Source organism: Vigna umbellata, chromosome 11, assembly GCF_029865625.1.
Source record: "Vigna umbellata cultivar VRB3 chromosome 11, Vumbellata_1.0, whole genome shotgun sequence".
NCBI classification, from domain to species: domain Eukaryota; kingdom Viridiplantae; phylum Streptophyta; class Magnoliopsida; order Fabales; family Fabaceae; genus Vigna; species Vigna umbellata.
The window spans coordinates 18,296,868-18,441,046 of NC_142175.1; the positions used below are offsets into that span (position 1 = coordinate 18,296,868).

A 144,179-nucleotide genomic window follows, 5' to 3' on the forward strand; every position below is an offset into this window, starting at 1 on the left:
CAGCTTTAAAACAAGATTTTCAAAAATCTGCAGAGTTGCCGCTGAGGGGTAATCTGCCGCTGAGCGGCACTCTGCCAGATTTGGTTTTTCTGAATTTTTGCGTGTTGGAATGTGGCACTGGTGGCGCTGAGGGGAAATTCTGGCCCTCAGCGGTGGTTTAGCTTCCAAAGGAGTTGTGTCTGTGTTTTACTAATGACTAACATCATGTTCTGTGGTTTTGTATTTGTGTTTGAATGTAGGAATGGCATCCTCTTCAGGAAAAAGATTGAAAACCATGGCAACCAAGAGCAAGGAAAAGGAACCAGAGCAACCCCACTGTAGCAGGGTCCTCTCTAGGAAACATGAGAAGCACTTTAGGGTGGTTCAGGACAGGAGACTTTTGATGGAGAGAAAGGTTGGAATGATACCTAACTTTGCTCCTCAATTTGGAGAGCAAGTGTTAGGGAATGATTGGGGAAAGCTAGCCACTTATCCTGCACCTGCCAACATAGTTGTGGTAAAGGAATTTTACACCAATGCAAAGAAGATTGGTGATTATCCAGCTGAGAATTATTTGGGCTATGTTAGAGGCCATGCTATCAGGTATGATCCTGATTCTATTAATAACTTCCTGGACACTGTATGGGCTGGTGAGCAGTGTCAGTTTGCTCTTTGCATGGAGGAAGGTGCTGATTATGAGGATGTGGAGAGAGTATTGTGTATACCTGGAGGACACTTCCAAAGGAATAGATCTGGCTCAGTGGTTAACATTAGGAGGATGGATTTGACTCCTCTTGCAAAGTATTGGATGGCGTTTTCTCATGCCAACATTCAGCCATGTTCACATGTGTCAGATATTACTCTCAGCAGGGCATTCTTCATCTACTGTGCTATCAGAAACTTGAATGTTAATATTGGGCAGGTGATAGCTGATGAGATTAGTGTGTGTGCCAATACCTCAAACACCAAAGCACCACTAGGACATCCCTCTTTTATCACGCACCTTTGCAAGATAGCTGGGGTGGACACTTCTGCTCCACCATTTGAGAGGCCAAGTGTAACATCCCAATAAATAGTAATTACCATTAATCAGAACTAATCACATTTACAGAAATTACAGTGCAGTCTTAATATTTACAACAGCTGCTCAAAATTTAAAACTGAACGTACTACAATTACAGCGTTCAGAATCTATCAAAATACAAAATCAAATCTGGATGAAACAGTTCTGCAAAACTATATACAGAACTTCCAAAATTCAGTACAGGAAATCTAACAGCCACTACGGAACGAGCCCCTACTGCTCAGATTTAACTTCAACCTCTACCAAGTTGGCATCCTCCAAATTTTCTTCTTCCAGCATTGCTTCCAGGGGTGCCTCACCATCTGCTCACATCCACAACGGATGATCATTGCGTTGACAAGACGGACATACAGAAACAGTAGACAACACAAGGAAATTTGCAAGGGTAAGCTTAGGTAATTTAATTTATACAATCAACATATTTTAACATAGTAAATCAATCATACATTTCATACAACATTAGATATATTTTCTCGCATACAGTAGCTTATCCAAATTCTCATAATTAAAGACTGTCCGGACTGTATGAAGCCATGTATCTACAGGCGTTCTTGCACCCGGGTGGTGTGGTAACTGGGATACACTCAACAGCTGCCACCCGAGGTTAACCCTATCAGTCCAAAGTACTCAGAAGGACTAGGGCCTCCTGCCATTCCCACGCATGACCTACTCCCCTCTACATGAGGATGAGCACTCACGGAATATCAGGATAAACAGCCATCAGCAGCTTTACCATGGTCATACTACACTACTTCTCATATTCACATCATGGAGACGTTCCTCCTTGGAACGCTCATTCACAATCCAATCCCATAAAATTCATTCAAATACCATTCGCACATATTAACCAGTTCTCTTATTCACATTTTCATTCTATGTTCCACTCTCTTAATTTAAACAAAGTTTATCATTTACTAGATTCAGATGATTGTATTACAGTACACTGCTATCACGTTTCTGAACAAAAGAAACGCACCATTATTCATTCATAGACGTTGAGACAATTGACTAATTTAATTGAAATTGAGTCTAAAAGATCCAAATAATACTTAGGAAAATTCTAAGTATAAAGACTTGAGGTTAAATGAAAAGGACCATCACAGTTTAAATGATTTCAAATAAATAATCAGAGCATTAGTAAATTCGGAAACGAACACTGCCAGTCAAAGACCGAACGTTAATTAATAAATTGAACGAACGCTGTGAAGTTCGCTCACGAGCAATGATAAGGACGAGCGTTCAGTAGAAGCTGAACCCTCCTTAGGACGAACGCTAGGTCAATGACCGAGCACCAAATAGAACGAACGCTCATCTGAACGGACTTTCGGTATCAGACCGAACGCTAACTAGGACGAACGCTCAATCTAAGACCGAGAGTTCCTTTGGACGAACGCTCAGTCTAATACTAAGCGCTGCTTATGACGAACGCTGGTAAACAAAACCGAACGTCCTAACTATACTTCAATTTATTTTCAATCGTGGTACAAGCTAAGCCAAGCCGAACGCTCACACTTAACTCTTGACACCAATAACGCTCGTTCTTAATCAGAGTCCTTTCCAAATGAAAGAACCCTTATTCTAAGTGATTTTCCAGGGAAACCGAACGGTATAAGACCGTTCGACAACGAGCGTACATGATCAATCAGAGAAGATAAAATTTCCAGATTTTTCAAACACGATAATTTCACAGATTTCATATGATTTGAACTTTAAAAATTTCATCTTCACCATAAATCTCATACATTACAGAATTCATATTACAATCTTATCAATACAGAATTTTTCCAGTTCAAACATATCATCATCAACATACATTTCAAATCATTTTCATTCCAAACCATACAGAAAATCAATCACATTACAACTCATACATCTCATTCTCTGCATACTGTTCCAACGATATTTATAATATACATCCAGTGCAACCATACTCATTCATGCACACTTAAACAGAAATTGTTTCATGCAGTTCAGACATTCCAGTATATTTCATTGCATTCATACAATCAAACCAGTATTAAATTAAATTACTAAAGCTTCCCTTACCTGGTCTAGCAGTGAACTCCCAAATGCTTATGGTTTCTCTAGTGCTCTCACGGCTTTCTACCCAACGAGTCACTCCAAGATTCTCACTAAATCTAATAAACCAAAATGACATAAGGTTCAGACCTATAACTCATGCATGCAACCAGAAATTGGTTCGCATGAACTAAATAGATGAAGGTGCAGAGACGAGAACTTACCAGTTCAGTTCTCAGTTCTGTTCGGTTCAGAAGAATGCTCACGGTGCAGAGAGGTTTCCTACGGTGTCTGAAATGAGATTGGAGGAGATGAAGGTGAGTTATCTTAGAGAGAATATGAAAGAGTTCAGGGAGAATACAGAGAAGATGGAAAGCCAGAATTTCTTGAGGAAGAAGAAGATTGCATGGAAGGAAGAGAAGTGTTTTCAGAGAAATTGTTTTTCTCTTCCTCGTCAAACAATGGTGCACTCACATACTGCCACCTGATTTCCACTACAGCTTTTGGAAGCTTCCAACGTGACAGATGGCATTAGTGCATGCAGAGAGGAAAAGAGTGGAATTTGACGTGGCACAGTGCATTTAAAAGTGTGATCAGAGAATGGATTTGTATATATTAATTTATCAGGGTTTCACACCAAGAAAAGCTATTGATGAGGCTTATTACAGGCAGTACTGTGGAGGTGAGGAAGCAGCTCAGCCAGTTCCACCACGCCGTGCTCGTAGAGAGAGAAGGCCAGCACAGAGCCAGACATCTGCTGAGACACATGAAGCAGAACCATTCCAGATGAGGGACATGTATATGTCTCTTATAGGTGCTCAGTTGCAGTCCATTCACAGAGGGCAGGTGGCTACTGCTGAGATGATTGTGGGGATGTATGATACACCTCCATCCCACAGGTGGACTATGGATGAATTCCATAATGTGGTAGCTTGGCCAGAGGAACCAGTGCATGGAGGAGGAGCTGGAGCAGCTGAAGCTTCAGCTAGAGAGATGGAAGAAGATGAAGCTGATGATGATGATGCATTTGAAGATGATGAAGATGAGGAAGAAGAAGAAGATACAGAGGACAGCTTAGACTGATGAGGAGCTGAGATAGCATTTACTGATAAATGCTATCATATGATTATGCTTTTGCGGTTTAAGTTTTCTGAACTTATTTGTTTTTGTTTTTAGATTAGGGTTTGATGTACTCTATTGAACACCTGGTTTGTTATGATGGTTTGCTATTAACTGTGGTTGTGTGATAAGTAATGCTGAATTATGCTTATGATTAATTGATGTTGAGATGATGTGCACATTAAAATGCTTATACTGGTGATTCACAAGCTTTGTGAACAAATGCAGGATATCATGATTGTGATTGTGAAATTAAGCAGGATGTGTATGTCAAATGTGAATGAGCTTATATGTGAGGTTTTGAGCTCCAGAGTTGTTATTGTTGAATGCTATTACTTTGAAAGCATGAATGATTTTGCCCAGGTTTTCTATGATTGAATCAATTGCTTGTTTTGCATCATATGATCAAGGCCGTTTGATTGGAAACCTTTTTATTGGCCAAATTCGTAAAATTAGCCCACTAAAAGAGAACACTTTGTGTTCTATCCTTTTGAACCCTTAGCCTTGAACATACACTGAAACCCTTGATTGAAAATCTTTACCTTGAGTTAAGTAGAAGATCTTGTGTGATATTGTTAAATGTTCAAGTTTGGGGTTGTTGGGAAAACATGAAAAAGGAAAAGCATTGAGCTAAGAGCTAAAAAGTAAGAATATGCAAAGAAAAAGAAAAGAAAAGAAAAAGAAGCAAAGCTCAATGCAAAGGCAAAAGAAAGTTGGGAATGAATAAGATGATTGTGTTGTTATGATTGTCTTAACTCAAGGATTTTGTGATCCAGAAAAACCAATTTTCTTGTTAGCCCAGCCACATTATAAGCCATTGAAAAGTCCTTGTGATGATGCATGCTTGTGAATGTTTTTGATTGTGGTAAAATGAAAGGCAAAGTTGATTCAGGTGACATTGTGATAGTAGAGTGAATGAGTGATTACCTTTTATACACTTGTGTGTTGAGTGAAATACTTTACCTAGTGAGGAAATATTCCATTAGCACATGAACATCCATGCTTAATTGATTGGTCATTCATGAAAAGGAGCATTTGTTGGGTATTAACTGATTTTGTGAAACACTAAAGCATGTGCACATCCTGATTGAAATCTTGATCATAAGTTTGATTGATGTTTTTACTTATCTTGAAAAGAAGATTTTTGAATGAAGTGAACCATCATATGAATTGCTTGGAGATTGAGTTACATCTTGTTTGCTTGAGGACAAGCAAAGTTCTAAGTTTGGGGTTGTGATAACAGTTGAAAAACTGTTATTTTCATGATTAAAATTGACACTAAAAGCAACCTTTACACTTAGAAACTAGCTTGAAATCATGCTTTTCTTCATATTTTTAGAAATAAGAGAGCTGGACAGGTTTATGCTTGATTTCAGTGTTTTTGTGCAGGTTTTAAGGTGAATTTGGTGAAAGAAGTGAAGAAGGAGAGAGATGGAATCAGAAAAAACATCAAAAAGTGCAAAAGGAGAAGCCGAAGTCACCGCTCAGCGGCAGTTTACCGCTGAGTGCCACTCAGGAGCTCACGGGAGGACCGCTGAGGGGCAAAATGGCCGCTGAGGGGAAGAAACGTGACACGCACTTACCGCTGAGCGGCACTTTAATGGGCTTGGACCTAATTTTCTATAATTTACGAATAATATATAAGCTTTAGGGTTTCCTAGGGTTTGTATCTTTGGCTGGAACGAAGAAAACACTCTCTCTTTGGATGCTGAGGCTTCCTCTTCACCTTTTTAGGGTTTTATCTTTCATTCTTTCATTGTTATTCATCTAGGTTCACCATGAATATGGTGAACTAAACTTTGTATGTTTGTTGGGGAATCAATGTAATCTTTTGAAGCTCTCATATATGGAATCTGTTTTTTACATCTTTTAATTAAGACTTATGCTTTCTTTCATCATTAGTTAGGGTTTTTCCTCTTTGCGTAATGCTTGCATTGTTTAACTCATTCGATGCATGATTATTGGTTTTGTCGATACGGGCGCGTACGGGGAAGTCTAGATCCGGGGAATTTCTCCCAATATCATATTGGTTGTCGTTAAGCTCCTACACTTATGAACTGATCATTAGGAATGCTAGGAATTGTATGAACTCGTGATTAGGGAGAAGCCTTCTTGAAAGGTACTTTAGAGAGTGGCATTAACATTAATGATTTGAATGTTGAATTCCTAAAATATATGAGAGTGGATAAGATGAAATTGAACCCCAACAACATATTCATACATATATTTCATTGAAAGTGTTTATCTTTTGCTTTTTGCTATTGATCAAAACTTCATGCATACATATTTAATTTTTGTCATTTGCATATAAAAATCCAAATATTTTTTCTTTAAGTCTTAGCTAATCAATAAACCACACAACTAAACTAGGCCATGAGTCCTTTGGGAAGAACGATACTTGGTCTTACCAAGTTTATTACTTGAACGATTCGGTCATACTTGCCGATTGGAAAACAAGTTTGTGACATCATTTTTGGTGTTCATAAATTTGTCCATCAATAGCTAACTAGGCCGTGAGTCCTTTGGGAAAACGATACTTGGTCTTACCTAGTTTTATTACTTGATACGATTCGGTCACACTTGACGATTGTTAAACAAGTTTGTGGCGCCGTTTTTTCGGTGTTCATAAATTTGTCATCATGAGCCAATTTATACATGATCTTCTTCCCTTTCTCAATGCAATGGGTAAGTCCTCAGTAATACTTACCTCCTCCTCATTGATATATTTAGGGATCCTCACCTCCAGATTAGACAATTTTTCTTGCTCGAGAGTCGAAGTGGGTTGTTCTCTTCTTCCATATTTTTTGCCAAAAAATTTGTCTTCCTCTTCTTCCTTACTGTGAACTATGGTAGCTTCATTGCTCAGGTCTTCGGCATCCTGCAAAGACAAACATGGTAATGAAAAGAAGCAGAGTTCATCTACTTCAAGTGCTTTCTCCCCCTGAAGTGGTGGACTGACATAAAAAGATTTTGTTTCATGAAAGGTGACATCTATAGTGATAAAGATGCGACGACTCTAAGGATGATAACATTTGTACCCTTTTTTATTAGAAGGATACCCAATAAAGACACGTTTAAGAGCTTTGGAATCTAATTTACCACGGTTAGGATGATTAGAGTGAACGAAAACAACACATCCAAAGACTCGACTAGGTAGACTTGTTATTAGGGAAGAAGAATGAACAAAAGACAATAGAGATTGTATAGGACTAATGTCATTTAAGATACAAGTGGGTAACCTGTTGATGAGATATGTGGAAGTTAACACAGCTTCTCCCTAGTAATTTTTGGGAACATACATTTGAAAAAGAAGAGCTCTAGTTACTTCAAGAAGGCAACAATCCTTTTTTTCAGCAACCTCATTTTGTTGAGGGGTATTAACACAGGTTAGTTCATGAACAATACCATTATGAGACAAAAATTGAGAAATTCATGATTCACATATTCAATACCCTCTAATTCTTTTGATATTTTTTCCAAATTGAGTTTGGACAAAACGGAAAAAATTAACAAAAATTTGAAAAACTTCGGATTTATTTGTCATAAGGTATGTCCATGTGACACGAGTACAATCGTCAATAAAGGTAACAAACCATTTGGCTCCGGAAATAGAATCTATGACATGACCCCAAACATCAGACTGAATTAAATCAAATGGAGAAATACTCTTTTTATTACTAATAGGATAAGATGCACGATAGTGTTTTGACAATTGACAGATATCACAATTAAAAGACTCAACAGACTCCTTGGTAAACAAATAGGGAAACAAGGACTTGATAAGACTAAATGAAGGATGCCCAAGCCTTTGATGATGTAACCATATTTGAGATTTTGTCCGCGTTCTCAGATGTAGCTTGTTGACTCATGATTTTTGTGTTGCTTTGGTCATCAAACTCTAAAGAATACAACCCACTTTGCTCCTTAGCAGTTAAAATCGTCTTCCCTGTGGCAAGGTCTTGAAAAACACAATAAGTTAGAAAAAATATTACTGAACAATTTAAATCCTTTGTGAGTTTTTGCACAGAGATAAGACTATTAGCTAATTGAGAAACATGTAAAACATCCTTCAATATAATAGATGAGTCCAAAAATATATTCCCAGAGCCGCATACAGGTATACCCTGACCATTTGCAACTTAATAAGTTGTTCTTTATTGTTTTTTCCATGAGTTGAAATACCCACTAAAAGGTGTCATATGATCAGTTACACCTGAATCAAGGATCCAAATACCTTGAGACACATGACCAATAGTATTGAGACAAATCTTACCTTTTATGGACAGAGTGCATGATCCAGAGGGCTTATTCATTGATTCAACTATTGCTTCGAAGCGCTCGATTTTCTCCTTATAAACTTTCATATCAAGATCTGGTGGTGGTGGTGGGTTAGACTAGGAAGGACTAGATTGATTGGTTGCTTCCCGTTCTAAGGAAGTATGATTTACACATCTTTTAGTAGGCCCTTTGTTGTTTCCCATGCGCTCGTGAACATTTTTTCTTCCATGGAGTTTGAAGCATGTTTCCTTGGTATGTCCAGATCTTTTACAGTATGAACAATAATCCCCTTGAGTACCTCTTTCAAACATCTTTCCCCCAGCATTTGTTCCCTTGTGGACTCCCTTTCCAATTGTCATTGCAGAGCCTGTGTTGGAGATCCCTCCATGCAGCATGACAGTTCTTCGAGTTTCTTCTCCTCTTACCATAAAAAAAACTTATGACAAGGGTGGTAATTTTTCTCTTCCAAAAATTTGAACCCAGATTGGGTCGTACTCATGATTCAGGCCTTGGAGAAATTTAAAGATTTTTTCCCCCTCAATAATTCAGCCAAGAGCGATAGCATCTCTTTTACACATCTTTATTGTTTGGATCTGATCGAGTTCCATCCAAAGAACATTCAAGATTTCGTGATATTCTAATACGAAAAGGGAGCCCTGTTTTGTATTAAATATCCTATTCTTGATGTCATAGTAAGCAGCAAGATCATTTTTAAAAGAAAAAGTACTTTGTAAATCATCCCATATTTCTTTTGCAGAAGAATGAAACATATAATTTGTCCTTATCTCAAGAATCATGGATTGCCACATCCAAGTCATAATTAATGAATCTTCCTTGTCCCAAATTGAAAAATGAGGATCGTCTGTTCCTGGTCCTCCTCCATCTATGTGATCAAGTTTTGAACGACCCTTGAGAATCCTTAGAATAAATTGGCTCCATTGTAAGTAATTCTAACCATCCAACCAAGAGATACTTCCTATATTTGGTAGGTCATTAGGTATCCCCAAAGGAATACTTTTTTCTTCAGACATCCCGTACCCAAGAAAAAAGAGCAAAAACTTCAAACTCATATCTACTCAAATAAAGGCCAAATGAGTCGTCACCAACCCTAAAAATAGACTCAGGAGGCTCCAGCGACTCTTCTGTGTTGGTAACGACGAGTGGGTCACACCGAGAAAAAAGGAGCAAAACTTAAAACTCATATATACTCAAATACAGCCAAAATGAGTCGTCACCGACCCTAGGAATAGACTTAGGGGGCTCCGGCGACCCTGTATATGGCGGCGGCAGTGAGTGGGTCTCGCCGGAGGTGGACGCGTGGGCTACACACGCCGGCGACGGTGGCGGCGTGTGGCGGCTCTTCTCACGGGCGACTTTCGACGTTGTGATCGCCGATGTTGGGCGCACCTTTCTGTCCTATGAACGACCCTAACCGGCGACGACGGCAACAGTGACGGTGTGACTTGTTGCACCGGAATCGAGCTCCAAGATCAGGAGCTCTGACACTAAGTTGAAAATAAGACTTATTTTATTATTCTCAATCATAAAACATACATTCTCATACCCTCTATTTGTAATAATCTAGTTCTCCTTAAAACGAAAATAGGGAAACTAGGAAAAATAAAATAAAATAAAAGATTATGTATCTATTTCCTCTAATAAGGAAGATTCTAAAGATATTATCTTAAATTACAGCACCTTATTTTGTCCTTTAATCCATTTAGAAAAATGTCAGTCAAATAATCCTGCCTTATACCTCTCCAGAACCCTGCATATTGCTCAAATTGTTCAATATACTCTCCCACCTTCCCAATTTGTCTAAGCCCAATCAAGACTTCAAAAGGATTTTGAAGCATTGTTGGTTGGAACCGTTGAACAACCTCTTCTTTGAAAGCCTCCCATGTGGAATTCGGATAGCAAGTCTCCCACCACTAAAACCAATTCAGGGCTTTTCCCTCCAAAGCCACCATAACAGCCCTCATCTTCTCCTCTTCATTGACTTCTTTCAACAGGAAATATCTCTCCAACCGGTTAGTCCAGCCATAAGCATCTTCTCCTATAAAAACAGGAATATCTAGCTTCCTCCATTTTTCCTCAGTCAGTCCTGAACGTCCACTTTCAGTCCCTCCATTATTCTTGAGACTACCTGCACTGCCTTCCTTGGCAATAGAAGCACTATCCGCTGTTTGTTTATTAGAGGATGTGAAACATTCCACCAACCCTGTCAACCCTGTAAGCATTTCCTCCAACCTTTGGAACCATCTCTGATTTTTATGTTCCTATTCTTGCACTATGTGCTCCAATTCATCCAATCTTGCCTCCATTCTCGTATTGACCATGCCACACAGCCACCACAGCACCAGGAAAGTGGCTTTGATACCAATGATAGGCACCCAGATTTATTTAAAACTGTAAAGATTTCCAAGACAGGTTCTTGGATGTTCACCCAGAAAAACTAGACAACTTTATTAACAATGAAATATGCACAATAATCTAAATTGTTACACTAACCCTGGTCTTTCAAGAGGACTAGACTCTCCCTAGCCTTTCCTTTATAAAACTTCCTAAAAAACTGTTAAAAACAACTGCTACACAGATATTATAAAAGTTTGAGACAACAAAACTACCCTTAGATAGTTATAATTGTATGTCCCTTTAATTTCTCCTAATATAAACATTTCCCTTGAACTTATCATAATATCAGTTTCCAAATCCCCACCTACCCCAACCATTGATTGCAAATTTGAAGTACCCAGAAAAAAATAATATTTTGGGGCAAAGATATAGTAGTATATGTGGTGTCTGGGTTCTTGAGTAATGTTAGTCCACCTGAGTCTAGGTTCTAGAATCAGCTTATACGTTAAGCCTTAATGCCATCACTACAAGTATTTTCTTGCCTTTTTTGAGTGACAAAGTCTCAGTTGTGGTGTTTGCTGACATATCACGATCTAGAACAATCCTATATATATCAAATTTATTGCACTCAATTTGAAAATTAATTCTAAGGAGCTAATTGTAATTGTTAGCTCCAAACATCTAATTCCTTTTACTATGCCTTAATGTCATCACTACAAGTATTTTCTTGCCTTTTTTTAGTGACAAAGTCTCGGTTGTGGTGTTTACTGACATATCACGATCTAGAACAATCCTATATATATCAAATTTATTGCACTCAATTTGAAAATTAATTCTAAGGAGTTAATTGTAATTGTTAGCTCCAAACATCTAATTCCTTTTACTATGTTGCCCCCTGTGGCCTTGTTTGTAGGACCAAGTTAAAGATTGGTAATAACAAATATCTTTTTATTGTCTTTCAGCATAATTGTAGAATAGGTTAACTCTTATCTTTTGCTATTTTTACATTGCAGGAAGTATTGTTTTATGTTTTGTTACAATGTCGTAAGACTTTGCCATTTCTTTTTCTCTCCTGTTTTCAAACCGAAAAGAATTGAAGCGTTATCTGAGTTATTGTTACTTCTCAGCTCTCACCCCTCTTATATATTGTATGTAAGCTGGATCAAGGGCTCCCAGATAACCACGACAGAATAGATGGATCAGCAGCATATGATTAATTTTGAACCGCGATGGAAAAAGGCAACTAAGTGGAAAGAGTTTCCAATCCTTTTCAAAAAAATCCTCTCAATGGCATAACTAGACCTGTCAAATAAGCCCAGGATTTGGCCCTAGTCCACATGGGTTGGACCAAAAAAGCCCACAGAACCAAAATGTCCTTTATTAAAAAAGTCCAAATAGCTAAATACTCCAAAGCCCTGTGGGATAGGGACAGTCCATGGGTCTTCCTTTTTACCAAATTTTAAGTAGAGAAAAAAAATTTATGATCGAGAAATAGATACAAAATAGAAAGAAACAAAAATTTTATACAGCAATTGGTAAATACATATATTGTAATATACTTCCTGGAGCTTAGTTTATACTTCCAATGTACGTACTACTAGATCTCAATATGTTATCTGCATCCATTGATATAATATACTCCATGCAAGTTGTTCTTCTGGTCCTTTTGGCAGAGAGAAGAAACTTTCCATTTACAATAAGCAAGGCTGCAGGAACACAAAATTCCATTACGCATATTTATACAACACACTGTAACAGCAACATATTTGTCAACTCAATACTCGTGCTAGCATAGAATACATTTCAACCAATAAAACAAGTAGGATAGGCAAGGCATGAGCTATTCTCTTGTAATTAAAGTCAACATAAGCATAATAGACATGCATCACACACCATTAAAACTTTAGCAAAGCTAACAAGCCAAACACGCAACAAGTTGAAATGATGCTCGGGACAAGGTTGAATTATTTGAATGGATCATATGACCAAAATAAAGTAGAAGTGACATCAGCACCTAACCCTAAGTAACTTGAGCACCAATAGTTATTACTTACTTTCATAAACTTCAATAAAACGACACAATAAGTTTGTAAGTGGGCCACAACAAAGAAATTGACCATCATATTTGAACACTACTATCTAAATTGCATTAACAACAACAGGTTGTGATAAAAAATGAATTTGGAGAAACAATTCCCAACACCACAAGGAAGCTGTAAGATCGAGTTTAAGGTAGCAAAGCTTACATTTCAAAAACAACCACCTCATTCCATCATTTTTCACCAATCCAAACATAGAAATGAACATAACAAGCAATTAAGCTGAACCAAAAATCAAATAAACAAATATAAATTCTACTTTCAAAGGTGACCACGACTCAAATTGATAAAGGAAAAAGTCAACAAATATATCAATACCAGAATTGGATGATAAGCACAAAAATTACACAGTAAAAGCAAATTAAAGAAAGAAAAAAACAAGATGATAAGATAAATTCATATATGTTAGTGTCAACAAAGGAAAGCTTACCAGGATTGGATGGTATGTCAGCTTAGATTTGTCTCTCTTGATGAAACACTGGATGGTTCCATTCCTATGCCTAGGCTACAGACAAGACAAGAGTCAATGAAGCATAAAAATGTAAACTTTGGTCATGGTAAAAATTTCATATCCTTGATACATAAAGAAAATACTTTACACATATTTTAGGCACATGATAGAAGAACAAAAGGTGTACCTACTTCAGGCCAATAGGGAAAATGATCTTCCCACAAAATTCCAGACGGCTAACAATTTCTTTGCACATTTCTCTCCGGGACTTGCACACGGCAGCACATGCAACGACATGCTTACGAGCAGGCCATGTACTCTCATTTGCTTCTATTCTATTAATAACATCGCCAAGGAGCTCAAGGGGAAGGCTAGCCACAACTTACTACAGCCTGTGAAGAAAGAAGACATAAGTGACATGATGCACAAACACAAAAAGAGAGCTTAATCAAAACCCAATTGAAAAATCCATCCATGGAGCATACACAGTCATGAAAGTATACAACTTTAAACATTCAATTTATTAGGGTATTAGAAATGACCCAGATGGATAAATGATGGAGGTAGAAAACCAGAAGCACTAACGGCATTTCAAACAGTGAGTTCAATTGAAATCGAAGTAGCAGAGACATTGAGCATAAATCGTGAAATGGGGGAGAAACAAGATGAAAAAACAATTGAGACACATTGGAATTCGTTGCAATGAATCGAAGAAAGCAGAAATGTAAAATTGGTACCGGTTAGGGAGTAGATCTAGGAGAGGATGGAGCCACGAGATTAGATTGCGTTAAAGATGAACCCACGAGATTAGATTGTGTTAGAGATTGAGTTGGAATCCGTCGGGGAAATTGAGGTTGTTGGTGGGGGTGTTGGGGTTGGTGGTAGTGGCGGTGGTGGTGTCGGTGTGGGGTTTGTTGAGGCCTTTTTCCATGGAATCCACAGATTTGAAGTGAACCCAGGAGGAGGGTGAAGCGATGGTGGAGTTGGTGATGAGGCCAGGGAGAGGGAGGGAGCGGAGGCGTTGGATTTCGGTGCGGTAGCGTTTGCGGAGTTTTTCCATTTTTTGGCGGCACTGGACGACGGTTTTGGCAGTGGGGGAATCGGCGACCTCTTCCCCGTGGGTGGCTTTGAGGTTGGTGCGACCGAGGGAGGACCACTTGTCGCGGTAGGCGTCGATGAGGGCGGAGGTTTCCTCCGGGGTTCAGCATGGCGGGAGGAGACGAAGGGTGGGGCGGCGAGACTGAGGGGAGGTCGTCAAATACTCAATGGAGTGGTTGTTCAGAAGAAAATGCATCAAAAATAATGTTTTGGGACTAGAGGGCTAACCCGGCCCTGCTTCATTCACAACCCACTTGGATGGGTTTTGGGGGACCAGGAGCTTTAAAGAAGCCCCCAAGATGTGGGTCAACCAGAAATGGGGCTAAATATAGAAAGGGCCCGGGTTAGCCCTTGGGGCTTGGAAAGAAACTGACAGCTCTAGGCATAATGATGCTTTTTATTAAGGAAGAGAACACATCTCATGGATATCGAGTCCTTCCATTACCACTTCAAAGGATAATTTTACAGTTGTTCCAGAAGATGACCCTTTAGTATTTTGTAGTGAAGATGATCCTGAAAACTGGCATGTTCACGTTGGGCAATGCAAGTTAGTTCTGCGTAAACATTACTTGACTGTTATTCTTTCTGGACTTTGGATATAATTTGTTTTATTGCATTGCTTTCCAACTCCTACAGATCTTCCGCTCCATTGACTCGGGGTCCCTCAATGATTTTCCAAACATGTTGATGTTCCTCTGTCCCAGGTTTATATACTTTCTAAGTGAAACTCTATACTGCATGCTTGCAAATCAAACACTATCCCTCACTTTTTAATTAACATAATTTTGTATGCAGAATCTTTATGTGTGCTAAAATATTTGGTCATAGAAGAAACTGTTCAAACAGCGTAAATTCAAGCGATCAGATCTGCCCAACACTTATTTATATTGAAAACATACTTCAATGGATCATCATATGCATGGCCATAAAGATGCAGGTTAGGCTTAAGTTCTTGGATTTTAAAAGCAGCGTAATTTTCTGTATTTTATGAGTTGGTTTACTCTGTCTGCAGACAAAGGACATCCTGTAAAGTTCGATTCATTGATCTTGATGGGAAAAGAAAAACAAAGTTGAAAGCATAAATGTTGAAATCTATATTTCTTTCACAAGTTGATTAGATAGAGGAAAGAATTGTTGGTTTGATGTAATAATGACAATAATGTCATTATCTTATTTTAATTTAGTCAGGAAGAACTCTCTTCCATCTTCTTCTCTCTTTGTTTTGAGAAAACTTGTTTATTATTTTTCTTAATAATTACTGGTATTATTTATTTTGCTTTAGTAACTATTTGACTTTTTTCTACCCTTGTCCATAAGAGATACTTTCAAAATCCTTGGTTTGTACTTTTGTCAGATATTTTAATATTTTTTTCTGAGTCCTATGAAATTTAAACATTAATAGTTTTTTATTTGCACTTTACGATTTCAAAATCTAAAAAATACTACTACTACTATTATTTTTATAATATAAATTCTTAACCTTCTCTCTTATTAACATTACTAATTTAAGTTTTTATTAATTTTAAGTTAATGTTATTTAGGCTTTTTTCTATTTTTGTCAACCAAGCCTTAAAGATTGAGGTAATTTGTGTTGGATATTAATTAAGATTTTTTTCAATTAGTAGTGCTATTTTCACTCAATGGTGGCCATTATTTTTTATTGGTATCGGAAAAAGAAGATTGTGATGATTGTATGATAGACGGGTCCAAGCCAAATGCCACATTAAGACCCATTATTCGTGGAATGGCCAAGGTCATACAACAAGCCCTTGAAGATCTATCTCAAGAAGGGTAAGTACTCTTTGGACACTTCAAGTGGGAGTCAGAAGCCCAACAAGAAAAATAGAACAATCCATACCAACCCATGGAAAGGGATAAATTTGGAGAAATCTCAATCGGGTGGCGCTGGGCGCCAACCCTCCACCGCTCAGCGACAACGGACCTCTTTTTCAGCATGTTTTCTTGGCCAAAGCCAGTACATGTTCAACACTACTCCACGTGTCCTATAATCCATGAAATAAGGCTGATGATCAAAATTGTAAATCTGGTGCACAAAGGGGTGAATCATCTATAAATTCACCCATCTTACTTTGTTGAAATCACTTTTAGAATTAATAGAAATGTTTCAGATGTGTAAGGATGTGTCGTTCGGTATCTCCACGTCCTCCTCTTCTCCTACTCCGTATATCTTGTCTTCTGTACTCGATCCTCAACTTTCTTCCCAGTCCTAGGGTGGGAGACCTGCAAAAGATTCTCCGATACTAAAGTCAGTTGAGAGCAATAGCTTTCCTCTATCGAATAGCAATAAATGTGCAGTAAATGCAGCCTATCTACCACTCACCCTGGATCTGTATTTATAGTTTTCGCTATGGGCTTGGGATTAGTGAAAAGTTAATCACGGCCCAAGTCAGTCCAATAGCTTTTAAACCCCTACTTACCTTAAGCTAAGTTGATTAGTAACGCGGGCGGCCGTCCTAGCGGGTTTTTATCCTCATGACCGGCCGCCCTTGACGGGTCCCCGGCCTGGCCGGTCGACTTCGGGCGAGTTGTTTTTTCCCCTAGTGTCAAGCGGTAAGGTTGCATGATTATGGGCATATGGGCGTCCGGCCCACCATGCCCAACCCTTCCCAACAGTAAGAAGAAGGGTGGTTTCCTGGGCCCCATACGGTGACGTGGGCGTCCGGTCCGTTTGGTGGTCCAATGACGTGGGTGTCCGTCCGTACGGCGCCCGGTCCCTGCTGGTACATCATACATTTTGATGTGGCCCTCAGGATCGGTGGTCCCATCATACATTTTGAATTGCGGTGCAATAAACTGTTCAGAGATCTGAACGTCCATTATGTTTTGGGCGAAGGGGAGTAATAGCGTGAAGGAAGGCTCCGGCTTGACCACCATCCGCCTATCCTCGGCCGCGCTCTCCGCATGCACTGACTTGGCCTTACTACCTTCGGCCTGTGTACCAGTCGGCCTCCAGGTCTCATCGCGTCCAGTATTCTGTTTCGAACGTTCCTCTGCGGCGGCCTTCCCCTTCTCCTTCGCCCGCTTGTCCCCGTCCTTCCCGGCAATCTCCCGGCTTATCCGAGCTTCACAGTCGGCCTTTACCGCCGCCAGCTCATCTTCATGACGTTGTTACATCTCATCCATCTTTTGTTGTAGAACTCGAATCATCTCAATCGGGTCGTCCATGCTCATATTTCTCGTGGTCACCATTGGGTTTTTAAAATCTCACGGTCCCACGGTGGGCGCCAAATGTTTCGGATGTGTAGGGTTGTGTCGTTCGGTATCTCCACGTCCTCCTCTTCTCTTACTCCGTATATCTTGTCCTCTGTACTCGATCCTCAACTTCCTTCCCAGTCCTAGGGTGGGAGACCTGCAAAAGATTCTCCGATGCTAAAGTCAGTTAAGAGCAATAGCTTTCCTCTATCGAATAACAATAAATGTGCACTAAATGCAGCCTATCTACCATTCACCCTGGATCTGTATTTATAGTTTTTGCTATGGGCTTGGGATTAGTGAAAAGTTAATCATGACCCAAGTCAGCCCAATAGCTTTTAAACCCCTAGTTACCTTAAGCTAAGTTGATTAGTAACGCGGGCGGCCGTCCTCGCAGGTTTTTATCCTCATGACTGACCGCCCTTGACGGGTCCCCGGCCTGGCCGGCCGACTTCGGGCGAGTTGTTTTTTCCCTTAGTGTAAAGCGGTAAGGTTGCATGATTATGGGCATACGAGCGTCCGGCCCACCATGCCCAACCCTTCCCAACAGTAAGAAGAAGGGTGGTTTCCTGGGTCCCATACGGTGACGTGGGCGTCCGGTCCGTTTGGTGGTCCAATGACGTGGGTGTTCGTCCGTACCGCGCCCGGTCCCTACTGGTACAGAAGAATTATGCTTACTTTGTAGAAATCACTTTTGGAATTAATAGAAGAATTATGCTGAAGCTCTTAAGCCAACCTTTCTCTACATCCGAAAGTCACTCTCATTGCTTCCTCGCCCACCCTTTTAGCTTCCTCTCATAGATGGTAGGCCGCCTGAGCTAGAGCTACACCATAGAAGCATTTCCTCCCTCCTAAACAGTCACCAACTTCCATTAAATTTCGTTGCCAGAGTTTGTTACTGTCTTCCACTGTGCCATCGTGTTGTTCACTGATTAACCATGCCTTTGGATGAAGTTATCAAATGGTATCAAAGCCAAGTTACAAGTGTCTTCGAGAGCTATGTCTAGTTGTTTTTTTTAGTCTTCAATGTCATCCATTTCACTTTTCTGTTTTGGCCTCTTATGTGCACTATTTCATTGATGCTACCATCATTGGATGCTGGTTTTTAGGTTCTGTTGAGTCTATTTTTGTGTCCAGCCTTGTGTTGATTTGTTGGTATTATCATTTTAATCGGACCATTTCAATGTTTGTCATTTTGTTTATGAAATCTTGTTTTGTTATGTTCAAAGTCATGTGTATTCTTATTTTAGTGCATTATTTTCATTGTCATCAAAATATGAGTTTAATTAATTGAATTTTTATTTTGTAACTCAAAATTTGTCAATTATCATGAGCTATGAAATTCGTGTGAATGAGCTTGATGACAGATATACAATCAGTTTTGAGTATACTATCAACTACCTTTCAACTGTTTGAACATTAGATATTGTCAAATCATTTGCAAGTTAGGTGGAAATCAAATTTCAGTGAATTATGAGTTGTTTATGTTTGTCAAGAGAAATTACATACCATATAAGCAATGAAATGCTTAGGCATAGCTTGGATGCATTTGAGAAAACTCAAGTAGAAATTCAAAAGTGTAGTTGACCGATCTGCACATTCTTTGCTTGAGTCCTTTTTATGTTTTTAAATCTAGTTTTAGCACCTAGATCATTGTTAACCATTTATTACACTGTTCTGCCACTTCGAGCAACTTTTAATTATTGTTTTGGAGTCAAGTAAACTGTAAAAAGCCTATTTGAAACTCTATGCTTAAATTTGGATACTAGAGTTGTTTGTTTTGGATGCATAAGGCATTGACCAAGTCCAACTGTGAAGTAATGTGAATCTGAATTGAAAAGATGCTCAAACAAGTTTGTTTTCATAAAATAAACATGTTCATACATAATTAACTTGATCTTGTACGGTCCTATGCATTTTGACTACTTAACTCATCCATTTTAGGTAAATGTTTTGGTCAAAAACAAGTGCTGCAGCAAATTTTTCATGAAAATGATTTATGCATTGATCTTTGACTAAAGGTTGTAGCAAAAGCTTGGTTCAATATAAAAGAATTGATATATTCAAAAGATTCTAGAATGAAATTAAGAAGCTAATTGGACTAGTGCAACCATTTTCGAAATCTGAGAAATCAAAATCCAAATTCTGAAGCAAAACTGGATTGTCTTTGAGACATTTTATGAAACAGTTCGGAAAATCTCCAATGCAAATCTGATTTTAGTCCAATTGCAACTTGTGGTCTTTTCTTGTTTTCTTATTCCATTCTAGAACTATTCTTAGGATCCTTTTGAAGTGCTTCCTTGATTGCTACCGGATTCATTGCTTGATTTTGAATTATTGGCCAATCTAGTCATTGCCTTCCTGGCCAACTCGATCCATACAAATATACCCTTTTTTAACATATCCGTCAAAGGGTGAGTAATCTTGCCATAATCTGTCACAAACCTTTTGTAGTAGCCCGTCAACCCCAAGAATACCCTTAGGGCCTTGATGGGTTTTGGTTCCTCCCACTCTAGGACCGCCTCCACTTCCTCCCTATCCATTTCCACCCCTTCCTCGGTTATTAAATGTCCCAAATACTAAATATGGGTCTTTCCAAACTCACATTTCTTCCGGTTTGCTACCCACTATTGCTATGACAGCATGTCTAACACGACATGTTGCAAATGATCTTTCCAAGTAGGGCTGTAACTTAGGATGTCATAAAAAAACACCAGCACGAATCTCCTCAAGTAGGGTTTGAACAGCTCGTTCATGGCACTTGGGAAAGTGGCAGGGTAATTGGGGAGTGATAACGGTTGGAAAACTGTTATTTTTATACTTAATTTTGATATTAAAAACACCTTTTTTGACTTAGAAGTTTGCTTGAAGTCATGTTTTTGCTTTAGTTTTGTGAATAAGAGAGTTGAAGGTGAATTTAATGGTTTTGTGCTAGAATCCCTTGATTTTGTAGGCTATTGGAATGATTTAAAAGAAGAGTTAAAGTACCGAATGGTTGAAATGTAGAAAACTCAATCATAATGCAGAAAAGTCAACCAGTCCACCAGAAAAGTCAACCAGTCAACCAAAAAAGTCAATTAGTCAACCAGAATGTAGAAAAGTCAACCAGAGTGCAGAAATAGTTGCGCTGAGCGGTAATTATCGCTGAGCGCCAGTTTTGAAGTGCCAAAATCACCACTGAGGGCTAAAAAATGCAGCTGAGCGTTATTCTGAACAGCCGCAAGTACCGCTGAGCGGCAAAAGTGCCGCTGAGCGCCATTTTAAGTAGGCTTGGACCTGTTTTCTGTTATTTTTATGGGCTTGGACCTGTTTTCTGTTATTTTTATGTTCTATTTAAGGACTTGCACATCCTAGGTTTTGTATCTTTTGATAGCTTGAGCACAGAAACACACTTTTCACTCCTTGGGGGTAGATTTTGGGGATGTGGCAGCTCTCTTCTTCTCTTTCTAGGGTTTTTCTATCTCTTCCATTCTTTCATTCCATTATTCATCTAGTTTCTCCATGATAATGGAAAGCTAAACCTTATTTGTTGTTGGGAAAGATGTAACCTCTTAAACTCTCATGTATTGAATTGATTCTTGATTATTGATGACAAATTTATGAACACCGAAAAATGGCGCCACAAACTTGTTTAACAATCGGCAAGTGTGTCCGAATCGTATCAAGTAATAAAAATGGTAAGACCAAGTATCGTTTTCCCAAAGGACTCACGGCCTAGTTTAGCTATGTGATTTGTTGATTATTTAAGACTTAAGAACAATTTAATTGTAGGTTTTAATGCAAGAGACAGTAATTAAATATGTATGCATGAATTTGATCAATGGAGAAAAACAGAATACAAACACTTCAATGAATTAGATGGATGAGTATATTGTTGGGGTTATCAATTTCATCTTATCCACTCTCATATACTTTCAGGAATTCATCATTCTTATCATCAAAGCTAATGCCACTCTCTAAATTACCTTGCAAGAAGGCCTATCCCTAATTACGAGTTCATACAATTCCTAGCATTCCTAGTAATTAGTTCTTAAAGTGCAGGAGCTTAAAGGCAACCAATATGATATTGGGAGAAATTTCCCGGATCTAGACTTTCCCGTACGTTCCCGTATCGACAAAATCAATAATCATGGCAATGAATGAGTTAAACAATGCAAGCATTAAGCAAGGAGGAAAAACCCTAACTAAAGATGAAAGAAAGCATGTATCTTAATATAAGATGTTAAAACAAATTCCATATATGAGAGTTTCACAAGACTACATTGATTCCCCAACAACAATACAAGGTTTAGTTCACCATATTCATGGTGAAACTAGATGAACAATAATGAAAGACTGAAAGAAAAAACCCTAGAAAGGTGAAGAGGTAGCTTGAGCATCCAAGATCCTCCTTCAAGGGGTGGAAAAGAGAGTGTTTGCTTCGTCACTGCCAAAGATACAAACCCTAGGACGTCCTAAAGCTTATATACTATTCTAAAGTTACAGAAAATTAGGCCCAAGCCCAAAAATAGTGTCGCTCAGCGGTAAACTACCGCTCAGCAGTAAGTGCGTGAGTTGTTTTCTTCCCCTCAGCGGCCAAATCACCCCTCAGCGGATCCAACGTGACTGCCTGAGTGCCGCTCAACGGTAAACTGCCGCTCAGTGGCAGTTGTGGCTTCTCCTTTTGCACTTTTTGATGTCTTTTCTGATTCCATCTCTATCCTTCTTCACTTCTTTCACCAAATTCACATTAAAACCTGCACAAAAACACTGAAATCAAGCATAAACCTGTCCAGCTCTCTTATTTCTAAAAGTATGACCAAAAGCATGATTTCAAGCTAGTTTCTAAGTGTTAAAGGTTGCTTTGAGTATCAATTTTAAGCATGAAAATAACTGTTTTTCAACTGTTATCACAACCCCAAACTTAGAACTTTGCTTGTCCTCAAGCAAACAAGATGTAACTCAATCTTCTACCAATCCTTATAATGGTTCACTGATAACAGTTGAAAAACTGTTATTTTCATGCTTAAAATTGATACTAAAAGCAACCTTTATACTTAGAAACTAGCTTGAAATCATGCTTTTCTTCATATTTTCAGAAATAAGAGAGCTGGACAGGTTTATGCTTGATTTCAGTGTTTTTGTGCAGGTTTTAAGGTGAATTTAGTGAAAGAAGTGAAGAAGGAGAGAGAGGAAATCAGAAAAGACATCAAAAAGTGCAAAAGGAGAAGCCGCAAGTACCGCTCAGCGGCAGTTTACCGCTGAGCGGCACTCAGGAAGTCACGGGAGGTCCACTGAGGGGCAAAATGGCCGCTGAGGGGAAGAAACGACTCACGCACTTACCGTTGAGCGGTACTTTACCGCTAAGCGGCACTCTTATGGGCTTGGACCTAATTTTCTGTAATTTACGAATAGTATATAAGCTTTAAGGTTTCCTAGGGTTAGGTATCTTTGGCAGAAACGAAGCAAACACTCTCTCTTCCACCCCTTTGAAGGAGGATCTTGGATGCTCAGGCTACCTCTTCACCTTTCTAGGGTTTTATCTTTCATTCTTTCATTATTGTTCATTTAGGTTCACCATGAATATGGTGAACTAAACCTTGTATGTTTGTTGGGGAATCAATGTAATCTTTTGAAGCTCTCATATATGGAATTTGTGTTTACATCTTAATCTAAGATCTATGCTTTCTTTCATCATTAGTTAGGGTTTTTCCTCTTTGCTTAATGCTTGCTTTGTTTAACTCATTCAATGCATGATTATTGATTTTGTCGATACGGGAACGTACGGGGAAGTCTAGATCCGGGGAATTTCTCCCAATATTATATTAGTTGTCGTTAAGCTCCTGCACTTGATGAACTAATTATTAGGAATGCTAGGAATTGTATGAACTCGTAATTAGGGAGAAGCCTTCTTGAAAGGTACTTTAGAGAGTGGCATTAACAATGATGATTTGAATGTTGAATTCCTAAAATATATGAGAGTGGATAAGATGAAATTGAACCCCAACAACATATTCATATATATCTTTCATTGAAAGTGCGTGTCTTTTGCTTTTGCCATTGATCAACCTCATGCATACATGTTTAATTTCGTCTTTTGCATATTAAAAATCCAATTATTTCGTTCTTAAGTCCTAGCTAATCAACAAATCACATAACTAAACTAGGCCATGAGTCCTTTGGGAGAACGATACTTGGTCTTACCAAGTTTATTACTTGAAACGATTCGGTCATACTTGCCGATTGTAAAGCAAGTTTGTGACATCATATTTTGGTGTTCATAAATTTGTTCATCAAGTTTATGGCGCCGTTTTTCGGTGTTCATAAATTCGTCATCATTCACTCATTCAAAAATTCTCTTTTCAAGGTAAGTAAAACTTCAATCAAACTCATGACAAAGATTTCAATCAAGATGTACACATGCTTTGGTGTTCACAAAGTCACTTAATATCCAACAAATGCTATTTTTCATGAATGATCAATCAACTAAACATGGATGTTCATGTGCTCAATGAATATTTCCTCACTAGGTAAAGTGTTTCACTCAAACACAAGTGTATAAGAGGTAATCACTCATTCACTCTACTATCACAATGTCACATGAATCGTCTTTGCCTTTCATTTAACCACAATCAAATAAATTCACAAGCATGCATCATCACAAGGACTTTTTCAATGGCTTATAATGTGGCTGGGCTAAAAAGAAAATTGGTTTTTCTGGATCACAAAACCCTTGAGTTAAGAGAATCATATCAACACAATCATTCTTATTTTTCCCAACTTTCCTTTGCATTGAGCTTTGCTTTTTCTTTTCTTTTCTTTTCTTTTCTTTCTCTTTCACATTCTTATTCTTAGCTCTTAGCTCTTAGCTCAATGCTTTCAATTTCCCTTTCTATTTTCCAACAACCCCAAACTTGAACATTTATCAATACCACAAAATATTTTCTACTTAACTCAAGGTAAAGCTTTTCAACAAGGGTTTCCAAATCATGTTCAAGGCTAAGGGTGCAAAGGATAGAACACATAGTGTTTTCTTTTAGTGGCTAATCATGAAATTGGCTAATATAAGGCTTACCAACAAATGGCCTTGATCATATGATGCAAACAAGCAAGTAATTCAATCATAGAAAACCTGGGCAAAGTCATTCATGTTTCCAAAGGAATAACATTCAATCACAAAAGCTCTGAAGCTCAAAACCTCACATATAAGCTCATTCACATTTGACATAAACATCCTGCTTAATATCACAATCACAATCACAACATCATGCATTTGTTCACAAAGCTTGTGAATCACCTGTACAAGCATGTAATGTGCACAGCTCAACATCAATCCATATCAAAGTATCATCAAGCATCACTTATCAAACAATCACAATTATAAGCAAACCATCACACCAGACAAAGTTTCCAATTGAGTACATCAAACCCTATTCTAAAACAAAAGTAAATAAGTCAGAACACAAAACCAAATAAAGCATAAGTCCTACTCTAATTATGATAGCATTCATCAGTAAATGCTATCTCAGCTCCTCATCAATCTGAGCTGTCATCTGTATCCTCCTCTTCTTCCTCATCTTCCGCATCCTCAAATGCATCATCATCATCGGCTTCATCATCTTCTTCCATCTCCATAGCTGAAGCTTCAGCTGCTTCAGCTCTGCCTCCTTGTACCTGCTCTTCTGGCCAAGCTACCACATTATGAAATTCCTCCATAGTCCACCTGTGTGCTGGAGGTGTATCATACATTCCAACAATCATCTCTGCAGTAGCCACCTGCCCTCTATGGATAGACTGTAACTGTGCACCTATAAGAGACATGTACATGTCCCTCATTTGGAATGGTTCTGCTTCATGTGTCTCAGCATATGCCCTACTCTGTGCTTGCCCTCTTTCTCTACGAGTACGGCGTGGTGGAACTGGTTGAGCTGCTTCATCGCCTCCACAATATTGTCTATAATAAGCCTCATCAATTGCTTTCCTTGGCCTTTCAAAAGGTGGAGATGAAGTATCCACCCCAGCTATTTTGCAGAGGTGTGTGATTAAGGATGGATGTCCTAAGGGTGCTTTGTTGTTTGTTGTGTTAGCACACACCCTTATCTCATCAGCTATTACCTGCCCAATATTGACATTCAAGTTCCTTATTGCACAATAAAGGAGGAGTGCCCTGCTAAGAGTAATGTCTGACACATGAGAACTTGGCTGAATGTTGGCATGAGAAAATGCCATCCAATACTTTGCAAGAGGAGTCAAGTTAGTTCTCCTAATGTTTACCACAACGCCTGTTCTATTCCTTTGAAAATGTCCTCCAGGCACACATAAAACTCTCTCTACATCCTCAAAATCAGCTCCTTCTTCCATACAGAGAGCAAACTGGCACTGCTCACCAGCCCACACAGTATCCAAGAAGTTGTTGATGGAATCAGGATCATACCTGATAGCATGGCCTCTGACACAGCCCAAGTAATTCTCAGCTGGATAATCACCAATCTTTCTTGCATTAGTGTAGAATTCTTTTACCACAGCTATATTGGCAGGTGAAGGGTATGTGGCTAGCTTTCCCCAATCATTCCCTAACAATTGCTCTCCAAATTGAGGAGCAAAGTTAGGTATCATTCCCACCTTTCTCTCCATCAGTAACCTCCTATCTTGGACCACCTTGAAGTGCTTCTCATGTTTGCGAGATAGGAACCTACTAGAATGGGGTTGTTCTGGTTCCTTTTCTTTTCTTTTGGATGCCATGGTCTTAAATCTTTTGCCTGAAGAGGATGTCATTCCTACATCAAACACAGATACCAAACCACAAAACATGTTGTTAATCATTAGTAAAAACACAGAAAACACCTTATTTCGAGGCTAAACCACCGCTGAGGGTCAAAATCACCCCTCAACGCCACCAGTGTATCAATCCAGAACATAATTCAGCAAAAATCTGTTATCTATCTGAGTACCGCTCAGCGGTAATTTACCCCTCAGCGGTAAATGTACAGATTCTTGAAAATTTCTTTTTAACCTGTCCTAACTCCACCCACATGCAATTTTCAGTTTTTCAGATCAAAATCATTCAGTTTAATCGGTTCAAACTTCAATTAAATCATCAAATCATGCATAGAAATCAAAACCCCTAAAGATTCATGGTTTAACAATCAAATTCAAATTCAAGAACCCTAGAATGAAAACTGCTTAACTTACTTGGGTGGAGATGCTAGATGAACTGAGAATGCTTTCAAGCTATGATGCTCTCTCTTCCTACCCCAAACTTACATGGAATTAGTGATAAAATGAGTGAAAGAGAGATTTTCTCAAGAAGGATGAGAGAAAAGTTGTAGAGAACCTTTGAAAAAGTATGTAGGAGCGTGTGTCCAAAGAAAAATCTGAAAAGAGACACTAATGTGCAGCTTAGGGTATAAAAATACCCTAATGGGCTCGGGTCCCGCTTAGGGGCAACCTAAGCCCAGTCTGTGACACTACCGCTCAACAATAGTTTGCCGCTCAACGACACTTTCGGGAAGTTCTCTTCTTCTTCCTAGCTTAACTAGGTGCCTCCTACCCATGCCTCTCACTTACTCCCTGCAATAATATGCTCAGATTACTCATGCAAAATCCTATTATGGAACTACAGCAGAACAAACAAAAATATAATCAATCAATTGGGTTGCCTCCTGATAATAGTTGAAAAACTGTTATTTTCATGCTTGAAATTGATACTAAAAGCAACCTTTGACACTTAGAAACTAGCTTGAAATCATGCTTTTATTCATATTTTTAGAAATAAGAGGGTTGGACAGGTTTATGCTTGATTTCAGTGTTTTTGTGCAGGTTTTAAGATGAATTTGGTGAAAGAAGTGAAGAAGGAGAGAGATGAAATCAGAAAAGACATCAAAAAGTGCAAAAGAAGAAGCCGCAACTGCCGCTCAGAAGCTCACGGGGGATCCACTGAGGGGCAAAATGGCCGCTGAGGGGAAGAAACCAACTCACGCACTTACCGCTAAGCGGTACTTTACCGCTGAGCGACACACTTATGGGCTTGGGCCTAAATTTTCTGTAATTTTAGAATAGTATATAAGCTTTAGGACGTCCTAGGGTTTGGATCTTTGGTAGAAACGAAGCAAACACTCTATCTTCCACCCCTTTGAAGGAGGATCTTGGATGCTCAGGCTACCTCTTCACCTTTCTAGGGTTTTATCTTTCATTCTTTCATTATTATTCATCTAGTTTCACCATAAATATGGTGAACTAAACCTTGTATTGTTGTTGGGGAATCAATGTAGTCTTGTGAAACTCTCATATATGGAATTTGTTTTTACATCTTATATTTAAGACCTATGCTTTCTTTCATCATTAGTTAGGGTTTTTCCTCTTTGCTCAATGCTTGCTTTGTTTAACTCATTCAATGCATGATTATTGATTTTGTCGATACGGGAACGTACGGGGAAGTCTAGATCCGGGGAATTTCTCCCAATAGTATATTGGTTGCCGTTAAGCTCCTGCACTAAAAGAACTAATTATTAGGAATGCTAGGAATCGTATGAACTCGTAATTAGGGATAGGCCTTCTTGCAAGGTAATTTAGAGAGTGGCATTAACAATGATGAAAGGAATGTTGAATTCCTAAAGTATATGAGAGTGGATAAGATGAAATTGATAACCCCAACAACATACTCATCCATATATTCCGTTGAAGTGTTTGTATTTTGTTTTAGCCATTGATCACATTCACGCATACATGTTTATTTTCTGTTTTGCATATTAAACTTCACTTATTTCGTTCTTAAGTCTTAAATAATCAACAAATCACATAACTAAACTAGGCCGTGAGTCCTTTGGGAGAACGATACTTGGTCTTACCTAGTTTATTACTTGAAACGATTCGGTCACACTTGTCGATTGTTAAACAAGTTTGTGGCACCGTTTTTCGGTGTTCATAAATTTGTCATCAAGTTTTTGGCGCCGTTGCCGGGGACTCGTGGTTTAACTGGTTAATTTGTGTGATTATTGATTATTTTTTACTTTAATTTTGAATTTCTGTTTTTATTTTTCTGTTTTTATTTTTTCTGTTTTTGTTTTATTTTATTTTATTTTATTTTATTTTATTTTATTTTATTTTATTTTATTTATTTTATTTTATTTTATTTTATTTTCTGAATCTTATATCTTCTCCTATATCTTTTTGTGTTAACCAAATATTCTAGGGTTTTGTGTTCTTGTGTATGCACGAGACAATTCGAACTAGGAGCAAGATAACTGCAGAACCTCTTCTTGAGGTTTAGACGAGAGTAGACAGAGGAGAAGAATCCGAACATCTAGAGAACTTTTCCCTCCTCCGGAAACTCTGTTGCAACCATCACCACAAGGTTCTGACCATAGCACAGAAAATATGGAGAACAATAATATCAGAACAACTCTTGCTGATTACACTAATACAGCTGGACCTCAGCACTTTAATAGTATAGCTAGACCTAGAGTCAATGCAGCTAACATGGAGGTCAAACCAGCATTGATCCAACTGGTGAAGAGCAATCAATTCAATGGGTTATCTCATGAAAGCCCATATGAGCACCTCACTACATTTAATGAGATCTGCAACACAGTGAAAATCAATGGGATGCCAGATGAAGCGATCAAACTTAGCTTGTTTCCTTTCTCATTAGGAGGCAATGCTAAGCTTTGGTTAAATTCTTTTCCAAAGGGAAGTTTCACAGAGTGGGAAGCAGTGGTAACCAAGTTTCTAAATAAATACTTCCCACAATCAAAGGTGAACAAAGGCAAGCAAGAGATTTCTTCATTCAGGCAGGGCATGGAAGAATCACTGGGTCATGCATGGGATAGATACAAAAGCTTGCTACGAAAAACACCCACACATGGATTTGGTGAAGTGGAAGTAGTCCTTACCTTCCTTGGAGGTCTTGGTTCACAAACCAAGATGATGCTTGATGCCTCAGCAGGAGGAAACATTAAATGGAAAACTCCAGAGGAAGCAATAGAAATTATTGAAAATATGGCTACTAGTGATAATGAGCTCCTATGCAACAGAAAGGAGTTCTACAATTACAAACACATGATGCCTTGCTAGCACAAAATAAAATTCTAACTCAACAGCTGGAGACTCTTACTAAAACACTTGCACAATTGCCTAAAGAGTTGAAAACTGCTGCACAGGTACAATCTCAGTTGTGTGAATTATGTGGAGGCGACCATATCAATGGTCAATGTGCCTTTCCAACAGAATCCGTGGAGGATGTGAATTACATGACCAATCAATACCGTCAATGGAACTACAATCAAGGGTGGAAACCACACCCAAGCATTGGTCAAGGGCAAACTGGGCAAGCTGGTCAATTTAATAAGCAGCAGCAGCAACCCACCTTATGGCAGCAGATTTCTATGCTTAATGAAAGGTCCATGAGGATGGAAGACACTCTTAATAATTTCATACAGAAAACCGAGTCTACCCAAAAGAGCACTGAAGCTGCTATCAAGAATTTGGAGATTCAGATGGGGCAGATCACCAAGCAGGTGGAAGAAAGGCCAAATAGAAATTTTGGGGCTAATACTGAGGTTAACCCCAGAGAAGAATGCAAGGTGGTAGAGAGTGCTAAAAATGAGATAGTTGAGTTACACAAAGGAGAAACAGAAGAGAAAAGAGAAATAGAGAGCAAAAATACTTCTCCTTTTTCAATACATCAAGGGAAACAACTGGATTTCACAGAATTATTCAAGATGGTGGATAATAATGCACCTTGGGAGCAGATTCTACAACAAATTACGGTTTACACTAAATCTGATGAAGACATCTCTACAAAGAATAGACGTAGAGATGATGAGGCAAAGAAGTGTAAAACTGTTAAAAAGGAGCCATTCCCTCCAAAAGCAACAGATCCAGGAGGCTTTTCTATCCCTTGTACCATAGGGAAGAAAAGGATTAAAAAAGATCTTCTTGATTTAGGTTCAAGTGTTAACTTGATACCTTACTCTTTACTGGAGCAAATCGGCGATGTTAATATGAAACCTGTAAAGGTTAATTTAGTAATGGCCGATGGATCTTCAAAGGAACCATGTGGGATTGCAGAGGACATCATAGTTTGTGTTGGAAAACTCCAGTTCTTGGCAGACTTTGTGGTGATGAAGATGGAGACAAAAAAGATACCTATCATTCTTGGAAGACCGTTTATGAAAACGGCCAAAGCTATCATTGATGTAAACGAAGGTATAGCGGTGCTCCAGGACCGAGAGGAGAGAGTTGTTGTAGATGTCTTTAAAGATGAGACGCAAACACAGGAGGAAGAAGCTAGTTATAAAGCTGCATTTCAAGATGCACACATAACTAGCCATAAAGATGAAAAGCCCAAGGTTACAGGTAACCATTGTTTGTTGTTTTAGGTGCATAAAGGAGAACAGATTGGAAGAGGAGGAAAAGTTCCTGATGACTGGAATAAAGGAAGACCCCAACTTGGTACACCTGTGAGAATCAAAAACAAGTTGTGGGTTGTGAAAGGCTATAAAGAGAAGGAGATGATAGAGATAGAGTCTCCACATTCTAGAAAAATCAAAGCAGTACACAGGAAACAACTGATGAGTTGGTGGGACAAGAACATCAACTATGAAGAAGGAATTTGAACTTTACTGGGTCAAGCTAATGACGTTAAAAGAGCGCTTGCTGGGAGGCAACCCAGTGATTTAAAAACTTTTGATTTTGTTTTGTAACTTTTAATTTGTGGACATTATTTTTGTAAATACTTTATTGGATATAGCATCTACTGAAGGATGCTAGGTGGTTAAGTATCTACTGAAGGATACTAAGTTTGTAACACCTACTGATGGGTGTTGGTAAGTCTTTAACACCTACTGATGGGTGTTGGTAAGAAAATTCTGCACCTACTAATGGGTGTTGGTAAGATTGTAACACCTACTGATGGGTGTTGGTGGATTTTGGGTCAGGCTCGTGACGTTAAACAAGCGCTACCTGGAAGGCGACCTAGTTGATTGATTGTTTTTGTTTGTTTCATTGTAGTAGTATAATAGGGTTGTGCATAAGTAACCTGAGAATTGAATTGCAGGGAACCAGTGAGGGGCATGTTTAGCAGGCACGTAGGTTAAGAAAAGAATGAGAAGAGCACTTCATGAAAGTGCCGCTGAGCGGTACTATCGCAAAGTGGGCTTTAGTTTCCCCTTAGCGGGACCCGAGCCCATTAGGGTATTTTTATACCCTAAGCTGCGCAAATGCTTTCACTTTCAGGCTCTTCTCTGCACAAACACTCCCACATACCTTTTCCAAGGTTATCCACATCTTTTACCTCTTCTCTTTTGAAAAATTTCTCATCCACTCACTTTCTCACTAGTCTTTCATCTAAGTTTGGGGTTGGAAGAGAGCATCTTAGCTTGGAAGCATTCTCATTGCATCTAGTATCTCCACCCAAGTAAGTAAAAGCATTTTGTTCATTCTAGGGTTCTTGATTTTGAATGTGATTGTCAAAGCATGAATATTTAGGGGTTTTGATTTCTATGCATGATTTGATGATATAATTGATGTTTGAACCGATTAAACTGCATGATTTTGATCTAGAAAACTGAAAATTGCATTTGGGTGGAGTTAGGACAGCTCAGATTGATGAGGAGCTGAGATGGCATTTACTGATGAATGCTATCATGAACTTATGCTTTTGTTGGTTTAAGTGTTCTGAACTTATTTACTTTTGTTTTAGATTAAGGTTGATGTACTCTATTGGAAACCTGGTTTGTTATGATGGTTTGCTATTGACTGTGATTGTGTGATATAAGTAATGCTTGATGATGATTATTGATTGATTGATGTTGAGATAGATGTGCACATTAAATGCTTATACAGGTGATTCACAAGCTTTGTGAACAAATGCAGGATATTATGATTGTGATTGTGAGGTTAAGCAGGATGTGTATGTCAAATGTGAATGAGCCTATTTGTGAGGTTTTGAGCTCCAGAGTTTTTATTGATTGAATGCTATTACTTTGAAAGCATGAATGATTTTGCCCAGGTTTTCTATGATTGAATCAATTGCTTGTTTTGCATCATATGATCAAGGCCGTTTGTTGGAACCCTTTTTATTGGCCAAATTCATGAAGTTAGCCCACTAAAAGAGAACACTTTGTGTTCTATCCTTTGAACCCTTAGCCTTGAACATAAATTGAAAACCCTTGTTGAAAAGCTTTACCTTGAGTTAAGTAGAAAATCTTTTGTGGTATTGTTAAATGTTCAAGTTTGGAGTTGTTGGGAAAGCATGAAAAAGAAAAAGGAAAAGCATTAAGCTAAAAGTTAAGAATAAGAATGTGAAAAGAAAAGAAAAAGAGAAAGAAAAGAAAAGAAAAAGCAAAGCTCAATGTAAAGACAAGTTGGGAAAAATAAGAATAATTGTGTTTTTATGATTCTCTTAACTCAAGGATTTTGTGATCCAGAAAAACCAATTTTCTTGATTAGCCCAGCCACGTTATAAGCCATTGAAAAGTCCTTGTGATGATACATGCTTGTAAATGTTTTGATTGTGGTTAAATGAAAGGTAAAGTTGATTCATGTGACATTGTGGTAGTGGAGTGAATGAGTGATTACCTCTTATACACTTGTGTGTGAGTGAAACACTTTACCTGGTGAGGAAGTATTCCATGAGCACATGAACATCCATGCTTAATTGATTGATCATTCATGAAAAATAGCATTTGTTTGATATTAACTGACTTTGTGAACACTAAAGCATTTGCACATCTTGATTGAAATTTTGGTCAAAAGTTTGATTGAAGTCTTTGCTTATCTTGAAAAGAAATTTTTGAATGAGTGAACCATCATATGAATTGGTAGAAGATTGAGTTACATCTTGTTTGCTTGAGGACAAGCAAATTTCTAAGTTTGGGGTTGTGATAACAGTTGAAAAACTGTTATTTTCATGCTTGAAATTGATACTAAAAGCAAGCTTTAACACTTAGAAACTATCTTGAAATCATGCTTTTATTCATATTTTCAGAAATAAGAGAGCTGGACAGGTTTATGCTTGATTTCAGTGTTTTTGTGCAGGTTTTAAGGTGAATTTGGTGAAAGAAGTGAAGAAGGAGAGAGATGAAATCAGAAAAGACATCAAAAAGTGCAAAAGGAGAAGCCGCAACTGCCGCTCAGCAGCAGTTTACCGCTGAGCGGCACTCAGAAGCTCACGGGGGATCCGCTGAGGGGCAAAATGGCCGTTGAGGGGAAGAAACCAATTCACGCACTTACCGCTAAGCGGTACTTTACCGCTGAGCGGCACACTTATGGGCTTGGGCCTAAATTTTCTGTAATTTGAGAATAGTATATAAGCTTTAGGAAGTCCTAGGGTTTGGATCTTTGGCAGAAACGAAGCAAACACTCTCTCTTCCACCCCTTTAAAGGAGGATCTTGGATGCTCAGGCTACCTCTTCACCTTTCTAGGGTTTTATCTTTCATTCTTTCATTATTATTCATCTAGTTTCACCATGAATATGGTGAACTAAACCTTGTATTGTTGTTGGGGAATCAATGTAGTCTTGTGAAACTCTCATATATGGAATTTGTTTTTACATCTTATATTTAAGACCTATGCTTTCTTTCATCATTAGTTAGGGTTTTTCCTCTTTGCTCAATGCTTGCTTTGTTTAACTCATTCAATGCATGATTATTGATTTTGTCGATACGGGAACGTACGGGGAAGTCTAGATCCGGGGAATTTCTCCCAATAGTATATTGGTTGCCGTTAAGCTCCTGCACTAAAAGAACTAATTATTAGGAATGCTAGGAATCGTATGAACTCGTAATTAGGGATATGCCTTCTTGCAAGGTAATTTAGAGAGTGGCATTAACAATGATGAAAAGAATGTTGAATTCCTAAAATATATGAGAGTGGATAAGATGAAATTGATAACCCCAACAACATACTCATCCATATATTCCATTGAAGTGTTTGTATTTTGTTTTAGCCATTGATCACATTCATGCATACATGTTTATTTTCTGTTTTGCATATTAAACTTCACTTATTTCGTTCTTAAGTCTTAAATAATCAACAAATCACATAAGTAAATTAGGCCGTGAGTCCTTTGGGAGAACGATACTTGGTCTTACCGAGTTTATTACTTGAAACGATTAGGTCACACTTGCCGATTGTTAAACAAGTTTGTGGCGCCGTTTTTCGGTGTCCATAAATTTGTCATCACCTCCCAGGTACCGCTTGTTTAACGTCACGAGCCTGACCCAACATCCACTAGCACCCATCAGTAGGTGTAACAAACCTAGTATCCTTCAGTGGATACTTCACCACCTAGCATCCTTCAGTAGATGCTATATCCCAACAAAATATTTACAACAATAATGTCCAAAAGTTCAAAATTACATCACCAAAACAAAAATTAAAAATCCTTAAATCATTGGGTTGCCTCCCAGCAAGCGCTCTTTTAACGTCATTAGCTTGACCCAATAAAGTTCAAATTCCTTCTTCCTGGTTGATGTCCATATTCCACCAACTCCTCAACTGCTTCCTGTGTACTGTTTTGACTCTTCTAGAATATGGAGACTCTATCTCTATCATCTCCTTTTCTTTATAGCCTTTCACAACCCACAATTTGTTTTTGACTCTCACAAGTGTACCCAGTTGGAGTTGTTCTTTCATCCAGTCATCAGGAACTTTCCTTCCTCTTCCAATCTTTTCTTTTTCCGGTACCTGAAACAATAAACAATGCTTACCTTTAACCTTGAGCTTTTCATCTTGAGAGCTAGTCATGAGTACATCTTGAAATGCAGCTTTATGACTAGCTTCTTCCTCCTGCATCTGCCTCTCATCTTTGAAGACATCTACAACAACTCTCTCTTCTCTGTCTTGGAGCACTAATATACCTTCGTTCACATCAATGATGGCTTTGGCCGTTTTCATAAACGGTCTTCCAAGAATAATGGGTATCTTTTCAGTCTCCATCTTCATCACCACAAAGTCTACCAAGAACTGGAGTTTACCCACACAAACTATCATATCTTCTGCTATTCCACAGGGTTCCTTTGAAGATCCATCTGCCATTACTAAGTTAACCTTTACAGGTTTCACATCAACATCACCTATCTGCTCCAGTAAAGAATAAGGTATCAAGTTAACACTTGATCCTAAATCAAGTAAGGCTTTGTTTATCCTCTTCTTCCCTATTGTGCATGGAATGGAGAAACCTCCTGGATCTTTTACCTTTAGAGGAAATGGCTCCTTTTTAACAGCTTTATATTGTTTTGTATCATCCTCTCTACATCTTTTCCTTGTAGAGACTTCTTCTTTAGGTTTAGTATAAACTGCAATTTGTTGTAGTATCTGATTCCAAGGTACATCATTGTCCACCATCTTGAATAATTCTGTAAAATCAAATTGCTTCTTTTGATTCATTGGAAAAGGAAAACTGTCATTAATCCCTATCTCTCTTCTCTCTTTTTCTTTTTCTCTCTTCTTTTTCTTTTTCTCTCTCTTTTTTTTCTTTCTTTTCTCTCTTTTCTTTTAACTTAACTCTCTCATCATTTGTACTCTCCACCACTTTGCATTCTTCCCTGGGGTTAACCTCAGTATTAGCCCCAAAATTTTTATTTAGCCTCTCTTCCAATTGCTTGGTAATCTGACCCATTTGAGTCTCCCAATTCTTAATAGAAGCCTCAGTGCTCTTTTGAGTAGACTCAGTTTTCTGTATGCACTGATTAAGAGTCTCTTCCATCCTTATTGACCTTTCATTTAGTATAGCCATCTGTTGCCATAAGGTTGGTTGTTGTTGTTGCTTATTGAATTGCCCAGTTTGTCCAGTGATGACAAATTTATGAACACCGAAAAACGGTGCCACAAACTTGTTGAACAATCGGCAAGTGTGACCGAATCGTTTCAAGTAATAAAGTCGGTAAAACCAAGTATCGTCCTCCCAAAGGACTCACGACCTAGTTTAGTTATGTGATTCATTGATTATTTAAGACATAAAAACGAAATAAGTGAAGTTTAATATGCAAAACAGAAAATAAACATGTATGCATGAATGTGATCAATGGCTAAAACAAAATACAAACACTTCAATGGAATATATGGATGAGTATGTTGTTGGGGTTATCAATTTCATCTTATCCACTCTCATATACTTTAGGAATTCAACATTCTTTTCATCATTGTTAATGCCACTCTCTAAATTACCTTGCAAGAAGGCCTATCCCCAATTACGAGTTCATACGATTCCTAGCATTCCTAATAATTAGTTCTTTTAGCGCAGGAGCTTAACGGCAACCAATATACTATTGGGAGAAATTCCCCGGATCTAGACTTCCCCGTACGTTCCCGTATCGACAAAATCAATAATAATGCATTGAATGAGTTAAACAAAGCTGATGGACAAATTTGTAAGCACCAAAATATGATGTCACAAACATGTTTCACAATCGGCAAGTATGACCGAATCGTTTCAAGTAATAAACTTGGTAAGACCAAGTATCGTTCTCCCAAAGGACTCACGGCCTAGTTTAGTTATGTGATTTGTTGATTAGCTAAGACTTAAAAACACAATAATTGAAGTTTAATATGCAAAGACGAAAATTAAATATGTATGCATGAATTGATCAATGACAAAGACAAAAGATAAACACTTTCAAGGAAATATATGAATGAATATGTTGTTGGGGGTCAATTTCATCTCATCCACTCTCATATATTTTAGGAATTCAACATTCAAATCATCACTGTTAATGCCACTCTCTAATGTACCATTCTAGATGGCTTCTCCCTAATCAAATAGTTCATACAATTCCTAGCATTCCTAATGATTAGTTCATGAGTGCAGGAGCTTAAAGGCAACCAATATAATATTGTCAGTATAATATTGGGAGAAATTCCCCGGATCTAGATTTCCCCGTACGTGTCCGTATCAACAAAACCAATAATCATGCATTAGAATGAGTTAAACAATGCAAGCATTGAGCAAAGAGGAAAAACCCTAACTAATGATGAAAGAAAGCATATGTCTTAATTCAAAGATGTACTCAACAAATCCATATATGAGAGCTTCAAGAGATTACTTTGATTCCCCAACAAACATACAAGGTTTAGTTCACCATATTCATGGTGAACCTAGATGAATTACAATGAAAGTATGAAAGAATAAACCCAATAAAGGTGAAGAGGTAGCCTGAGCATCCAAGATCCTCCTTCAAAGGGGTGAAAGAGAGAGTGTTTGCCTCGTTTCTGCCAAAGATACTAACTATAGGACGTGCAAGCCCTTATATACTAATCTAGAGTTACAAAAGATTACAAAAGTCCAAGCCCAAAAAGTGCCGCTCAGCGGTATTTACCGCTCAGCGGTGATTGTGCGTCTTCTTTCTTCCCCTCAGCGGCCATTTTGCCCCTCAGCGGTTCCAACGTCACCTCTTGAGTGCCGCTCAGCGGTAGTTTGCCGCTGAGCGGTGCCTTCGACTTCTCCTTTTTGCACTCTTTCTTGTCTTTTCTAATGTCCTCTCTCTTATTCTTCACTTCTTTCACCAAATTCACCTCAAAACCTGCACAAAAACACTTAAATCAAGCATAAACCTGTCCAGCTCTCTTATTTCTGAAAATATAAACAAAAGGCATGATTTCAAGCTAGTTTCTAAGTCTAAAGGTTGCTTTTAGTATCAACTTTAAGCATGAAAATAACAGTTTTTCAACTGTTATCAAAAGCAAGCATTGAGCAAAGAGGAAAAACCCTAACTAATGATCAAAGAAAGTATGTATCTCAAATAAGATGTTTAAACACAAATTCCATATATGAGAGTTTCACAAGACTACATTGATTCCCCAACAACAATACAAGGTTTAGTTCACCATATTCATGGTAAAACTATATGAATAATAATGAAAGAATGAAAGACAAAACCCTAGAAAGGTGAAGAGGTAGCCTGAGCATCCCAGATCCTCCTTCAAAGGGGTGGAAGAGAGAGTGTTTGCTTCGTTTATGCCAAAGATCCAAACCCTAGGACGTCCTAAAGCTTATATACTATTCTAAAATTACAAAAAATTTAGGCCCAAGCCCATAAGTGTGCCGCTCAGCGGTAAAGTACCGCTCAACGGTAAGTGCGTGAGTTGGTTTCTTCCCCTCAGCGGCCATTTTGCACCTCAGCGGATCCCCCGTGAGCTTCTTAGTGCCGCTCAGCAGTAAACTGCCGCCCAGCGGCAGTTGCGGCTTCTCCTTTTGAACTTTTTGATGTCTTTTCTGATTTCATCTCTCTCCTTCTTCACTTCTTTCACCAAATTCACCTTAAAACCTGTACAAAAATACTGAAATCAAGCATAAACCTGTCCAGCTCTCTTATTTCTTAAAATATGAATAAAAGCATGATTTCAAGCTAGTTTCTAAGTGTTAAAGGTTGCTTTTAGTATCAATTTCAAGCATGAAAATAATAGTTTTTCAACTGTTATCACAACCCCAAACTTAGAACTTTGCTTGTCCTCAAGCAAACAAGATGTAACTCAATCTTGTACCAATTCATATGATGGTTCACTCATTCAAAAATTTCTTTTCAAGATAAGTAAAGACTTCAATCAAACTTTTGACCAAGATTTCAATCAAGATGTGCACATACTTTAGTGTTCACAAAGTCAGTTAATATCAAACAAATGCTTTTTTTTTCATGAATGATCAATCAATTAAGCATGGATGTTCATGTGCTCATGGAATACTTCCTCACTAGGTAAAGTGTTTCACTCACACACCAGTGTATAAGAGGTAATCACTCATTCACTCCACTACCTCAATGTCACATGAATCAACTTTGCCTTTCATTTAACCAGAATCAAAACATTTACAAGCATGCCTCATCACAAGGACTTTTCAATGGCTTATAACGTGGCTGGGCTAATCAAGAAAATTGGTTTTTCTGGATCACAAAATCCTTGAGTTAAGAGAATCATAACAATACAATTATTCTTATTTTTCCCAACTTGTCTTTACATTGAGCTTTGCTTTTTCTTTTCTTTTCACATTCTTATTCTTAACTTTTAGCTCAATGCTTTTCCTTTTACTTTTTCATGCTTTCCCAACAACCCCAAACTTGAACATTTAACAATACCACAAAAGATTTTCTACTTAACTCAAGGTAAAGCTTTTCAACAAGGGTTTTCAATTTATGTTCAAGGCTAAGGGTTCAAAGGATAGAACACAAAGTGTTCTCTTTTAGTGGGCTAACTTCATGAATTTGGCCAATAAAAAGGGTTCCAACAAACGGCCTTGATCATATGATGCAAAACAAGCAATTGATTCAATCATAGAAAACCTGGGCAAAATCATTCATGCTTTCAAAGTAATAGCATTCAATCAATAAAAACTCTGGAGCTCAAAACCTCACAAATAGGCTCATTCACATTTGACATACACATCCTGCTTAATCTCACAATCACAATCATAATATCTTGCATTTGTTCACAAAGCTTGTGAATCACCTGTATAAGCATTTAATGTGCACATCAATCTCAACATCAATCAATCAATAATCATCATCAAGCATTACTTATCACACAATCACAGTCAATAGCAAACCATCATAACAAACCAGGTTTCCAATAGAGTACATCAACCCTAGTCTAAAACAAAAATAAATAAGTATAGAACACTTAAACCAACAAAAGCATAAGTTCATGATAGCATTCATCAGTAAATGTTATCTCAGCTCCTCATCAATCTGAGTTGTCCTCTGTATCTTCCTCTTCTTCATCATCATCTTCATCTTCAAATGCATCATCATCATCAGCTTCATCTTCTTCCATCTCCTTAACTGAAGCTTCAGCTGCTTCAGCTCCTCCTCCTTGCACCGGCTCCTCTGGCCAAGCTACCACATTATGGAATTCCTTCATAGTCCACCTGTGAGCTGGAGGTGTATCATACATCCCCACAATCATCTCAGCAGTAGCCACCTGCCCTCTATGAATGGACTGTAACTGAGCACCTATAAGAGACATCTACATGTCCCTCATCTGGAACGGTTCTGCTTCATGTGTCTCAGCAGATGTCTGGCTCTATGCTTGCCCTCTCTCTCTGCGAGCACGGCATGGTGGAACTGGTTGAGCTGCCTCCTCACCTCCACAGTATTGTTTGTAATAGGCCTCATCAATGGCTTTTCTTGGCCTTTCAAATGGTGGAACAGAAGTGTCCACCCCAGCTATCTTGCAAAGGAGAGTGATTAAGGAGGGATGTCCTAGGGGTGCTTTGTTATTTGAGGTATTGGCACACGCACTAATCTCATCAGCTATCACCTGCCCAATATTAACATTTAAGTTCCTGATAGCACAGTAGATGAAGAGTGCCCTGCTGAGAGTAATATCTGACACATGTGAACATGGCTGAATGTTGGCATGAGAAAATGCCATCCAATACTTTGCAAGAGGAGTCAGATCAGTCCTCCTAATGTTTACCATTGAACCAGATCTATTCCTTTGGAAGTGTCCTCCAGGTATACATAGTACTCTCTCTACATCCTCAAAATCAGCCCCTTCCTCCATGCAAAGAGCAAACTGGCACTGCTCACCAGCCCACACAGTATCCAGGAAGTTATTAATAGAATCAAGATCATACTTGATAGCATGGCCTCTGACATAACCCAGATAATTTTCAGCTGGATAATCACCAATCTTCTTTGCATTGGTGTAGAATTCTTTTACCACAGCTATGTTGGCAGGTGCAGGATATGTCACTAGCTTTCCCTAGTCATTCCCTAACATTTTGCTCTCCAAATTGAGGAGCAAAATTAGGTATCATTCCAACTTTTCTCTCCATAAAGAGTCTTCTGTCTTGCACCACCTTGAAGTGATTCTCATGTTTCCGAGAGAGGAACCTACTAGAATGGGGTTGTTCTGGTTCCTTTTCCTTCCTCTTGGTTGCCATGGTTTTCAATATTTTTCCTGAGGAGGATGCCATTCCTGCAATCAATATTTCGCACCATCCTTTCTTGCACCATACAAACTTCATCAAGTTCATCAAATTGAAAACATGCTTTGTGATCATTTGGATATGTCATGGCCTTGGATACGTCAAAAGTGATTTCTTCATCATCAACTCTCAATTTAAGCTTACCATTTTCTACATCAATTAAAACTCTAGCAGTCTTCATAAAAGGTCTCCCAAGAATAAGAGGAACATCACTATTTCCTTCCATCTCCATCACAATAAAATCCACTGGGAATACAAATTTATCAACCTTCACTAGCACATCTTCAACCACTCCATATGGATATTTAAGAGACCTGTCCGCCAGTTGAAGAGCCATTCTGGTCGGTTTGATTTCCAAACCCTGAATTGTTCTGCACATGGATAGCAGCATTAAATTAATGCTAGCTCCTAAATCAATCAATGCGCTTCCAACTTTCAAATCTCCTATGGTGCATGGAATAGTGAAGCTTCCTGGATCTTTAAGTTTAGGAGGTAGTTTTTGTATGATTGCACTGTAGTTACCCTGTACATTGATAGTTTCCTTTTCAATGTACTTGTTTTTCTTTGTAAGAAGTTCCTTCAAAAACTTTGCATATGCTGGCATCTGTTGCAATGCTTCAGAGAATGGTATAGTGATCTCCAGCTTCTTAAACAACTCCATGAATCTTTCCAACTGCTTTTCTTTCTCCTTCCTTGAATAACTCTTTGGATAAGGAAGTGGCTTTTCACCCTTTTTTTCTTTTTGTCTCTCCTCTCTCTTCTCTCTCTTTTTTTTCTCTCCTCTCATCTTCTTCTTTTTTCTTTTTCTCTCTCTCAACCCTTTCTTTCCACTCACATGTTTCTTTTTCACTCTCACTCTCATTTTCTTTCTCCTCTTTTTCTTTTTTTCTCTCCTCTAACACTTTACCACTTCTGGTCACAACAATTTTACACTCCTTTCTGAGATTATCATGTTTCATCTTGTCAACTATTCACTCAACATAGATCTCCATATTTTTAAATGCAGCATCCATATTCTGACAATAAGATGCATTCGTCTTCAAGAATCTTTGGAAAGTCTCGTCAAGTTTTGTTGTCTTCTCAGATGGAGTAGATTGCATTTGCCATTTTTGCTGTTGCCCTTGAACCATTAAGACCTGTTGTATTTCTTGTGGTATTTGAGAAAGCTTCATAATTACCTCTTCCAACTGTTGAGAGATAATTCTATTTTGAATAAGCAAAGCATCATTTGATTGTAACAACTCCTTCTGACTAAGATCTCCTCTTTCAATATTAAGTTCGTTGTCACTAGTAACCATATTTTCAATAATTTCTGTTGCTTCCTCTGGAGTTTTCCATTTAATGTTTCCTCCTGCTGAGGCATCAAGCATCATCTTGATTTGTGAACCAAGACCTCCAAGGAAGGTTAGGACTACTTCCTCTTCTTTGAATCCATGCGTGGGTGTTTTTCGGAACAAGCTTTTGTATCTATCCCATGCATGACACAGTGATTCTTCCATGCCCTGCCTGAATGAAGAAATCTCTTGCTTGCCTTTGTTCACCTTTGATTGTGGAAAGTATTTATTTAGAAACTTGGTTACCACTGCTTCCCACTCTGTGAAACTTCCCACTGGGAAAAGAATTTAACCAAAGCTTAGCATTGCCTCCTAATGAGAAAGGAAACAAGCTAAGTTTGATCGCTTCATCTGGCACCCCATTGATTTTCACTGTGTTGCAGATCTCATTAAATGTAGTGAGGTGCTCATATGGACTTTCATGAGATAACCCATTGAATTGATTGCTCTTCACCAGTTGGATCAATGCTGATTTGACCTCCATGTTAGCTGCATTGACTCTAGGTCTAGCTATACTGTTAAAGTGCTGAGGTCCAGCTGTATTGGTGTAATCAGCAAGAGTTCTTCTGATATTATTGTTCTCCCTATTTTCTGTGCTATGGTCAGAACCTTGTGGTGATGGTTGCAACAGAGTTTCCGGAGGAGGGAAAAGTTCTCTAGATGTGCGGATTCTTCTCCTCCGTCTACTCTCGTCTAAACCTTCAAGAAGAGGTTCTGCAGTTATTTAGCTCCTAGTTCGAATAGCCTCCTGCATACACAAGAACACAAAACCCTAGAATATTTGGTTAGCACAAAAAGATATAGGAGAAGATATAAGATTCAGAAAATAAAATAAAATAAAATAAAATAAAATAAAATACAACAAACAGAAAAAATAAAAACAGAAAAATAAAAACAGAAATTCAAAATTAAAGTCAAAGATAATCAATAATCACACAAATTAACCAGTTAAACCACGAGTCCCCGGCAACGGCGCCAAAAACTTGATGACAAATTTATGAACACCGAAAAACGGCGCCACAAACTTGTTGAACAATCGGCAAGTGTGACCGAATCGTTTCAAGTAATAAACTCGGTAAGACCAAGTATCGTTCTCCCAAAGGACTCACGGCCTAGTTTAGTTATGTGATTCGTTGATTATTTAAGACTTAAAAACGAAATAAGTGAAGTTTAATATGCAAAACAGAAAATAAACTTGTATGCATGAATGTGATCAATGGCTAAAACAAAATACAAACACTTCAATGGAATATACGGATGAGTATGTTGTTGGGGTTATCAATTACATCTTATCCACTCTCATATACTTTTGGAATTCAACATTCTTTTCATCATTGTTAATGTCACTCTCTAAATTACCTTGCAAGAAGGTGTATCCCCAATTACGAGTTCATACGATTCCTAGCATTCCTAATAATTAGTTCTTTTAACGCAGGAGCTTAACGGCAACCAATATACTAGTTTGAGAAATTCCCCGGATCTAGACTTCCCCGTACGTTCCCGTATCGACAAAATCAATAATCATGCATTGAATGAGTTAAACAAAGCAAGCATTGAGCAAAGAGGAAAAACCCTAACTAATGATCAAAGAAAGCATGTATCTCAAATAAGATGTTTAAACACAAATTCCATATATGAGAGTTTCACAAGACTACATTGATTCCCCAACAACAATACAAGGTTTAGTTCACCATATTCATGGTGAAACTAGATGAATAATAATGAAAGAATGAAAGATAAAACCCTAGAAAGGTGAAGAGGTAGCCTGAGCATCCCAGATCCTCCTTCAAACGGGTGGAAGAGAGAGTGTTTGCTTCGTTTCTGCCAAAGATCCAAACCCTAGGACGTCCTAAAGCTTATATACTATTCTAAAATTACAGAAAATTTAGGCCCAAGCCCATAAGTGTGCCGCTCAGCGGTAAAGTACCGCTCAGCGGTAAAGTACCGCTCAGCGGTAAAGTACCGCTCAGCGGTAAAGTACCGCTCAGCGGTAAAGTACCGCTCAACGGTAAGTGCGTGAGTTGGTTTTTTCCCCTCAGCGGCCATTTTGCCCCTCAGCGGATCCCCCGTGAGCTTCTGAGTGCCGCTCAGCGGTAAACTGCCACTCAGCGGCAGTTGCGGCTTCTCCTTTTGCACTTTTTGATGTCTTCTCTGATTTCATCTCTCTCCTTCTTCACTTCTTGCACCAAATTCACCTTAAAACCTGCACAAAAACACTGAAATCAAGCATAAACCTGTCCAGCTCTCTTATTTCTTAAAATATGAATAAAAGCATGATTTCAAGCTAATTTCTAAGTGTTAAAGGTTGCTTTTAGTATCAATTTCAAGCATGAAAATAATAGTTTTTCAACTGTTATCTTCCAGCTTGCCTAGTTTGTCCGTGACCAATGCTTGGGTGTGGTTTCCACCCTTGATTAAAATTCCCCTAACGGTATTGATTGGCCATGAAGTTCACATCTTCTAATGCTTCTACTGGAAAAGCGCATTGACCACTGATATGGTCACCTCCACATAATTCACACAACTGTGATTGAGCCTGTGCAACAGTCTTTAACTCTTGTGGTAGTTGTGCAAGAGTTTTCGTAAGAGTCTCCAGTTGTTGAGTTAGTATCTTATTTTGTGCTAGCAAGGCATCATGGGTTTGTAATTGTAGAACTCCTTTTTGTTGTATTGGAGCTCCTCTTTCACTGTTGAGCTCATTGTCACTAGTAGCCATATTGTCAATGATTTCTGTAGCTTCCTCTTGAGTTTTCCATTTGATATTTCCTCCTGCTGAGGCGTCAAGCATCATCTTGGTTTGTGAACCAAGACCTCCAAGAAAGGTTAGGACTACTTGCACATCATCAAAGCCATGCGTGAGTGTCTTTCTTAATAAGCTTTTATACCTGTCCCATGCATGCCCCAGTGATTCCTCCATGCCTTGTCTGAATGCTGAAATCTCTTGCTTCCCTTTATTAACCTTTGATTGTGGAAAATTATTTAGGAATTTGGTCACCACTGCTTCCCACTCTGTAAAGCTTTCTTATGGAAAAGAATTTAACCAAAGCATAGCATTGCCTCCTAGTGAGAATGGAAACAAGCTAAGTTTGATTGCTTCATCCGGCACCCTATTTATTTTCACCGTGTTGCAAATCTCATTAAAAGTTGTGAGGTGCTCATATGGGCTTTCGTGAGACAACCCATTAAATTGATTACTCTTCACCAGTTGAATTAATGCTGGCTTACCTCCATGTTGTCTGCATTGACCCTTGGTCTTGCTATGCTGTTAAAGTGTTGAGGTCCAGCTATATTTGTGTAATCTGCAAGAGTTCTTCTGGCATTATTATTCTCCATATTTTCTGTGCTGTGGTTAAAACCTTGTGGTGATGGTTGTAACAGAGTTTCCGGAGGAGGAAAAAGTTCTCTAGATGTATGGATTCTTCTCCTCCGTCTACTCTCGTCTACACCTTCAAGAAGAGGTTCTGCAGTTTTCTTACTTCTAGTTCGGATTGCTTCCTGCATACACAAGAAAACAAAACCCTAGAAAAATTGGTTAGCACAAAAAGATATAAAAGAAGATATAAGATAAGAGATAAGAAGATAAAAACAGAAAACAGAAAAATAAAAATAAAAACAGAAAATAAAATAAAATAAAATAAAAACAGAAAAAAATAAAAACAGAAATTCAAAATTCAAAATTCAAAAACAAGTCAAAGATAATCAATAATCACACAATGAACTAGTTAAACCACGAGTCCCCGGCAACGGCGCCAAAAACTTGATGACAAATTTATGAACACCGAAAAACGACGCCACAAACTTTTTTAACAATCGGCAAGTGTGACCGAATCGTATCAAGTAATAATACTCGGTAAGACCAAGTATCGTTCTCCCAAAGGACTCACGGCCTAGTTAGTTATATGATATGTTGATTATTTAAGACTTGTGAACAATTGATTATAGGTTTCAAATGCAAAAGACAATAAGTAAACATGTATGCATGAGTTTGATCAATGGAAAAGAACAAAACAAACACTTCAATGAATTATATGGATGAGTATGTTGTTGGGGTTATCAATTTTATCTTATCCACTCTCATATATTTTCAGGAATTCATCATTCTTATCATCAATGCTAATGCCACTCTCTAAATTACCTTGCAAGAAGGCCTATCCCTAATTACGAGTTCATACAATTCCTAGCATTCCTAGTAATTAGTTCTTAAAGTGCAGGAGCTTAAAGGCAACCAATATGCTATTGGGAGAAATTCCCCGGATCTAGACTTCCCCGTACGTTCCTGTATCGACAAAATCAACAATCATGGCAATGAATGAGTTAAACAAAGCAAGCAATAAGCAAAGAGGAAAATCCCTAACTAAAGATGAAAGAAAGCATGTATCTTAATATAAGATGTTAAAACAAATTCCATATATGAGAGTTTCACAAGACTACATTGATTCCCCAACAACAATAAAAGGTTTAGTTCACCATATTCATGGTGAAACTAGATGAACAATATTGAAAGAATGAAAGATAAAACCCTAGAAAGATGAGGAGGTAGCCTGAGCATCCAAGATCTTCCTTCAAGGGGTGGAAAAGAGTGTGTTTGCTTCGTCTCTGCCAAAGATACAAACCCTAGGACGTCCTAAAGCTTATATATTATTCTAAAATTACAGAAAATTAGGCCCAAACCGAAAATAGTGCCGCTCAGCGGTAAGTGCGTGAGTTGTTTTCTTCCCCTCAACGGCCAAATCACCCCTTAGCGGATCCAACGTGACTACCTGAGTGCCGCTCAGCGGTAGTTGCGGCTTCTCCTTTTGCACTTTTTGATGTCTTTTCTGATTCCATCTTTATCCTTCTTCACTTCTTTTACCAAATTCACCTTAAAACCTGCATAAAAACACTGAAATCAAGCATAAACTTGTCTAGCTCTCTTATTTCTAAAAACATAACCACAAGCACGATTTCAAGCTAGTTTCTAAGTGTTAAAGGTTGCTTTTAGTATCAATTTTAAGCATGAAAATAACAGTTTTTCAACTGTTATCAATTATATATGTTTTACTTCATTAATTGTTAGGATTTTTCCTCTACACTCTATGCATGCTTTGTTTAACTCATTCAATTGCATGATCATTGATTTTGTCGATATGGACACATACGGGGAAATCTAGATCTGCAAAAATTCTCCCAAAAGTAGTATTGCCTAGACATAGGGATATGAGGGCTGGTTGCCTTTAAGCTTCTGTGCGAATGTAATGCATGATTAATTGCTAGGGAGACAAGACATTGTGAACTAGTAATTAAGAGTAGGCTTTCTTCACCGAGACATCAGGTTTAAGGTAAATTAGAAAGTGATATTAACATTAATGAAGAAGACGAATTCATATATGCATGAGAGTAAATTAGGTGAAATCTAAACCCAACAACAATATCATCAACTTCATTCATTCATTCTTGTGTTTAGCCTCAATTGATCAAATTGCATTCATGTTTATTTAATTGTATTTGCATCCAAAAACACCAAAATTTGTTCTTTAGAGTCTTAATTAGTTGAGTAATCACATAACTGTTTAATGTCGTGAGTCTCTTGGAAAACGATACTTGGTCTTACCATTTATTATTACTTGATACGATTCGGTTACACTTGTCGAGGTCTTAACAAGTTTTTGACTCCGTTTTCGGGGATTAAAAATTTGTTTATCAGTGAGGCCAAAGGGCATCACCAAGAACTCATAGTGCCCCAATTGTGTTCTAAACGTAGTTTTCTGGATGCCTTCTTCCCCTCATCCTAATTTGATGATACCCTACCTTGGGGTCCACTTTGGAGAAATAACGTGTCCCCCGCAACTCATCAAGTAATTCCTCTATCACTGGAATGGGGAACTTGTCCAGGACAATAACTCTATTGAGGGCTCTATAATTTATACAAAAATGCCAACTTCCATCCTTCTTCTTGACAAGAATAACTAGGCTAGAATATGGGCTTGTACTGGGTCGGATGATCCTCATTTTTAGCATTTCCTCAACTTGCTTTTCAATTTCTCCTTTCAACAGGTGGGGATATCTATATGGACGGAGCTTTATATGCACTCTGTCATGATCTGGAGGTAATCCTTGAGGTTCCTAGAACACTTGCGAATACCTCACCAACATCTCTTCCAACTCTTCCTTCTGTTTTCCCGTCAGTCCTTCCTCCTTCACCTTTTTTCCAACTACCTTAACTGACCTCAAACTCCAAACGATCGTCACTGCCTAGCAGTGCTTCTGGAGCAACTACTTCTCGAGCTAACTTTAGGTCCCTCAGATAGTTATCTCTCTTCCTCCTTGCTTAAACCCCATAGTTAACTTTCCCAGTTTGTTACAACCTCCCCTAATTTGGCTAACTAGTCTACCCCAAGGATCACATTCACACCTCCCAGCTCAAACACATAGAACTGCTCCGTGATCTCTGCTTCTCCCAACCTCAACCTCACTTATGTACAACCACCCAGAGTCTTCCTTCGATGTCCGTCTCCTAGGCTAACATGATAAGTTTTGGTGTCGTCCACGACCAACCCCATCTCCTCTACCACCCTTCTAGATATGAAGTTGTGTCTCTCGCCACTATCGGTGAGGACCAACACCTCCTTGCCTCCTAATTTCCCAGTAGCTTCATCATTTTTGGTTGCGTCAACCCCCTTGGAGAAAACATTGACAGCTCCAATGGCTTATGTTCTAACACTTCCTCTGTTTCGTCTGCTTCCCCGTCTTCATCCTCACCTAGAATTACCACCCTCAAACTTCGTTACGAGCAATGGTGGCTAGGGCTAAAGGGGCCCCCTATATCGGAAACATCGCCTTTCTTCCCTCTGTTTGAGGAACTCTTGATAGGGCAAGTTCCTCGCTCCCCGACCTCGAAAATCACTCCCCATGGTGTTCGTAGTCTTCCCAGTACCACCCATGTAATTCCCCTCCTTCCTTATGGAACCAACACTCTCTACGCCTCCTATTCGATTCGCGATATTACGACTGGGTTCACTCTTCGTCACCGCCCTTATCGGTCGACCCCAAGTTGTTTGGGTTCGAATCGCATTCCCACTCCAAGCCTTCCCTCCTCCCTGTTCTCTTCCACGTCCCTCGCGATCCGCATCGCCACCATTAATTCTTGCGGATCGTGCGGCCTAACCCGATTTTTGATGTTTTCTTGCAATCCTGCAAGAATGTACCCCATGAGTTGCTCATCAGAAACGCCCTGCATCTGGCTTACCAAAACCTCAAAATCTTGGACGTACTCCTCCACTGTCCCCATCTGTTTATTTGTCGTGAGTCTCTCGAAAATCGACCCTCACCTTCTTTCTCCAAACCTCTCGATCATCGCATTCTTCAGTCCTTCCCAGGAGTGGTCCCTTGCTTTCTCTCGCTAGAACCGAAACCAATATCTTGCACTTCCCTCCATACTGACATAAGCCAAGCGTACTCTCTCGTTCTCCTATACCCTTCTAATTCGAAGAATCTCTCCACTCGATTGATCCAGTTCAATGGTTCGAACACGGGCAATTCCATCCTCTTCCTCCAATTGAACCGATCACCTTCTCCGCCCCCAATTTCGTCCTCACGTCTTATATTCTTATTATCTTCTTATTATCGTTCACAAACACCTGACTTCCATCGGACTATTCCTCTTGAGTACGGTGTCGTCCTCCCAGTATCCGCCTTCACTTCTTCGACGACGATCTCCACTACTTCCAACTGGCCCTCCACCACATGAAGTCGTCCATCAAGTCTTCCCTCCATCGTACTTCCCTCCGAAATGGATCCGACAGGTCGGACCAATTTGTTAGGTTTCTGAGTTAGAAACCTAACTTTCTCACAATATCCAAACGCACAACAACACACAAACAATAGATAACAAATGATTTGTATGTATTATATGTATTTACTATAACGAATAATGAAATACAAAGATAATCAGGGAGCCTAATCCCCCTCGAAAGGTCCAAGACCTGTTTCTACAAAGAAAATGGCTACTTCCTCAATAGAATTACAGAGGTTTATTTATACTCTCTCTCCCCCTAACCACCTAACAAACTTTCCCACCCTTTTCTATGTATCCTCTACCGTTCAGTATTAATATAAATATCGTTTGATCCCCCCATTTCCTTACCGTTTGGTACTCTTCTTCCTCCTCCTTTCATAAACTTTCCAACTCCTAACAGGTCTTTTCTATTGGTGCAACATAGCCAAAGACCTCATATCAATGGTAGCCTCTTAGGAAGTGGAGTGTGGGCGAAATCAAGTGTAGAAGCCAACTTTCGGTCCAGCAGTTTACCAGTTCTGATATGCCACACTTTTGAGTGCTACAACAACAGTTCACACTTACTTAGCAGCTGTGAGATTTGACTTGAGACCAATACACTTCAATCCTTGCGAGAAGCCAAAGCTGCCATCATTTGCAACCTTTCCTTTTCGTTTAATTTTCAATTTGCAAAGTTACTTGTAATTAAGACCATTAAGAAAGTGGATTGGAAGAACTCAAAGTGTTCTTCTTTTCACTTGCATTCTTTGATTGTAATTTCTAAACCAAAAACAGGAAGACAGTGAGCGTGTCTTGGAATCAAAGTTCCAAGCCTCAATTAGCAGACCTCACTTGTTTCAATTTCATGTATTCTCTTAGAAAAATCTTAGAGTCTGAACTTAGAGTCTAGTTTTTTCCTTTGTGTTTATTTGTTGAATCTTGCATTTTAGCAAATTTAAAGGTGATTTTGACTTAAGGAATTTAAGCAAGTAACTAAAAGCATATTTGACAAGGCAAGACTTAGTATTTAAGCAACTTTCAAGGTTCACCTCTCTTACTTGGAATTTGCTTTCAAGTGAAAACTCTTATTCTTTATTTCAAGAAAACTTTTAAATTTCTAAAATGTCTGGGAAACATTCTCCTAGGATTAGCAACCCTGAAGAGCAACTTTCTCTCCAAACTGCAGTCAACAAACTTGGTGAAACTAAGAGAAGGATGAGTCAAGAGCAAATCAATAGGAAATTACAAAATGCCTTGATCACAGATGAATTGAAAATTTTGAGAGAAGAGCAAGCTCAAAGTAGGGATAAGTAGGGATAGATATAGGGGAATTCGAAGTAGAGACTCCCAATTTGAAGGAGAATCCTTAAGAGGAGAAGATTATCAATATCTTTCTTCTTTAAAAAGACATAAGAGGGAATCCCAACACCCTTCTCCCCTGAGGAAGTTAATGTAGTGTTGTCTCATTTCATGGAAAAGATATGTACAAGCTTATTATCTAGATTGAGAGATAAAAGTGGAGTAAATATTTGCTTGCCACCAAATAAGTGAAGAAAGAAAAGGCTTATATGGACAAAGCTATCATTGTAGGTAAAATTTTTTTTATCTATATCGATAGTGGTATTTTCTAGATTAAATTAATTATATTTATCTGTTCGTTAAGGTAATTATTAATTATTGTTTGACATTAACTAAAGTTTTCTCAAATAATATTTGCTAAAGTATATTTCTGGCAGACATCAATTAGAATTTTTTAAAAGAAGTTTGATGTGATTACTTTTAGTTCCTATAAAAAAAAATCGATGTCACAATATTATTTTTTAATGTTGGTAAAGATGATTTTAATATCCATTAATTGACCAACTCAACTAAAATTGATTTTATGAATGTCATTCAAACAAATTGTCACTTCACATCAAGCAAAAAATTTGACAAAAGAAACCTTAAACTAAATACTTTTAAAAACTAACTCTACACAATATTAACGAAACATCACATCAACTGAAAATAACTTCATCAATATGAATGAATCGAAGAAAAAATACGGAAAATAAAAAAAAAATGTTATTTTTCCTCACAATATCATTCCATCCTATTTGAATAACTTAAAGATGAAAACACTTTTATGATGTCTAAAAACCTCACTTTATCAATTACAAACAAACATATATCTAAACGTGTAAAGTAGTATTTTGTAATGATAGCATTGTACTAAAATTATTAATAGTATTAATAATTAATTATAATTGGACAAAATAATAAATTTAACAAACTTAAACAAAGAACTAAATTATGTTTAAAAGAATAAATAACCAGAGTTCAAAAATAGAAAAAGAAACTAAGATATAGAAGATGACAGAAAAATTATAAAAGAAATATACTTAATAAAAAATTGATGATACAAAGAAAGACAATGTAGCTTATATAGAAGAGAGATTTATCACTGGCTTGTTCAACCGATATACCAATCTCTAAAGCTAACTACACAACAAAATGATATACCATTTATTCATTATTTTAGTACAATTCCTAACTCGGACTTATTGCTGTGATGATTATTTTACATTTACAATACAAGGTAATTTGTTACCAAGGTCAAAATTTTATCTGTAGTAGTTTATGCAGGCAAGATTATTTCACCTATGTCAGGGATTCACATATATAGAATTTTACTAGGAAGTGTGGTTTTGACAGGGATTCATCCAACATGGCCTGTGAGCATTGAATGATAATTTGAATTCATTGGTGCAGCTTTAAGCATCAACATCAGGGCCTGGATATGCTGGTAAACTCATTATGCGCTTGTCTAAGACAGGACCTCCAAGAGTAAAATGATAGAGGCTCTGGAATGTTGAGTCTTTTAAGCCAAGGAGCTGATGAACTGCAAAAGATCACAATATTTTCAACAACTGTAAGAATTCCAAAATGCAAGTACAGTACAAGTAAGTTTTTCACAATTTAGGAGTGTTGAAGTATAAGACTTCAATTGTATTAGTACATAACGTTTCTTCTGTTGTCCCATGATTAAGCATACAAGTGTTGCACAGAATAACATTAAAACTCAAGCTAATCCATCCTTAGCATTATTTTCATATCATTCCTTCTCCTCTATAACCAATTTTGTGAGCCAAAACAAGTGCTTAACTCACCTGCATATAGTTGCTACAACTAAATACTTGTTAAAGATTATGACTCCACAATTCAATTGCTGGAAAAGAAAGGAAATAAGAGGATACTAGAATCTGGTTCTCCATCTAAAAGTACAATCACTGCTAGATTTGTCAACCATAGTGAACAGTTGATCACATATTTGGAGCAAACTAAGCACATTTGACTTATATGCTCAAGTTCGAGGAGAAGCCCTATAAATATAGAAATAAGGAACAAATCATATATAATTAGGAATATCTAGATTATATGTATAACTGGGAACTGTTAGAATATTTACCCTATTTATCATGATTATATTGTGTCTAGGATTATTCTATTTATCATGATTATGTTATGTCTAGGTTACCCTATTTATCATAATTATATTGTGTCTAGGTTATCCTATCACGACTATATTGTGTCTAAGGTTATCCTAATTATCATGTACTCTTTTATCAATTTATTTTTATAAATAGAAGATTAGGAGAGGGATCAATCAAGCCTTCTAGAATTATTTCTTTTCAATCTCAAGTTGGTATCAGAGCAGGTTCTCTGAGTCTCTTCCTACTCTATCTTTGTTGCCCCCGGTAGCCGGAAGCTAGTGACTGTCCACAGAAGTTTTTCACCATCAACCTCTATTCCTGACGTCGTTCGACACTGTCCGTATCGTCCGTCGTCGTCTGTCGCTGTCCACTGCTGCCCACCGTTCGTCGTTGTCCGCTGCCGACCATCGTCTACTCATGTCGCTGCCCACCGTTCGTCGTTGTCCGCTGCCGACCATCGTCTACTCATCTGCTGCCACAGTTTAGTCCAACGACTAGTGATTCTGGATCGCCTCCTTGAGCAAGAGGGTTACTTTTCATCCTAGCGCCGCCACGCGTGCCACATCTGTCCGACATCTGTCCGACATCCGCCTCCGCCGTCGTCACATTTTCTTTGGCAAAGTTAGGGGTTTTGTGCGCCTCGAGGAGCGCGACCCATCCCTAGTCGTTGCCTCATTCTCATCCACACGCAACGCACGACTTCTCTCTTATAAGCTTCCGGCGTGTTTGTCACATACCACCCTACTAGTGTTAGAATCACACTTCACAACTGTCGTTCGTCTCGCTCGACCAAATAAAAAAAAAGAAAAAACTCTCTATTTCAACATTTTACCTCTGTTTCAGCATGGTTCCTTAGCCTCCTTTCATAATATTTGTTTAGCTTTGCATATTGTAGTAGATGTGATGTTCTTGATGCTTTGTGTCATTTATTTAAAAGTCTCTAAGGAGAGTCGGTGTTATCAACTGGTTAACACCAAGGAATTTCAACACTAAACTCTCATTAAAAGAATGAATGGGGTACATTGTTTATATACACCTGAAGATTATACAATAACAGAAAAAAACAAAATTTGAATTACACGGCAGCCATTACTCTCCCTTAATTCAAATCCTTGAGTGACACAATCCCAATCTTTTCCAGCATGACTTCAAATTTGTCAGCAGCCAGAGGTTTTGTAAACAAGTCTGCTAGCTGTTCTGTAGCTTTGCAGTAACACAATTTAATCCTTTCTTTGTTAACAATGTCTCTCAAGAAGTGAAACCTCACCTCTATGTGTTTGCTTCTCCCATGACTTACTGGGTTTCGTGCAAGGTTGATGGCTGAAGTGTTGTCCATCTTCAACTTCACTGGTTTCTCCATTATCATCTGCAGCTCTCTCAACAGTTCTTCAAGCCAAACTCCTTGACAGGCAGCATAGCACCCTGAGATGTATTCTGCTTCACAGCTAGATAGAGCCACAACAGATTGCTTCTTGGATGACCATGAGACTGGTGCACCGTCCATAAAGAAGATGAACCCTGATGTACTCTTTCTTTCAACTGTATCACCTCCATAATCAGAGTCGCAGTACCCTGTGAGCTCCAAGCAATCTTCATGACTTCCATATGGGAACAATATTCCATAATTTGAGGTGCCTCTTATGTATCTTAAGATGCGTTTCACAGATTCCATATGACTCTTCCTCGGCTGACTCATAAATCTACTTACTAAGCCCACCCCAAACACTAAATCAGGTCTGCTGTTGCACAAGAACCTCAGGGATCCAATAATCTGTTTGAATCTTGTTTCATCTACCTCTTCTTCGGTTTCATCTTTCCCAAGTTTTACATTTGCTTCTAAAGGGGTTCGTGCAACATTACACTCATGCATTTTGAAGCGTTCGAGCAACTCCTTTGCATATTTCTGTTGATGCATAACGAGTCCTCTGCTTGAACGTGTAAACTCCATTCCAAGGAAATAACTAGGTTCTCCTAAGTCGGTCATTTCGAAGTCTGACTTCATCAATTCTTTGAATCTATCTATGTCCTTCAGCTGTGAACCTGTTACAAGTAAATCATCTACATACAAACAAACAATAAGCAAATTACCTCCTGTAGTCTGCTTCACATAGACCCGTGCTCGACTTTGCATTTTTCGAATCCATGATGAATGAGTGATGCGTTGATCCTTCTGTTCCAGGCTCTGGGTGCCTGACGTAAGCCATACAATGCCTTCTGCAATCTGTATACTTTCCCTTCTTTGTCCTTTTCTTCGAATCCTGGGGGTTGCTGAACATAGACTTCTTCGATTGTGCCATGGAGAAAGGCAGATTTCACGTCCATCTGGAAAATTAGCCATCTTCGTGCACATGCAACTGCTATAACAAGTCGTATGGTTTCCAACCTTGCAACCGGTGCAAACACCTCGTCAAAATCGACACCTTTCTTCTGCAAAAAACCCCTTGCCACAAGACGCGCTTTGTATTTTGACATGCTTCCGTCAGGATTCAGCTTCCTTTTGAATACCCATTTGACACTTATACTTCGCTTGCCACGTGGAAGATCCACCAACTTCCATGTGTTGTTCCTTTCAATCGACTGAAGCTCCTCTATCATGGCATTTCTCCATTCAGGTTGCTTTAAGGCAGCGTTCACATCCACTGGTTCTGCTCCTGCCATTAAAGCGATGTGAATTACCCTTCCTTCTTCATCGAGCGCAGCATCTGAGTACACTTCATAATCGTCAAGTCTGGATGATCTCACAGTTTGCCTCTTTGGTCGTTGATTTTCATTGCTATGATCGACAGAGACACCCTCTGTCCTACTTCAGTTTCTTCATGTTCGAGATCATCAGTGGGCTCACGAACCAGAAACTTCTTTGAATCTGTATGCATGTAACTCCAATCCCAAGATTCTTTCTCTACCACGATCACATCTCTGCTAATGGTCATTTTCCGCCTCATCGGATCATAGAGCTTGTAAGCACCAGTCGGATGGTAGCCGACAAACACCATTGGCTCGCTTTTGCTTTCAAGTTTGGTTCTCTTATGATCTGCAGTATGAACAAATGCTAATGAACCAAAAACCTTTAAATGTTTTACTGATGGTGTCGATCCTGTCCAGACTGCCAGAGGAACCTTTCCTTCTATCCGTTTGGTTGGACACCTGTTGAGGAGATAGACAGCTGTCGTCACGGCTTCAACCCACAGGTTTTGTGGCAAGTTCTTCTCCTTAAGAAGACATCTGGCCATGTTCATTATAGTCCGGTTTCTTCTTTCTACAAGTGCGTTATGCTGAGGCGTGTATGGTGCTGTTACCTCATGTGTTATGCCTTTCTCTTGACAGAAAGCTTCAAACGCGTGTGAGGTGAACTCTCCTCCGCCATCAGTTCGTAAAATCTTCAAGACCTTGCCACTTTCTCTTTCCACATTAGCCACGTATTTCTTGAAGACATCAAGTGCCTCACCTTTTGTTTTAATCACAAACACCCAACACATCCTGCTAAATTCATCAACAAAGACGATGAAATATCAATTTCCAGCCAATGACAACGTGTCCAGTGGTCCACAAATATCAGCATGTACCACGTTCAAGCATTCCTTCGATCTTGTCTCAACTTGTGTCTGGAACATTTTTCTTGGTTGTTTGCCTGTCAAACAAGATTTGCAAGCATCAATAGGTAAAGAAATATGTGACATACCTGACACCATGGATTTTTCCTTGAGTTTCTGCAAATCTCTGAAGTTTAAGTGACCAAAGCGCAAGTGCCATGTCCAACTCTCGTCATTCTTCAAAACAGATAGGCATTGTGTATTTTCTGCTGCATCAAAACGCACTTGAAACGTTCTATTCTTTGAAAGGTTACTGGTTAATACTAATCTTCCCTTTTTATCATATAGTTTCACCTGATTCTGATTACCCATGACCACTGTGAATCCCTTTTCGACTAATTGTCCTAAACTAAGGAGATTACATTTCATTTCAGGTATGTACAACACGCTGGAAATCACTGCCTGTGAGCCACTTCTTTTGTTGATAACCACGTCTCCCGTGCCTTCAACCCTCAAAGTACTGTCATCAGCAAATTTTACTTTGCTTTTCTTTGTGTCATCGAAGTTAACAAGCCATCCTTTATTGCATGTCATGTGATTCGAGCAACCCGAGTCAAGATACCATGTGTTATTCACTGGTTTCTCACATTCCATGGTTGTCATCACCATCAATGTTAGTGTCTCTTCATCCGATTCTTCCTGTACAATAAGAGCTTCTTTCTCTTTGCCTTGAGATTTCTTTTGACTCGCCTTTTCTGGGAAGCATTCAGATGCAAAGTGTCCATATCTATGACAGTTGAAACACTCAATATTCCTTTTGTCTTTCTTCTTTGACCCTTTCTTGAAATTTTTCTTTCTTGTTGAACCAGTTTTATCATCTGGTTCTTCTGTATCTGCACCACTACCATCTTTTGTATCAGCATCACTGCCATCTTTCCTCCACTTTCCTTTTCTCAGTTTTTCTTCTCGTTTCTTAGGCTTCTTTTTCTCCTCGCTTTTAATATGCTTGACCTTGAGAGCATGATTATCGCGTCTTACAGAGTTTCTGTCTAGTATCTTCATCTCACGTGCCTCCAATGAGCTCTGAAGCTCCTCTATCTTGAGTTTTTCAACATCTTTAGATTCTTCGATGGCCACAACGATGTAATCAAACGACGGCGGTAATGATCTCATTATTTTCTCAATGATCATTGTATCTGAGACAGCTTCACCACATACTTTCATCTTATTTGTAATTGTTAATATCTGGCAGAAGAAATCACTCACCGTTTCACCTTCTTCCATAACCAAATGCTCATACTGTCGCCTCAAGGTTTGAAGTCTTACCTTCTTGACTTTTTCACCTCCAGCGTAGCATCGTACCAGAATACTCCATGCTTTCTTAGCTGTAGTTGCGTTCTGAATTTTTTCAAAATGGGCATCATCCACGCACTGGTGAATGAGCAACAACGCCTTGTCATCCTTCATCTTTAATTCTTTTTTCTGTTCCTCTTTGCCAGAAAGATCTGCTTCTGATCCTTCAACAACATCACTGACTCCTTGTACCCGAAACATCACACGCATCTGGGTGCTCCAGCGATTCCAATTCTTGTCTGAAAGAACTGGAAATTGTATCGAGGATACATCAGCCATTTCTGCCAACTTCTTGATCAAGAACAGTCTTCTTGTCTTTCGTTAAGATGCTACAACCACCCTTCTCAACCACAGTAGGTTCTCTTGTGATGAGCAAACACACACGCACCAGGTTCTATAACCTTGGCTCTGGATACCACTATTGGAACCAAAGAAAGCTATTGCAGAGAAGACTAATATCACAGAAGTATATCAGAAAAAATAAACTCTCATTAAAAGAATGAATGGGGTACATTGTTTATATACACCTGAAGATTATACAATAACAGAAAAAACAGAATTTGAATTACACGGCAGCCATTATCAGCCATCGCAGACCCCATCAATCAGTCATGGAAGTTTAGTCACTACAGTTTGTTTCAACCACTACAAGTCCCATCAGCCAGTGATGGATTTAGTCCTTGTAGTTTGTCGCTTTTAGCTATTGCAAGGCCCATCCATATTTAATGGAATCCAATCTCTATAGTTTGTCGCTTTAAGCCATGCAGGCCCCATCCTTATTTGATGGCAATCCAATCTCTGCAGTTTGTCGTTGTCTACCACTCATCATTCACTTTTGATGGAAATCAACTTTGTCAAAGTCATCCTACATAAAGGTTCATGGTGTTAGATGAAGTTTCGTGGTTGTCAAATATTATTCTCCATAAGCTTATGAGAGTCTCTTTGGTTACACTGGTTTGTGAGTCCAATTTGGTTTATAAGCATATGTACATCTTATTCTTATTCGAAGCCAGAGTTACCACGTCTATTGCCTCGACATTTTAGACAAGTTGATTTTGTTGGAATGAGTTTATTTATTCCAAGCTTGACACATACAATTCGTATGCTTCAGCTTGAGGAGGAGTGTTAGAATATTTACCCTATTTATCATGATTATATTATGTCTAAGGTTACCCTATTTATCATGATTATATTATGTCTAGGTTACCCTATTTATCATGATTATATTGTGTCTAGGTTACCCTATCATGATTATATTGTGTCTAAGATTACCCTAATTATCATGTACTCTTGCATCAATTTATTTTTATAAATAGAAGATTATGAGAGGGATCAATCAAGCCCTCTAGAAAATTTCTTTTCAATCTCAAGTGAAACATTTTTATTTATTCTCATATCATACCTTTATTATTGGAGGATATCAAAATCTTCTCTATTTATTGTATTGGTTTCATTTCCCCAATGTAAATAAAACATGTGTCTCAAATATTGTATTGGTTTCATTTCCCCAATGTAAATAAAACATGTGTCTCAAAAATATACGGTTTGAGCACAATATATCTCTGTTTCCTATAATTTAACAAGGAAATCTGCCAGCACTCAGATATTGAACTACTTACTATAAGATAAAGGTCCAAAGTTCCCATCGTCACCGTAAATTGTGAATAACACTGCAAACGTTATCATCACATCAAACATGATTTTACTTCAATGAATATCTTTAGGGACCTCGGTGCAGTTTCTATCTAATTGCAGTACCATATACTAAATTCAAATTTAAAATCCAAGTTCAACCAAATGTTAAATGAGAAATGGCTGCATAAAAGAGACAATTTAGAAACTAAAACTTTAATACATGTTAGCATAATGCAACATTGAAGAAAGATGTCAAATTATCAACACTCACTTGATGTGAAAAGTTCAATTAATATGCTTAAGTATTGAATACTTTTCCAATATATAAAAGTGCAATTGATGTGAATGCTTTTGACAAGGACTCAAAAAAAAAAAAAGAAATAACGGCCACCAGACCAAAGTTCTCAAAGCAGTGGTGAACAAAGAATCATACCAGGGTCATCAAAGAAGCAACCAATTCCAGTTGCTGAGATTCCAATAGCATGTGCTTCAAGGTACAGCACCTGTCCAAGGACTCCAGTTTCCCAAAATAATCGTGGATACATCCAGACATTCTTTTCACACAAAGTAGGTTCCATACGGGCCAACATACCAAGGCTGAAGCAACCATCACTTGCAATGTCCTGCAAGAACGTGATACACTTGTAAAGCAGGATATACAATATTCATGGAGTATCAGTTCATATTCTAATTAGAAATAAGACTGATATTAGTGTTATACAATTAATGGTATAATATCATTGTACATTAGAGTTATCAATATATCAATCAAAAGCTAAACCATTTCTGTACCTCAACCATTAGATCTTAAGATAATAAAGCACGGCAATAAGTCAAAGCTTTGATACCCAGATACACAAATCCCATACTATGATGCTATCAGGAATAAACAACCGTCTATTCACTTATTCAGTAGAGACAAAACTACCAGACAGTATGTGATAATTGTGAAGCGGATGGATATCTTATTAATTTATACAAACCAAATAAAATGTGTTTAAATAATAATTACGGCTTCAAAGCAAAATCCAAATTTAACTCCGTTATCTATTAAAAACAGTAGCATAAACCCTGACTTTCATGCTAATAAAGACATCTCTTGTTAGAGGCTGGAAAGTGTATGAGAGAAGGAGAAAGGTAGGAAAGTAAGTTGGAGAGCCTAACTGTATTAACAGTTAGGAAGGAGCGGGTGTGCTTGCATATAAAACAGAACCATTGTATTTCTGTTTAGTTAGTTAAGACTTTACTTTGTATAGTCAGGGCTAGAACCTGAGGAGGGGGATTAGGCTCCCGCTTATACCCATTGTACTTGTACTTTGATTGCTGTTAATACAAGAGTATACCATTCTTTTCCCTTTGGGACTTACTTTGGTGTTTTGGAGTGAGAAAGACAGGTTTCATTTTCCAGAAACCTATCATCTCTCATCTCCTGAATGACTGTGTTTCATTTCACAATCTAACTAGAAAATTATTTGATCATGTACAACATAATTCACGGACTTTAAGAAACATCATGAAGCAATGCAAAATTCAAAAGACAAGTAGGCAATCACCCATTGCCACATACCTGGTGGCACGAAAGCTGCTTCACAAGCTGCCGGCAATCAGATCTGAGCAGTTCATACAGTGGAAGCTCATCCGGGCAGCCCTCTGGTTTGGTCCACAAAAAGTCAGGTAGCATAGCTTTCTTCAATTCATCAAAATGATTTTTATTCCTCACCAAGAAATACAATCCTTGAGGCAATCCCACCACTCTATGAACAAATAAAGCAGCATGCACCTCAGCATCCCATGGAAGAGCCCGAAATGGCAAAGCCAGCTGCCTTCTTTGCCTCCCTCCACCCAGGCAACCTGAAGGAAGACAATGCAACAGAATTTGATAAAATGCATCTCTCTCAATTTTAGTTACTCCATCCATATCAACAGCACTCCTTCGCTTCCTAACAACTTCCCTCATAGTTAACCCCTTATAAAAACCCTCCCCACAAACACCACTCCTCTGAAACGGCTCAACCGAGAACTTATCCCCCAATGTCAAAGGCTTCTTCACAGCCTCAGCAGTCCTATAAATAACATCCCAACACACATGCTCTTTGCTAAGGTAATTATGTTTCCCCTTCCACTCCAACTTATCAAACCCCAATATAGCTTCACTTAATTCCTTCCAATTAACATCAAATCCATCAACCCCACTCGGATAAACCAGCATCACACAATCAGGATGCTCAAACTCAATTTCTGGAATCTTCCCTCTAACAGCACGCGACGGAATCTCAAAATCAGGGAAAACATGAAGCCCCATGAGCCTCTTCAACTCCTCACACCCCAAGGTATCCAAAACCTTCACATCCCAACCAAGACTCGCAGCAGCCATGGCAACTGCCCCAATGGCATGACCAACATCATGGTTACAGTACCTGAATTGAATAAACCATCAATTCCGTCCCTATTTTATTCTCTCTTAAGTGATTATTAATTTAACAAAACTACTTAGACAATTTCTGAAGTACAAAATATTATCAGTTCAGTCCCTAAGTTAATGAATTTTTCCTTGTCTAGATAAATTTCTCCATAATTACTTCTATAAAATGAAAAAATAGAAAAGTGAATTAAACTTCTCCATGATGCACAAACTAAAATCATCATCAACACTGAGAGAAGCTAAATGAAGAGAGTTCCTACGTATTAACACATGCATAAACTATATCATGCTTATTAAAAAAGAGAATATTTTTACAATAAAAGAATTAACAAAATAACATCTTTAACAAACTTCGATGACAAACTAAAACAATGTTTTAAGACTTAAATGACCACTCACCAAATGTGTAGTATTTATAGCACTACTAATTAAACATTTGAAAAAGGGGGATAATTTAAGCACAAAATTGGCAGTACCTGAACGCGCGTTCCCCATACTTCCAAGCCTCACGCCAGAAAACCGAGGACAACCCAACCAGAAACGAATTGGTTGGAAAAAACTTGGGGAAAAACCCAGATGGGGTTTGGGCTCTGAGTTCCAAAGAATGCTCCTTTGGGGCATAATGAGCGACAAAAGCGGAATCAGAGATAGAGGGTATGGGTGGGGCAACGATGTAGGCTTCAGTGGGGTGCAAATTGCCACTACTGGGGTTAACTCTGAGGGACCAAGTGGAGAAGCCAGTGGTTTTCCAGGCGGAGAGGGCGAGGGAATCGAAGAGGAACTGTGAAACGGTGGATTGGGAAATGGGGTGGGGAGAGGGGAAAGAAAGGAAGAGAGAGTGGTAAAGCGGTGGTTGATACGGTGGTTGTGGGTGGAGAAGAGAGATGAGAGGAGCGGAGAGGTATCTACGAAACGGGTTGGGCTGGTTGGCCCAGTCGAGGCCGTGAGGCCCCCGGGCGTAATGGTTGAGGTTGTGCTTGGTTTGGTTGTGGTATTTGAGAACGTGGGAGAGGTGTTGGTTAAGGTTGTTTTGAGAATATTGTTCGTGGTGTTGTTGGGGGTTGGAGGATGTTGACGGAGAAGGTGAAGAAGAAGATGAAGATGCAGAGGAAGAAAATGAAGGCATCATGGCATGGGAATGGAATAATGGAGGGTGGAAGAATGACAGAGTGAAAGGGGTTGAAGGAAGAAAATGGAGAAGTGGTGGTGATGGGGTGGTGAGGTTTCTGAGAGGGTAAGGTGATGGCATCTTTTAAAAGGTGAGAGTGAGGAAGAAAGATTGGAATGAAGAATGTGTGCAGTGGAATTTCATTCTAGAGTATTCAGTAGTTCTAGACTCAGTTTTCAGTGTGTGTGCTTTGCTTGTGGCAACAACTACCAGAAGAGGATGAAAAATTGTAAGAAAAATGGTATTTTGACACACGCAACATTCATTTAATTTGATATCATCTTTTTTTTTTCTTTTTTCTTGACATTATCTTTTCTTATTTTTTTTACTCTTTTGTACTATATCTGAAATAAATGTAAAAATATGTTATTGTAATTTACACAAATTATTGAAATCGAATCAAATAATTTATGATGTGTTACAATGAACTACTTTTAATGGAAAGTTTATTTTTGTAAGAATTTAAAATGAAAAAATGGGTTATTTTAAAATACAATTGAGATTTTTAATAATTTATTAAAATAATATGATTAATTAAAATTAAAAATTAATATTAAAAGATTTCAAAAATTTTGAGAATTTTAATCTTTTATATAATTTTACTAAACTTTTTTTTCTCAAATCATATCAAGGATGTTATGGATTAGAATTTTGAATAAACACTTGTTGTAAGAACCTAAAATATATATATATATATATATATATATATATATATATATATATATATATATATATATATATTAAAAGAAGATGGGGTGAAAATATTAGGTTTAATAGGTTCGGAGGTCCCTATATTTGCGGGTTCGTTTCACTTGGGTTCTCCAATTTTAAAAGTGATCAATTAGGTCCCTAATTTAACAAAATTGAGTCAATAATACCCTTTCCGTTAAATGCAAGGGAATCTGAGGCATCATTTTATTTGCAGGTGGCAGAGTTTGAGCTTAATACGTGGCAATTTCTGCAATTTTTAATTTGTATTCAGATTCCCTTGCATTTAAGAGAAAGGGTATTATTGACTCAATTTTGTTAAATTAGGGACCTAATTGATCACTTCTAAAATTGGAGGACCCAAGTGAAACGAACCCGCAAATATAGGGACCTCCGAACCTATTAAACCAAAATATTATTATGAAAAAGGGAGTCATTCATTTCTTCAATTTTTTAAAAAGCACAATTATTTGCTTGGAAGCACCAGTCGCCCCATAGGAAAAGTTGATTATTTTTTTATTTGGCAAAATGGAGAGCAGCACAATTGATGTTTTTGCCTTCTTTTGAAAAAGAAAATGATTGCGCATTCATTCTACTGAAGTAGAAAGTGGAGATGCAACTTTAGGATATTCATTTTTCCTTAGCCTTTTGAGAAAAGCACACGGAGGGCCCTTTACTTTCATTTTGCACCGTCCTGGGAGCACAACACGTAGGGAAGCAAGACTTGGCTTTAAAAATGCTGCACGGAGGGGATAAAAGGAGGAAGTTTTGGTCATCAAAAGAAGAAGAGAGTCCAGCACGTAATGAAAGTGGAAGGAGGAATTATTACCTTTATTTCTTTGAGAATGAAGAGGTGATGGGATGGGATGTGAGTTGGTGTGCAGGTCACGGCTAAAGAGGAATTATTGAAGCACCTTCTATTCCATTTTTTTTAAGTGATGGCTAGATTCCCAGCACCTTGAACTATAGGAATCCGATTTTAGTGCTACCCAAGCGTCCGTAGAGTAGAGGGTTTCATTTCTACCGAACGTCTTCTTCTTTTCGATCGGGGCAGGTTGAGTTTTGTGTTGTCAAGGGTACTGCTAGGGCAGTTTCAGTAGTGCTTGGAGAAACCCAGGTAAGGGGAGCTAGATACTTTTCTATGAGTTATATGAACAATACATGTGCTGAGATCTGTAATATTCTGTTGTTTGATGAACAAGTTTGTGTTTAGAGTGACCTTGTTTTGTATGGATCTGTATGAGTAATTATGGAACTAAAAATTTCTGTTGTAAATCGATATGGGGAAAATGGAAATGGTACTCTAGAGTCTGGTTGAAATTCTGCATAATTATGTAGAACGCTACAGTTGACCGTTCGGTCTTATGTTGCTCTCAGTCTTATACCGTTTGGTCTGGTGCTGCTCTGGTACCGTTCGATCAGGTGTCGAGTTGATTATCGTTCGGTGAGGTGTCGAGTTGATTACCGTTCGGTCTGGTGTCGAGTTGTTACCGTTCGGTCATGTGTTAATTTGGTACCGTTTGGTCATGTGTGGAGTTGTTAACTTTCGGTTAGGTGTTGATTTGGTACCCTGGTGGTGTGTAGAATGATTGTATGGTAGCTCAATTTTGGGGGTTTTCCTGAAACTACAATGATCAATCATTCTCAAGTAGAGAGGATCGAATCATGTAGTGAGTAGTAGCAGGAGGTCCTAGTCTTGGGTGCTTCCAGTATGGCCCAAGGTGAGTGATAGCGGACTAACCTTGTGAGTGTGGTAGGGTGAAATTCATTGGCAATGGCTTTGCAAAGCAGTAGAGGCCACCACAAGTGCATAACCCGCCATAGCTCGACAATCATTCTAGTCCGGACGAGTCGGTTTATAAAATAACACGTCTTGTGATGTCATTTTACCATGTTTGAGTGACTTTTGTATGTCGTGTGAGGTTGAATAACATGCTTTTTATATCTAGCTCACCCTTGTTTGTTTGTTGTTGCTTATGTATGTTTCTTTTGGAATGATCATCCACTTGGGTGGGAGCAGATGGCGAGGAGGTTCGTTTGGGGACGACCTTGGAAGTTGAGGACAATGCTACTGCCTAATCTCCTTAGGATGTTATTGATTATTGTCTGTAGTTTAAAATATTGTTTTCCTATAAGTTTACTGTTTAAGATCTTTTCGGAGTTGAAGTTTAATTTCCGAAGTTACTCTGAAAATGACTATAATCCTTAATTACTCTTGACTGCTTTCCTATATTATGCATGATAATGTCTTTATTATATATGCTTTTATATATATTTTGGGACGTCACACTTGTTAATAAGGTTGTGTTGGTTTCTATGGATGATATTATTAACGTTTATATGCAAGGATGAATTTGCGAGTATATAATTTGTTTGGTGATAATTTGCGACAATTTGGAAAAACGAATGTTATTTTATCTTTTTATTCCATCGGCGCATCATGTAATAGATATGTGAGTATATATTAAGTCAAAGATTAAAATGATATCGTCTAATTTGATGCTGTAAATGGGTTTTCATGTGTGGAAGGTTTTAGAATCGATTATAGTAAAAAGGAGAATCGATTCTTGCCTAGTTATAAAGAGAAAGAACCAATTTAAAATCGATTTTGGGATGCTTCAATGGGCCAGGAATCAATTCTAAATTTGTTTTTGTTGGTTCTGAAACTAATTCTGAATAATTAAAATATGCTGAAATGGACTATGGTGATGGATAAATTGATTTTGTGTTTGTTATTGAAAACCAGAATATATATATATATATATATATATATATATATATATATATATTAATAATAATTTTTATTATTTATATTTTATTTTATATCATATTTATTTTTAAGAACAAAATAGTAATTATTTAGTTTTATTTCTCATAAAGGAGTAAAATTAAAAGTGAAAAAAATATTATACAAAACTAATACTTTAAAAATATAAATTATTTTTTAATAATTTATTAAATGACTAATCAATTAAAGTTATAAAAAGATAAAATTAACAATAAAAAAATTAATATAACAAAATAAATTATTTATTAATAATAATTTTTGCATGACTTATTCGACCTTACAATGGTCTTAAATCAACTAGACTTCTTCCTACACTCCTAATAAACAAAAATACCCTTCAATAAAATTAAATGAAATTATTAAAAAAAATAAAAAAATTAATATTTTCTAAATCATTAAAAAATTCAACAAATTTCGAAATTGATTGAAAAAAAATTCCAAATTCATCATCATTTTAAGATTTTTGTTATTTTTTAATTATTATTCTTTTGTATCTTTTTAATTCTTTTAACTTTTTTACTTGTTTTAATTTAATAAAACCTATTTTATAATATTAAAATGCTAATATATATATTAAATTATATTAAAATATTAAATTTAACTAAATATATATTAAATTTTAAATTGAAAAACAAAATCTAAAAAAATATCGAATTTAGAAATTCGATATAAGCAAAATCCATTTAAGATATTGTAACATCCCAAATTTAGCAATATAAAACTATTAAAATGAAACATTACATGGATAATAATAATACAAATACATATTTGGTGAATAAAAATTTCACCTGAAGAACAAAATAACTACCTATACTATCAGTTTCACTTATCCTCCTTCAACTGCTCCAACTAGAAATAATGTATCCCTAAGCTCACACAAATCAAGTGATCATAGCAAAAGAGAAATAAATATACACACAAAGACATGCTACAGAAAAGCAAGGGTAAGCTACAATATCAAAAGCTTTTACATACAGTTTTAAAAAAAAATAATATACATACGTGTGATAAATCAAACAACTCAACAATTTATCAAATCCACTTGAAACCCTTTCTACTGTCCGGACATATGTATTAACGTCAGACTCATGGGGAACCTGCACCCGTGTATGGTGGAGCAACCTTGCTCAGAAATAATAATCATAATTCACATCCTCAACCACCATCAACAATACCATACACCAAGGTTAATCCGTCAGACATCTATGGCCCTAACCAGTGACCATAAACTAGGACCTTCTGCTACTTTCCACGACACAATCACCCATCTCTACATGATATAGGGTTATTGAAAGTGTCAGGATCATTCCTCAATCCCGGAGTCCCTACTTCAATACATAACACCATATAATCAACTTAGAATATCCCTCCTTGGGATTCCTTTCTCACATCCATATTACAAATATCATACCATTCTTCAATACCAACATACTTCCTCATCCATAACACATTTAAGTAAAATCAAACCAAACAGTAAAACAATCACCACCCTTGAGCACGACCGAACGAAAAATATCAACATAACCTATGAACAAGACCGAACGACAAAACACTCTCAATATGTGAACTTGACCGACGGTCATTTAAGAGTAAGACTCAAGCATTAGCCGAACACGGTTTTAGGGCCTAGCACTAGAACAACCAAATACTAAAGTTAAACCAAACGCTTGAATATGATACCGAACACTTATATCTTAGGCCGAACACTACTGGCTTAGACCGAACACTTAGGTCTTAGGCCGAACACTATTAGCTTAGACTGAATACTTAGGTCTTAGGTTGAACACTATTGACTTAGGTTGAACGCTAACACTAGCATAAGCGCTAGTACGAGACCGAGCACTACCAAGAATGGCGCTAGTACAAGACCGAGCACTACTAAGAACGAGCGCTAGTACAAGACCAAGCACTACCAAGAACGAGCGCAAGAACGAGACCGAGCACTACTAAGAATGAGTGCTAGTACGAGACCGAGTGCTAACAAGAAACCATCCACACACCTAAGGTCGAATGGTCATGAACGGGTAAGACTAAAGAGACTAAACCCAGTTAATGACCGAGTACCTAAACATGGCCGAGCAGCCAATCTATATATGATCGAGAGGGTCGATCGCTATGACTACCGAATACCAGTGTATGACCGAACGCTATACTCCATCAAATACTACCAAAACCGAACGCTAATACATAGTACTACAAATAACGAACGTTAAACGTAGTACGACTAAGAACGAATGATAATGCCAACCCGAAGACTACCGAGGATGAAAACTAGTACATTTAAAACTGAACGTCAATATTAAACCGAACAACACTAAGACCGAATATCACCACGAAACCGAATACCGCTAAGCCCAATTAACCGACATGACCGAGCGTTCAACAACGAGCGCTCGACTTTCTACATAACTCTGCAAAACTTCTCAACCAGTTTACAGGTCTCGGAAATACACATAAATCAAGCCAACATCAAATTATCCACACATGCACACGTCCAACAATGTCGAATACCAATTCATTCACTTTTACACACATGCATAATCATCAAACAACATATTCATACATAATAAATCATAATTAAATTAACTAGCTTTCCTTACCTCTATGATCGAACCGAGAGCTCAACAACTGCAGACTCGATCATCACCAGAAAATCCTATGAACACCTACAGTTCACCGATTGGTGAGAAAAGACCACCCAATGGACCAAAATGAAGTTAGAAAGGAGAAGAGAAGGTTGAAGAACACATGCAACTAGTAGACTACCTTGCATGTGACAAAATTTTCCAGATTTTAACAAAACTCAAGAAATGAAACTTACCCGTTCAAAACACAAGTTTGATCGGTGAGAATGGAAGTCCTTGACACTAGGATAACTTACGCATAATCTGATTGTAGATCAGATGAAGTGAGATGAGAGATTTTTAGAGAGAAGGAGGAGAAAACAGAGATTAGAAGGTTGGAGAGAGAGTTTGTGCATGCAGAGAATGAGACGAATTTTTGAGATTTTCATTTATATATGACTCTGAAAACTGAACGGTCCAATCTTATGCATACACCTGTATTCTCCAATTTCTTAAAATTTTTCGGCCCTTACATTCTCCCCAACAAAAAAAATTTTCGTCCTCGAAAATTAAGACATACTAGAGAACAAATGAGAGAACAACTCCCTCATGACATCTTCAAATTTTCAGGTAAGTCACTTGTTCTCCTTTCCTAAACAACCTTAACTAGACTGATGGATTTTGCTATAATTTACTCAGGTAGGCTCTCCATAATGTTTACCAACTGCATCTCGACCGAATGATTATGTTGGAGTAAGGAGCCAGATGGTGACGTTTAAATAAAGAGGTCATGACGCTGAAGAGAGAACCGAACGGTAATATTAATACCTAACGGTGGAAAGTTACTATTAGAAAGAGTCACAAGTCTGTCAGGAGAGAAAGAAATAGTGGAAAAGTTCGGTAACTGTTTAGGAAAGAGAGAGTATAAATAATTGCTGAGTGGTTTGAAGAAGGGTATAAGATATTTTAAGTTTAGGGTAGAGACTGGACCTCTTAGCCAATGGAAGAAACGAGGCTTCCTAGGGATCATTTACTAGCATTCTCCTCTTTCTTTACACTATAGATTGAATAAAATACACATATATTTTATTACTGTTGAGCGGGTGGGTGAGTATAAGACCGGACGATCACTATGGAGCCGAGCGGTCGAATATGATAAATAAAAGACTCTAAATTACAATCAGAGTTGAGAAAAGAAAATCATATCCGGTAAAAGTCATGAGTGTGCACCCTCATTACTTCTATCAGACGTTTTCTATCCTCAAAACTTCAAGTTATTTATAAAACAGAGGGAGTTACCTAGGGGGCCGCGTTTTCAGTAGTACACACTGTTGAAGCCCCTGGAGCCAAGATACTACAAGAAGCGCTTAGCACGGAGCTAATCCCAACACTAAAGAGACGCCTCATGTCACTCGGGGCAAATGACAACAAACACTTCTTGTACCACAAGAATATGGGTAATACAACAGAGGAGTACATGACCGTGAGGGATAGAATTGAAGAATTGATCCGGGAAGGTCAACTCAAGAAATACATTAAAGCTGAGCGACTAGTAGAGCAAACGCAACGATCCCAATGAAGTCTGCGATGGAAGAGTCCGAACATGCAAGAATATCGTAGTCGCCCACGGTATGGGGGAGTGACCGACCTTAGACAGAGCGACGAAGGAGTTTAAGTTGCAGCAAGAATAATGACTGAGTGCTACAGTGTCGGGGGGGGATTGTTGTCCTCGGCCAAAAATGACACTGATAATAGTTGAAAAACTGTTATTTTTATACTTAAAATTGATATAAAAAACAACCTTTATGACTTAGAAACTAGCTTGGAATCATGCTTTTGCTTATGTTTGTGGAAATAAGAGAGTTGGACAGGTTTTATGCTTGATTTCCTTGTTTTTGCAGATTTTGAGATGAATTTGATGAAAGAAGAGAAGTAGGAAAGAGATGGAATCAGAAAAGGACACAAAAAGTGCACAAGAAGAGAAGAACCAAGTGTCGCTCAACGAAAATTACCGCTGAGCGGTGTTCTTCAAGACTCGTTGACATCGCTGAGGGGCATAAGTGCAGCTGAGGGGTGAAATAGAGGACAAGCACTTATCGCTAAGCGGTATTTTACCGCTGAGCAGCATTCTGATGGGCTTGGGCTCACTTTTCTGTAATTTTTAGAATACTATATAAGGTTTTAGTTAACCTAGGTCAAGTATCTTTGGTTGGGACGAAGCAGAAACACACTCTTTCACCCCTTGGAGGAGGATTTTGGATGCTAAGACTCCTTTCTCACCTTTCTAGGGTTCTATCTTTTCACTCTTTCATTGTATTTCATCTAGTTTGCTTTCTTTCATTAATTGTTAGGGTTTTTCCTATTTGCTCAGAGCATGCATTGATTTTGTCGATATGGACACATACGGGAAAATCTAAATCTGGGGAATCTCTCCCAATAGTAGTATAAACCTAGACATAGGAGTATGATGGTTGGTTGCCTTTAAGCTTCTGTTCACTATAATGCATGATTAAGTCTTGGGAGACAAGACATTGTAAACTAGTGATTATGATTAGGCTTTCTGTGCCGAGACATCGAGTTTAAGGTAATTTGGAAAGTGGCATTAACAATTAATGAAGAAAGATGAATTCCTAAATACATAAGAGTATATAAGGATGAAATTGATAAACCCCAACAATATAATCATCGGTATACTTCAATTCACGTGTTTTGTTTCTTCTTACTATTGATCAATCCATGCATTGATATTTACTTTTGAGTATTTGCATTTAAATCTTAATCAATCGATTTTGCAAGTCTTAACTAACCAACAAACCACACAACTGTCTAACCCGTGAGTCCTTTGGGAGAACGATACTTGGTCTTACTAGGTTTATTACTTGATACGATTCGGTTACACTTGCCGAGGGATTAATAGACACGTTTGAGCCCTTCGATTGGTTCATGCCGTGGATAGGCCTAGGAAGACCATGTCCCCGATAACCTGCATAACAGTTTTCAAGCACATACAGACCTGCATAATGTGCATCTCAAAGATGCAATCTTTGATCAATATCCATAGAAGGAACATTAATCCATAGAATATCCATTAATCCATAGAACATGTATTTATAGTTAAAACATAAAACAATCAATCTTAATGATGTTCTAACATCCAAAGTCACCAAGTTGATTTAACATCGAAATGATCTAAACTCCAAATGTTCTAATATCCAAATGTTTCTATAACAAGTAATAAGAAAATGAAACTAATAATGTACGTAGTTATCATCAGAATGATCTTTATCATCCTGCTCCTCTATTGATGGCTGGACTGGTGTGGGTTGGACTGATGAGGGTTGGACTGATGTGGGCTCATGAGGGGCAACGGGTGACGAGGAGGGTCGTGGCTGGGTCGGAGGGATATTTTGTACGTCCTGTGAAGTTTCTGGCAAAACTCTCATGACTAGGGCCTTAAAGTTTGTAAACTCTGCTATCAGATCAGTGATTTCCTGGTCACGTTGCTCTAGTGCCTGCGTGAGGCGGAGAACGACCTCGTTAGGAGCAGTGGTGGACGAAGAAGGTTGGTGCTTCAGAGTACCTCCTCTGGATGTTGTATAGTTTGCAGCAAGTTGTCCTGCACAGTACAGTCGACCCTTTTTCTTCCCACCAACGATCTCGACCCAGCACTGTGTCCTACGTATGTCGTCTTCTGCATTACTGCCATCATCCGATGTAGGAGCTGACTCATGTTCAGATCTAACCTGTGAAAGTCTCGTAGAAAATTCTTCCTGTTGAAACATTAAAAGCAATGTTAGGCAATATAAATGAAAAATTAGTAATAGTAATAGTGTTAATTGCTTACATGAGTCTTCCGAGATCTTTCATCAACGAATTGATTAGTGACCTTCCTTACATGAGTCTGTGCAAAGACCTCATCAACATGGACCGCCCGTCCCAAAGCTTGTGCCTGTAACATAATTTACGATTTGAAGTGTACATATGGAATAGAAAATACATAACTTATATATGAAAGAAAAAGTTAGGGAATGAAATTTTACCATACGAATGACATGCTCATGAATGGTTATCGACCCACCAGTATGCAGGGTGCCACCCTTTTCAGATGCTCTGTTTCTCTGCGCCTTGGCACACTTATTGCGAAACTCTACTATATTCCAATGAGCCAGTAAAGAGTTCCAAATTTGTTCGCCCAGCCAGTAAGGGCGGTCTCCTGCATTGCGGGCATCCCTAAACATCTCTGAAAGCCGATGAGATGCTTTCATGTGGAAATTTCTGTGTATCTGTGTTTCATGTTCAAGTTTCCACTGCACCTTCATCTGTAACATTAAACAGAACAAACATTGATTAATGAACATACTAAAATAAGAGGGACAATTAGTTTAATGGATTGTTCACCTAAAAGCGCTCCCAGAATGGCTTTCTGTCGTCATCAGGTACTGCTCCCAAGTAGGCCATGGACTTAAAAACTGTTGCTTAATTGAACGTGTGATGGCCTGGAAAGCAACCCTAGATGGAATAAACCTGCATAATAAAAGTCATTTCAATTACAGTGGTATAAACATCAAATTATATGAAGAGATTAAAATCTTACTGATGAGTCAATATTTTCTCAATTTCACTTAGCTTATTGTACCGAATTTAATTAGGGAATTGTGCTTAAATGTCCAGTATTTTCCCATTTTTCCTAATTGTGCTTAATTTGATCGGAAATTCTTATTTTAACTAATTTGAATTATCTGAGCTAATTATTTGCATTATTAATTGCAGGGGAAAATTGTTGGATAATATTTGGGACATTTGGAGGTCAAAATAAATGCCACATCAAATATACTTTAAACTAAGCAAAGACGTGGTGTGAAATTCAATTATGGGAGTGTACATGGAGATGAGCTTGGTTGGAGAAACATTGAAGTGGTGTGACGGTGGGAAACAGAGGGCTGCACGTCCACAAAAGCATAAGGAGGTGCACGAAGAAGGGGTAGCAGGCCCAACAGCAGCTGAAACAAATAAAAGGAACCGAGCGCTCCTTTATTGTGACGTGACCGAGCGCTTTCTCCACGTGATCGAGCGTTCTCTCCACTCGCTCTTTGCTTCCAGCCGTGGTGGTGTGTGTCTTCACGTGAACATCACACGGTGTGTGCTTCCAGCTACCATTCTCCCAAGCGAGCCATCATATCATCTCAACTCATTCCAGCAAAGAAACACACGGACGTCCACGCGGGCTTCGCGCACGTCCAGAACCTCTGAAGAAGACAGCGCACGTCAAGCACACTCATATGAAGAGAACGCACGACCTAGTTTGGCTTCACGCGGATAGAGCGTCCAGCAAGCACGGAAGGCACCACGCGTTCATCTTTTGAGCAGCAACAAGCCCAACAGAGAGAATACGCACGTCCAGCAAGGATGAAGTGCTACGTCCGCACATGTGATGCACGCGGGCAACAGCTTTTGAGAGAAGTGGCCAGCAACTTGGAGAAGAACGCACGTCTAGGAGCAATAGCATGTCCAACAGAAAGAAGGCAGCAGCGTCCATCCAACGCACGTCCAAGAGCAAGCACACTCATTTGAAGAGAAGCGGATACCGAGCGTCCAGCTTGCTACATCCGTAAGGGAGCCCAGCAGCAACAGGCGTCCAGTAGCCTTCACGGTCCAGAACAGCAGCCGTACGCACACCATGGAGAATTAAAGCAATTTACGTCCAAGCCACGTCCAGTGGAGGGGAGCGTCCAGAAGCACGTCACATGCACATGAGCGTCCAGCTGGCTGGGAGAAAAACGCACGCGGGCAGTAGCTTGCAGAATAACGCACGCCCACGTACGTCCAGCAGGTGCAGCGCATCACGGCCCACCACACGCACACTTCACAATAGCGTCCAGCAAGCTGCACTGATTTACTTTTGGAAGCAGAGAGGAAAACACGGTGATTATTCTGGAGAAAAGAAAGCAAGACATGGAGGGCCCACCTTTGTTGACTTTTAGCATAGATTGAAGAAAAAAAACAAAGGTGCTAGGGAGACAAACACACGGAAAAGCTGCTGAAAAAGCACAATTTTATTTTTTGTCTTTCTTGGAAAAGCATCTCACGGCAGCAATAAAAGGGGAGTGGGAGCAGCCTTCAGAGAGTGGTTACGGCCTGGGGAGAGGCTCTCTTCCAGAGTTCCAGTAGCTCCCATTTTTCTTCCAGTAGCTCCCATTCCAGTAGTGTGATTTCCAGTAGTGTAGTGTAGTTTTCCACCAGAATGTAATGAAGAGCCGTGTAGTGAGGAGAGAATGCAAAGAGTGCTGGGCAGTAGGCTGGAAAATACAGCAAAAGTGCTGAAATAGTAGGAGTTTGCAACTGAGAATGGAAGGCTACGGTTGAGCGGTTGTACACGTTAGGTTCCTATTTTATTCTCTGTTGTAATGAATTTTAATGCAAGGAACAGTTTGATTTAATTTTCTGTTACTGAATTTTCAATGCTATTTTACTGTTTCTGATGTGATTTAAATTTTGCTGCGATTTAATTTCTGTTGTTGTTTGTCTGCCGTTCAATTTCCACTACTGTTTTTACCATGTTGTCGATTATTTCACTTAAAATTGTTCATTGTAATTTTGTTCTCGGTATTTTGTTGCTGTAATGTTGATTCTGTTTTCATATTTGAAATTTACTGTTTTCTGTTTTTACTGTTTACTGTATTTTCGTTTTCTATATTTTCGTTTTCTGCATTTTTGTTTTCTGTTCCAGCTCTGTTTTTACTGTTTAATGTTGCTGTAATTTCGTTTTTACTGTACCAATTTCGTTTTCACGGTTTTAATTTTGTTTTACTGTTTTGAATTTTAATTCAGTCGTGTTTAAATTTTACCGCAACCAAAAATCACAAACCCCCCACTACTTGTTGATCTGAGACTGAACCCAAATTGGTCCTTGAGAGACGACCTAGGAGTCACTTCCTAGTAATATACTGCATTAATTTTGTAACAACTTTTGTGTGAGGTGCGACCCTCTCAACAAAATGGCGCCGTTGCCGGGGACCAAAGGTTCAGTCTTGGGTTTTTGTTGTGTGTGTTTATATGTTGTGTTAATATATGTTTCATCTGTTATGTTTTTGTTGTGTGTGTTTTGTCTCGTGTTGTGATGTGATGTTCTGTTTTCTGTATGCGTGTTGTATGTGTTTTGTCTGTCATTTAAAAAAAATTGTCTTGTGTTTTATTTGTTTTGTAAATTTTTAGTATTTTTATTTTTCCATGTCTACAAATTTTGATTATGTGAATACTGCTTATTCTACCGATGCCTCTAGCTATGACTCTTATTCTGCATATTACTCTGATTGTAATTCTGCTGACTTTTATGCTGAGAACAATATGGCTCATCCTCCAACTTTTGAGAGCTCTCTCTGGGAGCCGGTTCCACCTAATGAGGATGGTGATCATTTAGTTCTCACTACTGGACTGATGAATTTGTTGCCCAAGTTTTATGGTCTTGCAGATGAATGCCCAAATGAACATTTGGATAGGTTTTATCGAATTTGCTCTTTAATGAAACTTCCAAATGTCCCGGATGATCGAGTTTTCTTAAGGGCATTACCGCACTCATTAGAAAGAGCAGCAAAAGATTGGAAAGACTCTCTTCCTCCAGGATCCATTACTAGATGGGAAGATCTTGAGCATAAATTTCTGAGCAAATTCTCCCATGTGCAAGATGGATACAACAACGGTCCTGGATGGAATGACCCTACCTTGGGATGGTACAATGCTCCACAACATCAATATCAAGAACCACCATTCCAGAGTACTTTCATGCCTCCACCAGTCCAGCAATATCAGAGTCAGCAATATGATGCTTCTGCCGAAATAGCTCCTCAGCCTTCTATTTCTGAGCCTACATTGGAGGAGCTACTGAAGCAGATGACAGTGTAGAACATGCAGTTCATGCACGAGACCCGAGCGTCAATTCAAAATTTGACTGATCAGATGGGGGAGATGGCCACACAACTTAATCAGGAACAGTCTCAATTGTTAGAGGAATCACCATTTTAGACTGTTTGGATTCCAGATGATGATGATAGTGGCATCCACATAGGAGATGGGGAGTAGAGTTATGAGCTTACCACTGTGCAACCTACTTTCCCACCTCCAGATGTCCTTACTTTTGCATCTGAGGAGACTGATAAAGATCTTAAGGAACAGGCAGAAATAAGCAGTAATTCTGAACCAGGTAGACCACCTTCATTTCCCCACACTCTACCAATCTTCAAGGAAGTGAAGGTAAACATACCTAATTTTGACTATGCTGTTGATGAATATGTTGTTGATAGGTATGTTGATGATTTTATTGTTGATGAGTCTGTTTTTAATTCTTCCTCTCTGCATGATGAGAACCAATTTTTGATATCACATCCGAATATTTATTCTCCAAGCACTGAACTTGAATCTGAGTTTGTGGTTGATATTGTTTCTAAATTTGAAAGTGATTCATGTTCTGAGAGTGTATCTGAGGTTCAGCCTGTTACACTAGGATTGAGTGTTATACCCCTGCATGAAATTTCTGCAGAGGCACATTGCACTAACCCTATTGCAGGAGGTACAAATGAATTTGATCAACAAACACCCACTATTGAAGACAAAGGTGCTCACATACACAACAGTTTGAAGATCAATAGACACCGGCTGAACCCGCTCATTAACAATCTTTGCTTCTTAGATCCAACTGTGGAAGACATTTCCCTGCTCGATCAAATATGGAGGATGAAGCAGTTCTTCCTCAAAACTTCTTTGCTGGATCCATTGGTGGAAGACATCTCCCTACGAGTCCAAAATTGGCAACTGCCACCATGATCAGGGGAGTTTTCTTTCTCTCTTCTCCCCCTTTCCCTACTTTTATTGCACTTGTCCATGATCTGTTGACTGTTATGATTTCTGATCTTATGCTTATGACACATTGAGGACACTGTGTAGTTTAAGTGTGGTCTATTGGGGGAGATTTTTATTTTTCTTCGTTAGTTTTTGTTTTCTTGGTTAAATTTTTTCTTTTCTAGGTTATTTTTGTCGTGTCTTGTGTACAGTTTTACATGTTTCTCTTGATTTCTGGACTTTGTTTAGGTTGTAGATGTGTCTTTCACTTCATTGATACTCTGATTTGTTTGAAATCCTTGCTTTTCTCTGCTTGACAAGATGATTATGATGTTTGAGAGGTTGATTTGATTGTGACATAAATTACCCTGTGTGAGATTTGAGCCACTTGATGTTCTTTCTTGTGTGTGATATGTCTCTTGATTGCTTGCACATATGCCTTGGCTTGACTCTTGTTGATAATTCTTGATTGATATGCATGTTTGGAAGCGATAAAGGCAGTTTTGTTTTTGAGCCTCTCTAGCCAAATAAGCTTACCTTGTTCTGATTCTTTGAAAACCCTTGTTGAGCCTATACTTTCCTCATTTCTTTGTTTTGAAGCTCATACACTAGCCCTAAGTGAAAAACCATGATTACCTTAACCTTAGGGAATTTTGGAGCTTTGGAAGTGTTTTGGGAACAAGTGTGGTCTCCTTGGGAACTTTGATGAATTGGCTAGTTGGTTCCTCATCTTGTGTTGTTTTTGGAAATATGATCCTGTTGAGTGATAAAGAAAGAAAAGAAAAGAAAAGAGACAGGATAGAAAAAAAATGATGAGAAAAAAAAAATGAAAAAAAAAACAATTTTGTGAATAATGGAGTCGAGAAGACGATTGAATTAGAGGTGTGGGTGAGGTTTGACTGTACTTATACTTGTTCCCCATTGCTCCTCTATTTCTTCTGGGTCGTAGCTACTTATCCATATTTTATCCTCCCTTGTCCTTGGCCCCATTACAACCATGAAAAGACCTTTTGATTTGAACATGCATATGTTTTAAGTGTTGATATTAGAGGCTTGCCAAGTCTGTTGTTGCTTGCTTTCTTGAGTGCATTGAGTTGACATTGCTTACCTTAGACACTTGAGAGAAACACTGATAGTGCATCTGTGAGGTTTTGTTACTTTTGATTCACCTCTTGAGCTGATTGATCATTTTGCCATGTCTTGAATTGCTTGGATGATTACATGAGTATCTGCTTTCTTCGATTTAGTGTTGGATATTGTCTACTGCTTTTCTTTGTCCAGATTTCTTGAGAACTGTGTAATTCGGTTTGTTTTCTCGTGAGCCTTTGTTTTTTTTGTTGTGTGTGCTGCGTTTCTGTCACTTCCCTGATGTCCTTTGAACTATTCCCTGATTTGCGTCTTGATTTTGCCCAGGAGTGCAAAAGACTAAGTGTGGTCTATTTTGATGAGTTAATATTTTCTCAATTTCACTTAGCTTATTGTACCGAATTTAATTAGGGAATTGTGCTTAAATGTCCAGTATTTTCCCATTTTTCCTAATTGTGCTTAATTTGATCGGAAATTCTTATTTTAACTAATTTGAATTATCTGAGCTAATTATTTGCATTATTAATTGCAGGGGAAAATTGTTGGATAATATTTGGGACATTTGGAGGTCAAAATAAATGCCACATCAAATATACTTTAAACTAAGCAAAGACGTGGTGTGAAATTCAATTATGGGAGTGTACATGGAGATGAGCTTGGTTGGAGAAACATTGAAGTGGTGTGACGGTGGGAAACAGAGGGCTGCACGTCCACAAAAGCAGAAGGAGGTGCACGAAGAAGGGGTAGCAGGCCCAACAGCAGCTGAAACAAATAAAAGGAACCGAGCGCTCCTTTATTGTGACGTGACCGAGCGCTCTCTCCACGTGACCGAGCGTTCTCTCCACTCGTTCTTTGCTTCCAGCCGTGGTGGTGTGTGTCTTCACGTGAACATCACACGGTGTGTGCTTCCAGCTACCATTCTCCCAAGCGAGCCATCATATCATCTCAACTCATTCCAGCAAAGAAACACACGGACGTCCACGCGGGCTTCGCGCACGTCCAGCAACTCTGAAGAAGACAGCGCACGTCAAGCACACTCATATGAAGAGAACGCACGACCTAGTTTGGCTTCACGCGGATAGAGCGTCCAGCAAGCACGGAAGGCACCACGCGTTCATCTTTTGAGCAGCAACAAGCCCAACAGAGAGAATACGCACGTCCAGCAAGGATGAAGTGCTACGTCCGCACATGTGATGCACGCGGGCAGCAGCTTTTGAGAGAAGTGGCCAGCAACTTGGAGAAGAACGCACGTCCAGGAGCAATAGCACGTCCAACAGAAAGAAGGCAGCAGCGTCCATCCAACGCACGTCCAAGAGCAAGCACACTCATTTGAAGAGAAGCGGATACCGAGCGTCCAGCTTGCTACATCCGTAAGGGAGCCCAGCAGCAACAGGCGTCCAGCAGCCTTCACGGTCCAGAACAGCAGCCGTACGCACACCATGGAGAATTAAAGCAATTTACGTCCAAGCCACGTCCAGTGGAGGGGAGCGTCCAGAAGCACGTCACATGCACATGAGCGTCCAGCTGGCTGGGAGAAAAACGCACGCGGGCAGCAGCTTGCAGAATAACGCACGCCCACGCACGTCCAGCAGGTGCAGCACATCACGGCCCACCACACGCACACTTCACAATAGCGTCCAGCAAGCTGCACTGATTTACTTTTGGAAGCAGAGAGGAAAACACGGTGATTATTCTGGAGAAAAGAAAGCAAGACATGGAGGGCCCACCTTTGTTGACTTTTAGCATAGATTGAAGAAAAAAACAAAGGTGCTAGGGAGACAAACACACGGAAAAGCTGCTGAAAAAGCACAATTTTATTTTTTGTCTTTCTTGGAAAAGCATCTCACGGCAGCAATAAAAGGGGAGTGGGAGCAGCCTTCAGAGAGTGGTTACGGCCTGGGGAGAGGCTCTCTTCCAGAGTTCCAGTAGCTCCCATTTTTCTTCCAGTAGCTCCCATTCCAATAGTGTGATTTCCAGTAGTGTAGTGTAGTTTTCCACCAGAATGTAATGAAGAGCCGTGTAGTGAGGAGAGAATGCAAAGAGTGCTGGGCAGTAGGCTGGAAAATACAGCAAAGGTGCTGAAACAGTAGGAGTTTGCAATTGAGAATGGAAGGCTACGGTTGAGCGGTTGTACACGTTAGGTTCCTATTTTATTTTCTCTGTTGTAATGAATTTTAATGCAATGAACAGTTTGATTTAATTTTCTGTTACTGAATTTTCAATGCTATTTTACTGTTTCTGATGTGATTTAAATTTTGCTGCGATTTAATTTCTGTTGTTGTTTGTCTGCCGTTCAATTTCCACTGCTGTTTTTACCATGTTGTACATTATTTCACTTAAAATTGTTCATTGTAATTTTGTTCTCGGTATTTTGTTGCTGTAATGTTGATTCTGTTTTCATATTTGAAATTTACTGTTTTCTGTTTTTACTATTTACTGTATTTTCGTTTTTTGCATTTTTGTTTTCTGTTCCAGCTCTGTTTTTACTGTTTAATGTTGCTGGAATTTCGTTTTTACTGTACCAATTTCGTTTTCACGGTTTTAATTTTGTTTTACTGTTTTGAATTTTAATTCAGTCGTGTTTAAATTTTACCGCAACCAAAAATCACAAACCCCCACTACGTGTTGATATGAGACTGAACCCAAATTGGTCCTTGAGAGACGACCTAGGAGTCACTTCCTAGTAATATACTGCATTAATTTTGTAACAACTTTTGTGTGAGGTGCGACCCTCTCAACACTTACCCTTTACCATACGGCTCAATCCATGGTCGATCATGGAGGGGCGGGTCAAGACCTTCACCATCACCACTTGAATCTGGATCAGCAGATGGTGTGACAGTCTCAGAAGGCGGTATAGAAGATGAGGAAGGTATAGAAGTAGGGTTAGGGAGAGGAGTGAGGGTAATAACCACAGGGGGAGGAGTGGGGGTAATAGCCACAGGGGAGGAGTGGGGGTTATAATCACCAGAGTAGGAAGAGGGTCTGCTGCAGGGGTAGTAGAAGGGCGTGCTGCAGGAGTAGGAGAAGGGTGTACTGCATGGGTAAGAGGCTGTATTGTAGGGGTAGGAGGAGGCCCCACAGAGGCTGTATTGTAGGGGTAGGAGGAGGCCCCTTTTTGGTATAGGTGAAGTTTGACGACTTCATCTTTCAAAATCCTTGTACATTCGCACTTGATGCATGGACATCAAATCCCTCCATCAACAGCATAATATTTATATCGTCGGGCCGTCTCCACAAACTCTTCAACTCCGATGACAAAAGATTCCTTCAAACCTCTCCTTCCACTATAACAACGGTCGTACATCCATCCACGATGGTTGAGAAAATGGGCCATGTCCTGTGACAAGCCAAACAAATAAAAACTTAGCCAAAACAACAACACTCCATGTGACATAAGTAATAAATCTATTACTACTGAAGTCAAACATGGAAGGCAATTTCAACACTATTGTCATAGGCATTCAATAAGGGCATCTAAAGAGAAGTGCTCAGTATTGAAATGCCTTTGACATCCTAAGTGGTTGTGTGTACAATTTGGGGGAGTCAATAATCTGACATTATTAAAGTTCTCTTTTATAGAGTACTTTTACATATTTTGCACATTGTAAGTGTTTAAGGTACTGTTACCCTTCTCATTCTATTGAGAATGTTTTTAGTACCATAGGACATTAAATGACTACTTAACTTAATGAAGGAGTAGCCTAATAAATGAACATACAATATACAGGAGCATACAATATATACATCAACATACAACATATAGATGAACATTCACTAGTGGTCTAAATGCATGGAAAATTATGGAAAATGGAAAAAACAATGGTGAAACAGTTAGGACATGTTATTGAGGAAAAGAACAAAACAACAAATGAAATAAGCATTTAAACATTAAAAGCAGATTTAGTGCTTACTTTCTCCATGATTAACTTAGTGGGATGAGTGTCTAGCCGTTTATGAACTCAGAGGACTATATAATGAGTGAAAAAGAAGAAGTTTGGAGGTTGGTAACTGTCTTTCAAATTTTATTTTCTGTTGCTACATCACCAACATGCTCTAGGATTTGCATGTTTTCTTGTACCAAACTTTCTGATCAAACCTACCTCTTAGTAGAGGTGTCAAATGAGCCCCTTTAATAAGATTTGGCCCTAGCCCATGTGGGTTGGGGCCAAAAAAGCCCACAGGGCCAAAAAAAACTCTTTATTAAAAAAGCCCACAGGGCTAAAAGCCCCTAAAGCCCTATAGGCCAGGGCCAGCCCATGGGCTTTCCTTTTTACAAAATTTAACGTCCAGAAACATAATATTATCATACAAGTAATCACAAATCATGTGTATTTTTTATCCAGCTTTCATTTTATCTTTGTTAGTAATAACTTATAACTATAATTGATTCATGTGTAATTATATTTTTTTACCAATAAAATTAATTTTCTACTTCATAACTGTTTCTATATTAATTAGTTTAATAATAATGCTTTTATACAATTATTCCTTAATTTCCAAATTTTGTTTTGATAATTTTTTCATCTTAATTTTGGTTTGTAAATTTGACGGTTCAGAGATATCCACATAAAATAGGTTTAAAAGTTAAAAAATTTAATTTAATTTGTAAAATTTTGATGGACTAACGAATTTATTTATAGATGGTAATCTATTTTGTCACTAGTTTAAATCAATATCATTCGATTAAGATTTGTGATCAAAATTACATTATTTTTAATTGGTGTGAACATGTTAAAATTTTGACTTAATAACTTTTTAACTTTTTTAATTTTCCAAATTTAATAAAATTAATATTTATTATTTACAAAGCTATATAATTCTTTTAAAAAAAAATTTATGAAACGTATAATTTAGTCATTTACATCAATTTATATATTTTTATGTCTTTTTCATATATTTTATATTATATTAATTTGTCTTTTTTATTAGTTTCTTGTTAAGAGACATTGATGTAATTTATTTATTATTATAATTATTATAATTTTTATTTATTTTATATGTTAATAATTAAATACAATAATAATTTTAATTTTAGTATTATAAATTATAACATTATATTTATTTAAAAATATTGTATCTATTATTTAATTATTTTTTATTACAATCGACTCAATTATGATAAATAATTCAATAAAAACGATCTTTGTTGGATAAAGATAAGTATGATTTTAAAATATTAATTTAATCTAAAAGGTTAGAAAAAAAAATCTGATTTTATAACCACTAGAATTACATCTAGATCTTGTATACTAACATATATGATATTTATAAGAATTTTGTCTAACAAGGATTTTCACTAAAAAGTTAGTTCTTTTATTACGTGAAATTAATTTTAAACTTTACAAAGTTTTGTGGTTTAATTTTTTAATGTATATATATCTATACAAAACATTCAACAAAAAAATTTTATATGTTAAACTATAAAAAATAAAAATTTTACACCGATATTAAAAATTCATCCAATCAGTAGATTTGAATTTAAAATCTATCCATAATTAATATTTCAAATATTTATATAAATATCAGAATTCGATTATTGAAAAATCGAATTTTCAACTGTGTTACTTTTATAATTTCTGTTTTGAAACTTTTTTATTTTCTTTTAAATAAAAATAATAATAATAATTTTTTTTAACTTTTCAAAATAATAAAATTATATATTTAAAATGTACTTATAATTAAAAAATTATTTTAAATAAGTTTTTATAAAATCAATATTTATACATTTATATTTAATTAAAAAGATATTAAATATCATGTAAATTTTGAAAATTATTGAACTTGTAAAGTAAATAAAAGAAATAACTAAAAAAACATTAAAAGTGAATTAATTTAGTTTGGGGGCTAGCCCCATCCTAACCCTACCCCAGCCCACTTTATGTGGGGCTTTAGGGGTTGGGGCTTTTAAAAAGCCCCCTATTAAGTGGGCTAGAAAATTGGGGCTTGATTTTGGAAGGGGTTAGGGTCAACCCATGGGCTAGGGGCTCAAATGACACCTCTACCTCTTAGCCATATATTTGTCAAAACTTGCCATGTTCCTTCAAATTTCCACTTGGCTTAAGTGAGGGATAATCCCTGCTTCACATTAATCAATCTTAATTAAGTTTTACAACTATGTTTTGATCATGTTGAGAGCTCTGAGCTGTCTGCTACTTAATTGGAAAAATACGTCCTCAATATTATAGTTGTCAATGTCACTTTAGTCATGTAATGTTGTATACTAAAACATCATAGTTTAGGATCTGCATGTTTAAGTACTGCGTATCAAGTTGGCAAAACCATAATCAATTGTAAAGTAAGGAAAGAAAAAAATAACTATTAACTTCTGCTCATGAAAAATATGTCATTGGTATCTAATTTTCTTGACAGTATATGAATTTCAGTATATAAAAAAAATGGGAGCTCAACACCAAAAAAATAAAAACTAAGGAGGAAAATACAAATGCATTTTATTTTCGCTTTTTTACAATAACATACAGGGTTTATATCTGTTATTTTTTTGGTACAAGACTGCATAAAGACAATTTTTTAACAGTTAATGCAAGTGTGTGTGTGTGTGTGTGTGTGTGTATATATATATATATATATATATATATATATATATATATATATAGAGAGAGAGAGAGAGAGAGAGAGAGAGAGAGAGAGAGAAAGTTTAAACTCGAGATACTTATTAAACAAGAATAATTTCATCAATTTGTTACTTGTGATAAACTTATTGAGTTATAGATGGTATGAACTTCTTTTAGAATAAAAGAAAAATAACCTGATTTTCTATCCTGGTATTTTGAACTATATTCACATCTTAATTTAGACTTCAAAATGTGTGTAACATGTTTTATATATTTAGAGTTGTATACAAGACATTTAAAGTAAGAAAATAGATGTGATTGAGTGATGATAAAAAGGTTTGTTAATAGCCCCTTTTCAAATGTTTCTTGTTGAAGCCGTAAGGTCAAACCAACCTAAGACACACACCCTTCTATCTAAGACCTTCACATTACTTCTCTTTCACTTAATCCTTCATGCTATCATCATCTCAATCTTAATTATTCTATTACATACCTTAATCCATTCTTTCTTCATCAGTTATGTGAATAGTTTGTGGATTAACAGTGTAAAGAAATTTTAGTTGGTTAATAAATTTGTTAACTTTTACAGTAATTCTTTTTAAAAGTATTGATGGTGTATAGAAAGAACTTAAGCTTTTGTTAACTTTATGATTTGAAAATATAAACTTGATAATACATCATAGTAATCTATATTTTAATGTTTGAGGGATTAAACTAGTATAATATTTAACGTAAATATGAAAAAACATTCATGGACCAGCACTGCAAAATTGGCAACACCTTGTGACAGGGGAATCATTCTGGATCATAAATTGGGCATGCACTGACTCAAAAGTCTTTACAGTTGACCTTGTGCGGCTGCAAAGGGTCCATATAGAAAAAAATGAAATATCAAGGACATGTGTATGTGTCCATATAGAAAAATATGTTCTTAAGTTTAAGTACAAATACTTAAACAATAATTTTTTTTTATTTTGAAATCATTTTTAAACCTGTTAATTTAAGTAAATAAAATATAAACGTGAAAACAATATATAAAGCTCATATAATGATCAAAGTCCATTTTGCAAAACATTAACTAGCAATCCAAAAAGTGCCAAAAACTGAAACAGTAAAAGTCAAATCCATCGTTCACTCCAAATTAACAGCAACCCAAAAAGCCCTATGCTAACAACAAAACACCATTTATGAGAAAATCATGCTTCAGCATGATGAAAAAAAGGTCCAATCATAACGATCACGCCATTAACTAGCAACTCAGCCAACAACCAATCACAGTGAAAAAGAAATAACTACAAGTAAATAATTAGCATGCATGGGTTTTACTGTTACAGAGTTAAGCATAAAAAAAAGATAGTTATAACAGAATCACAACATTAAGACACATAAACTACCTTGCGAGTTAGTAATTAAAGGAAGACTTAGCAAAATAGGACGCCCTACTACTCCCTTCCTATTTCTAGTTCACTCTTCTTCGCAACCTCAGCCTCTTCAGCAAATAATAAGTAAACACAAAGCTCAAAAGCTAAGTCGATCCGCGGGCTTGCGCAAATTCCTCAGCAGTTTTTTTCAGAAAAAAAAAGAAGAAGAAGAAACAAAATAGGAGTACATTCTACCTGAAAGTGCCGAGAAAGATAATTGATGAGAGGGTCGCACCTCCCAACAAAAGTTGTGCATAAAAGAATGCAGTACAGTACTAGGAAGTGACTCCTAGGTCGTCTCTCAAGGACCAATTTGGGTTCAGTCTCAGATCAAACACGTAGTGGGGGGGTTTGTGAAAAATTTGTGAATGCGGATGAACTAAATTAAAACACTAATGCAAATGGAAATGTAAAAACGGTCTCAATTACAAAATTAAAGCAGTTGGTCACTAAGCTAACATTACTACTAAATCAAATAAAACTTGCGTGACTCACTTAAATTGAAATTGCTAAATTAGAAAACGTAACATTGCAAGTGACAAGCATGTGAAATAAAATTAAATGTCCAAGGTGCGAAAAACGGCAGCAAAACTAGAACATTCAATGCAAAAATTTTAACCAATAAAAAAAATGAAAAGTAACTTTCGTCATGATGAGCATCGAAAGAAGCAATTGGCAAATTAGAAAAACATGACTTAAAAGTTATCAAGCATTCAAGCATGTATTCAATATGAAAATTATAACCAAACTTAACTATAAGATTAAGCATTAAAATAATAATAAAGCAGACCCTGGAGCTCCTCTGGACGTGGTAGCAGTCCTATTCTAATTGGATGAAAATTTAAATCCATGTGCTTCCAAAGGCTGTAGGTGAAATGAATCACCGCCTCTCCTTGCTCCAAAATGAATTCAGCCCGTGACATATGTCCATTTTTCTAATTCCCGTGCACACCAAAATCCATCTCCGCTCCATGATTCCACTAATTGCAAAAAAACAATTGAAAGCAATTAAATGAAAAGCTAATAACGTGTAACCATACATTCCAAAAGAAACAAAGAAATGCAATCAAGGTGGCCGTGGGCCACTTGCCATCTTCTTCACGTGAAAGGCCTTTTCACGGCTCCACCACTTTTGAAGGAAGAAGAACCTGCACTACATTCTATCAACGTGCTGCACCATGAGCTTCTCAAATGATTAAAATACACTCCTTTTCTTTCCCCAAAACCGTGGATTACTCTAAGAAAGGGAATAGGAACCATGCAATATTCAAAGACCCCACTTCCTTGTCCTTTCCAAAACCGTGACACATACTGCTACCACTAATGAAGCTCCTAACTTCAGAAACTATAAAATCTAAAAAATGAAAAACTAAACTGAACTGCAAAGTAACATGAGTGGAAATGCATAGAGATTAAAGGAATATGAGAAGAATCAACCAATGTCCATTTAAAACTGAATATCCATGATGCTCCAAAGGTTACAGAACCCAAAAAGTAAAGGAAAGATGTGAAATCCAGAAAATCAGCCGTGTTCTTGCCTTCTCCCTTACGTGCGCTGCTTTCTGTGTTTTAAAATTAAATAAAAAACGTTCCCCCCCCTCCAATAATTCCGTGAGGGTGGCGGCTAAAACCACACACGTCCCACAGCCCTACCCTACCTCTACTGGAACTCCCCTGGACCGTGGTGAACTTCCTCCTATTTCTGGACCGTGTAAGCTTGAAGACTCTACGTGGTTTTCTGCTGGACGTGTGCTGGATGCACCCCCGAAACTGCTGGACCGTGCTTCCTCCTGGATGTGCAACCCGTCACACCATTTCTCTTCACAGCTGGATGCTGGAATGCACAAGGGTTGGGTCGTGGTGATGGTGCGGGATGTGCTTTGGCCCGTGACCGTGCTGGACTGCTGGACACACCCCTTCTTCGTGCACCTCCAAACGGTTGGGCCGTGGTATCTTCTGGCTGCTGGACGCCACTCCCATGTGCACGTGCTTGGCTCTTTCCAGCCCAATGAAATCAGCGTGATGCAGTTTGAATGCCAACCTTCACTTGTGCATTTCTTCTTTTCGTAACCCCTTCCTTTCCATTTGAAGCACCCCAAAAATAAATCTACACCTCCTTTCTCTTCTTAGTTTAAAGTATATTTGATGTGGCATTTTCTTTTGACCTCCAAATATCCCAAATTGTATTTTCAAAATTTTCCTACAATCCAAAATGAGAATAATAAGCTCAAATAATCCAAATTAATTAAAATAACAATTTAAGATCAAATTAAGCACAATTAGGAAAAATGGGAAAATACCGGACATTTAAGCACAATTTCCTAATTAAATTCGGTACAATAAACTAAGTGAAGTGAACAAAATACTGACTCATCAAAATAGACCACACTTAGTCTTTTGCACTCCTGGGCAAAATCAAGACGCAGATCAGGGAATAGTTCAAAGGACATTAAGGGTATGACACGACTTAGCACACAGAAAACAAAGACTCGCAAGGAAACAAACAGAATTTACACAGTCCTCAAGAAATCTGGACAGAGAAAAGAAGTAGACAATTCCAACACAGAATGAATCAGAGAAAGCAGATACTCATGAAATCATCCAAGCAATTCAAGACATGGCAAAATGATTAATCAGCTCAAGAGGTGAATCAAAAACAACAGAACCTCACAGATGCACACAATCAGTGTTTCTCTCAAGTGTTTAAGGTAAATCAATGTCACTCAATGCACTCAAGAAAGCAATCACAAACAGACTTGGCAAGCCTCTAATATCAACACTCAAGCACATACGCATGTTCAAATCAAAAGGTCTTTTCATGGTTGTAATGGGGCCAAGGACAAGGGAGGATATATCTGGATAAGAAGCTACAAACCATAAGGAACAGAGGAGCAATGGGGAACAAGTGTAAACACATTCAAACACACCCACAACCTCTAATTTCATCCTCTTCTTGACTCCATTATTCACAATTATTCACAATTTTTTTTTTCTTCATTTTTCTTTTTCATCTTTCTCACTTTTTTTTCATCCTGTCTCTTTTCTTTTTTCTCTTTTCAAAACAAAACTGTAAAAGACAAGATTTACAAAAACAAAACAGAACAAGAAGAGGAACCAACTAGCCAACTCATCAGAATCCCTAAGGAGACCACACTTGTTCCCAAAACACTTCCGAAGCTCCAAAATTCCCTAAGGTTAAGGTAATCATGGTTTTTCACTTAGGGCTAGTGTATGAGCTTCAAAACAAAGAAATGGGGGAAAGTATAGGCTCAAAAGGGTTTATCAAAGGATCAAAACAAGGTAAGCTTATTTGGCTAGAGAGGCTCAAGAACAAAATTGCCTTTATCACTTCCAAACATGCATATCAATCAAGAATTATCAACAAGAGTCAAGCCAAGGCATATGCGCAAGCAATCAAGAGACATATCACACACAAGAAAGAACATCAAGTGGCTCAAATCTCACACAGGGTAATTCTGTCACAATCAATTCAACTCTCAAAAATCATAACCATCTTCCCAAGCAAAGAAAAGCAAGGATTTCACACAAATCAGAGTATCAATGAAGTGAAAGACACATCTACAACCTAAACAAAGTCCAGAAATCAAGAGAAACATGTAAAACTGTACACAAGACACGACAAAAATAACCTAGAAAAGAAAAAATTTAACCAAGAAAACAAAAACTAACAAAGACAAATAAAAATCTCCCCCAATAGACCACACTTAAACTACACAGTGTCCTCAATGTGTCACAATCAGCAGATCAAACAATCAGAACAGTCATCAGATATCGACAAAGTGCAATAAAAGTGAGGAAAAGGGGAGAAGAGAGAAAGAAAACTCCCCTGATCATGGTGGCAGTTGCCAATTTTGGACTTGCAGGGGGATGTCTTCCGCCATTGGATCCAGCCAGGAAGTTTTGAGGAAGAATTGCTTCATCCTCCAGATTTGATCTAGCAGGGAGATATCATCCACAGCTGGATCTAAGAAGCAAAGATTGTCGATGAGCAGGTTCAGCTGGTGCCTATTGATCTTGAAGCTTTTGTCAGTGTTAGCACCTTTATTTTCCACTGTGGGTGCATGTTGGTCAAATTCCTGTGTACCTCCTGCAACATGGTTAGTGCAATGTGGCTCCAAAGAAATGGCATGCAGAGGTATAACACCCAATCCCAATTTATCAGACTGAACCTCAGATACATCCTCAGAACATGAATCAATTTCAAAATCACAAGCAATATCAACTGCAGACTCAGATTCATGTTCAATGCATGGAGAATAAACATTCGGATGCGACAGCAAAAATTGGTTCTCATCATGCATAGAGGGGAAATTAAAATCAGACTCAACAACAATATAATCATCAGTATACCTCTCAACCACATAATCATCAACATAATCAAATTGAGGTATGCTTACCTCCTCTTCCTTGAAGATTGGAATAGTGGTGGAGGATGAAAATGGTCTACCTGGCTCAAAATTGCTGCTTATACCTGCCTGGTCCTCAGAATCTTCATAAGTCTCTGCATGTGCAAGAGTAGAGACATCTGAAGGTGGGAAAGTATGTGGCGTAGTAGTAAGCTCATAACTCTGCTCCCCATCTTCTATGTGGATGACACTAACATCATCAGGAATCAGAACAGTCTGAAATGGTGATTCCTCTAAATCTTGAGACTGTTCCTGATTGAGTTGAGTAGCCATCTGCCCTATCTGGTCATTCAAGCTCTGAATGGACGCTCTGGTCTCTTGCTGAAACTGCAGGTTCTGCATGGTCAACTGCTCCAACAACTCCTTCAATGTAGGCTCAGAAGTAGAAGGCTGAGGAGCTATTTCGGCAGGAGCACTATACTGCTGACTCTCGTATTGCTGGACTGGTGGAGGCATGAAAGTACTCTGGAATGGTGGTTCTTGATATTGATGCTGTGGAGCATCATACCATCCCAAGGTAGGGTCATTCCATCCAAGACCGTTGCTATAAGCATATTGCACAGGGGAAAATTTGCTCAGAAACTGGTGCTCAAGATATCCCCAATCGGTAACGGATCTCAGAGGAAGAGAGTCTTGCCAATCCTTAGCTGCTCCTTGTAATGAATGCGGAAATGCGCTCAAGAAAATGTAATCAAGAGGGACATCTGGAGGCTTCATTGAAGAGCACATGATGTGGAGCTCCTCCAAATGTCTGTGTGGGCATTCTCCTGCAAAACCATGAAACTTAGGCAGCAAATGTATCAGTCCAGGGGTGAGATCGCAATGAAGATCATCCTCCTTAAGTGAACCCGGCTCACCAAGAGCACTCTCAGAAATTAGAGGATGAGTCATATTGTTCTCAACATAGAAGTCAGCAGAATATGAATTACAATCAGAGTAACATGCAGAAGGAGAATCATAATCAGAGGCACTAGCAAAATAAGCAGTATTCACAAAATCAAAATAGGTAGACATGGAAAAAGAAAAATACTACAAATTACGAAACAAATAAAACACAACACATTTATACATGCAACACGCACACACAAAACAAAACATCACATCACATCACAACACAAGACAAAACACAACGCACACAAACACAACAAAAAGACCTAAGACCGAACCATTGGTCCCCGGCAACGGCGCCATTTTGATGAGAGGGTCGCACCTCCCAACAAAAGTTGTGCATAAAAGAATGCAGTACAGTACTAGGAAGTGACTCCTAGGTCGTCTCTCAAGGACCAATTTGGGTTCAGTCTCAGATCAAACACGTAGTGGGGGGGGGGTTTGTGAAAAATTTGTGAATGCGGATGAACTAAATTAAAACACTAATGCAAATGGAAATGTAAAAACGGTCTCAATTACAAAATTAAAGCAGTTGGTCACTAAGCTAACATTACTACTAAATCAAATAAAACTTGCGTGACTCACTTAAATTGAAATTGCTAAATTAGAAAACGTAACATTGCAAGTGACAAGCATGTGAAATAAAATTAAATGTCCAAGGTGCGAAAAACGGCAGCAAAACTAGAACATTCAATGCAAAAATTTTAACCAATAAAAAAAATGAAAAGTAACTTTCGTCATGATGAGCATCGAAAGAAGCAATTGGCAAATTAGAAAAACATGACTTAAAAGTTATCAAGCATTCAAGCATGTATTCAATATGAAAATTATAACCAAACTTAACTATAAGATTAAGCATTAAAATAATAATAAAGCAGACCCTGGAGCTCCTCTGGACGTGGTAGCAGTCCTATTCTAATTGGATGAAAATTTAAATCCATGTGCTTCCAAAGGCTGTAGGTGAAATGAATCACCGCCTCTCCTTGCTCCAAAATGAATTCAGCCCGTGACATATGTCCATTTTTCTAATTCCCGTGCACACCAAAATCCATCTCCGCTCCATGATTCCACTAATTGCAAAAAAACAATTGAAAGCAATTAAATGAAAAGCTAATAACGTGTAACCATACATTCCAAAAGAAACAAAGAAATGCAATCAAGGTGGCCGTGGGCCACTTGCCATCTTCTTCACGTGAAAGGCCTTTTCACGGCTCCACCACTTTTGAAGGAAGAAGAACCTGCACTACATTCTATCAACGTGCTGCACCATGAGCTTCTCAAATGATTAAAATACACTCCTTTTCTTTCCCCAAAACCGTGGATTACTCTAAGAAAGGGAATAGGAACCATGCAATATTCAAAGACCCCACTTCCTTGTCCTTTCCAAAACCGTGACACATACTGCTACCACTAATGAAGCTCCTAACTTCAGAAACTATAAAATCTAAAAAATGAAAAACTAAACTGAACTGCAAAGTAACATGAGTGGAAATGCATAGAGATTAAAGGAATATGAGAAGAATCAACCAATGTCCATTTAAAACTGAATATCCATGATGCTCCAAAGGTTACAGAACCCAAAAAGTAAAGGAAAGATGTGAAATCCAGAAAATCAGCCGTGTTCTTGCCTTCTCCCTTACGTGCGCTGCTTTCTGTGTTTTAAAATTAAATAAAAAACGTTCCCCCCCCTCCAATAATTCCGTGAGGGTGGCGGCTAAAACCACACACGTCCCACAGCCCTACCCTACCTCTACTGGAACTCCCCTGGACCGTGGTGGACTTCCTCCTATTTCTGGACCGTGTAAGCTTGAAGACTCTACGTGGTTTTCTGCTGGACGTGTGCTGGATGCACCCCCGAAACTGCTGGACCGTGCTTCCTCCTGGATGTGCAACCCGTCACACCATTTCTCTTCACAGCTGGATGCTGGAATGCACAAGGGTTGGGTCGTGGTGATGGTGCGGGATGTGCTTTGGCCCGTGACCGTGCTGGACTGCTGGACACACCCCTTCTTCGTGCACCTCCAAACGGTTGGGCCGTGGTATCTTCTGGCTGCTGGACGCCACTCCCATGTGCACGTGCTTGCCTCTTTCCAGCCCAATGAAATCAGCGTGATGCAGTTTGAATGCCAACCTTCACTTGTGCATTTCTTCTTTTCGTAACCCCTTCCTTTCCATTTGAAGCACCCCAAAAATAAATCTACACCTCCTTTCTCTTCTTAGTTTAAAGTATATTTGATGTGGCATTTTCTTTTGACCTCCAAATATCCCAAATTGTATTTTCAAAATTTTCCTACAATCCAAAATGAGAATAATAAGCTCAAATAATCCAAATTAATTAAAATAACAATTTAAGATCAAATTAAGCACAATTAGGAAAAATGGGAAAATACCGGACATTTAAGCACAATTTCCTAATTAAATTCGGTACAATAAACTAAGTGAAGTGAACAAAATACTGACTCATCAATAATCGATGAAGAAATCTTTGAAAAAAGAGGAACAATTACAAGTAAAGAGAAGAGAATTTGAAGTAGTACGCACCTAAGGAAGCGAGTTTTGGTATATCAGAGACCGAAAAAAACTGGTACTGATTTTGTGGAAATTTTTCCCAAGAAAATGCTAAAGGGAGAAAGTGAAGCAGAGTGAGAAAGTTTAAGGGCCTTCCATAAGCAGAAAGAAACAAAAGCTTTTGGGGAGATATGAGCGGAGAAGCTGAATGAATGAAGCCTTAAGACAGAAAATGTAGTGACGTACAATACCATATTACCCAATCCCCTGTACCCAACTGGGTACCCTTTTTACTAACCTGTCACTGTTTTTCGTTCCTCCTTTTCTTTCAAATTTTTGGTACTGTTTCACCCATTACATACATATATATTATGGAGCTGTGTGAGTGAAACATTGATGAGAGGTTGGTGCAGCCCATTTTATTATTGGTTTATTCACTATTAAACAATGACATTTATTGGTCTATTTATATGAATTTGAAGTTGGTGCAGCCCATTTAAGATAAATTCTTTTTCTTTCCTCCCAAAATGCTGTTATTAGTGACAGGTTTGATGGTAAGAAGTTGTTGGCCAGAGACATAGGAAAGAAGATAATGTTTGTGGGGGACTCCATAAGTAACAACATGTGCCAGTCAATCAATTCTTTGCTTCACATTGCAGTCCCAAACTCAACTTACATTTCAAAAAGGTTAACATACGAACTCTTTCAAAAGGGGTGGTTGATCAAGAAATTAAACCGATATATGTAATGGTGACAGACAAATGAAAGTGATTGGTAGGGAGAAAACATTAATGTTAGGAAAAGTGAAAATGGGTCTATTCTAAGGCGAACAAGCATAGAAAATGAAAGGAAAATGCTTATGCTAAATGAATCAGTGCTGATTGTAATGGTGAGAGGGTGGAGTTAAAGTGAGGAGGAATATATTCAAAACGACTCTCAGTTGCAGGATTGAATAATCTCACTGAAGCACCATTGCAAAACATGGTTGTCTGATAAAGGGCGAGTGAGATAGGACTACACTCTTTCACTTTGAAAAATATTGATTCGCTTCTCCCAAAAGCATATCCTGATATGCTTGAAGACTCTGTTTGAAATGATATGATTACTTTCTTAGATAATGAAGAAGGCCAAGGCATGCAATTCCAAATTTTGTGTTTAATTTTTTTTCCCAAAAGTGGATCCCCTACTGCTGACATCACCCTGAGAAACAGTACCAAAAGAAGGACAACAAGGTGAAGAGAGCAAGACATGACACCAATACTAATAATTTCATAAGGGCACCAGACAAGGGTACCCCCACTTCATCACCAAAACAATCACCACCACCTCCACCACCTTATTATTATTACTATTAACCCTTTCACTTAGACTTACACAATCACTAGTATCTTCTATCCTCCTTTTGCTTATGTAGGATCCAAGTCTTTATAGTGGTTTTTGTCCCCACACTCATCACCCTTTCATAATATAATCACTAAAGTTTAGCAACATCAATTATTTTTTAGTAGAACACAAAGCGAGAGAGAATGTGGTTGCATTCTGAGGATTCCTATTCTTTGGTATGCGTGGGATCATGTCCCAGCACAAGGATGTGTCCATCAACTATGGAAAAAGGTTTTTTTTTTCGAGAATGAGATATGTATAACTCAATTATGGTTCTCATACAACAATTGCCACTGTTGCTCAAGCTTCACCACGTCGTTTGCTTTTATTTTCCCTAAACTACGGTTAAGGTTCTTTAAACCTTTTCACTGCCAACTAAATTCCTTGTCCCTCATTCCAATTAAAAACCAATCTTTCTCAATCAAACAACAACATCAAACAGATTCAAGAACATTATAACTCATAATGAATTTTTAAACGCACAACTTACCTCAACCGAGATAGCCCTTGACGATGGAAACCTTTGTACACCACGACGGCGACGCCCCACAACGACCACTCCAACGAAGTTCCTCAACCAAGTTCCTTCAATCATATACTAACAAGTGAATGAAAAGTAGATGAAGGCAGCAACAGTGTCTAGGCTTCAGCAAAATGAACATGATAATGTCAATGAAGTTTTGTGGAACTTACCTCTACCAAGATACCGCTTCACGAGCACGACAGCAACAGAAGCCCACAACGGCCCCTCCGACAGAGTCCCTCAACCTCCACACCACCAGCCCTCAACGAACCAACCAACCCAGGACCAACCTTAGCCCCCGACTCCCCAAAACCACCACGCACCGTGAACGAAGACCGAACAACACATCACTCACCATCGTGACGGACCACTACCGGTGACTAACGGACAAACTGACGGAGCGTGAAGCCAGGGAGGGAACTGTGTGAAGAGAGGGAGGAGACGGACAAAAACGACGAAGCTGAAGAAAATGAAATTGGGGATCGAAGAACCCAATTTGGGACTTAAGTTAGTCAGGTCCTTACCGACGGCTTCACAGCCTTCGGTAAACATCTAAATATCGAGGGCTTCAAGGCCTTCGGTAAAATGCCGTATGTAATTCCCGCTTTTCCAGTAGTACCATGGTCATCACGACGGAGATAGCCTGATGTGGATAGAGTAAGAAAAGTGTTGGTGGATCAAAGCAATTCCGTTGATAATCTGTATTGGAAAGCCTTCCAACGGATGGATTTGTCGGAAGACCTGATCGTCTTGTAGAACGAGCAGATAGTTGGATTCGCTGGAGAATGGGTGGTGTTAACCCTCGGCAAGTGTAACTGAATCGTATCAAGTAATAAAAATGGTAAGACCAAGTATCGTTTCCCAAAGGACTCACGGCCTAAACAGTTATGTGATTTGTTGATTATCTTAGACTTGTAACCGAAAATATTGTTGATGAACTATGAAAAATAAACATGAATGCAAGGTTTTGATTAATGGACTTGAACAATGCAAAAACAGTTGATGAATAATATGAATGACTATGTTGTTGGGGTTTTCCAATTCATCCTATCCACTCTCATGTATTCAAGAATTCATCTTTCTTCATTAATGTTAATGCCACTTTCTAAATTACCTTAAACCCAATGTCTCGGTGAAGAAAGCGTAATCCTAATCACTAGTTTACAATGTCTTGTCTTCCTAACAATTATTCATGCATTACACAACACAAAAGCTTAAAGGCAACCAACCATCATATTCCTATGTCTAGGTTTATACTACTATTGGGAGAGATTCCCCAGATCTAGATTTCCCCGTATGTGTCCATATCGACAAAATCAATAATCATGACATCGAATGAGTTAAACAATGCATGCTTAGAGTAAAGAGGAAAAACCTAACAATTAATGAAAGAAAACATATATCTTAAAGATCTTAAAGAACAAATTCAATACATGAGAGTTTCAAAGGATTACATTGATTCCCCAATAAAAAATAAGGGTTTAGGTCACCATATTCATGGTGAAAGTAGATGAAGTACAATGAAGGAATGAAAGATAGAACCCTAGAAAGTTGAGAAAGGAACTTTAGCATCCAAAGTCCTCCTCCAAAGGGTGATAAAGTGTGTTTCTGCTTCGTTCCAGCCAAAGATACTAACCCTAGGAAGACTAAAGCCTTATATATAGTTCTAAATATTATAGAAAATAAGCCCAAGCCCATAAGAATGCCGCTTAGCGGTAAATACCGCTCTGCGGTAAGCGCATGTCTTTTATTTTTGCCCCTTAGCTGCAGTTTTGCCCCTCAACGGTGACTACGGGTATTCAAAGTGCCGCTCAGCGCAATTTACCTCTGAGCGGTACTTGCGGCTTCTTCCTTTTATGCACTTTTTTTCCTTTTCTAAATCAAACTCCTAGCTCCTTCACTTATTTCACTCAATTCATCTTAAAACCTGCAAAAACAAAGAAATCAAGCATAACACCTTTCCAACTCTCTTATTTCCAAAACTTCAACGAAAACATGATTCCAAGCTAGTTTCTAAGTCATAAAGGTTGTCTTTAAGGTCAAATTTAAGTATAAAAATAACAGTTTTTCAACTGTTATCACAACCCCAAACTTAGAACTTTGCTTGTCTTCAAGCAAACAAGATGTAACTCAATCTTCCACCAATCCATACAATGGTTCACCACATTCAAAACTTCTTTTCTCAAGACAAGTAAATACTCAAATCAGCCATTACAAAGAATTTAGTTAAGATGCACACATGCTTTAGTGTTCACATAATTCCCTAATATCCAACAAATGCTATTCTCATGAATGATCAATCAACTAAGCATAGATGAAATTATGTGCTCATGGAATTTGTCCTCACCAGAAAAAGTGTTTCACTCAAACACACAAGTGTATAAGAGGTCACTCATTCACTCATCACAATGTCACATGAATTAACTTTGCCTTTCATTTAACCACAGTCAAACACATTCACAAGTAAGTATCATCACAAGGAATTTTCTATGGCTTATAATGTGGTTGGGCTAACAAGAAAATTGGTTTTTCTAGATCACAAAATCCTTGAGTCAAGTGAATCATTTAAACAAAACCATTCTTCCTTCTTTTCCCAACTTACTTTTGCATTGAGCCTTTCTCTTTTTCTTTGTTTTCTTCCTTTTTCTTTTTATTTTCACATGCTTAGCTCTTGGCTCAATGCTTGTTATTTTCCCTTTCTAGACTTCCCAACAACCCACACTTGAACATTTATCAATACCACAATACATCTTCAACTCAACTCAAGGTAAAGCTTTTTCAGAAAGGGTTTTCAAATCATGTTCAAGGCTAAAGGGTCAAAGGATAGAACACATAGTGTTCTCTTTTAATGGGCTAGAATCATGCATTTTGGCTAAAAAGGGTTACCAACAAATGGCCTTAATCATATGACACATACAAGCAAGTGACTTAATCATAGAAAACCTGGGCAAAGTCATTCATGCTTTCAATGTAATAGCATTCAATCAAAACTCTGGATCTCAAAACCTCACATATAGGCTCATTTAACCATTCCACATACACATCCTGCTTAGCATCATAATCACAATCACTACATCATGCATTTGTTCACAAAGCTTGTGAACCACCTATATCTCAGCATATAATGTGCACATTCTCAACATCAATCAATATCAAAGCATCATCAAGCATTACTTATCACACAAAAGTCACAAGCAAACCATCATAACAGACAAAGTTTCAAACTGATTACATTAAACTCTATTCTACGAATAGAAGCAAATAAGTTCAACAGATTTAGAACAAAAGATAGAAAAGATCCTGCTCCAGTGTTGTTAGCATCCATCAGTAAATGTTATCTCAACTCCTCATCAGCCTGTGCAGTCATCTGTATCTTCCTCCTCTTCAGCATCCTCAGCATCTTCAAATGCGTCCTCATCATCATCATCTTCATAATCATTTATAGTTGAAGCTTTAGCTGCTCCAGCTCTACTACCCTAGGCTTGCTCCTCTGGCCATGCCACCACGTTATGAAACTTATCCATGGTCCACTTGTGTGCTGGGGGTGTATCATACATCCCAATGATCATCTCAGTTGTGGCCACTTGCCCTCTGTGGATGGATTGCATCTGGGCATCTATAAGAGACATGTACATGTCCCTCATCTGAAATGGTTCTGCCTCATGAGTCTCTGCAGATGCCTGACCCTATGCTGGTCCTCTCCCTTTGTGAGGACGGCGTGGTGGAACTGGTTGAGCTGCCTCCTTACCTCCAAAGTACTATCTGTAGTAGGCCTCATCAATAGCTTTTTTCAACCTCTCAAACGGTGGGCCAGAAGTATTCACCCCAGCTACCTCACACAGGTGCGTAATCAAGGAGGGATGTCCCAAAGGTGCCTTGTTGTTCATAATGTTGGCACACACCTGTATCTCATTGGCTATCACCTAGCCAATGTTAATGCTCATATCTCTGAGCACATAGTATAGAAGAAGTGCCCTGCTGACAGTGATGTCTGAAACATGGGAGCATGGCTGAATGTTGGCATGAGAGAATGCATCCAATACTTTGCTAGAGGAGTTAAATCAATCCTCCTAATGTTCACCACTGCACCATTTCTGTTCCCCTAGAAGTGTCCTCCAGTTACACATAAAACACTCTCCACATCATCAAAATCAGTTCCTTCCTCCATGTAGAGAGCGAACTGACATTGCTCACCAACCCATTCAGTATCTAAAAATATGTTGATAGAGTCAGGATCATACCGAATGGCGTGGCCTCTAACATAGCTCAAGTAATCTTCAGCAGGATGATTACCAAACCTCCTTGCATTGGTGTAAAATTCTTTCACCACTGCTATGTTAGCTGGTGCAGGGTATTTGGCTAATCTCCTTCAATTTTTGCTCACGAATTGCTCTCGAAACTGTGGAGCAAAATTAGGAATCAGTCTAGCTTTCCTTTTGTTAACCCCTCGGCAAGTGTAACCGAATCATATCAAGTAATAAACTTGGTAAGCCCAAGTATCGTTCTTGATAACAGTTGAAAACCTGTTATTTTCATGCTTAAAATTGATACTAAAAGCAACCTTTAACACTTAGAAACTAGCTTGAAATCATGCTTTTGGTCATATTTTTAGAAATAATAGAGCTGGATAGGTTTATGCTTGATTTCAGTGTTTTATGCATCTTTTAAGGTGAATTTGATGAAAGAAGTGAAGAAGGATAGAGATGGAATCAGAAAAGAACTCAAAAAGTGCAAAAGGAGAAGTCGCAAGTACCGCTCAGCGGCAGTTTACCACTGAGCGGCACTCAGGAACTCACGTTGGATCCGCTGAGGGGTGAAAATGCCGCTGAGGAGGAAGAATCAACGCACGCACTTACCGCTGAGCGGCACTATTTTGGGCTTGGGCCTAATTTTCTGTAATTTTACGAATAGTATATAAGCTTTAGGTGTTCCTAGGGTTTGTATCTTTGGCTGAGACGAAGCAAACACTCTCTTTTCCACCCCTTGAAGGAAGATCTTGGATGCTCAGGCTACCTCCTCATCTTTCTAGGGTTCTATCTTTCTTTCATTCATTATTGTTCATCTAGTTTCACCATGAATATGGTGAACTAAACCTTGTATTGTTGTTGGGGAATCAATGTAGTCTTGTGAAACTCTCATATATGGAATTTGTTTTAACATCTTATTTTAAGACTTATGCTTTCTTTCATCATTAGTTAGGGTTTTTCCCCTTTGCTTAAAGCTTGCTTTGTTTAACTCATTCATTGCCATGATTATTGATTTTGTCGATATGGGAACGTACGGGGAAATCTAGACCTGGGGAATTTCTATCAATAGCATATTGGTTGCCTTTAAGCTTCTGCACTTCAGAATTAATTACTAGGAATGTTAGGAATTGTATGAACTCGTAATTAAGGATAGGCCTTCTTGCAAGATGATTTAGAGAGTGGCATTAGCAATTGATGAAAATAAATCATCCCCCAACTGCAGTGCTCTCACTAAACCCCAAACTTCGATGGAACCCTAGTGAGAAAGTGAGTGAAAGAGAGATTTTGTAAAGGGGGAAGAGGGAAAAGTGGAGAGAACTCTTAGAAAAATGCTTGAGAGTGTGTGAGAAGAGGTAGATATGAAAATAGAAGCAAAACTGCACCATAGGATATAAAAAAACCCTAATAGGCCCTACTCCCACTGAGCCCAAATGGACCAAACAATTAAACCCCAAGTCTGTAGTGATACCGCTCAGAGGAAATTATCGCTGAGCAGCATTTTCGTGACTTCTTCTCTTTCTTCTTAGCTCTCCCTAAGTGTCTTATACTCATCCCTCTCACTCACTCCATGCCTTTAAGTTCTCTCATCACTCAAACATTTAATCCCTATCATGCAACTAAAGCAAAATCAAAATAAACAAACAAAATAAAGTAAATTAATTGGGTTGCCTCCCAGGTAGCGCTTGTTTAACGTCACGAGCCTGACCCAAAATTCACCAAAACCCATCAGTAGGTGTAACAAACCTACTATTCTTCAGTAGATACTTAACCACCTAGCATCCATCAGTAGATGCTATAACCAAAAGTCTCAACATACAAAAATGTCCAAAGTTTATAAAATTACATTAACCAAAAATAAAAACTAAAGAAATTAATGTTCTTAAATCACTGGGATGCCTCCCAGCAATTTCTCTTTCAACGTCACTAGCTTGACCCAGTAAAGTTCAAGTTCCATCTTCAACGTTGGTGTTCATCTTTTTGTCATCACACCAACTCATTAATTGCTTCTGGTGCACCTCTTTGACTCTTCTCGAATATGGAGATTCTATCTCTATCACTCCTTCTCTTTATAATCTTTTACAACCCACAACTTGTTCTTGAATCTTACATGTTTACCAAGTTTGAGTTGTGCTTGCATCAAGTCATCATGAACCGTCCTTCCTTTGCCATCTTTTTCTTCTTCCCTAAGCTGTGACAAGAAACAATTTTTACCTTTGAAGTCTAGCTTTGCATCTTTAGAGCTAGTCATGGGTACATCTTGACATGTATAGCTTTATGACTAGCCTCTTCCTTTTGCATCTGTTGTTCCTCTTTGAAGACATCAACAATTACCCTTTCTTCTTGGTCTTGAAGCACTATCATTCCTTCATCTACATCAATGATGACCTTGCCGTTTTCATAAACGGTCTTCCAAGAATAATAGGAATCCTTTCATCCTTCATCTCCATCACCACAAAGTCCACCAAGAATTGTAGTTTGCCTACACAAACCATAACATCTTCCACTACACAAGGCTTCTTTGGAGATCCATCCGCTATTAGCAAAGTCATCTTTGTTGGCTTAACTTTAAGATCTCCAATTCGCTCAAGTATAGATAAAGGCATCAAATTGACACTTGACCCTAAATCAAGTAGGGCTTTCCTTATCTTTTCCTTCCCTATGACGCAAGGAATGGTAAAACTTCCTGGATCTTTCACATTTGGAGAAAGTGGTTTCTTCTTTACAGCTTTGCACTCATTAGTCTCCTCATCTATATATCTTTTTCTTTTGGAGATTTACTTCATATGATTTACCTGAGCTGAAAATTGTTGCCATGCTTCATTCACAAGTAGATCAAAATCCACTTGCTTGAAGATATCTTTAAAATTCCCATATTGTCTCTCTTTCTGTATTCTCTCACACTCTTTTGGATAAGGAAGAATTTTTTCAATTATTTTCTCTTTTCTCTTCTCTTCTTTCTCTTTTCTCTCGTCCTCTCCTTTTCTCTCTTCTTTTCTTTCTATTCTCTCTTCTTTGTCTTCTTTCTCTCTAACTCAACTCTTTCAACATTCACATTCACTAAAACTTTACACTCTTCCTTAGGGTTAACCTTAGTATTAGCCCCAAAACTTTTATCAGGCATATCTTCCAACTTCTTAGCTATTTGGCCAACTTGCATCTCCAAGTTTCTAATGGCCGCTTCAGTGCTCTTATGGTTGGAAATAGTCACCTGCATAAATTGTTGAAGAGTTTCTTCCAACTTTGTTGATCTTTCATTAAGTGTAGAAACTTGTTGCCATAATGATGGTTGCTGTTGTGGCCTGTTAAATTGTCCTGATTTCCCAGCTTGTCCAGTTTGTCCTTGACCTTGACCCATGCTTGGGTGAGGTTTCCACCCTTGGTTGTAATGACCTTGGCGGTATGGAAATTGATTGGCGATGAAATTTACATCTTCCAAAGCCTCCACTGGAAAAGTGCATTGACGGTTAATGTGGTCACCACCACACAGTTCACAAAGCTGTCGTTGAACTTGTGCAACTCCCTTTAGCTCCTTTGGCAATTTTGCAAGTGTCTTTGCTAAATTCTCCAACTGTTGAGTTATGATTTTATTCTAAGCGAGCAAGGCATCATTTGATTGTAATTGTAGAACCCCTTTATGTTGAATTGGAGTTCCTCTTTCACTGTGCAACTCGTTATCATTAGTAGCCATATTCTCTATTAACTCGGTTGCTTCCTCTTGAGTCTTCCATTTGATATTACCTCTAGTTGAGGCATCTAACATCAACTTGATTTCTGAACCAAGACCTCCAAGGAAAACTAGAACTACTGCTGCTTCATCAAAGTCGTGCGTGGGAGTCTTTCTCAACAAGCTTTTATACCGATCCTATGCTTGACCTAATGTCTCCTCCATGCCTTGTCTGAAAGAAGATATCTCTTGCTTCCCTTTGTTGACTTTAGATTGTGGGAAGTACTTGTTTAAAAACTTTGCAACCACAGCTTCCCATTCTGTAAAACTATCCTTTGGAAAAGAGTTCAACCATAGCTTAACATTGCCTCCCAATGAGAAAGGAAACAAACTAAGCTTGATTGCTTCATCTAGCACCCTATTAATCTTCACGGTGTTGCAAATCTCATGAAGGTGGTGAGATGTTCATATGGGCTTTCATGTGATAGCCCATTAAATTGGTTGCTCTTCACCAATTGTATAAATGTCGGTTTCACCTCCATATTTGCAGCATTGACCCTCGGCCTTTCTATACTATTAAAATGTTGAGGGCAAACCACAGTGGTGTAATCTACAAGAGTGCGTCTACCATTATTGTCCTCTGCCATATTTTCAATGCTTTGGTTAGACCTTTGTGGTGAAGGTTCTAAAAGTGTTTCGGGAGGAGGGAATAGTTCTCTAGATGTACGGATTCTTCTCCTCCTTCTACTCTCCTCCATGCCTTCAAGAAGAGGTTCTGAATTTTTCTTGCTTCTAGTTCGAATTGCTTCCTGCATACACAAGAAAACAAGTTCCTAGAAATAATTGTTAGAACAAAAAGATAGATAAGATAGATAAAGAAAAGTAGAAGATAGAATGATAAAACAAATAAAAACAAAAAGATAAACTTACAAATACAAAGATAAAATGATAAATCAAAAAGATAAAATTAAAAAATACAAATCAAGTCAAAGTTAATCAATAATCACACAAATAGACTAGTTAAACCACGAGTCCCCGGCAACGGCGACAAAAACTTGTTAACCCTCGGCAAGTGTAACCGAATTGTATCAAGTAATAAAACAGGTAAGACCAAGTATCGTTCTCCCAAAGGACTCACAGCCTAACAGTTATGTGATTTGTTGATTATCTAAGACTTGTGACCAATTCTTGTAGGTTTAAATGCAAAATACTGAAAAGTAAATATGAATGCATGTATTGATCAATGGGCAAGAAGAAACAAAACACGTGGTTTGAAATATATGAATGAATATGTTGTTAGGGTTTATCAATTTCATCCTATCCACTCTCATGTATTCAAGAATTCATCTTTCTTCATTAATGTTAATGCCACTTTCTAAATTACCTTAAACTCGATGTCTTGGTGAAGAAAGTCTAATCCCAATCACTAGTTTACAATGTCTTGTCTCCTTAGCAATTATTCATGCGTTACACAACACAGAAGCTTAAAGGCAACCAACCATCATATTCCTATGTCTAGGTTTATACTACTATTGAGAGAGATTCCCAGATCTAGATTTCCCCGTATGTGTCCATATTGACAAAATCAGTATTCATGACATCGAATGAGTTAACACTAGTACAAAAGCAGCGTATAACGTCATGCGGTCAACGTCGAAGTACTCAATATTCAACATTAAAAATGACTGGTGGCATTTTTGTAAATAAATTGAATCGCCCCACGTGTTTTCCTAAAATAGTGCACCGTCTAAAATGTATTACCTCAAACAAGGAGCATATTGACGTAATCTAAAATGTATTCACGTCAAATAAGGCATAGAATGACGTCAAACAATGACCTTAGAATCACATAACGTCAACTAAAGAAACATCTGACGTTTAATTTAAAATAAAAAAGTGAAGAAATAGTGGTTTGCTTCTAGCAATATTACTCCTACCGACATTTGACATCAACCATGATAAATATTCGACGTTTTATATTCCAGCATGAAGCCAAAGAGAGAATCCCTTTTTATTCTTTATTTCTTTTTTCTTATAAACCAAACAGTACGTCAACCTGTTATGGGGTCGACGTTTAAAACAATATCGAACGTCAAACAAGTTGGGGTTGGACATGGTGGTCGTAATCACATAACGTCAATAATGAAGGAAACGACGTCCAATACAAAATAAATAAGTACTAAATATTGATTTAATTAATATGACGTCAACCGTAACAAAAGAACGACGTTGTATATTACAGCTAGCAGTTATTTGTTTATTTTTCATTTATATCAACCCATAAAATGTCAGTTTTATACTGGCTTAGACGTTTTGTTATTTAGTTCCTTTTTTATTAATTTTTATTTTTCTTTTAAACCAACCACAAAACGTCGAATTCTTCTTCACGTTGGACGTTGTATTTTCCATAAATTATGTTTTTAATTTTTTCTTCTAAACCAAACGAAAAAATGTCCTTCTACTCGTGGCTTAGACATTTTATTAAGCGGATATGATGTCAAATTATGTGGGGATTTGGCTTTGACGTGTCGTACTCGCATATAACGTCAAAGTTCAACGTCCCATAACAGAACAAACAACCACTCCAATGCCTTTCACGTCGAAGCCCCCTATAGTTAGACATTATGTGGGAATTTAAAAAGGAAAAAGAAAAATAAGAGTGACTTTTTGCCTTGGGATAACGAATAATACGTCAGATGCCCAAGGAATCAGACGTTTATTGTTGGATTAAAAGAAAAAAGAAATAAACCAAAAAGACACTTTGGAAGTCTAAAGAAATTGACATCAACCTCTTCGTTTCTAGCAGCAAACTGCATTTTCCCATATATCATTTAAGTAGACTATCTTTTATTATTGAAGCCCTTATCAGGCCCATATCAGGCCTTTCCCAACAATAATTATTATTGAAGCCAAAGGTCAGCCCACATTAGGCCTTTCCCAATAGTAATTCTTTTTTTCTATAAATACAGTCTCGGAGCCTTAGATAACCTGTACACATCCATTTATAAAATTACTGCTATGAACTCCATATGTTAATTTTTTTTCTTTGTGTTTTCTGTAATCTCCTTCTAGGACACAAAAAAGCTTGAAGGAGTATAGAAAACCAAAGGAAAAGGTTGATAGATTTGGATTTCGTATCCTTTCAAAACGCTACTCCTCCTTCACTAAACTACAGAACTTCCGTAAACAAATTCATGTTAACTTTTTCCATTGGTTTGTTGTCAATTCCTCTACTAAACGAAGAAATTTCTTTGTTAACGATGAAGGCATGGTAGCAAACCAGAGGAAAATGTTAACACTTATGAATTTATAACAGACTGTATTCAAAAAATCCTTCTACAATTTAACAAAGAAAAAGGTTGAAAGATTTGGATTTTGCAACCTTTTAAAACGCTACAACCTCCATTCACAAAAATCCTTCTACATTTCAGCAATCCTGCGGATCTTTTCGTGGTTTGATTTTCATTTTTTTCGTATGTTTAGTGGTATTATGTTTTTCCTTTGTTTCGTTTCCATTTATAACCTACGTAATAATGGATTTCTTTTAGAAATCCTTCAAATAATTGTACGTCAAATACTGAAGGAAAAATGACATCCCTATGTATTTCTCAAATAACATGGACGTCCATTGGTGTCAATATTGGACGTTTATCTCTTTGTTTTAACGTGGCATTTATTATGCCCTGCCAACACTCTTTTCCCATATACCTAGACGTCTAATGGTGTCAGTATAGGACGTGGATCTCTTCGTTTCTAACACAACATTTATCAAGCCCAACAAACTAAGTTTTCCCATATAAAGTTGGACGTTCTATTTGAATTTAAAAAGGATAAATAAAAAAAGGGAGAGACCATTAGGTTTTCGTTAACGAATAATACGTCACATGCCCGAGAAATTGGACGTTTATTGTTGGTTTAATGGAAAAAGAAATAAAAAAGGAGTAATGTGCCTGACAATAATACGTTGAAGTCTGAAGAATGACGTTAACCTCTTCGTTTCTTAACTTTTCTATTAATATTACGTCGAGTAGCTTTACTAATTGACGTACTATTGGTGTTCTAAAAGAATAAAAAAACAAAAAGAGTGCAAGGGTATATTTAATGTAATGATTTAACATTAAAAATTTCAATTACAATCATATAAGTGATTTAATCAATTTAAACAATTCAATCACCATTCACTAATGTTGTTGCCAAAAGAGAATTTTATTAATATTAAAATGATGATTGATTACAACCAGCAAAACAAAAGATGGCTTAAGAGGCCACTGATTACAAAATTAAAATCAAACAAAGAAAATCCATATTCTTTTGTTGCAGAATTACTGTTGATCACTTTTTGGTTGTTCACATCACCTTCCTTTCCATTTTGTCGGTGATTTTTCAATCCTAAGAGTCTTTTGTCAATGATTGTGTCAACTTTCAATTTACTTGAGCCCCAAGAATCTTTTTAGCGATTCTGACATACAAAAGATGATTACAACCAGCAAAAGAAAAGATGGCTTAAGAAGCCACTGATTACAAAATTAAAATCAAACAACAAAAATCCATATTCTTCTGTTGCAGTCACCTTTCAATTTACTTGAGCCCCAAGAATCGTTTTGAGCGATTCTGACATACAATCTATTTTCACCATAACCATTGATAACAGTTGAAAAACTGTTATTTTCATGATTAAAATTGACACTAAAAGCAACCTTTACACTTAGAAACTAGCTTGAAATCATGCTTTTCTATATATTTTTGGAAATAAGAGAGCTGGACAGGTTTATGCTTGATTTCAGTGTTTTTGTGCAGGTTTTAAGGTGAATTTGGTAAAAGAAGTGAAGAAGGAGAGAGATGAAATCAGAAAAGACAATAAAAAGTGCAAAAGGAGAAGCCGAAGTCACCGCTCAGCGGCAGTTTACCGCTGAGCGGCACTCAGGAGTTTGCGGGAGGTCCGCTGAGGGGCAAAATGGCCGCTGAGGGGAGAAAACAAGTCACGCAATCACCGCTGAGCGGTAGTTTACCGCTGAGCGGCACTTTAATGGGCTTGGACTTGACTTTTTGTAATTTACGAATGATACATAAGCTTTAGGGTTTCCTAGGGTTAGGTATCTCTGGCTGGAACGAGGCAAACACTCTCTCTACCACCCCTTTGAAGGAGGATCTTGGATGCTGAGGCTTTCGCTTCACCTTTTTAGGGTTTATTCTTTCATTCTTTCATTGTAATTCATCTAGGTTCACCATGAATATGGTGAACTAACCTCTTTATGTTTGTTGGGGAATCAATGTAGTCTTGTGAAACTCTCATATATGGAATCTGTTTTTACATCTTTTAATTAAGACTTATGCTTTCTTTCATCATTAGTTAGGGTTTTTCCTCTTTGTTTAATGCTTGCATGGTTTAACTCATTCGATGCATGATTATTGGTTTTGTCGATACGGGAACGTACGGGGAAGTCTAGATCCGGGGAATTTCTCCCAATTTTATATTGGTTGTCGTTAAGCTCTTGTACTTATGAACTAATCATTAGGAATGCTAGGAATTGTATGAACTCGTGATTAGGGAGAAGCCTTCTGGAAAGGTACATTAGAGAGTGGCATTAACAATGGTGATTTGATCGTTGAATTCCTAAAATATATGAGAGTGGATAAGATGAAATTGAACCCCAACAACATATCCATACATAAATTTCATTGAAAGTGTTTATCTTTTGTTTTTGCCATTGATCACAATTCATGCATACATGTTTATTTTCTGTCTTGCATTTTAAACCCCAATTAATTCGTTTGTAAGTCTTAGTTAATTAAGAAATCACATAACTAAACTAGGCCGTGAGTCCTTTGGGAAGAACGATACTTGGTCTTACCAAGTTTTATTACTTGAACGATTCGGTCATACTTGCCGATTGAAAACAAGTTTGTGACATCATAATTTGGTGTTCATAAATTTGTCCATCAAGTTTTTGGCGCCGTTGCCGGGGACTCGTGGTTTAACTGGTTAATTTGTGTGATTATTAATTATCTTTGACTTATTTTTTTTATTTTATTTTTAAATTTCGAATTTTTATTTTATTTTATTTTATTTTATTTTATTTTATTTTTTTTTTCTTTCTCTGTTTTCTGTCTTTATTTTCTGAATCGTATATTTTCTTTTATATCTTTTTGTGCTAACCAAATCTTCTAGGGTTGTGTTCTTGTGTATGCAGGAGGCAATTCGAACTAGGAGCAAGAAAACAACAGAACCGTTGCTTGAAGGATTAGAAGACAGTAGACGGAGGAGAAGAATCAGAACATCTAGAGAACTTTTCCCTCCTCCGGAAACTCTGTTGCAACCATCACCACAAGGTTCTGACAATAGCACAGAAAATATGGAGAATAATCATATCAGAAGAACTCTTGCTGATTACACCAATGTAGCTGGAACCTCAACATTTTAACAGCATAGCTAGACCTAGAGTCAATGCAGCCAATATGGAGGTCAAACCAGCATTGATCCAACTGGTGAAGAGTAATCAATTCAATGGGTTATCTCATGAAAGCCCATATGAGCACCTTACTACATTTAATGAAATTTGCAACACAGTGAAAATCAATGGGGTGCCAGACGAAGCAATCAAACTTAGTTTGTTTCCTTTCTCATTGGGAGGCAATGCTAAGCTTTGGTTGAACTCTTTTCCAGAAGGAAGTTTCACAGAGTGGGAAGCAGTGGTAACAAAGTTTTTGAACAAGTACTTTCCACAATCAAAGGTGACAAAAGGCAAGCAAGAGATATCTTCATTTAAGCAGGGCATGGAAGAATCACTGGGGCATGCATGGGATAGATACAAAAGTCTGCTAAGAAAAACACCCACGCATGGCTTTGAAGAACAGGAAGTAGTCTTAACTTTCCTTGGAGGGCTTGGTTCACAAACCAAGATGATGCTTGATGCCTCAGCAGGAGGCAATATTAAATGGAAAACTCCAGAGGAAGCTATAGAAATTATTGACAACATGGCTACTAGTGATAATGAGCTCAACAGCGAAAGAGGAGTTCCTATGCAACAAAAAGGGGTTCTCCAATTACAGACACATGATGCATTGGTAGCTCAAAATAAAATTCTAACTCAACAGCTGGAGACTCTGACTAAAACTCTTGCACAATTAGCTAAAGAGTTGAAAACTGCTGCACAGGTGCAAACTCAGTTGTGCGAATTATGTGGAGGTGATCATATCAATGGTCAATGTGCTTTTCCAGTGGAGGCCTTGGAGGATGTTAATTTCATGGCTAATCAATTTCCATACCGTCAAGGGAATTACAATCAAGGGTGGAAACCACATCCAAGCATTGGTCAAGGACAAACTGGGCAAGCAAATCAATATAATAAGCAGCAGCAACCAACCTTTTGGCAACAATTATCTATGCTTAATGAAAAATCAACAAGGTTGGAAGAAACTCTTCAGCAATTCATACAGAAAACCGAATCTTCTCAAAAGAGCACTGAAGCTGCTATAAAGAATTTGGAGATTCAAATGGGTCAGATTACCAAGCAATTGGAAGAAAGGCCAAATAGAAATTTTGGGGCTAATACTGAGGTTAACCCTAGAGAAGAGTGCAAAGTGGTAAAGAGTGTGAATGAAGAGATAATTGAGTTAGAAGAAGGAGAAACAGAAGAAAGAAGAGAAATAGAGAGCAAAAACAATTTTCCTTTTCCAATAAATCAAGAGAAACAAATGGATTTCACAGAATTATTCAGAATGGTGGATAATAAAGCACCTTGGGAACAGATTTTACAGAAAATTGCAGTTTACACAAAATCTGATGAAGAAATTTTTACAAAGAAGAGACGTAGAGATGATGAGGCAAAAGAGTGTATAACTGTTAAGAAAGAGTCATTCCCTCCTAAAGCGTCAGATCCAGGTAGTTTTTCTATCCCTTGTACTATAGGGAAGAAAAAGGTAAAGAAAGCTCTCCTTGATTTAGGTTCAAGTGTTAACTTGATACCTTATTCTTTACTGGAGCAAATCGGCAATGTTAAAATGAAACATGCAAAGATTAAAATAGTAATGGCCGATGGATCTTCAAAGGAGCCATGTGGGATGGTAGAGGACATTATAGTTTGTGTTGGCAAACTTCAGTTCTTGGCAGACTTTGTGGTGATGAAGATGGAGACTGAGAAGATACCTATCATACTTGGAAGACCGTTTATGAAAACGGCCAGGGCTATCATAGATGTAAATGAAGGTATAGTGGTGCTCCAGGATAGAGAGGAGAGAGTGGTGGTAGATGTTTTCAAAGATGAGATGCAAGCAAAGGAGGAAGAAGCTAGTTATAAAGCTGCATTTCGAGATGCACCCATGACTAGCCGTAAAGATGAAAATCTTGAGGTTTCAGGTAACCATTGTTTGTTGTTTCAAGTACCCAAGGTAGAAGAGATTGAAAGAGGAGAAGAAATTCCTAGAGACTGGAAGAAAAGAAGACTCCAACTTGGCACACCTGTTAGAATCAAGAACAAGTTGTGGGTTGTGAAGGGCTTTAAAGAGAAGGAGATGATAGAGATAGAGTCTCCATGTTCTAGAAGAACCAAAACAGTTCAAAGGAAACAGCTGAGGAATTGGTGGAATAACAACATCAATTACAAAGAAGATGGAACTTGAACTTTATTGGGTCAAGCTAATGACATTAAAAGAGCGCTTGCTGGGAGGCAACCCAGTGAATTTAAAAACTTTTGATTTGGTTTTGTAATTTGTAATTTTTGAACATTATTTCTGTATTTATTTTGTTGGATATAGCATCTACTGAAGGATGCTAGGTGGTTAAGTATCTACTGAAGGATACAATGGCTGTAACACCTACTGATGGGTGTTGGTGGATTTTGGGTCAGGCTCGTGACGTTAAACAAGCGCTACCTGGGAGGCAACCCAGTTGATTGAATATTTCTGTTTGTTTGTTTTAGTTAGGGTTTGCATAAGCATTTTGAACATTGAATTGCAGGGAGCCAGTGAGGGGCATGTCTAGGAGGCACGTAGGTTAAGAAAAGAAGGAGAAGAGCACTTCACGAAAGTGCCGCTGAGCGGTACTTTACCGCTGAGCGGTACTCTCGCAGAATAGGGTTTTAGCTCCCCTTAGCAGGACCCGAGCCCATTAGGGTATTTTTACACCCTAAGCTGCGCATTCTTTCACACTTTCAGACTTTTCTTTGCACAAACACTCCCACATACCTTCTCAAAGGTTTTCCACATCTTTTCACTCTTCCTTCTTAAGAAAATTTCTCTTCTACTCACTTTTTCACTAGAGTGCCATCAAAGTTTGGGGTTGGAAGAGAGCATTCTAGCTTGGAAGCATTCTCATTGCATCTAGTATCTTCACCCAAGAAAGTAAAATGCATTTTGTTCATTCTAGGGTTTTTGATTTTAAATATGATTGTCAAAGCATGAAGATTTAGGGGTTTTGATTTCTTTGCATGATTTGATGATATATTTGATGCTTGAACCGATTAAACTGCATGATTATGAACTGGAAAACTGAAAATTGCATTTGGGTGGAGTTAGGAAAGCTTTAAAACAGGTTTTTCAAAAATCTGCAGAGTTACCGCTGAGGGGTAAACTGCCGCTGAGCGGCACTCTGCCAGATTTGATTTTTCTGGTTTTGTGTGATCTGGAATGTGGTACTGGTGGCGCTGAGGGGAAATTCTGGCCCTCAGCGGTGGTTTAGCTTCGAAAGGAGTTATGTTCTGTGTTTTACTAATGATTAACATCATGTTCTGTGGTTTGGTTTTGTGTTTTGAATGTAGGAATGGCATCCTCATCCGGAAAAAGATTGAAAACCATGGCAAACAAGAGAAAGGAAAAGGAACCAGAGCAACCCCACTCTAGCAGGTTCCTCTCTAGGAAACATGAGAAGCACTTTAAAGTGGTTCAGGACAGGAGACTTCTGATGGAGAGAAAGGTTGGAATGATACCTAACCTTGCTCCTCAATTTGGAGAGCAAGTTTTAGGGAATGACTGGGGAAAGCTAGCCACTTATCCTACACCTGCCAACATAGCTGTGGTTAAGGAATTTTACACCAATGCAAAGAAGATTGGTGATTATCCAGCTGAGAATTATTTGGGCTATGTTAGAGGCCATGCTATCAGGTATGATCCTGATTCAATTAATAACTTTCTGGACACTGTATGGGCTGGTGAGCAGTGCCAGTTTGCTCTTTGCATGGAGGAAGGTGCTGATTATGAGGATGTGGAGAGAGTACTGTGTATACCTGGAGGACACTTCCAAAGGAATCGATCTGGCTCAGTGGTTAACATTAGGAGGACAGATTTGACTCCTCTTACAAAGTATTGGATGGCGTTTTCTCATGCCAACATTCAGCCATGTTCACATGTGTCAGATATTACTCTCAGCAGGGCATTCTTCATCTACTGTGCTATCAGAAACTTGAATGTTAATATTGGGCAGGTGATAGCTGATGAGATTAGTGTGTGCGCCAATACTTCAAACAACAAAGCACCACTGGGACATCCTTCTTTGATCACGCACCTTTGCAAGATAGCTGGGGTGGACACTTCTGCTCCACCTTTTGAGAGGCCAAGAAAAGCTATTGATGAGGCCTACTATAGACAGTACTGTGGAGGTGATGATGCAGCTCAGCCAGTTCCACCACGCCGTGCTCGTAGAGAGAGAGGGCCAGCACAGAGCCAGACGTCTGCTGAGACACATGAAGCAGAGCCATTCCAGATGAGGGACATGTATATGTCTCTCATAGGGGCTCAGTTGCAGTCCATTCACAGAGGGCAGGTGGCCACTGCTGAGATGATTGTGGGGATGTATGATACACCTCCAGCCCACAGGTGGACTATGGATGAATTCCATAATGTGGTAGCTTGGCCAGAGGAGCCAGTGCATGGAGGAGGAGCTGGAGCAGCTGAAACTTCGGCTAGAGAGATGGAAGAAGATGAAGCTGATGATGATGATGCATTTGAAGATGATGAAGATGAGGAGGAAGAGGAAGATACAGAGGACAGCTCAGATTGATGAGGAGCTGAGATAGCATTTACTGATGAATGCTATCATGTGCTTATGTTTTGTGGTTTAAGTTTTCTGAACTTATTTATTTTCTGTTTTTAGATTAGGGTTTGATGTACTCTATTTGAAACCTGGTTTCTTGTGATGGTTTGCTATTAACTGTGATTGTGTGATAAGTAATGCTGAATGATGCTTATGATTAATTGATGTTGAGATGATGTGCACATTAAAATGCTTATACAGGTGATTCACAAGCTTTGTGAACAAATGCATGATATCATGATTGTGATTGTGAAATTAAGCAGGATGTGTATGTCAAATGTGAATGAGCTTATATGTGAGATTTTGAGCTCCAGAGTTGTTATTGTTGAATGTTATTACTGTGAAAGCATGAATGGTTTTGCCCAGGTTTTCTATGATTGAATCAATTGCTTGTTTTGCATCACATGATCAAGGCCATTTGTTAAAAACCTTTTTATTGGCCAAACTCATAAAATTAGCCCACTAAAAAAAGAACACTTTGTGTTCTATCCTTTGAACCCTTAGCCTTGAATATACACTGAAAACCCTTAGTTGAAAATCTTTACCTTGAGTTAAGTAGAAGATCTTGTGTGGTATTATTAAATGTTCAAGTTTGGGGTTGTTGGGAAAACTTGAAAAGCATTGAGCTAAGAGTTAAAAAGTAAGAATATGCAAAGAAAAAGAAAAGAAAAGAAAAAGAAGTAAAGCTCAATGCAAAGGCAAAAGAAAGTTGGGAAAGAATAAGATGATTGTGTTGTATAATTCTCTTAACTCAAGGATTTTGTGATCCAGAAAAACCAATTTTTTGTTAGCCCAGCCACATTATAAGCCATAGAAAAGTCCTTGTGATGATGCATACTTGTGAATGTTTTTGATTGTGGTAAAATGAAAGGCAAAGTTGATTCATGTGACATTGTGATAGTAGAGTGAATGAGTGATCATCTCTTATACACTTGAGTGTGAGTGAAACACTTGACTTAGTGAGGTAATATTACATGAACACATGAACATCCATGCTTAATTGATTGATCATTCATGAAAATAGCATTTGTTGGAATTTAAATGACTTTGTGAACACTAAAGCATGTGCACATCTTGATCGAACTCTTGGTCATAAGTTTGAGTGAAGTTTTTGCTTATCTTGAAAAGAAGATTTTTGAATGAAGTGAATCATCATATGAATTGGTTTAAAGATAGAGTTACATCTTATTTGCTTGAGGACAAGCAAAGTTTTAAGTTTGGGGTTGTGATAACAGTTGAAAAACTGTTATTTTCATGATTAAAATTGACACTAAAAGCAACCTTTACACTTAGAAACTAGCTTGAAATCATGCTTTTCTATATATTTTTGGAAATAAGAGAGCTGGACAGGTTTATGCTTGATTTCAGTGTTTTTGTGCAGGTTTTAAGGTGAATTTGGTAAAAGAAGTGAAGAAGGAGAGAGATGAAATCAGAAAAGACAATAAAAAGTGCAAAAGGAGAAGCCGAAGTCACCGCTGAGCGGCAGTTTACCGCTGAGCGGCACTCAGGAGTTTGCGGGAGGTCCGCTGAGGGGCAAAATGGCCGCTGAGGGGAGAAAACAAGTCACGCAATCACCGCTGAGCGGTAGTTTACCGCTGAGCGGCACTTTAATGGGCTTGGACTTGACTTTTTGTAATTTACGAATGATACATAAGCTTTAGGGTTTCCTAGGGTTAGGTATCTCTGGCTGGAACGAGGCAAACACTCTCTCTACCACCCCTTTGAAGGAGGATCTTGGATGCTGAGGCTTTCGCTTCACCTTTTTAGGGTTTATTCTTTCATTCTTTCATTGTAATTCATCTAGGTTCACCATGAATATGGTGAACTAACCTCTTTATGTTTGTTGGGGAATCAATGTAGTCTTGTGAAACTCTCATATATGGAATCTGTTTTTACATCTTTTAATTAAGACTTATGCTTTCTTTCATCATTAGTTAGGGTTTTTCCTCTTTGTTTAATGCTTGCATGGTTTAACTCATTCGATGCATGATTATTGGTTTTGTCGATACGGGAACGTACGGGGAAGTCTAGATCCGGGGAATTTCTCCCAATTTTATATTGGTTGTCGTTAAGCTCCTGTACTTATGAACTAATCATTAGGAATGCTAGGAATTGTATGAACTCGTGATTAGGGAGAAGCCTTCTGGAAAGGTACATTAGAGAGTGGCATTAACAATGGTGATTTGATCGTTGAATTCCTAAAATATATGAGAGTGGATAAGATGAAATTGAACCCCAACAACATATCCATACATAAATTTCATTGAAAGTGTTTATCTTTTGTTTTTGCCATTGATCACAATTCATGCATACATGTTTATTTTCTGTCTTGCATTTTAAACCCCAATTAATTCGTTTGTAAGTCTTAGTTAATTAAGAAATCACATAACTAAACTAGGCCGTGAGTCCTTTGGGAAGAACGATACTTGGTCTTACCAAGTTTTATTACTTGAACGATTCGGTCATACTTGCCGATTGAAAACAAGTTTGTGACATCATAATTTGGTGTTCATAAATTTGTTCATCAACCATCTACCCCACTCATCTTCTTCAATTTTTGTTGAATCTGTTTTGTTTGCACTCCAAGAATCAGATATGGGATAGACTTGCTGATGATCATCATTTTTTCTCTTATGAATCCAATAAGTCCATGATGACCAATCCAAATTTGAAAGAGAAAGCCTTCTTTGCTGATCGGTTGATAAACGATAATCCCAATCCAAACCTCTTTGATCAGCTTCATATCAACCCCCTTGACTTTGTTACAAAATGTTTCATCACTCATCTTTAAGTTGGAGTAGAACACGGTCACCAGTTTCAGATATCTGTGAGAAACCAAAGTTTTAATCTTCCTTAGACTAAAAAGCTTCCGTCGAATGTCGTCATAAATAATCCAACATGTAGGATTAGCATTCCTTACAATCCGGGAAACCTTCCATTTTCTTCTTGATGATTATGAAGAAGCCATTTCTGATCAGATTCTGGAACGTCTTTCACATTTCTAGGGTTTATAATTGTTCAGTTTAGAAAACACTGTGTGCGTTTTGAAATCTAGTATTTATAAAGTTGTGCATCACTTCTTATCAGATTCAGGCCCAACTAAAATTACCAATTTTATATATCCCACTAAAATAATTTCATCAACGACGAATGTCAAAAGGGTTCGACGTTTTATTTTGCGGTTAAAGTTGAACTCTGACAATATAAGGATTGTCTTGATGGGCGACGAATTTCTAAAGGGTACGACATTTTATTATGCGGTTGACAATTTTTTAATGTAGTTTCTTGTTCAAGTAAAAGATATAGGACGTCGAAGAGAAATCGAATTGGACGACATACTTTAACAGGGAAATTAAAAGTTAATAAACTTCAAGGTTGAAAAATGAATACTTCTGTAGGCAAATAAATCGTCATATAGTTTGATTAAATCTATCATGTATCATTGTCAAAAACAAAATTCTTAAACCCTTCCTTTAAATGTCTAATTCCTGTTCTCAGATGGCTTCTTCATCTTCACAGCGTGGAAAGAAGGCTGCACACCTTCTAAGAAATGCTAGTCCAAATGGGTGGATCAGTGATGACGAAGAACAATACAAATTTGGATGTTATAGAAAACTCTTCAAGGTGGCCCCTCACAAGTTCTTGGATGTGGAATTATTCATAAGGGAGGGCTTTATCTTTCAATAATGGCTTGTAGATGTTGGTCTTCTAAAATTTGTAGAAATGACCGGTGATTGCTATCCTGACCTGGTACAGGTCTTCTACCACAATCTGAAGGTTGTCGATGGTGTTATATGCTCTCGGGTGAAAGGTGTCGATATTAAAATTGATGACGAGATATTGCTATCTTTTACTGGTCTCAAAGCAGAAGGCTTCATGTCTCATGAAAGAAATTCTGAACTCAACCAATGGACCAACAAGAAGAAAATTTACAAGGAATATCCGAGAAGTCCAACAAGGCTAAAGGTATACAAGCCGTATCTACTTGATGGTTTGAAAATGGAAGAAAAAATGTGTGCTTTTGTACTTACTTGGGTAATACTACCTGGAAGATGTTTACGTGATCGTCTAACTACTGTAGATTTATTTTTGGTTCATGCCATAAAAACTCGGATACCAACCAACTGGGTTGTTGTTATGAGTGAGCACATGATTGAAATTGCAAGTAGTCATGGACATATTCTGCCATATGGTGTTTTTATCAGCTGTGTATTGAAGGATCATCAAGTTGATCTTACTGGTGAAAAAAACTTCGGTGCACCGAATCAAATGAAATAGGAAAAGCGGCATTGATACATAATGGTCTAAAGAAAACAAAAGATGGCTGGGTGTTCAAGGATGTTTACGAAACTCCTTCTACCTTCACTCTACAGACTGAGTTTGAAAGATTTGTTGTGGATCAATTTCGAAGGCTTTCAACAAGAATTTCAAAAGTTGAAAAATCTCTGATCATGATTCACAAGAAATCAGATGAAGACAATGCTGTCATAACTCCCTCAGCAAGTGAATCTGATGATGAAGATGACACAACAGAAGATGAGTCTATGGAAACATCTGACTCAGATTAGGAAGAAGAGTCCATTTTAGTTTATTTTTTTGAAATTAATGTAATATTTTAATATATTTTAGTATATTTTTGTATGTTTGAACTCTGTTTGAAATTTTAATATATACTTTTCGTGGTTATATTTTCATATTTTTCTTTGTTTAATGTTATTATGATTCTTTATTAAATCCTTGAAGTTTTTTTACGTCGATTCTTAAGACCGTCGACGTTTTAAAAGATAAAAATAGGAAAAATGTTAATGTTACGTCACATATTTAAACGATGATGTCAAAGATCAAGTCCATTTCTATAAATATACTGGTGGATCCTTGATCTAGTCCTGCACTTATAAAATTTAGTCATAATGTGTCACTCTGATATCATATTTTTATGTTTCCTCATAGCTCTTTCAAGGTCACAAAAGTTAGGGTGACACATGAAAGAGCTATAGAAAACATAAGAAATAAGTTAACAGATTTGAATTTCATTTCAAGTAGTACAATTTCATTCATATTCATAGTGATTATAATCAGATTAGAAGCAAAACAAACACAAAACAGAAACACAAAATTGACTCCATACTAAAATTCTAAGCCTCAGTTCTTATTCAGAATATTTGCATTGAATCCTCATCACTAGACTCTTCACTTGAATCTTCAGTTGGAGAATCATTTTTATTCTTTTTCTCATGCAGAGAGTTTATCTTCTGTTTGAGTCTCTTGAGTTTTTCAACAACAAATCTTTCAAAATTGGTTTAAGGGACGAAGTTGGTGCGGTCTTCATTTAGTGCAGGCGTGCTTCCAGAACTTTGAACCATATTCTCTTCATCCTTGAAGCACCATCCCTTTGTGGTCTTCACAAGGCCAATGGAATTCAAGGTGTTTCGATTTATCACATTTGAGCAGTTACAAGAGCATTTCTTTTCACCACTAACATCCACACCTTGAAGGGTCAGGATTTTGCTGATAAACACAACATATGGTGGATGTCATGCATGTTTGGTTCCAGCATCAATCATATGATCTTTTATTACTTCCACCCAATTGGTAGGAACATCATTCTTGATGGCATACAGTAGAAAAACATCTTTAGTTGTCATTCTGTCTTGTACAGGTCTAGCAGGTAAAATCACCCAGGCAAGAATGTGTGTTGTTATCTTTTCTTCTTTATTCAGTCCATCATGCACATATAATCTTTCAATTGTGTATCTCCCAGGAAACCTTAACCAGTTACTGTACACGTCCTTTTTCTTCAGCCATCTGTTTGTTTCTAAGTACCATAAGTGAGAGAATAAGCCTTGGGCTTTTATTCTAGCAAGTTCAAACCAAACATCATTGTCAATGTGAACATTTACTCCTTTTACTCGAGAATGAAGGACACCATCTATGTTTCTCATATTGTTGTAGAAGACCCTTACTAAGTCAGGGTACTAATCACCCTTCATTTGGACAAGTGTAGAGAGACCTTGAGTTTCAATCCATTCCTGGAAGTGAAATCCCTCCTTTTCAAATAAGTCGAGGTTCAGATATTTGTGAGGAACGATATGTTTAAACTTCGTCCACCTCAAAAACTCTAGACGAGTCTCCTCATCACTAATCGACCTGGAGAGATCAACATTTCTTGCAGCCACAATAGCCTTTCCTCTGTCTGTTGAGGGATGTGATGAAGAAGCCATTTGAATTTGGATACCAGATAATTTTCCTCAGTATTAGGGTTTACCAATATAGAAACAACAAAGTGAACATAAGATTTTCAAATTCAGTGTATATAAGGATGCAATACATCACGCGTTCAACGCCAATAAAATAACAGGCAACGTAAACAATAACCGGTGACATTGTCGTAACTAAATTTAGTGAAAAAGTAAAAAAACTCTGCTGCTTCTAACGAAAAAAACGTCGAAGATCTACAAAGCTTGGACGTTAAAGTGAGAGTTTAAAAGGAAAAAGAAAAGTAATAAAAAATGGAGCGAATTTTGGCTTTTGAATGAAGATTAAAACGTCATATATACCAGCTGAATTTGACGTAACATTCTGTTCACACAATTAATAAGTAGACCATTTGAAAACCTATCGTACATAACTTCGTTAATCAAATTCATGTTAACTTTTTTCAATTGCTTTAGTTCTTTTCCTTCACTAAACGAAGACATTTCTTTGTTAACCATGAAGGCAAAGGGCTAAAACAGTGGAAAATGTTAACACTTATGAATTTCAAGTAGACCCTTTGAAAACCTATCCTACATAACTTCGTTAATCAAATTCATGTGAACTTTTTTCTTGTGTTTTCCTTCTTTTCCTTTACTAAAAGAAGACATTTCTTTGTTAACCATGAAAGCATGGGGGAAAACACAGAAAAAGTTAACACTTATGAATTTCAAGTAGTCCCTTTCAAAATATCCTACATTACTTCTGCAACGAAATTCAAGTTATCTTTTTCCTTTGGTTTTTTTTTTTATTCCTGGTTTTGGTTGTAATGTCTTCTTCCATCATCTTTGGTCTTCATTTTAGATTAAGTATTTTGTAAGAGGAGATTTCCTTTTGAAATCCTCTAAGTTATAGGACGTCGGTGATCCCAAATAGTTGACGTCAATACGAGGCCTTTGCGTCCTAGCACCCAATATTCGACGTCAACTTCATAAATTTAAATTTCCTCAGAGTTGTTTCCACCATAGGAACTCAAATAGCTCTGAAATCTAATGGTAGAAGACAACTCCAAGACAATTTAAAAAACGATTCATACATTGTTGAATGATGAAGTTGAACATCTTCTTTATATAATTATTTTAGATCATAAAATTGTTTCAGCATTAAACATATTGTGAACCATTATTCTTTTTCCTAAGCGTTTCCCTTTCAGTAAGATAACTTAATCATTTCTGTACTCTAAAAAGCATTTTGTTGACTTGAATATCAAAGGCCACCTTCATATGAACTGAGACCTGAATGCGACACTTTGAAATTCAAGTGAGCATATTACAATTTGAGGAACAAAAATGCTTCGAAATCTAAGGAAAAGAAAACACAAAGGATATAAAAACCATGAATCCTAATATGTTCAACAGAGAAACAGGATGGCAGGGATTACACGAAATGTAAGCTATATTTATAGATGAAATGATGACGGTCAAACATCGTTCAGTGGAAAGTAATACATCTCTTTTGATTCAACTAAGAACTAATTGACATCAAGCCCCCAACCAAAGACGTGAAAAACATCGTTGGAAACATGATCCCACTACTCCATAGAGTCGGACGTGCTATTGAATGATTAAAAATTAAAAAGTAAAAAATATTAAAAATTAGGTGATCCGCTGACGAAATTTAAATCATTATAAAAATAGTACATCGTGTAATTATGACTAGAAACTGCCACATCGATTGCACGTCGAAGCCCCGCATTACTGGACTTTCAAACACCATTCAATAAAAAAGTAAAAAATCTATTTGGATTCAATATTATCTCCTTACTGACTAATCGAACACATTCTAAGATAAATAATAATATAGGACGTGCCATTGAATGATTAAAAATTAAAAACAAAAAAATACTAAAAATTAGATGACCCGCGTGGCAAAATTAAATCATTTTAAAAGCATTACACATGAGTAATACCCTACGCATCCAAGCCCCGCACAATTCGACATTCAAACATCACTAAAAAAGTAAAAGATCTCTTTGGATTCTTAAAACTCCTTGATGACTAAACGTAGACATTACTATGAAGAATAATGATATAGGATGTCCTTAGGCACAAATAATTGACATTAAGTTTTTGAATGTCGAAGCCCCGCATAAAATGACGTTCAAACATCACTCAGGGAAAAGTAAAAAATCTCTTTGGATTCGAAGACATTCTATGATGAATAATGATATAGGATGTCCTTAGGCACAAATAATTGACATTAAGTTTTTGAACGTCGAAGCCCCGCATAAAATGACGTTCAAACATCACTCAGGGAAAAGTAAAAAATCTCTTTGGATTCGAAGACATTCTATGATAAATAATGATAAAAAATCTCTTTGGATTCTTAAGACTCCTTGGTGACTAAACATAGACATTACTATAATGAATAATGATGTAGGACGTCCATCAGCACAAATAATTGGCATCAATATCCTAAACATCGAAGACCCTCACGATTCGACGTTAAAACATCATTCACTGAAAAAGTAAAACATCTCTTTGGATTCTTAAGAACTTCTTGCTGACTAAACGTAGATATTTCTATGATGAATATGATATAGGATGTCCTTGATCACAAATATTTTACATTAACTTTCTGAACGTCGATGCCCTCCGAATACAACGTTCAATCATCATTCACTGAATAAGTAAAAAATCTCTTTGGATTCTTCTGAACTCCTTGCTGACTAAATGTAGACATGTCATTGAGCAGTCTTTCGCATCCAATGCACTCAGCATTCTACCTCAAATTTATAAATTTAATTTGTCTTGGAGTTGTTTCCACCATAAGAAATCAAATAGCTCTAAAATCTAATGGTAGAAGACAACTCCAAGATAATTTAAAAAACGATTCATACATAGTTCAATGTTGAAGTTGAACTTCTTTATATAATTATTTTGGATCATAAAATTGTTTCAGCATTAAACAAATTGTGAACCATATTTCTCTTTCCCAAGCACTTTCCTTTCAGTAAGATAACTTAATCATTTCTTTACTGTAAAAAGCATTTTGTTCACTTGAATATCAAAGGCCACCTTCATATGAACTGAGACATGAATGAGGCACTTTGACATTCAAGCGAGCAAATTGCAATTTAAAGAACAAACATGTTTAGATATCTATGGAAAGGAAAATGCCAAGAAGATAAAAAACATGAATCCTAATATGTTTAATACGGAAACAGGAAGCAAGGGATTACGTGATGGATGCAATATTTATAGATCAACCGATGACGTACATCTTGTAATTATGCTTAGTAACTGAAACACTCCACCTTCTTGTATGAACGTCGAAGCCCCGCCGAATTCGACGTTCAAACATCATTCAAAAAAAATTTCGTTTGATTCATTTAAAAACAAAATGACGTCCCGCTCCCCAGAAATTGTCTACTTTTGAATCACCTGCGAAGAAGATGAGATTTGGAGGGCTTGAAGTTAAAAGTTTGATGTGCCCCTCTATATTCATATAATTCCACTCTTAATTTTGCTACGTTAATATAATTGATTCTAAGTAATAAACAATCGATTCAAAGCGTTATAAATTAAGAAATGCAAATAATGTTATTCATAGTATTTTCCTAATAATGTTATTCATACTATTTTTCTATATCATAACCATTTGTACTAAAAACTAATTATAATTATTAAATTATTCAAAATAATTTATGTCAATGTGGCAAATAAAAGTTGTTCTAAGAGTTCGTTTGATTTTTCATCGTCATTCACTTTTTAAATTTGAGTTTTTTATAAATGCTTTTGTGGTAGTCATGATCGCTCCGTTTCAAATGTATAGACCAATAAAATAGTGACAATATATTGTCAAAAAAGTTGTTAACATATAGTTGGTTCCTAAAAATTTTTTTGTTTTTCTTAGAATTCTGACAAATCTCTTTCATGACCTTGCTCGTCCGTCTCGACTTTTTTAAATTTTACTTATGGTTCATAAGACAAAGATGGAAACGCCACAGTATAGGTATAAATGTTTAGGGCATCTAATTAAGCAACACTAAAAGAAATGTTTGCTAAAAGATGTTAATCTTTGATAAGAATCAGAGAACCAAGAACCAAAAGAATCCTCTATCAACATTGCAAATGCAAATTTATGACTTCCAAAATGTGTACATATGTATTTGGTGTCCCTATGTATAGGTATAAATTTTTAAGGGCCCTAAGAAACCCTAAAAGAAAGATTCGCCACAAAGATGTTAATCTTTGATAAGAAAAATACAATTTATTTTTGTTAACATATCGTTGGTCCCTAAGAAAATTTTTGTTGTTCCTAGAATTCTGACAAATCTCTTTGATGACCTATCCCGTCTGTCTCAACTTTTTTAAATTTTACTTATGGTTCATAAGACAAAGAACGCCACAATATAGGTATAAATGTTTAAGGCACCTAAGAAACCCTAAATTAAATATTTGCCACAAAGATGTTAATCTTTGATAAGAATCAGAGAACCAAGAACCAAAAGAATCCTCTCTCAACATTGCCAAGTCCCTAAGAAACCCTAAATGTTTAAGGCACCTTTGGTCTTATTCTCCGAATATTTATTTTGGGTTAACCAGTCTCCACCGTCAAACTTAATCTGTCTTAATTTTCGACCCAACCCATTCTGCTTAATATTTGGTCTAGATCTGTCTGACTATTCCCCATACACGCGGTCTCTTCTCAATATTTAACCTGGTATGATGCATCTATGTTGTTAACTTGTCTAAATATTTTTGGATAATTATACTTTGAAAACATTCTTTTAACAACATTTTTTTCTAACTGACCTATCTTCATTTTTTTCCAAAATATTCTATCTTAACACCTTTAGTTTATCAGTTAACTTATTCTTTTAGTATAATCATACTTATATTTAACCTAAAACATTAATTTCAAATTACTTTAAATAATATAACAATATTTATTACGATTTTAATTATTGTGATTTATAACTAAATTCAAATCTCATAAAATATTATTATTATTATTATTATTATTATTTTCGATATGAAATTAAATTAATATTTTAAACAAATAAAATTTTATTCTCTTTAAATTTCAATGACGAAAGCACCAAAAAAAGAAGAAAACCTCAAATATCGGTAACGTTGCATATCCAGTGGGAGGTTATCTGAAAATGTAAATATTATACTGAAATATAATGGTAATGGGAGCTTGTGAGCGGTTTTATAAAGGGAAAAATAAAAATAGGATGGCGGGAGGATGAAAAAGAAAACGTCGAATATCCCTAAAATGTGACGTCTTTTTCTAACTCTTTGTCTTCTGGCTGACAATTAATACGTCGATGCCCTCTATAATTCGACGTCTCCTGTGTATTTTTTTAAGTAGAGAGGTTATGAAGTTAAGAAGTCAATATTGTGAAAGACGTTCCTAGAATTCTAATAAAAAATGGCTTCTCCATCGTCATCATCAACAAGAAAAGAGAAGGTTGCCCAGATTACAAGAAACGCAAGCCCATCTGGATGGATAACTGATCGAGACACGAGAGCAAAGTTTTTATACTCGTCACATATAAAAAAGGTAGTTCCTCACAAGTATGTGGACTTGAAATTATTCAAGAACGAGTTCCGTTTTCAATAATGGATTGCATATCAAGGGCTTACTGATTTTGTGCAGATGAAAGGATATTGCTATTTAGATTTGGTAAAGGTTTTCTACACAAACCTGAGGGTTGTAAATGGGGTTATTCACTCAACGATCAAAGGTGTTAACATTACTATTAACGATAATGTTTGGTCAGATATTGCTTGACTGAAAGCTAAAGGTTTGGATTCTCATATCCGTGATTCTGAGTCAAACAGATTTTTAACAAAGAGAGCTATATATATAAACTGCTTAAGATATCCAGGAAGGTACAAGGTTGATAAACAGTACCTACATGATGGCTTAAACAAGGAGGAGAAAATGATTGCTTATGTCTTGACTTAGCTACAACTGCCTGAAAGATTGAACGAGGACAAAATGTCAACAAAAGATGTATTTCTGTTGAATGCTATCAAGACTAGAATCCCAACCAACTAGGTTGTGGTACTAAAACACCACATGATCGCTGCAGGAGATGATTATGCACGTAAATTTCCATATGGAGTATTTATGAGCAAGGTGCTGGAACTACAAGGAGTATATGTATCTGAAGAAGAAAGAATTGTGTGCAAAAGGTCAGAAGAAATTGGTATACCAAGTTTGTCATCTATTGGGCTGAAAAAGACTGTGAATGGATGGTTCCTCATTGATGAGCAAATTGTTGGAAGTCCACCTACTCTTGGTCAAGATAATACTGAAGATTCTGATGATGAAGATTCAATTGAATCTTCTTGATAATTATTTTAGACCCTACTTTTCTATGTTTTTTGTTTTTTATTTTTTAATCATGCTAGTAAGCCACCTATGGTTTCTGTATTTCTTTGGGTTTTAGATTGAAATTAAATGAATATTTGAATTTAGTAAACGATCTGTGAATTGTGAATGTTGGTTGTGATGTATGTGGACTAACCCTTCACGTCAATAATTTGAAGTTCAGAGCTCCCCATTAATTCTCCTAGCATACTTTAATTCCCTTCACGTCGTTGCCCCGCCGCCTCCGACGTTCTATGAGAGGGGAAAAACAAAATATATCCAAATGCACGGTACATTTTGAAATGTAGTTCTTCGAAATATACTTCTTCGAAATGTACATTTTGATCCAAATGTACGTCAATTCCAAGTCGCATTTGACGTTAAAACATCATTCAGTGAAAAAGTAATAAATATCTTTAGATTCAGTTTAGATGTTGTGTTTTAAGGGGGTGTAGGACGTCAATTATCACATAAAATGGATGTGAAAAACTCCAGGTCTTTGCATCGAGGGTACTCGACATTCGACGTCAACTATGTAAATAGATTCCAAATTTAAATTGTCCATAAGTTGGACCCTCTCTTAGAAAAAAGATAGCTCTGAAATATAATAAAGGAGTCCAACTTATGCACAATTTAAAAAAGAATCATACAATTTTAAATGATGACGTTGAACAATATTTTTATATAATTATTTTAGATCTCAAAATTGTTTCAGCATAAAACATATTGTGAGCCATATTTCTTTTTCCTAAGCACTTCCCTTTCAGTAAGATATGTTAACCATTTCTGTACTACAAAAACATTTTGTTAACTTGAACTTGAAAGGGCTCCTTCATATGAAATGACGATGAATGAACCACTTTCAAGTTCAAGTTATCAAATTGCAATATGAAGAACAAAAATGCTTAGATATCTTAGGAAAAGAAAATGCAAAGGAGATAAAATACATGAATCCTATTATGTTCAATACGGAAACCGGAGGCAGGGATAATGTGAAATGCAAGCTATATTTATAGATGAACTGATGACGTACATCGTGTAATTATGCTTCGTAACTGCCATACTCCACCTTTTAGTGTGAACATTGAGGCCCCGCCGAATTCGACGTTCGAACATCATTTAGAAAAAAAATTTCGTTTGATTCATTTAAAAACAAAATGACGTCCCGATCCCAAAAAATTGTTCACTTTTCAATCACCCGCGAAGATTGGGAGATTTGGAGGGCTTGTAGTTAAAAAGTTTGATGTGCCACTTTGTATTCATATAATTCCACTCTCAAGTTTGCTAAGTTAATATAATCGATTCTAAGTAATAAAGAATCGATTCAAAGCGTTATAGATTAAGAAATGCAAATGAGTTTTTAATGATTATTTATGGTCATATTAATGACAACGTGGCTGGATATTGATCATACATTTGTTAAAATACTAAAAAGCGAAGAAATAATGCATGAGAGAGGTCAAATGTTTTTTCCTAATAATGTTAATCATAGTATTTTTTGATATCATAATCATTTATACAAATATAACTAATTATAATCGTTAAATTATTCAAAATAAATTATTTCAATGTGGCCAATAGAAGCTTTTCATAGAGTTCGTTTGATCGTCGTCAACTTTCTAAATTCGAGTTTTTTTATAAACGCTTATGTGGTAGTCGTGATCGGTCCATTTGAAATATACAGATCCATCTCTTTCATGTCATGGCTCGTCCATCTCGAGTTTTTTAAATGTGTTCTGGAGGTTCTTTAGACAAAGATGGAAACACTACAATATAGGTATAAATGTTTAAGGCAACTTAAGAAACCCTAAAAGAAACATTTGCCATAAAGATGTTAATCTTTGATAAGAATTAGAGTTGTAAACAAGGAACCAAAAGAATCCTCCTCTCTCAAAGTTGCAAATGCATAATTATGACTTCCAAAATGTCTACATATGTATTTGGTGTCCCTATATATAAGTATAGGCATAAATGTTTAAGGCACCTAAGAAACCCTAAAGGAAAGATTGCCACAAAGATGTTAATCTTTGATAAGAAAAATAAAATTTATTTTATTTCCTATATTAATTAATAATCAGGAGATAGTCCTCTATCCTACCTTTTGCTCGGGTCAACCCATCCCGACCTTCAACTTATGTTAGTTTTTCTGGACCTTTGGTCTTAATCTCCGAACATTCATTTTGGGTCAACCAGTCTCCATCATCAAACCGAATCTTCCTTAATCTTCGACCCAACCCATTCTGCTTAATTTTTGTTCTACACCTGTCTAACTATTCCACATACACACTGTCTCTTCTCGATATTTGATCTGGAATGATAAATCTCTGTTGTTAACTTGTCTAAATATTTTTCGATAATTATACTTTGACAACTTTTTGACAATTTTTTTTTCTAATTGACCTATCTTCATTTTTGTACACAATATTCTATCTTAACACCTTTAGTTTATCAGTCAACTTAATTTTTTCTCAAACTTAAGGTATTATAATTTAAAAATCAATCAAAGTCTTTTAGTATAATAATACTTATCTTTAGCCTAAAACATTCATTTCAAATTACTTTAAATAATATAATAATATTTATTACGATTTTAATTATTGTGATCTATAACTAAATTGAATTCTCATAAAATATTATTATTATTATTTATTGTATGAAATTAATTTAATATTTAAAACAAATACAATTTTATTCTCTTTAAATTTCACCAAAAAAAGGACAGAAAAAGGGCGGGAGGCTGAAGAAGAAAACCTCGAATATCGATAACGTTGAATTTCTAATGGGGGAGGTTATCTTAAAATGTAAATACTATATTGAAATAAAATGGTAATTGGAGATTATGATCGACTTTATAAAGGAAAATGAAAAATAGGATGGCGGGAGGATGAAAAAGAAAACGTCGAATCTCCCTAAAATGTGACGTCTTTTCCTAACTCTTTGTCTTCTGGCTGACAATTAATATGTCGATGCCCTCTGATGAGAGGGTCGCACCTCCCACAAAAGTTGATTGCATAAAAGAATGCAGTATAGTACTAGGAAGTGACTCCTAGGTCGTCTCTCAAGGACCAAATTGTGGTTCAGTCTCAGATCAAACACGTAGTGGGGGGGTTGAAAGTGTTTTTGTGCTTTGGAAATTAACTAAATTAAAACGGGAAATTAAATACAACCAAACATAATTGAAAACATTGAAATAAATTGACAAAGCATGAAAATCGAACTGTTCTACATTGCGACCAAACGGTCTCTAAAGCAAGTGAGGAAATTGGAAATACAAGAAGATAAAGAAGCCGAACATAATAGACAACATTAAAGTGAACGGAAACAATAAACCAAACATAATAGGCAGTGAAAGAAATCAATAAAGTGATGAACAATTCTAAAACGAGATGTGTGAACTAATTAAAATGCAGTAATAATAATAAAAAGTACGTTTGCCTAATAATGAAATGCACATTGCAATTTCGAATAAAATTTCAAGGTAAATTCATAAAGTGCTTGAACCAATTAAAATGCACGGCGCTAAAGAAATACGTTCAATACTCTTAAAATTCAATGTTGAACTAAGAAGTAAAATGCTAAATGAAAACCGTGAATGTTGAATCCATGAGTGAGCTGCTTTCGTATGCACATATGCGCGTCCTTCTTCAAGACTAAGTGATCAGCGTGTGCTTTTCTCCCAACCGAGAATCACCTCATCTCAAAATGAATAGAAAGGACGCTCGTTCACGGAACGAGCGTACCATTCCAGCCGTCCGCGTGCATCACTTCTTCCAGGACATCCAGGCGCATGCTCCAAATGAGTCACCAATCCCGTACGTTCATTCTCTCCTACTCAATCAACATTTCATTCTTTAATGCTTCCAGCCGTGACAAGGGGAACATGATGTGACCGTGTGCACTACTTTGCTGGACCGAAACTTCACTTTTCCTTCACCTAATCTCCGTGGCACCACTTTCATGTGCCAATTCTCTTTTCTTCCAACCGTGAATCATCTCCAACTCCACGTGCTCCTTTCTTGTAAAATGAATTCTTTCTTCTTTCCCAGGTGGCAGCTGGACTCGCTTCCCACAACCAAATTAAATGCATCAAACTTCAACACGTTCCAGCACAACATGCGGACACCATTCCCCTTCTTCCAATCAACACTTCCTCTCCGTGTGCACACCAACGCACCTCTCCCACCTAATCTACTTCATTTCAATAATTTCATGAACCAAATTGAAATTAAATGGCAAACTGAAAACGTAACGTGTGCTCAAGTCAAAGCAAGAAAATTTAATTTCATAAAAGCTTCCTTTGCAACAGTGTTTTCAGCCAAAGAAAAATTCACCCCAAAACCAAAACCCGAGAGAGACCCCCCAAAGAGAACCAAGACCGAGAGTGTGTGGGGCTCTTAATGTGTGGCGGCTGGACGTCTCTCCCTTCATTCATTCCAAACTCAAAAAAATAAAACGTTCCAAGAGAGAGCCCATTCCGTAAGGGTGGCGGCTGCACTCTTCTAAGGGCCGTGTGTCCCTTTTTAGGGTAGGGTCCACACATACAAAAACCCTAGGTCCAAGTCATTAATTTCTAATTTTTGGGTCTAATCTAATTTACCAAAAATTGACCTAAAATATAAAAGTTGATACAAAAAAATTCTAAACTACTGAATTACATTTTAATTAATTCAACAATGTCTGTCTGGAGAGTCTTCAATTTATTTGGCATTCTTCCTGATGTCCCAAAATGTATTTCCGAAATTTTCCTGCACTTCAAAAATGCACTTAATCAGCTCAGAAAACCCAAATTAGCACAATTACAATTTTCCGACCAAATTAAGCAGAATTCGGAAAACGGGGAAATAACAAACAATTAAACACAATTCCCTGGTTTATTTAAGTGCAATAAACTAAATATAATTCAAGAAATAACGACTCATCAAAATAGACCACACTTAGTCTTTTGCACTCCTGGGCAAAACCAAGACGAAAACCAGGGAACTACTGAAACATCAGGGAGCTGACACAGACTCGACAGACAGACAACAAAGACTCCAAAACGGAACACAGTTGCACAATTCTCATGAAATCTTGACAGTAAAAGGTATAGGCAGAATCCAACACAGAGTCAACGAAAGCAGATACTCAAAGAATCATCCAAACAATTCAGTACAAGGAAAGCAATCAATCAGTTCAAGAGATGAATCAAAAGCAACAGAGCCTCACAGATGCACACAATCAGTGTTTCTCTCAAGTGTTTAAGGTAAATCAATGTCACTCAATGCACTCAAGAAAACAATCACAAATAGACTTGGCAAGCCTCTAATATCAACACTCAAGCATATACGCATGTTCAAATCAAAAGGTCTTTTCATGGTTGTAATGGGGCCAAGGACAAGGGAGGATATATCTGGATAAGAAGCTACAAACCATAAGGAACAGAGGAGCAATGGGGAACAAGTGTAAACACATTCAAACACACCCACAATCTCTAATTTCATCCTCTTCTTGACTCCATTATTCACAATTATTCACACATTTTTTTTTTCACTATTTTTCTGCTCTTTTTTTTTTTTTTTTTTTTTTCATCCTGTCTCTTTTCTTTTCTCTCTTTTCAAAACAAAACCGTAAAAGACAAGATACACATATATTTACCAAAGCAAAACAAGAAGAGGAACCAACTAGCCAACTCATCAGAAACCCCCAAGAGACCACACTTGTTCCCAAAACACTTCCAAAGCTCCAAAATTCCCTAAGGTTAAGGTAATCATTGTTTTTCACTGAGGGCTAGTGTATGAGCTTCAAAACAAGGAAATGGTGGAAAGTATAGGCTCAAAATGGGTTATCAAAGAATTAAAACAAGGTAAGCTTATTTGGCTAGAGAGGCTCAAGAACAAAATTGCCTTTATCACTTCCAAACATGCATAACAATCAAGAACTATCAACAAGAGTCAAGCCAAGGCATATGTGCAAGCAATCAAGAGACATATCATACACAAGAAAAAAACATAAAGTGGCTCAAATCTCACACAGGGTAATTCTGTCACAATCAATTCAACCTCTCAAACATCATGATCATCTTCCAAGCAAAGAGAAGCAAGGAATCCAACATCTCAGAGTATCAATGAAGTGAAGTGAAAGACTAGTCTACAACTTAAACACAGTCCAGAATTGAAGAGAAAAATGCAAAACTGTACACAAGACACGACAAAAATAACCTAGAAAAGAAAAAATTTAACCAAGAAAACAAAAACTAACAGAAAAATCAGAATCTCCCCCAATAGACCACACTTAAACTACACAGTGTCCTCAATGTGTCATAAGCATAAGATCGAAAATCAAAACAGTGAACAGATCATGGACAAATGCAATAAAAGTAGGGAAAGGGGGAGAAGAGAAAAGGAAAACTCCCCTGATCATGGTGGCAGTTGCCAATTTTGGACTTTCAGGGAGATGTCTTCCACCATAGTATCTAGCAAGGAGGTTTTGAGGAAGAATTGCTTCATCCTCCAGATTTGATCAAGCAGGGAAATATCATCCACAGCTGGATCTAAGAAGAAGTGATTGTTGATGAGCGGGTTCAGCTGGTGCCTATTGATGTTGAAACTAGTGTGTATGTAAGCACCTTTTCCTTCCACTGTGGGTGCATGTTGGTCAAATTCATGTGTACCTCCTGCAACATGGTTAGTGCAATGTGGCTCCAAAGAAATGACATGTAGAGGTACAACACCCAATCCCAATTTATCAGACTGAACCTCAGATACATCCTCAGAACATGAATCAATTTCAAAATCACAAGCAATATCAACGACAGACTCAGATTCATGTTCAATGCATGGAGAATAAACATTCGGATGCGACATCAAAAATTGGTTTTCATCATGCATAGAGGGAAAATTAAAATCAGACTCAACAACAATATAATCATCAACATACCTCTCAACCACATAATCATCAACATAATCAAATTGAGGTATGCTTACCTCCTCTTCCTTGAAGATTGCTAAAGTGTGGGAAGATGAAGGTGGTCTACCTGGTTCAGGGTTACTGCTTATTTCTGCCTGCTCCTCAAAATACTCATCACTCTCCTCAGGTGCAAGAGTAGGGACATAGTATGATGGGAAAGTAGATGGCACAATAGTAAGCTCATGACTCTTCTCCCCATCTTCTATGTTGATGCCACTATCATCATCATCTGGAATCTGAACAGTCTGAAATGGTAACTCTGAATCTTGAGACTGTTCCTCAGTGAGTTGAGTGGCCATCTGCCCTATCTGATCAGTCATACTCTGAATGACAGCTCCTATTTCTTGCTGGAACTGCATGTTCTCTTGCCGAAACTGAAGGTTCTGCATGGTCATCTGCTCCAACAACTCCTGCAATGTAGGCTCAGAAGTAGAAGGCTGAGGAGCTATTTGGGCAGGAGCATCATATTGCTGACTTTGGTATTGCTGGACTGGTGGAGGCATACAAGTACTCTGGAATGGTGGTTCTTGATAATCATGCTGTGGAGCATTATACCATTCCAAGGTAGGGTCATTCCATCCGAGACCGTTGCTGTAAGCATATTGCACAGGGGAAAATTTGCTCAGAAACTGGTGCTCAAGATATCCCCAATCGGTAACGGATCTCAGAGGAAGAGAGTCTTTCCAATCCTTAGCTGCTCCTTGTAATGAATGCGGAAATGCGCTCAAGAAAATGTAATCAAGAGGGACATCTGGAGGCTTCATTGAAGAGCACATGATGTGGAGCTCCTCCAAATGTCTGTGTGGGCATTCTCCTGCAAAACCATGAAACTTAGGCAGCAAATGTATCAGTCCAGGGGTGAGATCGCAATGAAGATCATCCTCCTTAAGTGAAACCGGCTCACAAAGAGCACTCTCAGAAATTAGAGGATGAGTCGTATTGTTCTCAACATAGAAATCAGCAGAATATGAATTACAATCAGAGTAACATGCAGAAGGAGAATCGTAATTAGAGGCACAAGCAAAAGAAGCAGTGTTCACGAAATCAAAATAGGTAGACATGGAAAAAGAAGAATACTAAAAATCACGAAACAAATAAAACACAACACATTTATACATGCAACACGCACACTCAAAACAGGACATCACATCACATCACAACACAACACAAGACAAAACACAACACACACAAACACAACAAAAAGACCTAAGACTGAACCGTTGATCCCCGGCAACGGCGCCATTTTGATGAGAGGGTCGCACCTCCCACAAAAGTTGATTGCATAAAAGAATGCAGTATAGTACTAGGAAGTGACTCCTAGGTCGTCTCTCAAGGACCAAATTGTGGTTCAGTCTCAGATCAAACACGTAGTGGGGGGGTTGAAAGTGTTTTTGTGCTTTGGAAATTAACTAAATTAAAACGGGAAATTAAATACAACCAAACATAATTGAAAACATTGAAATAAATTGACAAAGCATGAAAATCGAACTGTTCTACATTGCGACCAAACGGTCTCTAAAGCAAGTGAGGAAATTGGAAATACAAGAAGATAAAGAAGCCGAACATAATAGACAACATTAAAGTGAACGGAAACAATAAACCAAACATAATAGGCAGTGAAAGAAATCAATAAAGTGATGAACAATTCTAAAACGAGATGTGTGAACTAATTAAAATGCAGTAATAATAATAAAAAGTACGTTTGCCTAATAATGAAATGCACATTGCAATTTCGAATAAAATTTCAAGGTAAATTCATAAAGTGCTTGAACCAATTAAAATGCACGGCGCTAAAGAAATACGTTCAATACTCTTAAAATTCAATGTTGAACTAAGAAGTAAAATGCTAAATGAAAACCGTGAATGTTGAATCCATGAGTGAGCTGCTTCCGTATGCACATATGCGCGTCCTTCTTCAAGACTAAGTGATCAGCGTGTGCTTTTCTCCCAACCGAGAATCACCTCATCTCAAAATGAATAGAAAGGACGCTCGTTCACGGAACGAGCGTACCATTCCAGCCGTCCGCGTGCATCACTTCTTCCAGGACATCCAGGCGCATGCTCCAAATGAGTCACCAATCCCGTACGTTCATTCTCTCCTACTCAATCAACATTTCATTCTTTAATGCTTCCAGCCGTGACAAGGGGAACATGATGTGACCGTGTGCACTACTTTGCTGGACCGAAACTTCACTTTTCCTTCACCTAATCTCCGTGGCACCACTTTCATGTGCCAATTCTCTTTTCTTCCAACCGTGAATCATCTCCAACTCCACGTGCTCCTTTCTTGTAAAATGAATTCTTTCTTCTTTCCCAGGTGGCAGCTGGACTCGCTTCCCACAACCAAATTAAATGCATCAAACTTCAACACGTTCCAGCACAACATGCGGACACCATTCCCCTTCTTCCAATCAACACTTCCTCTCCGTGTGCACACCAACGCACCTCTCCCACCTAATCTACTTCATTTCAATAATTTCATGAACCAAATTGAAATTAAATGGCAAACTGAAAACGTAACGTGTGCTCAAGTCAAAGCAAGAAAATTTAATTTCATAAAAGCTTCCTTTGCAACAGTGTTTTCAGCCAAAGAAAAATTCACCCCAAAACCAAAACCCGAGAGAGACCCCCCAAAGAGAACCAAGACCGAGAGTGTGTGGGGCTCTTAATGTGTGGCGGCTGGACGTCTCTCCCTTCATTCATTCCAAACTCAAAAAAATAAAACGTTCCAAGAGAGAGCCCATTCCGTAAGGGTGGCGGCTGCACTCTTCTAAGGGCCGTGTGTCCCTTTTTAGGGTAGGGTCCACACATACAAAAACCCTAGGTCCAAGTCATTAATTTCTAATTTTTGGGTCTAATCTAATTTACCAAAAATTGACCTAAAATATAAAAGTTGATACAAAAAAATTCTAAACTACTGAATTACATTTTAATTAATTCAACAATGTCTGTCTGGAGAGTCTTTAATTTATTTGGCATTCTTCCTGATGTCCCAAAATGTATTTCCGAAATTTTCCTGCACTTCAAAAATGCACTTAATCAGCTCAGAAAACCCAAATTAGCACAATTACAATTTTCCGACCAAATTAAGCAGAATTCGGAAAACGGGGAAATAACAAACAATTAAACACAATTCCCTGGTTTATTTAAGTGCAATAAACTAAATATAATTCAAGAAATAACGACTCATCACCCTCTATAATTCGAATCTCCCTAAAATGTGACGTCTCCTTTGTATTTTTTAAGCAGAGAAGTTATGAAGTTAAGAAGTCGATATTGTGAAAGACGTTCCTAGAATTCTATTCAGAAATGGCTTCTCCATCGTCATCATCAACAGGAAAAGAGAAGGTTGCCAGGGTTACAAGAAATTCAAGCCCATCTGGATGGATAAGTGATCGAGACATGCGAGCAAAGTTTTTATACTTGACAGATATAAAAAAAGTAGTTCCTCACAAGTATCTGGACCTGCAATTGTTCAAGGACGAAGGGTTCCTTTTTCAAGAATGGATTGCATATCAAGGGCTTACTGATTTTGTGCAGATGAAAGGGGATTGATATCCATATTTGGTAGAGGTTTTCTACACAAACCTGAGGGTTGTAAATGGAGTCATTCACTCAAGGGTCAAAGGGTTAACATTACTATTGACGATAATGTTTGGTTAGATATTGTTGGACTAAAAGTTGAAGGTTTCGATTCTCATATCCATGATTCTTAGTCAAACAGATGATTAACAAAGAGAGCTATATATATATAAACTGCTTAAGATATCTAGGAATGTACAGGGTGGATAAGTAGTACCTTCATGATGGCTTAAACAAGGAGGAGAAAATGATTGCTTATGTCTTGACTTGGCTATTGCTGCCTCGAAGATTGAAAGAGGACAAAATGTCAACAAAAGATGTATTTCTGTTGAATGCTATCAAGACTAGAATCCCAACCAACTGGGTTGCGGTACTAAAACACCACATGATCGTTGTAGGAGATGATTATGAACACAAATTACCATATGGAGTATTTATCAACAAGGTGCTGGAACTCCAAGGAGTGGATGCATCTGAAGAAGAAAGAAGAATTGTGTGCAAAAGATCAGAAGAAATTGGTATACCAATTCTGTCTTCTATTGGGCTGAAAAAGACTGTGAATGGATGGTTCTTCAATGATGAGGAAATTGTTGGAAGTCCACCTACTCTTGATCAAGATCATACTAAAGATTCTGATGTTGAAGATTCAATTGAATCTTCTTGATAATTATTTTAGACCGGGTTAAATATGTTTTTAGTCCCTTAAGTATCAAACGATTTTGTTTTTAGTCCTTACTCAGAACTTTGATGGTTTTTAGTCCTTATTGTTTTGAAACTCTGACTATTAGTCCTTAAAATTGGACGGTGTTAAGTTTTCGTAGAGGTGGCAAACGGCGTTGCCACATAAAATACCAGCTGCCCTCTTCTCTTTCTGCCACGTTCTTGATTGAAATCAAATTAACAATTAGGATTCTTAATTGGGCAATTAGGGTTCTTAATTGGGGCAAAGTTAATTAGGGTTCTTAAGAAACAGTGGGTGTGATGAAACGGTGCATCCACCACGCAAACAAACTAGCCTCCAAACACAAGCGTTTCTCTCTTCTTCGACCCAGACAACACCCTATCTGCAATGTTTGTCAGGTTAGTAACTGATTAAACGAACAAAACAGAAATGAAAAAGGAAACTGTTTTTTCAGATGTTTGAAATTGTTGAAGATTGATTCTTTTCTGCGTTGTCATAGGAGAGAAGAGCCTTCAAGTTTTGTGCAGAGAGTGCAACATGTCGATTCAATCTGCGAATGATAGGTTCCTTATCGCTGGTGTTAAACTTTCTGCTTCTTCTTCATCGCAAGAAACCCCTTCTCCTTCAAACTCCGCCCCTGATTCTCTTTTCGACGTTTCTCATAAAAAAAACATTACCTTTATCTTCCACCGTCAGTAAGGTTGGTGTTGAAGCGGCGGCTTCCACCGACGCTAGCAGCATATCAGAGTATTTGATAGAGACTCTTCCTGGGTGGCAGGTTGAAGACTTTCTCATTCATATTTTGTTCCCTTTCGTTCCAGTGCTCGTGAAATTTTCTCCAATTGAAAAAATTTACTTTGCCCCAATTAAGAACCCTAATTGCCCAATTAAGAACCCTATTTGTTAATTTGGTTTCAATCAAGAACGTGGCAGAAAGAGAAGAGGGCAGCTGGTATTTCACGTGGCAACGCCGTTTGCCACCTCTACCAAAACTTAACACCGTCCAATTTTAAGGACTAATAGTCAGAGTTTCAAAACAATAAGGACTAAAAACCATCAAAGTTCTGAGTAGGGACTTAAAACAAAATCGTCTGATACTTAAGGGACTAAAAACATATTTAACCCTTTTAGACCCTACTTTTCTATGTTTTTTGTTTTTTATTTTTTAATCATGGCTAACAAGCCACCTATGGTTTCTGTATTTCTTTTGGTTTGAGAATGAAATGAAATAAATATTTATTTTAGTAAACAATCTATGACTTGTGAATGTTGATTGCATTTTATGTGGACTAACCCTGAATCTAGTTGAGAATAGAAGATTATGCTGTTCTGATATTGGTCAAAAACTGATCACTGGTTAAAAGTGCAAATTTCAGTACACTACTAACTTGAATAAATTAAGAAGAAGTAAAAAGAAAAAAATTCATGTCTGATTATAAAGAAAAAAGAATCATTAGACGCCACATTTTGCTATTGCGGAAGAAGAAAACGTCGAAGCCTATCTAATAAGACGTTCTATTAATGTGAAGTTAAGAGGCCACCATTAATTCTCCCATTATACTGCAACTACCTTCACGCCACTGCCCCGCTGCCTTCGACGTGCTATGAGAGGGAAAAAACAAAATATATACAAATATACTTCATCGAAATGTACTCTTTGATCCAGCAAAATGAACGCTAAAAAATCATTCGGAGAAAAAGTAATAAATATCTTTAGATTCATTTTAGATGTTGTGTTTTAAGGGGTATAGGACGTCATTATCACATAAAATGGATGTGAACAATGAATAAACTCCAGGTCTTTACATCAGGTAATTATGCTTAGTTACTGCCACACTCCACTTTCTTGTATAAACGTCAAAGCCCTGCCGAATTCGACGTGCAAACATCATTCAGAAAAAAACAATAAATTTCGTTGGATTCATTTAAAAACAAATTGACATCACGCTCCCCATAAATTGTCTACTTTTGAATCACCCGCGAAGAAGGGGATATTTGGAGGGCTCGAAGTTAAGAAGTTTGATGTGCCCCTCTATATTCATATAATTCCACTATCAATTTTGCTAAGTTAATATAATTGATTCTACGTAACAAATAATCGATTCAAAGCGTTATAAATTAAGAAATGCAAATGAGTTTTTAATGATTATTTACGTCATATTAATGACAACATGGCTTGATATTGATCACATGTTTGTGTAAATACTAAAAAGCGAATAAATAATATATGAGAGGGGTCAAATTTGTTTATCTAATAATGTTAATCATAGTATTTTTTGATATCATAATCATTTATATTAATAACTAATTATAATTATTAAATTATTCAAAATAATTTATTTCAACGTGGGCAATAAAAGTTCTTCTAATTTCGTTTGATCTTTGATCGTCGTCGACTTTTTAAATTCGAGTTTTTTATAAACGTCATGTGGTAGTCGTGATCGGTCCATTTCAAATATACAAATTCATCTCTTTTATTTCCTGACCCGTCCGTCTCGACTTTTTAAAATTTTTTCTCGAGGTTCGTAAGACCAAGATGGAAACACCACAATATATGTAGGTATAGATGTTTAAGGCAACCTAAGAAACCATAAAAGAAATATTTGCCACAAATATGTTAAACTTTGATAAGAATTAGAGTTGTAGACCAAGAACCAAAAGAGTGCTCCCTCAATGTTGCAAATGCATATTTATGACTTCCAAAATGTCTACATATGTATTTGGTGTCCCTATGTATAAGTATAGGTATAAATGTTTAAGGCACCTAAAAAACACTAAAAGAAAGATTCGCCACAAAGATGTTAATCTTTAATAAGAAAAATACAATTTATTTTATTTCCTATAATAATTATTATTCAGGAGATAGTCCTATATCCTACCTTTGGCTCGGGTCAGCCCATCCCTACCTTTGGCTCTGGCCGACCCGTTTCGACCTTCAACTTATGTTAGTTTGTTTGGACCTTAAGTCTTAATCTCCAAACATTCATTTTGGGTTAAAGTCTCCGCCGTCAAACTTAACCTGTCTTAATCTTCGACCAAACCCATTCTGTCTTAATTTTTGGTCTAGATGTGTCTCACTATTCTCCATACACGCTTTATCTTCTCGATCTTTGACTTAGTGTGATGCATCTCTATTGTTAACATGTCTAAATATATTTTTTCTAACTGAGCTGTCTCAATTTTTGTCCACGATATTCTATCTTAACCTTTAGTTTGACTGTCAACTTAATTTTTTCTCAAACTTAAAGTATTATAATTTAAAAATCAATCAAAGTCTTTTAGTATAATCATACCTTTCTTTATAGCAGAAAACATTCATTTCAAATTACTTTTAATAATATAAAAGTATTTATTATGATTTTAATTATTGTGATCTATAACTAAAACACAATTCTCATAAAATATTATTATTATTATTTTCCATATGAAATAAAATTAATATTTTAAAGAATCAAAATTTTATGCTCTTTAAATTTAACCGACAA

The 144,179-nt window shown here is 37.5% G+C and overlaps 1 protein-coding gene, 2 long non-coding RNA genes and 1 pseudogene across 7 annotated transcripts; 1 reads left to right on the forward strand and 3 right to left on the reverse strand.

Annotated features, from left to right (window-relative positions):
• Positions 1-12,337: 12,337 nt before the first annotated feature.
• On the reverse strand, positions 12,338-14,714 carry LOC124820957 (uncharacterized). 2 transcript variants are annotated; one of them, XR_007027411.2, is made up of 4 exons: positions 14,122-14,714; positions 13,576-13,776; positions 13,364-13,438; positions 12,338-12,540 (listed from the first exon to the last, which is right to left on the reverse strand). It is a non-coding gene; the product is annotated as an uncharacterized LOC124820957 (long non-coding RNA). The 2 variants fall into 2 exon arrangements; XR_007027410.2 differs by having other exon boundaries at positions 13,572-13,776.
• A 331-nt stretch (positions 14,715-15,045) lies between these two features.
• On the forward strand, positions 15,046-15,753 carry LOC148191073 (uncharacterized). Its single transcript, XR_015783049.1, has 2 exons — positions 15,046-15,186; positions 15,278-15,753. It is a non-coding gene; the product is annotated as an uncharacterized LOC148191073 (long non-coding RNA).
• A 37,296-nt stretch (positions 15,754-53,049) lies between these two features.
• LOC148191074 (uncharacterized) lies at positions 53,050-64,572 on the reverse strand. Of its 4 annotated transcripts, none has more exons than XM_088102095.1 (5): positions 63,575-64,570; positions 62,244-63,093; positions 61,110-61,299; positions 60,661-60,711; positions 53,050-53,566 (listed from the first exon to the last, which is right to left on the reverse strand). In XM_088102095.1, exons 1-5 carry the CDS (start codon positions 64,345-64,347, stop codon positions 53,439-53,441), a joined length of 1,992 nt encoding a protein of 663 aa, XP_087958221.1. In that variant the 5' UTR covers positions 64,348-64,570; the 3' UTR covers positions 53,050-53,438. The 4 variants fall into 4 exon arrangements, with proteins under 4 accessions (XP_087958221.1, XP_087958222.1, XP_087958223.1 ...); XM_088102097.1 differs by lacking the exon at positions 53,050-53,566 and adding an exon at positions 59,513-59,906 and having other exon boundaries at positions 63,575-64,572; XM_088102096.1 differs by lacking the exon at positions 60,661-60,711 and having other exon boundaries at positions 63,575-64,550.
• Positions 64,573-104,159: 39,587 nt separating this feature from the next.
• Positions 104,160-105,337, reverse strand: LOC148191075 (uncharacterized; annotated as a pseudogene).
• Positions 105,338-144,179: the final 38,842 nt, after the last annotated feature.

What these genes read in the sequence shown, in the direction of transcription:
- LOC148191074 (XM_088102095.1), bottom strand. Translation starts at nt 64,347, where the DNA reads ATGCCATCACCTTACCCTCTCAGAAACCTCACCACCCCATCACCACCA. An exon ending in TTGCTTCTTTGATGACCCTG is followed by an intron (nt 60,712 to 61,109) that starts GTATGATTCTTT and finishes TAACGTTTGCAG; the next exon opens with TGTTATTCACAATTTACGGT. An exon ending in CTTTGGACCTTTATCTTATA is followed by an intron (nt 53,567 to 60,660) that starts GTAAGTAGTTCA and finishes GATCTTTTGCAG; the next exon opens with TTCATCAGCTCCTTGGCTTA.